Source organism: Pongo abelii, chromosome 19 (assembly GCF_028885655.2).
Source record: "Pongo abelii isolate AG06213 chromosome 19, NHGRI_mPonAbe1-v2.0_pri, whole genome shotgun sequence".
In the NCBI taxonomy this organism is placed as follows: Eukaryota; Metazoa; Chordata; class Mammalia; order Primates; family Hominidae; genus Pongo; species Pongo abelii.
In genome coordinates this window covers 4,429,454-4,568,293 of record NC_072004.2, presented here as the reverse complement: position 1 = coordinate 4,568,293, position 138,840 = coordinate 4,429,454, and the positions used below count along the sequence as shown (strand labels likewise).

At 49.4% G+C, this 138,840-nt stretch overlaps 7 protein-coding genes across 15 annotated transcripts in view; 4 read left to right on the top strand and 3 right to left on the bottom strand.

The window, feature by feature from the left end:
- Positions 1-24,132: 24,132 nt before the first annotated feature.
- Positions 24,133-30,593, bottom strand: ZMYND15 (zinc finger MYND-type containing 15). Its single transcript, XM_002826872.5, has 14 exons — positions 30,376-30,593; positions 29,308-29,908; positions 28,628-28,862; positions 28,379-28,534; positions 27,955-28,115; positions 26,980-27,132; positions 26,589-26,669; positions 26,344-26,460; positions 26,173-26,261; positions 25,984-26,082; positions 25,675-25,828; positions 25,525-25,583; positions 25,078-25,238; positions 24,133-24,427 (listed from the first exon to the last, which is right to left on the bottom strand). The coding sequence occupies exons 2-14, from the start codon at positions 29,876-29,878 to the stop codon at positions 24,256-24,258; spliced, it is 2,208 nt and encodes a 735-aa protein (XP_002826918.1). The 5' UTR covers positions 29,879-29,908; positions 30,376-30,593; the 3' UTR covers positions 24,133-24,255.
- Positions 30,594-30,852: 259 nt separating this feature from the next.
- Positions 30,853-36,872, top strand: CXCL16 (C-X-C motif chemokine ligand 16). Of its 2 annotated transcripts, none has more exons than XM_009251162.4 (5): positions 30,853-31,159; positions 31,501-31,639; positions 31,931-32,013; positions 34,904-35,320; positions 35,932-36,872. In XM_009251162.4, the coding sequence occupies exons 1-5, from the start codon at positions 31,087-31,089 to the stop codon at positions 35,970-35,972; spliced, it is 753 nt and encodes a 250-aa protein (XP_009249437.2). In that variant the 5' UTR covers positions 30,853-31,086; the 3' UTR covers positions 35,973-36,872. The 2 variants fall into 2 exon arrangements, with proteins under 2 accessions (XP_009249437.2, XP_009249436.2); XM_009251161.4 differs by lacking the exon at positions 35,932-36,872 and adding an exon at positions 35,761-35,923.
- MED11 (mediator complex subunit 11) lies at positions 36,804-39,444 on the bottom strand. 3 transcript variants are annotated; one of them, XM_054536005.1, is made up of 4 exons: positions 38,797-38,969; positions 38,465-38,595; positions 37,232-37,346; positions 36,804-37,010 (listed from the first exon to the last, which is right to left on the bottom strand). In XM_054536005.1, exons 1-4 carry the CDS (start codon positions 38,879-38,881, stop codon positions 36,886-36,888), a joined length of 456 nt encoding a protein of 151 aa, XP_054391980.1. In that variant the 5' UTR covers positions 38,882-38,969; the 3' UTR covers positions 36,804-36,885. The 3 variants fall into 3 exon arrangements, with proteins under 3 accessions (XP_054391980.1, XP_024091009.1, XP_024091010.1); XM_024235241.2 differs by having other exon boundaries at positions 36,804-37,346; positions 38,797-39,444; XM_024235242.2 differs by having other exon boundaries at positions 36,804-37,453.
- Positions 39,445-48,883: 9,439 nt separating this feature from the next.
- ARRB2 (arrestin beta 2) lies at positions 48,884-65,752 on the bottom strand. Of its 6 annotated transcripts, none has more exons than XM_024234155.3 (15): positions 65,734-65,752; positions 55,308-55,338; positions 54,370-54,430; positions 54,212-54,256; positions 53,795-53,991; positions 53,120-53,179; positions 52,644-52,711; positions 52,372-52,507; positions 52,050-52,134; positions 51,711-51,783; positions 50,977-51,114; positions 50,082-50,165; positions 49,909-49,988; positions 49,741-49,795; positions 48,884-49,435 (listed from the first exon to the last, which is right to left on the bottom strand). In XM_024234155.3, the coding sequence occupies exons 8-15, from the start codon at positions 52,414-52,416 to the stop codon at positions 49,342-49,344; spliced, it is 654 nt and encodes a 217-aa protein (XP_024089923.1). In that variant the 5' UTR covers positions 52,417-52,507; positions 52,644-52,711; positions 53,120-53,179; positions 53,795-53,991; positions 54,212-54,256; positions 54,370-54,430; positions 55,308-55,338; positions 65,734-65,752; the 3' UTR covers positions 48,884-49,341.
- LOC112129592 (small ribosomal subunit protein eS12-like) lies at positions 64,777-65,266 on the top strand. Its single transcript, XM_054536004.2, has one exon. The coding sequence runs from the start codon at positions 64,853-64,855 to the stop codon at positions 65,249-65,251; it is 399 nt and encodes a 132-aa protein (XP_054391979.1). The 5' UTR covers positions 64,777-64,852; the 3' UTR covers positions 65,252-65,266.
- Positions 65,572-99,104, top strand: PELP1 (proline, glutamate and leucine rich protein 1). The gene is made up of 17 exons (XM_024234620.3): positions 65,572-66,236; positions 78,964-79,028; positions 79,417-79,522; positions 87,559-87,708; positions 87,938-88,009; positions 93,708-93,767; positions 94,012-94,162; positions 94,357-94,483; positions 94,637-94,724; positions 95,156-95,244; positions 95,322-95,438; positions 95,553-95,700; positions 95,840-95,999; positions 96,836-96,891; positions 97,053-97,259; positions 97,361-98,797; positions 98,957-99,104. Exons 1-17 carry the CDS (start codon positions 65,838-65,840, stop codon positions 99,047-99,049), a joined length of 3,525 nt encoding a protein of 1,174 aa, XP_024090388.3. The 5' UTR covers positions 65,572-65,837; the 3' UTR covers positions 99,050-99,104.
- Positions 99,105-128,691: 29,587 nt separating this feature from the next.
- Positions 128,692-138,840, top strand: part of ALOX15 (arachidonate 15-lipoxygenase) — an 11,211-nt gene continuing 1,062 nt past the window's right edge. Inside the window, 14 exon segments of the mRNA NM_001133877.1 lie at positions 128,692-128,853; positions 130,742-130,943; positions 131,241-131,322; positions 131,401-131,523; positions 131,689-131,792; positions 131,993-132,153; positions 133,125-133,268; positions 134,434-134,643; positions 136,962-137,048; positions 137,147-137,316; positions 137,480-137,601; positions 138,179-138,279; positions 138,404-138,571; positions 138,681-138,840. The exon segment at positions 138,681-138,840 is cut by the window's right edge and continues 1,062 nt beyond it. Of these exon segments, the coding sequence (NP_001127349.1) occupies positions 128,719-128,853; positions 130,742-130,943; positions 131,241-131,322; positions 131,401-131,523; positions 131,689-131,792; positions 131,993-132,153; positions 133,125-133,268; positions 134,434-134,643; positions 136,962-137,048; positions 137,147-137,316; positions 137,480-137,601; positions 138,179-138,279; positions 138,404-138,571; positions 138,681-138,840 (1,969 nt within the window). The 5' untranslated portion in view covers positions 128,692-128,718.

Below are 138,840 nucleotides of genomic sequence, written 5' to 3'. Positions count from 1 at the left end.
AAAACTGGATGCACATTTTGGAAAAAAATACTTTTCTTCTCCTTTGAGTCAGAGTCTTGCTCTGTCATGCAGGCTGGAGTGCAGTGGTGTCATCTTGACTCTCCGCAACCTCAGCCTCCTGAGTTCAAGCGATTCTCCTACCTTAGCCTCCTAAGTAGCTGGGATTACAAGCGTGGGCCACCACGCCTGGCTAATTTTTATATTTTTAGTAGAGACTAAGTTTCACCATGTTGGCCAGGGTGGTCTTGAACTCCTGACCTCAAGTGATCCACCTGTCTCGGCCTCCCAAAGTGCTGGGATTACAGGTATGAGCCACCACAACCCGGCCAGAGCCACTGTGCCAGCCTCATTTTTTTTTTAAAGACAGTGTCTCACTCTGTTGTCCAGACTGGTGTGCAGTGGCATAATCTTGGCTCACCGCAACCTCTATCTCCTGAGCTCAAGTGATCATCCTGCCTCAGCCTGCCAAGTAACTGGGACTACAGACGTTCACCACCCACCATGCTTGTCTAATCTTTTTGTGTGTATGTGTGTATATATATATATATATATATATATATATATTTTTTTTTTTTTTTTTTAGACAGAGTTTCGCTCTTGTTGCCCAGGCTGGAGTGCAGTGGCACGATCTCAGCTCACTGCAACTTCCACCTCCCGGGTTCAAGCGATTCTCCTGCCTCAGCCTCCCTAGTAGCTGGGATTACAGGCATGTGCCACCACGCCAGGCTAATTTTGTATTTTTTGTAGAGATGGGGTTTCTCCATGTCGATCAGGCTGGTCTCAAACTCCTGACCTCAGGTGATCCGCCCACCTTGGCCTCCTAAAGTGCTGGGATTACAGGCGTAAGCCACCGAGCCTGGCCATCTTTTTGTATTTTTTGTAGAAACGGGGTTTCATTTTGTTGCCCAAGTGGTCTTGAACTCCTGGGCTCAAGAAATCTGCACACATAGTCTTCCCAAAGTGTTGGGATTACAGGCGTGAGCCACTGCACCCAGTCCCGTAAAAATTTCTTTTAAAGTGGCCGGGTGCGGTGGCTCACGCCTGTAATCCCAGCACTTTGGGAGGCCGAGGTAGGCGGATCACCTGAGGTCGGGAGTTTGAGACCAGCCTGACCCACATGGAGAAACCCCATCTCTACTAAAAATACAAAATTAGCCAGACTTGGTGGCGCATGCCTGTAATCCCAGCTACGTGGGAAGGCTGAGGCAGGAGAATTGCTTGAACCTGGGAGGTGGAGGTTGCGGTGAGCCGAGATCGCGCCATTGCACTCCAGCCTGGGCAAGAGCAAAATTCTGTCTCAAAAAAAAAAAAAAAAATTTCTTTTAAAGGGCAACTGTATAATGTAAATTCTAAAAATGATATTAATACTATTAAATATGTCAGTATTGCTTGCCATACTCCGGGTCCATTGTAAGGAACCATACCAGGTAACAGAAAACCCAACTCTACTGCAACAAAAAGGGAATTTATTGGTTAAAGCAATCAAAACACCCAGTAGGACTGAAGTAGGACTAACTTCAGGTGCAGTTTGGTCCAGAAGTTCAGGATGTCATCAGTGTTCTTGTTTCTCTGCCATTCTCTCTGCTGTTCCTTTTTTTGGCTTTGACTTCCTCCTTAAGTGGGATCCTCCTCCTGACAGTAGTATTAGCTGCAGCAGTTCCAGAGCTTATGTCTTTACACTCTACCACCAGGAGGAAGAGAATCTCCTCCCATAGCTTTCCCTGAGTAGAGAGGAAGTTTCTTTCCCATTTACCCCAGAAAATTTCTCCTTGGTGCAGACTGGGTTCTATGTCTGTCCCTTACACGGATCACTGTGGCCAGAGGGGTAGAACATGCTGTATGAGTCTGTTCTCACTCTGCTAATAAAGACATACCTGACACTGGTACTTTATAAAGGAAAGAGGTTTAATTGACTCACAGTTTAGCAAGGCTGGGGAGGTCTCAGGAAACTTACAAACATGGCAGAAGGGGAAGCAAGCACCTCCTTCTTCACGTGTGGGCATTCCAGCACGGGGGGTGTTGTCAATTCCATTTAAGCCACCAGGCTGGGAAATTAAGGGCAGTATTAGGAAGGAGGAAAGGCAGAATGAATGATGGGGAGGCATCCAACAAATATCCTCTCCAGGGAATCTGTCTAAACTCTGTGGCTCCATACTCACTGCCCACAGCTGAGTAGCACATGCTTGACCTAGTATGTGACAGAGATAGTGAGTTAGTCCTAGTCTTCTGTTTTTATTGTAGTAGTAGACTTTGTAGTCTGCTGCTAAAGGCACATGGCTGCTCAGCTAAAGACTGTATTTTCGGCCAAGCACGGTGGCTCACGCCTGTAATCCCAGCACTTTGGGAGGCTGAGGTGGGTGGATTACCTGAGGTCAGGAGTTTGAGACCAGCCTGGCCAACATGGTGAAACCCCGTCTCTACTGAAAATACAACGATTAGCTGGGCATGGTGGCTTACGTCTGTAATCCCAGCACTTTGGGAGGCTGAGGCGGGTGGATCACCTGAGGTCAGGAGTTTGAAACCAGCCTGGCCAACATGGTGAAACCTCATCTCTACTAAAAATACAAAAATTAGCCAGGTGTGGTGGCTCACGTCTGTAATCCCAGCACTTTGGGAGGCCAAGGCAGATGGATCACCTGAGGTTGGGAGTTTGAGGCCAGCCTGACCAATATGGAGAAACCCCATCTCTATAAAAATACAAAATTAGCCGGGTGTAGTGGCACATGCCTGTAATCCCAGCTACTCCGGAGGCTGAGGCAGGAGAATCGCTTGAACCTGGGAGGCAGAGGTTGCAATCAGCTGAGATCGTGCCACTGCATGCACTCCGGCCTGGGCGACAGAGCGAGACCCCGTGTCAAAACAAAAACAAAAACAAAAAAAATCCCTATTTTTTTCTAACTTCTTTTGTAGCTGTGGCCATGCGTTGTCACATAGTTATGGCTTACGGGAAGGAGTGTAAATGATTTGATCAACTTTGTTTCTTTTTTGTGAGAATGCTGCTAGTTGATCTTACCTTACTGCAATGTTGGTTTTAAGGCATAATGCAGATGTTTTCTGTAAGTTCTATGAGATCCCCACAATAAAGTATTTAATGTAATTCATTTATAATTTCAGCTTTTATTTTAGATTTGGGGTACATGGGCAGGTTTGTCATAAGGGTATATTGTGTGATGTTGAGGTTTAGGAACATGATTAATCCTGTCACCCAGGTACTGAGCATAGAACCCAGTAGTTTTTTTTTGTTTTTTGTTTTTTTGAGACAGCGTCTCACTTTGTCACCCAGGCGGAGTGCAATGGCACGATCTCGGCTCACTGCAACCTTGGCCTCCTGGGTTCAAGCGATTCTCCTGCCTCAGCCTCCCAAGTAGCTGAGATTACAGGTGCATGCCACCACACCTGACTAATTTTGGTATTTTTTAGTAGAGATGGGGTTTCACCATGTTGACTGGGCTGGTCTTGAACTCCTGACCTCAGGTGATCCACCCACCTCAGCCTCCCAAAGTGCTGGGATTACAGGCATGAGCCATTGCACCCGGCCAGAACTCAGTAGTTTTTTCAGCCCTTTCCCCACTCTCTCCGTTCCCCTCTGGAGGCCCCAGTGTCGATTGTTTACATCCTTATGTCCATGTGTGGCCAATGCTTAGCTTCCACTTGTAAGTGAGAACATGCAATATTTGGTTTTCTGTTCCTGTGTTAATTTGCTTAGAATAATGGCCTCCAGCTGTATCCATATTGCTGCAAAGGACATAATTTTGTTCTATTTTTTTTTTTTCTTTTGAGGTGGAGTCTCGCTCTGTCCCCCAAGCTGGAGTGCAATGGCGCAATCTCGGCTCACTGCAAGCTCTGCCTCCCAGGTTCACACCATTCTCCTGCCTCAGCCTCCCGAGCAGCTGGGACTACAGGCACCCGCCGCCACGCCCGGCTTTTTTTTTTTTTTTTTTTGTATTTTTAGTAGAGATGGGGTTACACCGTGTTAGCCAGGATGGTCTCGATCTCCTGACCTCGTGATCCGCCTGGCTCGGCCTCCCAAAGTGCTGGGATTACAGGCGTGAGCCACCGCGCCTGGCAATTTTGTTCTTTTTCAGTGGCTGCAACAATCACCTTTGGTGGTAGACTTTATGGAATGAGCTTCCCTTTCCTCGTTCTGCTGGCTGGAACGTAGGCCAGGAGTTGAGCCTTTTGGACTCTGTGGTGAGGACAACTCTTAGAGATGGTGGAACAACAATATCAGAGGATTCTGGGCTCCTGGACAACCTAGAAGAGCAGGAGTGCTGCTGTGGACCACCTGCCTCCTTACTATTTGTTTATTTATTTATTTATTTTTTGAGACGGAGTCTCACTCTGTTGCCCAGGCTGGAGTGCAGTGGTGCGACCTTGGCTCACTGCAATCTCTGCCTCCCGGGTTGAAGCAATTCTCCTGCCTCAGCCTCCCAACTAGCTGGGATTGCAGGTGGGTACCACCACACCTGGCTACTTTTTGTATTTTTAGTAGAGACGGAGTTTCACCATGTTGGCCAGGCTGGTCTCAAACTCCTGACCTCAAATGATCCACCTGGCTCTGCCTTCCAAAGTGCTGGGATTACAGGCGTGAAGCACCAGGCCTGGCAGCCTGGTTACTATTTTGTGAGCAAGAAATAAACTTCTATTCTATTTGAGACATTGTTAATTTGGGTCTCCGTTTAAAGCAGTAGAAGTTACCAGAAATTTGTAAACTACCACAAGCTGAATGTCCAGGCCAATTAGATTTGCTTCCTCTTAGGATATAAACTGGGAAAAATGGAAAATTTGCCAGTGGTTTCTGGACTTTAAATTGGTTATGAGAATACTGTGAGATTGAGTCAGTGACGTTTATTTCTATTTTTTTTCTTTTCTTTTTTTTTTTGAGACGGGAGTCTCACTCCCAGGCTGAAGTGCAGTGGTGTAATCTGGGCTCACTGCAAGCTCCACCTCCCGAATTCAAGTGATTCTTCTGCCTCAGCCTCCCGAGTAGCTGGGATTACTGGCGCGCATCACCAAGCCCAGCTAATTTTTTGTATTTTTAGTAGAGATGGGGTTTCATCGTGTTGGTCAGGTTGGTTTCGAACTCCTGACCTCAGGTGATCCATCCACCTCGGTCTCCCAAAGTGTTGTGATTACAGGCGTGAGCCACCTGCTTGGCCTATTTCTTAAATATTTAGCATATTTCAAAATTTTTTTTTGATACAGAATCTTACTCTGTCACGCAGGCTATAGTGCAGCAGTGGTGTGATCTTGGCTCACTGAAACCTCAGCCTCCTGAGTAGTTGGGACTACAGCCATGTGTCACCACGCCTGGCTATTTTTTTGTATTTTTAGTAGAGATGGGGTTTCACCATGTTGGCCAGGCTGGTCTCGAACTTCTGGCCTCCAGTGATCTGCCCATCTCAGCCTCCCAAAGTGCTGGGATTACAGTTGTGAGCCACTGCACCTAGCCAATCAATTCTAAGTCACACGTTTTTGCACATTTTATTGTTCCCAAAATTAGGATATATTGTACAATCCATGGTGTCATATAACATGGTAGGTTTTGCCTACATTTGTGAGAACCCAGTCGTAGCTGTTCATATTGTTATCACTTCAGCTGAGTGGTGAACCCTACTGGTACTACACTTCTTGAGTTGAATTACTGTTTATAATGTCTTCAAATAACACACAGTACCATTTACATTAGCACTGTCCCAAATTAAATACTTACATATAAATCTAACAAAATACGTATAAGATCTACATGAAGAAAACTACAAAACTCTGATGAAAGACATCGAAGAAGATATAAATAAATGGAGAGAGTCCATGTTCATATATAGGAACACTCAACATTGTCAAGATGTCGGTTCTTTCCAACTTGATCTATATCTTCAACACAATCCTAATCAAAATGTCAGAAAATCATTTCATGGATATTTACAAACTGATTCTAAAGTTTGTTTGGAGGGGCAAAAGACCCAGAATAGCCAACACAATATTGAAAGAGAGCAAAGTTGGAAGACTGACACGACCCCACATCAAGACTTACTATAAAGCTCCAGTAGGGCTGGGCACGGTGGCTCATGCCTGTAATCCCAGTGATTTGGGAGGGTGAAGCGGGAGGATTGCTTGAGGGCAGGAGTTGAAAGTTACAGTGAGCTGTGATCGTGCCACTGCACTCCAACCTGGGTGACAGAGCAAGACCCTGTCTCTAACAAAAACAAACAAAAGGCCGGGTGTGGTGGCTCACACCTGTAATCCTAGCACTTTGGGAGACTGAGGTGGGTGGATCCCTTGAGCCCAAGAGTTCAAGACTAGCCTGGACAACATGGTGAAACCCCATCTCTATTAAAAAAAAAGTAATAATAATAACAACAAAAACCAAAACCGCCGGGCGTGGTGGCTCACGCCTGTAATCCCAGCACTTTGGGAGGCTGAGGCTGGCGGATCACCTGAGGTCAGGAGTTTGAGACTAGCCTCAACATGGAGAAACACCGTCTCTACTAAAAATACAAAATTAGCCGGGCATGGTGATGCATGCCTGTAATCCCAGCTACTTGAGAGGCTGGGGCAGGAGAATTGCTTGAACCTGGGAGGCGGAGGTTGCGGTGAGCTGAGATCTTGCCATTGCACTCCAGCCTGGGCAACAAGAGTGAAAGAAACTCCGTCTCAAGGGAGAAAAAAAAAAAAAAAAAGTAAAAGGCTACAAGTATATGACTTTCTGGAAAAAAACAGAACTCTGAAGACAGTAAAAAGGTCAGTGGCAGCCAGGGGCTGGCAGGGAGGGGAAGGAGGAATAAACAGAGCACAGAGGATTTTAGGGCAGTGAAACTTCTTTGTATGATACTATAATGGTGCGTCATTATATATTTGTCTAAACCCATGGAACGTGCAACACCAAGAGCGAATCCTAACGTAAACTGTGCTATGGACTTTGGCTGATAATGACACGTCAATGCAGTTCACTGACTGGAACAAATCTATCACTCTGGTGCCGGGTGTTGATAGTGGGGGAGGCTGTGCCTGTGTGGAGGGTAGGAGTATAAGAAAACCCTGTACTTTCGGCCAGGCGGAGTGGCTCATGCCTGGAATCCCAGCACTTTGAGAGGCCCAGGCGGGCGGATCACTTCAGGTCAGGAGTTCAAGGCCAGCCTGGGCAACATGGTGAAACCCCATCTCTACTAAAACTACAAAAAAAAAAAAAAAAAAAAAAAAAAAGAAGAAGAAAAGAAAACCCTGTACTTTCTGCTCAATTTTGCTGTGAACCTAAAACTGCTTTTAAAAAATAAAGGCTATTCAGCCGGGTGTGGTGGCTCATGCCTGTAATCCCAGCACTTTTGGAGGCCGGGGCAGATCACTTGAGGTCAGGAGTTTGAGACCAGCCTCAAACTCCTTTGTACTACTACTTTGTAGTAGAGATGGCAAAACCTCATCTCTACTACAAATACAAAAATTAGCCAGGCATGGTGACGTACACCTGTAATCCCAGCTACTCGGGAGGTTGAGGCAGGAGAATCGCTTGAACCCAGGAGGCGGAGGTTGCAGTGAGTCGAGATCACACCACTGCACTCCAGCCTCAGTGACAGAGCAAGGCTGTCTCTAAATAGATAAATAAATAAATAAATAAATGCTATTAAGAAAAAAAAAATCTTCAAAAAGATAACATGCTTTAAAACAGAAATCAAAAGGAAATGATGTATTAAGCATAGAAACAAAGTAGTGGAGCGAAAATTTGTTAGTGAAGACATCAATTTTGTTGACATTATTTGGTAAAACAAGAATGTGTCACTAGCTTAGAAGAAAATCTCGGAGACAGTAGTGGAGCACTTTTTAAAGAAATTCCGCTTCTCCAATAGGAACACTTTTACACTGTTGGTGGGACTGTAAACTAGTTCAACCCTTGTGGAAGTCAGTGTAGCGATTCCTCAGGGATCTAGAACTAGAAATTCCATTCGACCCAGCCATCCCATTACTGGGTATATACCCAAAGGACTATAAATCATGCTGCTATAAAGACACATGCACACGTATGTTTATTGCGGCATTATTCACAATAGCAAAGACTTGGAACCAACCCAAATGTCCAACAATGATAGACTGGATTAAGAAAATGTGGCACATATACACCATGGAATACTATGCAGCCATAAAAAATGATGAGTTCATGTCCTTTGTAGGGACATGGATGAAATTGGAAATCATCATTCTCAGTAAACTATCACAAGAACAAAAAACCAAACACCGCATATTCTCACTCATAGGTGGGAATTGAACAATGAGAACACATGGACACAGGCAGGGGAACATCACACTTCGGGGACTGTTGCAGGGTGGGGGGAGGGGGGAGGGATAGCATTGGGAGATATACCTAATGCTAGATGACGAGTTAGTGGGTGCAGCGCACCAGCATGGCACATGTATACATATGTAACTTACCTGCACATTGCGCACATGTACCATAAAACCTAAAGTATAATAATAATAATAATAATAATAATAATAATAAAAGAAATTCCGCTTCTCCAATGCCCTCGACAGTACAGGGGACAGTAACATAGACATTGATAGAAAGTGATTCAGAAAAGTCAGACTTTAAAGATGTTTTTGGAGTATTTTAACCATATTATTTTTGTTTTTGTGTATGCACCAGAATTAGATTTTTTAATGGTCTGAAAGAGACTTCAATTAGCATAAAATAAAAATGGAAGTGTTAAGAAAGCATTGTATCATGGTTTGGCTGGGTGCTGTGGCTCACACCTGTAATCCCAGCACTTTGGGAGGCCGAGGCAGATGGATCACTTGAGGTCACGAGTTTGAGACCAGCCTGGCCAACATGGTGAAATGTCATCTCTCCTAAAAATACAAAAATTAGCCAGGTGTGGTGGCACACGCCTATAGTCCCAGCTACTCAGGAGGCTGAGGCAGGAGGAACGCTTGAACCCAGGAGACAGAGGCTGTAGTGAGCCAAGATGATGCCACTGCACTCCAGCCTGGGCGACAGAGCCAGACTCTGTCTCAAAACAAACAAACAAACAAAGCATGATGTATAACACTTGAAGGTATTTAAGTCAGTGAAATGCAGGATCTAGTACCCTCTGTGTAATGTGCCTAGTTGTGGACCCAGTGGATACAGCACTAAACTTGACAGATGAAGTACCTCTTTGTAGTTTATATTATAGTTTGGGGAGACAGGCAGTAAACTAGAAATTAGAGGTTATGCTAAATTATATGAAGGAAATAGGGTGGTGTGGTAGAGAGTGACTGGGAGGCAGCTACTCAAGATTTGCTGGTCAGGGAATCAGAACTACCCTTAGACCTGGGCAGGAGGGGCTCTTACTTGGCTGTCTGCTTAGTTCAGTACTTCTCAAACCGTAACTTCATACAGATTTCCTGAAGATGGTGTTAAAAGCAGATTCTGGGCCGGGCGCGGTGGCTCATGCCTATAATCCCAGCACTTTGGAAGGCCGAGGCGGGCGGATCACCTGAGGTCAGGAGTTTGGGACTAGCCTGGCCAACACGGTGAAACCCCGTCTCTACTAAAAATACAAAAATTAGCCGGGCGTGGTGATGGGCTCCTGTAATCCCAGTTACTTGGGAGGCAGAAGCAGGAGAATCGCTTGAACCCAGGAGGCAGAGGTTGCAGTGAGCCGAGATCGCACCACCACACACTGCAATCCAGCCTGGGCAACAAGAGCAAAAGCTCCATCTCAAAAAAACAAACAAACAAACAAAAAAGCAGATTCTGATATTTAGTAAGTCGTGGGTGGGAAGAGATACTGAGCGTCGCTAACAAGATCCCAGGCAATGCTGCCGCTGCTGTTCCCAGGGCCACACCACGAGTACCAAGATGCAGAGGGCCCTGCGGATCACAAGTACGGCAACATCCCCCGCCATTTTTGGTTTGGAGAAAAGTTTTTGAAAATTCAATAACCGACTGCGCAAATGGGAATTGTGGAAGAGAAATGTGTGAGTTGAAGTGGATGTGAAGCAGAGAGTCTGCAGGTGTGAGGGTGGATGAGTTTTGTCAACCACGCGGAGCCTGGGCGCAGAGCAGCTTCTGCCCTCGCTGCCCCAGCCGCGCTGCGCTAACCCTTAGGCTTGCAGGTAGCGGCCCCGCTCCAGGGAAGGGTTTGGTTGCTTTAACCTCTGGATTGTGACGACGGTCCCAGGGGAGCAGACTAAGGGTGTGAATCGGGGCTGGGGCTTGGGCATGGCTTGTTTTATACATTTAAGTAGTAAGACTTATGACACGTACACCTATATTTGAGCTGTTGTCCTGGGCCCTACAAATATTAGCAAAGGGCCGGCAGAATATGATAATAATAATGGGCCGGGTGCAGTGGCTCACTCCTGTAATCCCAGCACTTTGGGAGGTCGAGGCGGGTGGATCACGAGGTCAGGAGTTCAAGACCAGCATGGCCAATATGGTGAAACCCTATCTCTGCTAAAAATACACAAAAATTAGCCAGGCATGGTGGCACACGCCTGTAGTCCCAACTACTCGGGAGGCTGAGGCAGGAGAATCACTTGAACCCAGGAGGTGGAGGTTGCAGTGAGCCGAGATCACGCCACTGCACTCCAGCCTGAGCGACAGAGTGAGACTCCGTCTCAAAATAAATAGATAAATAAATAAATAAAACGAACAAAATAATGGTTAACCTATATGCCAGACTCTGTGCTAACTCTCATTTTAGATATATATACACATAGGTACACACACACATATATATATAATATATATTTAACTCCCATATATGTATGTGTGTGTGTGTATAATTTTTTCTTGAGACAGGGTCTTGCTTTGTTGCCCAGGCTGGAGTACAGCAGTGCCATTAGAGAGCCATGATGGTGCTCCTACAGCCCCCACCTCCCAGACTCCCGAGTAGCTGGGACCACAGGTCCACACCACCATGCGACACTAAGTTTTTTTCAAATTTTTCGTAGAGACAGAGTCTCCCTATATTTCCCAGGCTGGTCTCAAACTCCTGGGCTCAAGCAATCACCCACCTCGGCCTTCCAAAGTGCTAGAATTACAGGCCTGAGCCACCGTGCCCAGTCAATTTTATTTATTTAAGAAAACACAGGCTGGGCATGGTGGTTTACACCTGTAATCCCAGCACTTTGGGAGGCTGAGGTGGGCAGATCACCTGAGGTCAGGAGTTTGAGACCAGCCTGACCAACATGGAGAAACCCCGTCTCTACTAAAAATACAAAAAATTAGCCAGGTGTGGTGGCGTGCGTCTGTAATCTCAGCTCCTTGGGAGGCTGAGGTAGGAGAATCACTTGAACCTGGGAGGCAGAGGTTGCAGTGAGCCGAGTTCATGCCATTGCCCCCCAGGTTGGGCAACAAGAGCACAACTCCATCTCAAAACAACAACAACAAAACCAACCTAATTTGGTGTTGTCTGGAGAAGGGATTGTAGAGGAGAGCAATGGAGGGAGGGAGACCAGCGGTGAGGAGGCTATCACAGCAGTTCAGGGGAGAAACGATGGGGGTGTGGACCAGCGGATATGACCACTGGGATCGCTGATGGGTTAAATATAGAGATAGTGGAGGGAAAGAAGGAAGTCAAAGATGGTTTCTAAATTGGGGGCTTGAGCAACCAAATAGATAGTGGTTTTGTTTCCTGAAGTGGGGGAGTTAAAACCATGGAAGTGGGCCACGCTTGGTGGCTCACACCTGTAATCCCAGCACTTTGGGAGGCCAAGGCGGGCGGATCACCTGAGATCAGGAGTTCGAGACCAGCCTCACCAACATGGAAAAACCCCATCTCTACGAAAAACAAAATTAGCCGGGCGTGGTAGCTCACGCCTGTAATCCCAGCACTTTGGGAGGCCAAGGCGGGCGGATCACCTGAGATCAGGAGTTCGAGACCAGCCTCACCAACATGGAGAAACCCCATCTCCAAAAAAACAAAAAACAAAATTAGCCGGGCGTGGAGGCGCATGCCTGTAATCTCAGCTACTCCGGAGGCTGAGGCAGGAGAATCGCTTGAACCCAGGAGTGGGAGGTTGCGGTGAGCCGAGATCGTGCCATTGCACTCCAGCCTGGGCAACAAGAGCGAAACTTTGTCTCAAAAACAAACAAACAAAAAAACCCAAAGAACCATGGAAGTGAAGGTTGTGAATGGAGACCCAGGAATGAGAGTGATGCTTTTCTGAGGACCCATGAATTGCCACTGAGGGTGTTTGGCAACATGACCTGGTGAGGAGTGGAGGTTGAATGCTCTCTGAGCAAGGCAAGGCCAGAGTTATCAGCTCCTGAGAACTAAGATCGACGTGAGGACCAGATGGAGTCATTAGAAGGGAAACCATCTCAGATGGTGAAGATTGTTTGAAATCAGATTTTTCCATAGAAACCCTGCAAATATAGCCCTTTGACATTTCTCTCTTCTTCCTTCTCCTAGCTCAGACTCCTGGAGATCAGGAGACCAGAACTTGTTCACCCTCCTCTGTGGTGAGCAGACACTGACATGCCAGAAAAAAAAAAAAAAAAAAAAAAACGTGTTTGGCTGTAATATTTGCAAGACCCAAGAAGGTACTGGGAATAAATTTATTTCCATAGAGGAAGTGGTTGGTGTTTTATGAGAAAGGGGACTCAGTCTCAAAAAAAAAAAAAAAACAAAAAACAACAAAAACCCAAATAGTTAGAAATACCCAGGGAGACTGTCAGAAATATAATAGTAGTGGGAAATTGTAATTTAATTCTCTTTGACAAAGTAAGAAAAATATACAAAGGTATAAAGGAACAGAGAATCTCAGTGATAAAGTTGATTGATTAGTTAGCCTCTCATTCAACAAATATTTACTAAATGATATGTGCCAGGCCCTTTGCTGGATACCAGGAAGGTATCAGCCATAAATACATCATCAGTGAACATCCTGAGCCTCCATCCTCTTGGAGCATGTATTCAGGTGATATTTACTTAACTTTGTATCTCATAAATGGAGAACCTACCTTTTTCAATGCCAATAAAACATTTACAAATCTTGGTCAAATGTTAGGCCGTGAAGGAGATATGGAATTCCTAAACTTGAAATTGTCCTGGACTCATACTCAGACCATAATGCAATAAACCAGAAATTTCTAAATGTTTAAGTAACAGAAACCAACCTCTTAAAAAATCCCAGAAGAGTTCTAATCAGTGAGAAAATTCAAATTGCAAATACAGGTGATTATAAACAGACAATGAGGTGAGGCTTGGTGGCTGATGCCTGTAATCCCAGAATTTTGGGAGGCCAAGGCAGAAGGGTTGCTTGAGGCCAGGAGTTCAAGACCAGCTTGGGCAACATAGTGAGATCCCTGTCTCTCCAAAAAATTTTCATTTAAATTAGCCTGGCATGGTGACACGCACCTGTAGTCCCAGCTACTCGGAAGGCTGAGGCAGGAGTATTGCTTGAGCCTAGGAGGTTGAGGCTGCAGTGAGCCAAGGTCACACTATGGGGCAAAAATCATAATAGATTTTTAAGAGTGTGTTGTTGTTGTTGTTTTTTAAGAGACAGCATCTCACTATGTTGCCCAGGCTGGTCTTGAACTCCTGGCCTCAAGCAATCCTCCTGCCACGGCCTCCCAACATGCTGGGTTTACAGGCATGAGCCACTGTGCCCAGCCATATTATTATTTTATAATGAACTAAGCTTGGTGTTAGGGGCTTCTCATACTTTGTTTTATATAATCCTCACAACTAACCTAGGGTAGCACCCTGCTGCCAGTAGGCACTCAGTAAGTATCTGTTGAATGAGCGGATGTGGCTCCGAGTTAAACTTAGTTGCCTGGCCAGGTGTGGTGGCTCGCACCTGAAATCCCAGCACTTTGGGAGGCACAGATGGGGAGGATCCCTTGAGCTAAGGAGTTCAAGACCAGCCTGGGCAACATAGTGAGACCCCTGTCTGTATTTTTTTTTTTTAAGAGACAAAAAAAGGCCACCACACCCGACCTTTTTTTTTTTTTTTTTTTTTAAATAAAGTGACTTGCCTAAGACTACACAGCAGAAGTTAATCAAGCTGGGGTTTATACTCAGGAGGCCTCTGCTTAGTTCTGTGCTTGTAACTGCCATGCTACTCAATCAACGTGGTTGTTGAAACATGCAGACAGGAAGAGCTAATGATTTAAGATGGCTTTAACCAAAACCTTTTTTTTTTTTTTTGAGACGGAGTTTCTCTCTTGTTGCCCAGGCTAGAGTGCAATGGTGCGAATTCGGTTCACTGCAGCCTCTGCCTCCCGGATTCAAGCGATTCTCCTGCCTCAGTCTCCTGAATAGCTAGGATTATAGGCACCACCATGCCTGGCTAATTTTGTATTTTTAGTGGAGACAGGGTTTCTCCATGTTGGTCAGGCTGGTCTCGAACTCCTGACCTCACGGGATCCTCCCGCCTCGGCCTCCCAAAGTGCTAGGATTACAGGCATGAGCCACCTCATCTAGCCACCAAAACCATTTTTCTAAGGCTTTTTGCTTACTTGCTTGTTACTTCTTTCTCTCTTCCCTCTCTTCTTTCTTTCACACCAGAAAGCTGTATATGGAGTACTCACTTTATACCAGGCATTGTTCCACATGCTGGGGATTCAGGTGGGAGAGGTAGGCAATAAACAAGTAAACCAGCCGGGCATGGTGGCTCACGCCTGGAATCCCAGCACTTTGGGAGGCTGAGGTGGGTGGATCACCTTAGCTCAGGAGTTCAAGACTAGCTTGGACAACATGGTGAAACCTCGTCTCTACTAAAAATACAAAAATTAGCCAGGTGCAGTGGCGTGCGCCTGTAGTCTCAGCTGCTCGACCTTGTCTCAAAGAAACAAAACAAACAAAAAAACTGAGTAAGAGGAGATATGACGACAAGAGGAAGGTGACAGACAGTGGAAATGTGGAATGGTACATGGACTACAGAGCCTGAGGGGTGAAGGATTGTTGGTGTGACGGTACCAGAGAAGGGGATGAAAACGTGGATAGTGGCGGGATGCCTGTCATCAGGAGGTTGAAATGGGGCAGTTACTGATCATCACAGGGTCTAGGGTTTGACTGTGGGAGTGCGTGGCTGAGGTGGGGTGGAGGAAAAAATTGTACCAAAGTGCAGAGGACAAGGAACTGAGGGGGGGTGGCAGTGTTGGTTGGATTGCCTAGGTGGATGTCTGAGTCCACACAAATGGAGACGTGATTAATGGTGGAGACGTAAATTTAAGGCAAATGCTTAAGCCTTTGATGAAGCTGGTGGATGTTGGAAGATGATTGCAACAAGGAGGGGTAATGGATGCTACAGTCTGTTGGCATGTGCTTTAAAGACGCTTTGGCACAGAAAGACAAATATCACACTGGTGTGGTGGCTCACGCCTGTAATCCCAGCACTTTGGCAGGTTGAGGCAGGCGGATCATTTGAGGTCAGGAGTTTGAGACCAGCCTGACCAGCATGGTGAAAGCCCATCTCTACTAAAATACAAAAATTAGCTGGGTGTGGTGGCAGGCACCTGTAATCTCAGCTATTCAAGAGGCTGAGGAAGGAGAATTGCTTGAACCCAGGAGGTGGAGGTTGCAGTGAGCCGAAGTCATGCCACTGCACTCCGGGCTGGGCAACAGAGTGAGACTCCCTCTGAAAAAATTAAATTAACAAAAATAGAAAGACAAGCATCACATGTTCTCACTTATTTGTGGGATCTAAAAATCAAAACAATTGAACCCACGGAGATAGGGAGTAGAAGGGTGGTTACCAGAGGCTGGGAAGGGTAGTGTGTGTGTGGGGTGGGGGCAGGGAGGAGAGGGGAGTTGTGGGGGCGGTAGGGATGGTTAATGGGTACAAAAAACAGTTTGAATAACGTCTAGTATTTGATAGCACAACAGTGACTATAGTCAATAATAATTTAATTGTATATTTAAAAATAACTAAAAGAGTATAATTGGATTGTTTGTAACACAAAGGATAAATGCTTAAGGGGGATAAATGCTTTTATGATGTGATTATTACACATTACATTCTTGTACCAAAACATCTCTTGTACCCCATAAATATATATGCCTACTATGAACCCAGAGAAATTAAAAAATAAAAAAATTTAAAACAACAGATGCCTTTGTTTTGTTTTAGAGAGAGGAGAAATGTTTTGGAAGGGACAGCTGCCTCACTGCAGGTATGTGGAGGGTGGGAGAAAAAGGCAATAGCTGCCTCCTTGGAGCGTTGCAAGGGAACGATGTCTTTGGGGGAAGAGCCAGGTTCCTATGAGAGCAAGAAGGCAAACAAAACTGGGAGAAGAGCTTGATGATTTAGGGATTTTGTTTTGCAAACATACTTTAGGTTTCCAAGGGTGCAATGAAAGGATTTGGGGCAGGGTAGGGAGGAGAAAGGAGAGTGAACCCAAATGGAGGTGAACGGAGTCCTTTGGGGTAAGTCCAGGTGAAGATGCCTGCCCTGGCCGCTGTGGACTTCTGGGGTGCCTGCAACTAACAGGGAGGTAAAGCATGATGTTCTTTTTGCAGAAGGTGGGAAATGGTTGTAGTTGCAGTCCAGGGCTTAGGGTTGACCTCTTATTTTGCAATATAACAACACAACAACTTATACCATTTATTAAATACTTACCATGCTGAGAACTCTTCTAAGAATTTGCATTTATTAATTATTAATTATTTATTTGCATAATTAAAATGCAAATTATTTATCTGCATTTATTAATTTATTAATTGCCTTTGTCCTCACAAGTTCTGTGGAATAAGTACAATTAATACCCCATTTTACAGGTGAGGAGACAGACACGGAGAGGTTGAGTCACTTATCCAGTGTGTGAAGTTAACTTGGGAGCCTTGATTTAAACTCAGGTGATGTGGCCCCCCAAGCCTCAAATTTTATCTTTTTTTTTTTTTTTTGAGACGGAGTCTTACTCTGTCTCCCAGGCTGGAGTGCAGTGGCACGATCTCGGCTCACTGAAACCTCCGCCTCCCAGGTTCAAGTGATTCTCCTGCCTCATCAGCCTCCTGAGTAGCTGGGATTACAGGTATGCACCACCATGTCCAGCTAATTTTTGTATTTTTAGTAGAGAGAGGGTTTCACCATATTGGTCATGGTGGTCTCGAACTCCTGACCTCAGGCGATCCACCCACCTTGGCCTCCCAAAGTGCTGGGATTACAGGAGTAAGCCACCGTGCCCTGCAAACTTTATCATGTTCTATTCCATCTCCCATTATAGTGGTGAAGTGGGCAGTAGTGATCTTACCTGAAGCTCTTGGAGCCCTGTGGGTCTCCCTTAAGTTCCTTCATGTATTTCAAAGAAAGCTTGACAGAGTGTTTCTGATTCTTTGCATGGCCAGTCATCAATGCCTGGTATGAGAGACTGGCTCCAGCTGGGCGAGGCGGGTGGTGCCTATAATCCCGGCACATTGGGAGGCTGAGGCAGGAGGATTGCTTGAGTCCAGGAGTTTGAGACCAGCCTGAGCAACATAGCAAAACCCTGTCTCTACTAAAAATACAAAAAATTAGCTGGGTGTGGTGGTGCGCACCTGTAGTCCCAGCTACTCGAGAGGCTGAGGAGGAGAACTACCTGAGTCCGGGAGGTTGGGGTGGCAGTGAGTCAAGACCGCATCACTGCACTGCAGCCTGGGCAACAGAGTGAGACCCTGTCTCAAAGAGAGAGAGAGAGGCCGGGCGCAGTGGCTCACACCCGTAATCCTTCCACTTTGGGAGGCTGAAGCAGCAGATCACCTGAGGTCAGGAGTTCGAGACCAGCCTGGACAACATGGTGAAACCCCATCTCTACTAAAAATACAAAAATTAGCCTGGTGTGGTGGTGTGTGCCTGTAGTCCCAGTTGCTTGGGAGGCTGAGGCACAAGAATCTCTTGAACCCGGGAGGTGGATGTGGCAATGAGCTGAGATCCCACCACTGCATTCCAGCCTGTGTGACAGAGCAAGAGTATGTCTCAAAAAAGAAAAAAAAAAAAAAAAAAAAAAGAGTGAGACAGAGACAGGCTTCTGGGAAGGAAGGGCTTCCATAGCAAACATTTCTTAACTATCCCAGGAAATTGCCTCATTTTCCCAGAAGCAGTATGGCGAAGGGGTTAAAAGTGCATATTCTGGAAACAGATTGCCTGTGTGTGTTCACAGCCTACTTGGTTACGTTGTCTTCACCTCCCTGTGCCTCAGTTTTCTCATCTGTAAAATGGGGGGTAATATAATAACACCTGACTTAAGTTTGTTGTGTGAGGAATACACTGATAAATGCCAAGTGATTAGAACACAGTCTGGCACAGAGTAAGCGCTATGTGAATGTTTGCTACTTGTAATTTCCATGTCAGACCAGTAAAGTTTGGATCTCAGAAGAGTTTCTCCAGAGTCTAATTCTAAATCTGCTTGTGACCACCCAGCTAGTAACCAGATGAGTCCAGGTTCAAACCAGGTTTGTTTAAATTCATAGTTCATGGTTCACCTGCCAGCAATTGATTGAACAACTAGACAAAAACCAGTAAGGAGACAGAAGAACTCAACAATGTCATAAACAAACAGGATGTAGTAAATACTTATAGATCATTCCACGAAATGACAGGAGAATACCTATTCAAGTACTCACGCAACAGATACCAAGATAGTGCATATATCCCGGGCCATCAAACCAACCCCAACACATTTAAAAAAATTGAAATTGGCCAGGCGCAGTGGCCCGCGCCTGTAATCTCAGCACTTTGGGAGGCCGCGGAGGGTGGATCCCCTGAGGACGGGAGTTCGAGACCAGCCTGGGCAACATGGTGAAACCCTATCTGTACTAAAAATACAAAGTTAGGCCGGGTGTGGTGGCTCAAGCCTGTAATCCCAGCACTTTGGGAGGCCGAGGCGGGCGGATCACGAGGTCAGGAGATCGAGACCATCCTGGCTAACACAGTGAAACCCTGTCTCTACTAAAAGTACAAAAAAAAAAAAATTAGCCAGGTGCGGTGGCGGGCGCTTGTAGTCTCAAAAAAACAAAAACAAAAACAACAAACAAACAAACAAAAAACAAAACAAAACCAAAAAACCCCACAAAAACACAAAATTAGCCAGACGTGGTGATGCATGCCTGTAATCTCAACTACTAGGGAGGCTGAGGCAGAAGAATCGCTTGAACCCAGGAGGCGGAGGTTGCAGTGAGCCGAGATTGCACCATTGCACTCCAGCCTGGGTGACAAGAGCGAAACTCTCAAAAAAATAAAAGAAAAAAGAAAAGAGATTGAAGTCATACAGAGCCACACTTTTGGGTTCCTAGGGATTCCCAATGCCTCTCAAAACCACACTGTGTCCCCTGAGAAATGCAGGGACCCTCGCCCTCCGTGTGACACTGATTCGGGGGATTCAGGTGCTGTGCTGTGGTGTTTGTGCCCTGCTGACCTTCCAGAGGCTCTATACAGTGACTCTTCCTTCAGCCTCTGCCTGTGGTTCCTCTTGAAGGGCTCAGACACAGTCCATGAGGCTGGGTTGAGACTAGCATCCCAAACAGATCCATGCTGCCCTTCCCATTCCACCACACTTCTTTTTTTTTTTTTTTTTTTCTCTTGAGATGGAGTCTTGTTCTATTGCCCAGGCTGGAGTACAGTGGTGCGATCTCGGCTCACTGCAACCTCTGCCTCCCGGGTTCAAGCAATTCTCTGCCTCAGCCTCCCAAGTAGCTGGGATTACAGGCGCCTGTTACCACGCCTGGCTAATTTTTGTATTTTTAGTAGAGACAGGGTTTCACCATCTTGGCCGAGCTGATCTTGAACTCCTGACCTTGAGATCCACCCACCTCAGCCTCCCAAAGTGCTGGGATTACAGGCGTGAGCCACCGCACCCAGCGGCTCTTCTCTTCTTTACCTAACTCTTACGTGTTCTTCAGGTCACTGTTTGGATGTCATTTCCTCCTGGTAGCCTTCACTGACAGCCCTGAGGCTGTCTTAAGTGCCTCTGATATACCCCTAAGGGTCTGTAACTCATCATTGCACCAATTACACTGTACTGTTATTTTCTGGTTACTTCTCTGTTTATTCCAGGATTCCCCCTAAGCCAGACACTTTCAGATTTTTTTTAAAAAAAAGTAGAGATGAAGTCTCAATATGTTGCCCAGGCTGGTCTTGAACTCCTGACCTCAAGTGGTCCTACAACGTCAGCCTCCCAAAGTGCTGGGTTTACAGGCCACTGCACCCAGCCTTTCAGATGTTTTGAACATGGTCCACAGTAAGAAATACATTTTACATCAGGATGCAGCACATACACATATAAGCATATATTGTATGTATAAGTAAAACAAATGTTTCACAAAATAGTTATTAATTGTACATGTGATACATATTTTTATCTATTCTATTTCATTAAAAAAGATGCTGCTTGAGGCTCACTAAATTGACTTCATGATCCACACAAAATTGTATAAACCTGCATTTTGGAAATCTTGTCCTGGATTAGGGGTTGGCAGACTTTCTGCAAAGGGCCTGTTCATAAATATTTCAGACTTTGTAGGTCATACAGTGTTTCTGCTGCAATTGAGGCACTCAAACCCTGCCATTTGCATCCTGAAAGTAACCACGGACAATACATAAAGAAATGGTTGTGGCTCTGCTTCAATATAAATTTATAGACACTGTAATTTGAATTTCGAATAATTTTCTTGTGAAACCTTCTTCTTCTTCTCCTTCTCCTTCTCCTTCTCCTTCTCCTTCTTCCTCTTCCTCTTCTTCTTCTCTTTTTTTTTTTCTTGAGACTGAGTCTGGCTGGAGTCCAGTGGCACAATCTCACTCACCGCAAGTTCTGCCTCCCGGGTTCACACCATTCTCTCGCCTCAGCCTCCCAAGTAGCTGGGACTACAGGCGCCTGCCACCAAGCCTGGCTAATTTTTTGTTTTTGTATCTTTAGTAGAGACGGGGTTTCACCATGTTAGCCAGGATGGTCTCGATCTCCTGACCTCGTGATCCGCCTGCCTTGGCCACCCAAAGTGCTGGGATTACAGGCGTGATGGGATTACAGGCGTGAACCCGGCCATGAAATCTTCTTATTAGCTTACGAGCCATGCAAAAACAAAAAGTGGGCTACATTTGGCTGGAAGCCGTAGTTTACTGATCCCTGCCCTAAACTGTAAGCTTTATGGAGGCAGGGACCATTATGTGTCTTTTTCCCCCGTTGCATCGCTAAGGTTCGGCACAAAGCCTTGTGTATTCAATCAATAGTTGGTAAGTGAATTATTAAAGAGCAATTTGTATATTAAGCATTTTTACTACAAAAGTACTTGTGTTCATGGAAGAAAAATGAGCAGTTCAGCTAAACAAAATGAATAAACAAATCTTTAGTAACCCCACCACTGGGAGATAACCACATCCTTTCCTATTGTTATGTAATAGATGTCAGGAGTTAGGAAAAGCTTATTTTTTGGCCAAAGGAGTGGTGAAAAGTTCTATTTCTCCTCAGTCCACGAGAGACCCAGGTTTCCCCTTTCTGGCTACAGGAGGTGAAGCTGAGAGGAAAGATGAGGAGGGAGGGTTGAAAGCATCGGGGGAAAGCAATCTGATAAGCAGTTAACGAGCTCCTACTGTATGCTGCCATATGCCCGGCCAGGCTAGACCCTGGGGGATAGAGGTAGCACCCATCCCTTCTGGGTTGACCGTTGAAAGGGTGGACAAGAAATTGTGTGATAAAGGTCACCAAAGGGCATACGCAAGGTGCTATGAGGGCTTAATAGGGAGAGGGGTGTCTAACCTCATCTGGGGGTCAGGAAATGCTTTCTTTCCTAAGGAAGTGACATTTAGGCTGCCACCTAGGCTACGAATTAGTTGAGAAAGAACATGGGAAGTTCTGGCCAGGCGCCAGTGGCTCACGCCTGTAATCCCAGCACTTTGGGAGGCTGAGGCGGGTGGATCACCTGAGGTCAACAGTTCAAGACCAGCCCGGCCAACATGGTGAAACCCCATCTCTACTAAAAATACAAAAATCAGCTGGGCATGGTGGCAGGCGCCTGTAGTCCTAGCTACTTGGGAGGCTGAGGCAGGAGAACCACTTGAACCCGGGAGGCGGAGGTTGCAGTGAGCCAAGATTGTACCACTGCACTCCACCCTGGGCAATAAGAGTGAAACTCCATCTCAAAAACAAAACAAAACAAAAAACACATGGGAAGTTCCACAGTGAGAGAGTGTGTCTTTATTTAGAAGCATCTGGCAGCAGAGTTGACAGGGGAAGGAAATGGCATGAGATCAGCCTGCAGAGGTTGGCAGGGACCACATCAGCAGAACCTTGTCATCTCGATCTAACTACTGGTTGACAGAAACTGAAGAAGATAAATGAACACATTAAAAACACCCTGAGGAAGTAATCAGCCAGCTCCTGAGTGAGGAACATTCTACGGGACAAATGATTCTCTGTCTTGTCAAATCAGTGTCATGAAATAAAAAATAAAAGCCAAGGAGGTACGTTACAAAATGAAAGAGACTTAAGAGTAACATCAACAGGGCCAGGCGCGGTGGCTCACGCCTATAATCCCAGCACTTTGGGATGCCGAGGCAGGCGGGTCACGAGGTCAAGAGATCGAGACCATCCTGGCCGACATGGTGAAACCCTGTCTCTACTAAAAACACAAAAATTAGCTGGGCGTGGTGGCGTGCGCCTGTAGTCTCAGCTACTTGGGAGGCTGAGGCAAGAGAATTGCGTGAACCCGGGAGGCGGAGGTTGCAGTGAGCTGTGATCGCACCACTGCACTCCAGCCTGGGCGACTGAGCAAGACTCCTTCTCAAAAAAAAGAAAAAGAGTAACATCAACAGGACTTAATTGTTCACCTTAATCCCTTGGTTAAGGTGGTATCTGCCAGGTTTCTCCTCTGTCTTTCCCTTTCTATACTCAGTGACTGAAGTCGTTAAGGGCAGCCCACACTGTTGAGAGCTAAGGGAAGTCACTGAAGGGACTGAAGCAAGGGAGAAATGAGGTCAGATGTCTTTTTTCTTTTGAGACAGAGTCTTACTCTGTCGCCCAGGCTGGAGTGCAGTGGCGCGATCTTGGCTGCCACCTCTGCCTCTCAGGTTCAAATGATTCTCCTGCCTCAACCACCTGAGTAGCTGGGATTACAGGCACATGCCACCACACCCAGTTAAGTTCTTTTCTTTTCTTTTTTTTTTGAGACGGAGTTTCACTCTTGTTGCCCAGGCTGGAATGCAATGGCGCAATCTCGGCTCACTGCAACCTCCGCCTCCTAGGTTCAAACGATTCTCCTGCCTCAGCCTCCCAAGTAGCTGGGATTACAGGCATGTGCCACCCTGCCCGGCTAATTTTGTATTTTTAGTAGAGACAGTGTTTTCTCCATGTTGGCCAGGCTGGTCTCGAACTCCTGACTTCAGGTGATTCACTTGCCTCGGCCTCCCAAAGTGCTGGGATTCTAGGCGTGAGCCACCGTGCCCGGCCCTCAGATGTCTTTTTTTGAGGAGGAATACTCTGGGCTGCAATGTGGTGATGATAGATACGGTGGAGTTTGCAGCGGGAATGGACATACCTTGAGGGACTTGAGTGATTTCAGGAGAAGAGCTCAGCAGGAGTTGATTATTGGATATGAGGTGGTGAGAAAAGGTGGAGTTGGGTGGTTGGGGCCTTTCACTGAATCCAAACCAAGGGTCTATGTGATCCCCGGAGGTTGTTGATTGCTTCTCCTGCCCCCAGGAAGAAGCCACTTTCTGCTGCTCGGTCTTTCCTTGCCTGGGGGCCGGTCACTGAGGGTTACCGGGGCTGGAAAGCGACTGGCCAACACATAATTAGGAGAACCATGGGATAACCAAGGAGGGTCACAATCCCTGACTCTGAGTTAAAGAAATGACAGCTGTCGAGGGGACTAAAAGGGGCTGGGGGAAAGTAAGTCATCCCTAACTCCTTTTCCGATGCGGGAGGATCACCTGAGGTCAGGAGTTCGAGACCAGCCTGGCCAATATGGCGAAACCCTGTCTCTACTAAAAATACTAAAATAAGCCGGGTGTGGTTGTGCATGCCTGTCATCCCAGTTCCCGAGGCTGAGGCAGGAGAATCGCTTTAACCGGGGAGGCAGAGGTTGCAGTGAGCCGAGATCTTGTCCCCTGTACTCCAGCCTCGGTGACAAGAGGGAAACTCCGTCTCAAAAAACAAACAAACAAACAAAAAAATCTTTCTCTTCCTTCCCAGTTTAATGGCCCAATTATGAGCGTGTAATCAAAAGGTCAATGACTCGGTGGTTTCAAACAAGTAATTTTATTTACCTTTTCGTGTTTTACCAACCTGACCTCCCCCTAGGCCTTGAGTGTTTTCACGTTTTCCTTTCAGTGTTTGGGAGGGGGGGACTACTACGGTATCAGCATTCATTTCCGCCGGCGGGCCCCCCGCCCAGGTTTCTTTTCTCCTCGGCGCCTTCGGGTGAGGGCAGGAGGAGCAGAGGGAGTTGGGGACGGGGGTGGAGGGGCGGGCGCCGGGCGGGCCCCGCTCCCTTGCGCAGGCTTGTAAACCAGGTGGAAGATGAAGGCATTGCAGTACCTGCGGGGGCGAGGGTCGCAGTCAGGGACCAGGGGGCGGGACTCCCAGGGGGCGGGACTCCCAGGGGACGGGACTCCCAGGGGCGCGGTCAGGGACCAGGGGGCAGGACACCCAGGGGGCGGGGCTCCAGGGGGCGCGGTCAGGGACCAGGGGGCGGGACTCCCAGGGGGCGGGACTCCCAGGGGCGCGGTCAGGGACCAGGGGGCAGGACACCCAGGGGGCGGGGCTCCAGGGGGCAAGGTCAGGGACCAGGGGGCGGGACTCCCAGGGGGCGTGACTACCAGGGGGCGGGACTCCCAGGGGCGCGGTCAGGGACCAGGGGGCGGGACTCCAAGGGACCGGGGCTCCAGGGGGCGCGGTCAGGGACCAGGGGGCGGGGCTTGCCCCTCTGAGTTCCAGGGCGTGGGGTTAGACTCAGGGTTGGGTCTGTTGGAGGGTCGCGGGGTCTTTTGTGGGTTGGGGAGATTCCGTGAGCTAGATCTAAAGAGAGGTGTGCCAGGGGATGTCGAGACCTCCCATAGGGGCGACGAGTAGTGGGGGCAGAGAAGGCAGGTTGCTGGGCTGGGGGCAGGAGGGCCCCAGGACAGCAGGGACTAGGATAGAGGTGGGTCTTTGAGGATGTGGAGCCAGAGAGTAAGAGAAGTTATTACCAGGGCATGCAGTTGTCGGCCGCTCTGAGGCGAAAGGGGGAGCGGAAGGGGTTGGGCTGGGGAGGGCTGGTGCCCCCTCCAGTGGCCACCGCCATGGTCTGGTCGTCCATCACACAGCCGTACTCGCTGCTCTCGGTGAAGAAGGCTGGCACTCGGAGGGACTGGGGTGGAGTGAGAGTCGCTCTGAGAGGCCCTTCCCCAGGTCCATCCCAGCAGCCAGAATGACAGACAGGGCTGAAAGCCGAGGTCCCCGGACAGACCGGACGGAGGGGAGCAGGGGGAGGACGCAGACAGACACAGAGAGAGGCAGGGGGACCCGTGGGCACTCCCCAGGTTTGTGGAGCAGGTGATGGTGAAGAGGAGGAGAGCCCAGAGACTTTCAGAAAAGGAGATGGCAAGGGGCCAGGCAGGAGGGGAGAGAAGTTCCCTTTTGCTCCCATTGCCCACCTGTAACCGGGGCAGAGACCTCAGCCAGGTATCCTTGAGACCAAACCCGGAGTTAAATCCTGCAGACAGAGAGGAGGGAGAAGCTGGATCCCACGGTGGGCTTCTCTCCCACCTTCCCCACATGCCTAACCCTGAGACCCAGGCTTTTACCAATAACCAGGTCAGGCTTGGGCCCCTGGAGCAGGTGGTAGGGCTTTGCTGACACCTTGATCTGCAGGTCCCTGCGGCCCCCTTTCTCCTTAGTGCCAGAGCTGGGCCGTGCTGATATGCCGGAACCAGGCCGGACAGGCACCTCCAGGCTGTCCTGAGGGGCCAGGAGTGGGGTGGAAAAGCCACTGGAAGTCAGGGAACTGGAGGATGCACCAGGCAAGATGGGGAGTGGGGGGCAGAAGGGCAGGACCCAACCAGAAGGTCACTGGAGGGGTCAGAGCTGAAAAGCAGGGCCCCCTCAGCCCTCACCCTCTGTAGGGTAAAATGCTGCTGGTCGCTTTCGGGGGGCAGGCCATCACCTACAAACTGCAGCTCCAGGGCCACATGGGGGAGCAGGACCAAAAGCTCCTGAAGGACAGAAAGAAAGATAGATCTGGGTTCTACCCTGTGCCTACCCCCATACCAAAATGCCCAACCTTCAGGCCTGGGGTGACTTACCCAAAACACCATGACGAGCTCAAACTCCTTCTCGGCCTCCACCACGTGGATCTTCAGTGATCGTTTGTTTTGGATGTTGAGCTCAGGGACTGGGTGAAAAACCAGCGCTTTAAGTATGTGGTCTGCTGTCATTCCCCCATCCTGCTCCACCCCCCACTCCACTCTCCTTACAGGACTGGGGCACCAGGTGGGTGATGACGTAGTACACGGTCAGCGGGTAGGTGAGAAGCACCGCTGTGGGGGAGTCCAAGCTGAGGCCCCGCCATGTGTAGTAATCCTGCCATGAGCCTGGGAGGAGAGGGTTTCTAGAGGACCTGGCCCTGGACCCCCACCCCCTCTAGTCTAACAACCACCCAGGCTCTGGTTCTCCAGTCCCTGGCCCTACCCCTAGCTCCCACAGGGCCCCTCCAGCTCACCAAAAACACCCCGGGGTCGATCTGGGGGCACAGAAGGCATCAGGGCAGGCCCGTCCCCCTGGAGAAGCTGGTAGGGGTCTCCTGAGAGGATGAAAGAAAGAGGGGCCTGGGGTCAGGGAGACCCCACCTGACCCATCTCCTTCTTCCTTCCAAAGGGACTGTATTCCTTGAGAGAGCTGCAGTAAGAGGAATGGGGGTTTGCATAGGGATGGGGTTTCTGGGTGGAGTTGGTAGCGGTGATTCCACTGAGGGCTGGGAAAGGCCGGAAATGGCCCTGGTGCTGTTGGTAAGGGTAAGTGTGTACATGGAGGGATTATCTGGGACTCAGACAACTTCTTCCCAGTCCTTCCCTCTAGGCCAAGGGGCCCATGCCTGGAGAGACCCCACGCACCACCGCGAAGAAGGCTGAGGGATGGCGTGTTGCCTCGGGGGTGTCTGGAAGAGCCCGGGCCTGGAATCAGCATGCTGAGCTGGGTCCAGTAGCCACGAGTGAGGCCCCGAGAGGCCAGGAAGGCCTCTTTGTTGAAGGTTTCACTGGTCACCTCTGGAGAAGGAGAAGGGGAGGAGTTGAGGTGCTGGGCTAGAACACCAGACATTTTTTTTTTTTTTTTTTTTTTTTTGAGACAGAGTCTTGCTCTATTACCCAAGCTAGAGTGCAGTGGCATGATCACGGAACACTACAGCCTCGACCTCTTGGGCTCAAACGATTCTCCCACCTCAGTCTCCCGAGAACTGCGACCACAGCGAGTGCACCATGCCTGGCTAATTTTTTCTATTTTTTGTAGAGACAGAGTCTATGTTGCCCAGCCTGATCTCAAACTCCTGGGCTCAAGTTGGCCTCCCAAAGTGCTGGGATTACAGCTGTGAACCATTGCCCGGCCTAGAACCCCAGACTTGAACTCTCCCTAGCCTCCCGCGAGGACCCTAGTTCTAAGTCTGGTTCCAGTGAGGCTGGGAACCACCATTTCTGAGTGCCTCCAGTGTACCAGGCACCAAGCCAAGATAATCCTTGTAACAATTCCATGGGCCTTCTTCGTATCCCTCATGAGGACACGGAAGCTTCAAGAAGTAAAGTGGTTTGTTTAAGGTCACACTGCAGTTAGTGGTGGAGCTGGGAAGCAAGTAGGTGTTTGAATCCCTGTCCCCCAATCCCTGCACTCGCTCAGGGACCCAGACACTCAGGCCTCGGCTTCAGAGACCCTGTCTCCAGCCCCAAACACCCAGCCCCTGCCCTTGTTCCAGGGATCTAGGCTCTAGCCCCAGACACTTAGCCTTCAACTCCAGGACCCTGTTCCCAGACATCTAATTCCCAGTCTCAAAGACCTGGTCCCAGTTTCCCCCAACCATTTTGACCTCCTTATGGTACCTGCGGTGTAGGTAAAAGGCAGGGTTGCCAGTTCTCCTGCCCGCTCCATGAAGGCTGCAAGCCTTGGGCACCAAAATCGGTGGCTCACATCATCTGGGCACCGCCGCCAGTCAGCCCGGAGACAAGCCTCTCCACAGTACAAGACAGCACTACACTGGGGGCTGGGGACACAGAGGGTGGTGGGCACCTAGTGTTAACCTCTGTAGGTCCTGTCTGCTGTTCATCTGCCCAGCAGCTGCCCATATGTCACTCGGTCTGTTTGTCTTACACCCTCTAACTGCCTGTAACAGTCTGTATTGTTTCCTCTGCATCTTCTCATGTCCCTGCCTCTCCTTCTGTCTGCTAGGCCCCCCCACCACCCTGCTTTCTTTCTATTTGCCTGACTATTGGGGTCTTCCTCTCCCCCAGCTTTGGGGCTGCTCACCAAGGTGTCAGCTTCACTTCAAAGCTGTGCCTGTGACAAACATGGCAGGTTCGAGCACGAAGGGAAGCAAAGGTGAAGCCTGGCCGGGGACCCCATGTCCGCATTGGGGTCTTGGCTAACTTCACACCTAGCCTTGGGACCAAGCTCTCCAGCTCTCTAAATAGGGGGGGAGATGGCATCAGGCTGGAGGAGGTGCTTGGGAATCCAGGGCCCCAGCCCTCCCCAGCCTCAGATACCAGATTTCTATACCGATGCAGCCGGGCATCTCCCACAGTAAGCTGTTGTGGCTTTCGGGGATCCCCAGAGCCCATGGGACAGGCCATGCTGTGACAGAGGAGCGCATAGGCCCGAGCAGCCAGGTTCTCAGTCCCTGAGCCCCAGCTTGCGGTTCCCTGGGCTCCATCCACTAGCAGATCAATGCCCAAGATGGTGCCATGCTCATCCGTCACAAGTAAGAGACAGGAAAGGTGCAGGGGGGCAGCCTCTGGGGAAAGAGGGAAAAGTTGAGGTGGTAGGGGGCAGCGAGAGACAAATGTGGTCAGGGTCAGGAGTACCAAACTCAAATACCCACAGGGGCTAGGCAAGTAACCTCACTGAGTAAAGGGCTCTGGGTAGAGAGGGCAAGCTCCTTCTAAAGGGGACAGCTGCTACAGAGGACCAGGATGCGCTGCCATGCAGAAATGTAGGCCCACTGTCAGAGCTTGAGATTTTTCTTGGGAATGTGTAAATCCAGACTTCTGGATACTTTTTTTCTTGCAATGTTTAAACATTAAATTAAAAAAAAAAAAAAACCCACTGTGGGTCAATAAAAACACCTTTTCGGGCCAGACTGGCCTGAAGGCCAGCACTCAGAACTAGTGGCAGGGGAGGGCTTCCGAAGGGAGGATGGCTGGGCAAGGGGTAGGGCAGGGCCAGCCCTGGGTTCTTACCACTCCTCTGTCCCTTCCTCTTCTGGGGTCTTGTTTCCTTCTCCACCCTGTCCTCTCGGCAGCCATCCTTGCCACCTCCTGCCTCCCGGGCAGCCTCCTCTGACTTTCCTGGAGGGTTTGTTTCCTGGGGGGACTCCCTGCTGGTAGGGGCTAGCTCCCGGTCCTCCTCTGGTTCCACCTTCTCTGTGCTGCCTGCACCCCCGTCCTTTCTCTTCTCTTCTTCTTCATCTTCCTCCTCTTCCTCCTCCCCTTCCTCCCCATCCTCTAGACTGACAAAGCTGACGTAGGGGCTCAGGTCTCGCAGGTGGAGTGGAGGGTCATCTCCCAGGAGCCGGGCAGTCCCCAGGCCTGGTCCAGGACCTGGCTCTGCCCCTTGCCCCAGGCTGATGCCCACACTACGGTTGGGCAGGACATGGAGCACCCAAAGGGCAGGGTCCTGGGGCAGGCTTCTGATCTGGCCCTCAAGGCTAGTCCCTACAGCTCCACGCTCTGCCACAAACTTTCGGAACCAGCTGAAGAGAAGGGCAGCGAAATCAAGGAACTCATCCCGGTATCCAGACACAAACTCCATGTCTTCAGGGGCACAGGGCCCCGGCCCAGACTGAGCAAAAGAAGGGACATATGGTGAGGGACAGGAGAGCAATGATGGAGTTTGGGGCTGGGTCACAAATTGAGGGGGAGGGTAGGTTTGAGGGTCACTTAGGATTGGATCCGCGGATATGCTAGGAGCCGAGAGGAGGATTTTCAGGGCTGAGGATGGGAGTTTAGGGAGGAAAATGGGGGCTGGACTTGAAAGTGGTTGACCAGGGTTGGAGGAGACTACTCAGGGATGAGATGGTATTTGGGGCTTAAAATTGGGGAGTTCAGACCCTCAAAAGCAGAGTTTAAATTAAGGCTAGAGAGGAGAGAGGGCTAATCCTATCGGGAACGGTCTGGTGGGGAGGGAAGCATTTTGGATGCGTCTGTGGGGTATGGGAGTGGGAGCGAGGGTGTTCCCTGGGCTCGGATCTGCGTGGCGGGCAGCCCCGGTAGACCTAGCCCCTCCCGGCCGCCCCACTCCTCCGGTACCTGCAGCCGCCACCACTTTTCGAAGGTAAATACCTCGGGGTGGAGGGTGCGCGGGTGCGGTCGTGACGTCAGGGCTGCCCGAGCCCTCGCCGGCTCAGCGGCGGCCACGCCCCCCGGGCTCGGTGCGTCCGCAGGTGGCTGCCCCGCAGGTGCGCGCGGCCGGGGCTGGCGGCGACTCCCTCCACCGGGCCGCCCGGGAGGCTCATGCAGCGCGGCTGGGTCCCGCGGCGCCCGGATCGGGGAAGTGAAAGTGCCTTGGAGGAGGAGGGCCGGTCCGGCAGTGCGGCCGCCTCACAGGTCCGCGGACAGGCCAGGCGGGCGGCCTCCTGAACCCAACCGAATCGGCTCCTCGGGCCGCCGTCCTCCCGCCCCTCCTCGCCCGCCGCCGGAGTTTTCTTTCGGTTTCTTCCAAGATTCCTGGCCTTCCCTCGACGGAGCTCGGGCCCAGTGCGGGGGCTCAGGGCGCGGGAGCTCCACCTCCTTGGCTTTCCCTGCGCGCAGAGGCTGGCACGGCGCGGGCCGAGTGCTGAGCGCACGGTCGGGGCACAGCAGGGCCAGGGGGTGCAGCCGGCTCGCGCCTCCTCTCCGGCCGCCGTCTCCTCCGGTCCCTGGCGAAAGCCATTGAGAAACCAGCTGGACGTCACGCGCCGGAGCCTGTCTGGGAGTCAGAGCGAGGTGGCTCCATCCCCGTAGAGTCCGCGGAGCCCCGAGATGGGACGGGACTTGCGGCTCGGGTCCCGCGTGCTCGTGTTCCTGCTCCTGCTGGTGTACCTGACTCAGCCAGGTTAGCCGGGGGCGGGGCAGGGGACCCAGATTCCCCAGTCATGGGAAGGGGGTGAGTTGGGGAGGGGACACGAGGCCCCACGGAGTTGAGTTGATGAAGGCAGCGGGGACAAAAGGAAAGCCAGCCAGCCGCCTGGGGTTGGGGACAGAGGCCCGGGGACGCCTGGCTCCGGGCGGGATTATGGATGTTGTGGGGGGCGTGATGATGTGTGGGTTGAGCCTGGCGCTCTGACCCTGGGTCCACGGAGAGGCTGTCATGGGGCTGTGGATTGGAGGCCAGGGAACAGCGGAGTGGGGACCCCGGGCCTGGGAATGGGTGCTGACCACCTCCGTCCCGCTCAGGCAATGGCAACGAGGGCAGCGTCACTGGAAGTTGTTATTGTGGTAAAAGAATTTCTTCTGACTCCCCGCCATCGGTTCAGTTCATGAATCGTCTCCGGAAACACCTGAGAGCTTACCATCGCTGTCTATACTACACCAGGTAATTTCACCTGTCCCTGCGAGGGCAGCGCCTGCGCGGCCCCTCCTTGCAGGTGCCTCCAGGACCCTCTCTGGTCAAACCTGAACTCCTTCCCGGCGCACCTAGCCCCATCTCCGGGTTCTGTTTGCTCTCATTCCCCGAAACTTCATGACTCCGTCTCACCCACCGGGGAATTTCCCAGTCCCAGGAGAAAGGGCTCTTTCTTGGTGGCAACTTCACGCCTCTGGAATGAGGAAGGAGCCGGGGAAGGAAAGAAGGAGCCGCAGCTGAGCCCAGGTCTCTCCTCCGCAGGTTCCAGTTCCTTTCCTGGAGCGTGTGTGGGGGCAACAAGGACCCATGGGTTCAGGAACTGATGAGCTGTCTTGATCTCAAAGGTGAGACTTTCCCACTGCTCTTCAGGCTCTGCCTCCAGGGCTTAGCGGCTTCCACCTGACAGTTTTCTTTACCTGAGCCTTTTCCCCTGGGGCCGCACATTCCTAGCACCTTCTTCTGATCCTGTCCAAAGTACTTAGACTGTTTGCCAAACGGGGTGATCATTCACCATCACCTTCATGATTTTTGCCAATTCATTCTACCACGTGTGCTATTGTCTACTTATTAATATTTTTCTTGAAATCAAAGTACTATTTTATTTTATTTTTTTGAGATGGAGTCTCGCTCTGTCACCCAGGCTGGAGTGCAGTGGCACGATCTTGGCTCACTGCAACCTCTGCCTCCTGGGTTCAGGAGATTCTCCCGCCTCAGCCTCCTGAGTAGCTGGGATTACAGGTGCCCACCACCAAGCCTGGCTAATTATTGTATTTTTAGTAGAGACGGGGTTTCACCATGTTGGCCAGGCTGGTCTCGAACTCCTGGCCTTGTGATCCGCCTGCCTCGGCCTCCAAAAGTGCTAGGATTACAGGCGTGAGCCACCACACCTGGCCTATTTTTCTTTTCCAATATTTTATTGTGAAAATTTACACATATACAAAAGTTGAAAGAATGGCACACTGAATATCCAATGCCTCCACCTAGATTCTACAATTTTATTTATATATGTATATTTTACATATTTACATAAACATATTTTACACTATCAATTTTACAGCAATTACATGATATTTGCTTTAAGTATCCATCTATTCATCCTTCTATCCATCATCCATCACCTTATTTCTTGATGCATTTCCTTTTTTTTTTTTTTTTTATGGAGTCTTGTTCTGTCGCCCAGGCTGGAGTGCAATGGTGCGCTCAGCTCACTGCAGCCTCTGCCTTCCAGGTTCAAGCCATTCTCCTGCCTCAGCGTCCCAAGTAGCTGGGATTACAGGTGCCTGCCACCACGCCCAACTAATTTTTGTATTTTTTTAGTAGAGATGGGGTTTCACCGTGTTGGTCAGGCTGGTCTCAAACTCCTGACCTCAGGTGATCCACCCGCCTCAGCCTCCCAAAGTGCTGGGATTACAGGCGTGAGCTGCCGCTCCCGGCCTCCTGATGCATTTCAAGGCAGGTTGCAGACATCATTGCACTTCATCCCAAGACATTTCAGCATGTATATTAAGTAGAGTTCAATATTTTAATGCTTTTTTTTCTTTTGAGTTCAAATTTACATACAATGAAATGAATTACTTTTAAGTGTGCACAAACTAGTTTTGAAAACTTAAATAGAGGCCAGGCACGGTGGCTCACCCCTGTAATCCCAGCACTTTGGGAAGTTGAGGCGGGTGGATCACTGGAGGTCAGGAGTTTGAGACCAGCCTGACCAACATGGTAAAACCCCATCTCTACTAAAAATACAAAATTAGCCAGGCATGGTGGCATGTGCCTGTAATTCCAGCTACTCAGGAGATTGAGGCAGGAGAATGGCTTGAACCTGGAGGCGGCGGTTGCAGTGAGCTGAGATCAGGCCATTGCACCCCAGCCTGGGCAACAAAAAGAAAGAAAGAAAACTTAAATAGTAAATTATCCTAAGCAATAATATCTGTGAAGTCACAAGTTTGATGCACTGGTTGTATTTTTCTCTTAAAATAAATATACAACCATTAAAATACAAAAGGTTCTTCCATGTCCTAGCTAAAGTTCTGTAGGATCTGTGTCATGCATACTGCCTTTAAGTCTGCCTAGACCTCTATGATTTCCTTTCATCCTCCCAGCTACCCTGGCCCTTGGTACTACAATTATCCTCATTCTACAGCTGGAAGATATCACTTCCGGAGAGGTTAGGGACAAGGGGCAAGGTTACACAGCTACTTTACAGCAGAGCTTGGATTCCAACCCTGCTCTTCTGATTTCCCAGTTCATGACACCCACTTGTCTCGTGGTTCGCTCACTTCCTTGTCCCCTACCTTTTCCGTCTGTCACTGCCTTCCTCTTCTGGCCTTCAGCGTGATATGCTCCCTGACTCACTCTTCCCTCTGTTGGAGCTCAGAACACGACACTCCAAAACATGGCACCTTGGTAATTAAGAAAACAGCAGAAGTAAGTAGCTCACTCTGCTCTTTCTGTTTTTCTGTGAGAGCTGGCCATAAAGGAATTCTCTAACTTCATGTGGAAGTAGGTCATAGGCCCTCATTTCAGAGGGGTCCTGCCCTATACTTGGAGGCCAAGAAGAATCTGAACAGGCCTTGCTGGTCCCCCACCCCCCATTTATTACCATTAGATCATACCCTTTTTGTCCAATCATACTTCTTTTTTTTTTTTTTTTTTTTTTTTTTTTTGAGATGGAGTTTCGCTCTTGTTGCCCAGGCTGGAGTGCAATTGTGCAATCTCCGCTCACTGCAACCTCCACCTCCTGGGTTCAAGCGATTCTGCTTCAGCCTCCCATGTAGCTGGGATTACAGGTGCATGCCACCATGCCTGGCTAATTTTGTATTTTTGGTAGAGACTGGGTTTCTCCATGTTGGTCAGGCTGGTCTCGAACTCCCGACCTCAGGTGATCCACCCACCTTGCCCTCCCAAAGTGCTGGGATTACAGGCATGAACCACCGCGCCCGGCCAATCCAATCATACTTCTATACAACTGTCCATTCTTCACAGCAAGCCTAAGCATAAAAATGTACTTTTCCTTGGGTCTTTGGGTCTTTGTTTCTGAAGGTTCCTATGTCATGTAAAACTGTGATTAAATAAATGTTAGGCTTTTCTCTTGTTAATGTTTTTTATTTATAGGGGTATCAGCCTTGACCCTTGCTATGGGTGAGGAAAAGATATTACTTTTTCTCCCCTACACCTCTATCTACTTTTTCACCTTGTCTCCTGATAGTCCTGATTCCTCATTTCTTTCCTTTCCAGAATGTGGACATGCTTACTCGGGGATTGTGGCCCACCAGAAGCATTTACTTCCTACCAGCCCCCCAATTTCTCAGGCCTCACAGGGGGCATCTTCAGGCATCCACACCCCTGCCCAGATGCTCCTGTCCACCTTGCAGTCCACCCAGCGCCCCACCCTCCCAGTAGGATCACTGTCCTTGGACAAAGAGTTCACTCGTCCCAATGAAACCACCATTCACACTGCGGGCCACAGTCTGGCAGTTGGGCCTGAGGCTGGGGAGAACCAGAAGCAGTCGGAAAAAAATGCTGGTCCCACAGCCAGGACATCAGCCACAGTGCCGGTCCTGTGCCTCCTGGCCATCGTCTTCATCCTCACTGCAGCCCTTTCCTATGTGCTGTGCAAGAGGAGGAGGGGGCAGTCACCGCAGTCCTCTCCAGGTAAACTGGACCTTTGAACCCTTTCCCCAGGGACCCAGAGCCTTCCTGACAGGCATCCTGACCCAGTGGCTCTCAGGTGGATGGAAACCTGGCCTTGGCACACAAGCATCAAGGTTGTCTGCACAGGGTTGACTTTGGGCCCTCTGAGGACAGTCAGCCGGGGACTGTAGAGAGGTGGAGAGGGAAGGAAGCCACCATGGGTACAAGGACTAGTGCTTGGAGCAACATCATGGAGAAGATGGCTAGAGCAAGCTAGTGGGGGATGAAGCTGTGGAGGGAGGTGAGGGCCAGTCATTCAATTCACAAATTTTCACTGAGCACCTACTATGGGCCAGGTCATAGTGTTGATGTCTTGATGTGATTCCCTAGTTCAAGCTATCATCCCCCCATCACTCTCCTTGATCTCAGAGCTCATCTCTCAATTTCTTTATCCTTTCCAGATTTGCAGGTTCATTATATACCTGTGGCACCTGACTCTAATACCTGAGCCAAGAATGGAAGCTTGTGAGGATAAACTGTGGTTTATTCTTACAAAAAGTGTAATAAAAGAGACTGACCCTGACATGGTAGGCACTGTATATATACTTGTTTTTTTTTTGTTTGTTTTTTAGAGACGGACTCTATGTTGCCCAGGCTGTTATGGAACTCCTGAGTCAAGTGATGCTCCCACCTTGGCCTCTGAAGGTGTGAGGATTATAGGCGTGACCCACCACATCCAGCCTACACGTATCTGTTAATATCTAACATAGGACTAACCAGCCACTGCCCTCTCTTAGGCCCCTCATTTAAAAATGGTTATATTTTAAAATCTGCTTTTCACACTGGGTGATAATAACTTGGACAAATTCTATGTGTATTTTGTTTTGTTTTGCTTTGCTTTGTTTTGAGACGGAGTCTCGCTCTGTCATCCAGGCTGGAGTGCAGTGGCATGATCTCGGCTCACTGCAACCCCCACCTCCCAGGTTCAAGCAATTCTCCTGCCTCCTCCTGAGTAGCTGGGATTACAGGTGCTCACCACCACACCCAGCTATTTTTTTGTATTTTTAGTAGAGACGGGGTTTCGCCATGTTGGCCAGGCTGGTCTCGAACCCCTGCCCTGGTGATCTCCCCACCTAGGCCTCCCAAAGTGCTCGGATTAAATGTGTGAGCCACCATGCCTGGCCCTATGTGTGTTTTTTAACTACTAAAAATTATTTTTGTAATGATTGAGTCTTTTTTATGGAAACAACTGGCCTCAGCCCTTGCGCCCTTACCATGATTCCTGGCTTCAGCTTTTTTTGCTGATGGTTCCCCCTCGTCCCAAATCTCTCTCCCAGTACACCAGTTGTTCCTCCCCCACCTCAGCCCTCTCCTGCATCCTCCTGTCCCTGCAACGAAGGCCTGGGCTTTCCCACCCTCCCTCCTTAGCAGGCGCTGTGCTGGGACACCATATGGGCTGGTTTCACTTCCTCAGTCCCTTGCCTACCCCAGTGAGAGTCTGATCTTGTTTTTATTGTTATTGCTTTTATTATAATTAAAACTCTATTCTTGTTTTGTCTCTCTGAATGAAGAAGTATGTATCTTCGTTAGGCCGTCTGCGGGAAGCCTGGGGCAGCAGCATGAAGTGTTTGAGGAAGTGGGTTGGGTATGTCAGTTTCCATCTCCTCTCTGAGCCTGTCAGGGTGTTTCTGGAGTGCAGAGCAGGAGCACCCTGCAGGAGAGGCCAGGGCATAGCTGTGGGCAGGCTCGGGCTTCAGTTTTTCCATGCCCACCATTTGCCCATTTGTCCTAGGGTACTTTGACCAGCAGGGTATGTTGGTGCTCATACTCCCCACCCTACATGTTCCCAGGTTCTGTCCCATGGCACAGGCGATGGTCTCCCTCTGAGCTCTGGGTCCATCTCCCTGGCCTAGTTCTCCAGCATCTGCTCACAGGTTCGAGCCACATCACTGAGCTTGAGGCGGGCATAGTCCACTCGCTTCAGAGCCATCTGACAGTCCTTCCTCGAAGAGTAGCTGGAGCCCTCATGGGGCTGCCCTGTGGCCACCTACAAGACAATCAATGGAGCACCATCTCCTTTACCCTTACTCCAACCAGGCATCAGGTCTCGTCTCATTTCTTCCCTGAGTTTGAATTTGTTAGGCCACCTGGTAGCTGGATAAATAAATCATTTAACTTATGTTAATCTTGTCTGTAAAATGGGGGTGACAATAACTACTTCCTAGAGTTGTTGAGGATTAAATAAAGTAATGCAGAGTATCTGGCACACCGTAAAAATTAGTAATGGTAGTGGTCCCTGCGATGATTTCAGAACCTTCTCAATCCTGTCCCTCTTCTCAGGATATAAGGATCTGGGACCTCGTGGCCTTGAGGTCAGGCCAAGTTTCCAGTGACAAAGTTCTGTAGTTCTAGCATTATTTACACATCTTCTGCCAGACACATGTGATGTTACCCAGTGAAGTATGAAGGGCCACCTTTAATTCCTTCATTTTATTATTTATTATTTTTTGAGACAGAGTTTTTGCCTGTTACCCAGGCTGGAGTGCAATGGCATGATCTCGGCTAAGTACAACGTCCGCCGCCTCAGCCTTCCAAGTAGCTGGGATTACCGGTACTCACCACCAAGCCCGGCTTTTTTTTTTTTTTTTTGAGACAGAGTCTTGCTTTGTCACCCAGGCTGGAGTACAGTGCTGCAATCTTGGCTCACTGCAACCTCCACCTCCTGGGTTCAAGTGATTCTCCTGCCTCACCCTTCCAAGTAGCTGGGATTACAGGTGCCCGCTACCAGCCCAGCTAATTTTTGTATTTTTAGTAGAGATGGAGTTTCACCATGTTGGCCAGGCTGGTCTCGAACTCCTGACCTCAGATGATCTACCCGCCTCAGCCTCCCAAAGTGCTGGGATTACAGGAGTGAGCCACCGCGCCTGGCCTAATTTTTATATTTTTAGTGGGGACGAGGTTTCACCGTGTTGGCCAGGCTGGTCTCCAACTCTGTGAGGCCACTGCGCCCGGCCCATTCTTTCCTTTTAGAGGAAGAAACCCGCTCTGGATAGCCGGCTGGGGAGGTCTGGTCCTGCCCAGTTAATGCTCCACCCGGGATCACCCAAGCCTGAGGCTTTGACCCAGAGCTGGGGTTCACTCGCAGAACCCCCCAGACACACCGACCTGGGTGAGGTAGCGGATCTGAGCTGACAGCTCCGCCTCCACGTGTTGCACTGAAGCGGTGAAGGCCGCCGCCTGCCGGTCTAGGAGCCGCTCGTTAGTTTTTTCCTTGGACAATTCTAGGATCACAGTACCTGCCAGGGCGGAGAGAGGGCGGGGACACACGGAGACTGCCAGTGTAGCCTCGCCCTAGGCCAGCCCCTCTCACTCCCGCCCTTTCGCTGCGCACGCACATAGGATTCCCTCCCCAACCCTGCTCCAAGTCCCAGGTCAGCCTGTCGGTGCAGCCCAGCCACGCTTTCGCTCCCCGCCGTCGGGGTTGTCGCATCCCGAACCTGCATTCTGAAGGATGGCACCGATTTCCCGTTCAATGTCTTCCAGAGCGCGTAGTCTCTCGTTCGCCAGGCTGTAGGTAGCCATTATCACTCTGGGAATTCTCACCAGGAGTTTCTCCTGAGAAACGCGACGCTTGTTCCGGAAGTGGCTCTCGATATGCGCCTGCGCAGAGGGCACCGTGTAGCGAGCACTACAATTCCCAGGATGCTCAGCGCAGTCTCGCCTCCTCGGTCCGCTTGATGAACTACAACTCCCAGGGCCCGCTGCGCCTCAGTCACAGGACCACCCGTAGTCAGAGACGACAGTGGAATATCCCCTCGCCCGAGGCCATTCAGACCTGTCCGTCTTCTTGACACTGTCTGTGGCCTCTAGTTTATTCTACACAAGTTTATTTATTTATGAGACAGTCTTACTCTGTCGCCCAGGTTGGAGTGCAGTCTCAAGATCTCCCTCCCTGCAACCTCCACCTCCCAGGTTCAAGCGATTCTCCTGCTTCAGCTTTCCGAGTGCCTGGGATTATAGGCGCCCGCCACCACGCCCGGCTAATTTTTGTATTTTTAGTAGAGACGGGGTTTCACCATGTTGGCCAGGCTGGTCTCGAACTCCTGACCTCAAGCGATCCACCCGCTTCGGCCTCCCAGAGTGCTGGGATTACAGGCGGGAGCTGAGTCTTAAAGGTGAACTACGTGGATGAGAGCTTGTAGTGGAAAAGGGAGACGGCATAGGCAAGAGCATGGTGCTGTGCCGGGCCCAGTGCATGTGGAGTCCAGCAACGGATTCTGTGTGCCTGGAGTGAACGGAGGGTGGTGGGGGTTAGGTATGCCAATGGTGAGGCCGGAGAGAGGAGCGGAATCAGGAAAAGGCTTGCAAGCTAAGTACTTTGGACTTGAGTCTGAAGACATTTGAGCCTTTAAAGGGTTTTTAAGAAGTGTGTTATGACCAGAATTACCTTTTTTGGAAAGATCGCTTGTAACAGTTTATAGTAGATTATCAAGAATGAAACTAGTTTGCCCAAGGTTAGCAAATGAAGGTTAGACTCAGTTAAACTGAATGGTCTAGCCTGGGGAACATAGTGAGATACTGTCTTTATAAAAAAATTTGGGGGCTGGGCATGGTGGCTCACTCCTGTAATTTCAGCTCTTTGGGAGGCTGAGGTGGGAGGGTCAGTTGAAGTAAGGACTTTGAGACCAGCCTGAGCAATATAGTGAGACCCCGTCTACTATATTTAAAAAATAAAGGCTGGGTGTGGTGGCTCACACCTGTAATCCCAGCACTTTGGGAGACTGAGGCGGGTGGATCACCTGAGGTCAGGGGTTCGAGACCAGCCTGACCAACATGGAGAAACCCCGTCTCTACTAAAAATACAGAATTAGCTGGGCATGGTGGCGCATACCTGTAATCCCAGCTACCCAGGAGACTAACGCCGGAGAATCACTTGAACCTGGGAGGCGGAGGTTGCAGTGAGCTGAGATTGCGCCATTGCACTCCATCCTGGGCTACAAGAGTGAAACTCCGTCTCAAATAAATAAATAAATACAAATAATAAAAAAGTATAAAGATATTTAAAAATTAAAAAAAAATAGCCAGTCTTGGTGGCTGATGCCTGTATTCCCAGCTTCTTGGGAGGCTGAGATAGGAGGATTTCTTGAGCCTGAGAGGTCGAGCCTGCAGTGAGCCACGGATTGTGCCACTGCACTCCAGCCTGGGTGACAGAACGAGACCCTGTCTCAAAAAACAAAAAACTTGATGGGTCTGGCATTTGACTTAATCCTTCCCTAAATGCTAATAAAATAACAGTAAAGTTGCTTTTTAAAAAAATTTTTATTTTTTGAGACAAGGTCTCACTCTGCTGCCCAGGCTGGAATGCAGTGGCTCAATCGTGGCTCGCTGCAGCCTTAAACTCCCATGCTCAAGTGATCCTCTCACTTCAGCCTTCTGAAGAGTTAGGACCATAGATGTGTGCTACCACATCTGGCTAATTTTTAATTTATTTTGTAGAGACAGGGTCTCATTGTGTTGCCTATGCTGGTCTTGAACTGGACTCAAAGGATTCTCCTGCCTTGGCCTCCCAAAGTGTCAGGATTTCAGGTGTGAGCGTACTGTGCCTGGCCTAAAGTTGTTTTAAAAAGGAGTCAAAGGGAGAGGAGTTAATAGCAAAACTTTAGACAGATGCTGGAAAACAGACTCATTTTGCAGTGAGGTGGTAACTAAGCCAGCAGCAAAGAAAGCTTACAAGCAACCTGATTTACCACGAAATTAGTAGCTTCGTTTACAGCTGGGGTGAAAGTGGTACTAAAATTAGGAGGATTATTTGAAGTTAGACCTCCAGATCTCTTTATTGACTCTATGTATCTTGGCAACTGATCTCCCCCAACCCATCAGAATACTGGAGGTTTCTTTGTTGGAAATAGAAAACAGATTTTTAGCTTAGAGAGCACCTGAGTACAGTTGAGGGCAAGGGCACTGCATTGAAAACAGAGATTAAGCCGGGCGCGGTGGCTCACGCTTTTAAATCCCAGCACTTTGGGAGGCCGAGGAGGGTGGATCACCTGAGGTCAGAAGTTTGAGACCAGCCTGGGCAACATGGTGAAACCCCGTCTCTACTGAAAATACAAAAAATGAGCCAGGCGTGGTAGTGGGTGCCTGTAATCCCAGCTACTTGGGAGGCTGAGGAGGTTGCAGTGAGCCGAGGTTGTGCCACTGTACTCCAGCCTGGGCGACAGAGCGAGACTCAGTCTCCAAAAAAGAAAAACAGAGATTAAGTGAAAGTTTAGGGCCAGGTGAGTTGGCTCACGCCTGTAATTCTAGCACTTTTGGAGGCCAAGGCAAGAGGATCACTTGAGCCCATGAGTTTGAGACCAGCCTGGGCAACATAGTGGGACCCTAACTCCACAAAAAATATAAAAATAGTCCCAGCTACTTGGAGGGGTCCGAGGTGGGAGGATTGCTTGAGCCTGGGAGTTCAGACTGCAGGGAGTCCTGATCGTGCCACTGCTCTCCAGCCTGGGTGACAGAGTGAGACCCTGTATCAAAAAACGAAAAACAAAAAACAAAAAAAAAAACAAGTTTATTAGTCAGTGGTACTTTCCAGAACTCCAGCAACAAGGCTTATACTTTCCAGGTAAGAGACTGGAAGACTTTTCTCTGGGGAATTTGGTAAGTGAGAAAAGACCTCAGGATATGAACGTCAGGGGTTCTCCAGCCAGTCAGTTGGCCAGATCATCTCATAGTGAAACTCACAGTTGGCAAGTCCCAACTGTGTACATGGAAATTCTAGTCAACTTCTTAGCACCTCACTCTTTTTTTTTTTTTTTTTTTTTTAATTTCTTGAGATAGGGCCTCTCTGTGTCACCCAGGCTAGAGTGCAGTGGCGCAATCATAGTTCATTGTAGTCCTGAACTCCTGGGCTCAAGTGATCTTCCTGTCTCAGCCTCCTGAGTAGCTGGGACTACCGATGTGAACCACCGTGTCACGCTAAGCACCTGCTCTTAAATGTGAGCAGAAAGCAAAAATTTCTAGGTATGTAAAGAAACTTTCTAACATGAAAGACAGAAACCAAATAAAAAGGGGGAGATGGGGACAACTGTTGAAGCTCTTAGGTAAGAGATAGTATAAAACATGATTGAATCTGAAAAAGCATCCTTGGCTGGGCGTGGTGGCTTATGCCTGTAATCCCAGCACTTTTGGAGGCTGAGGCGGGAGGATCACTTGAGGTCAGGAGTTCGAGACCGGGGTTGGTATAGAGCTTTTCATTCCTGAGTCAGGCTCTCAAGGTAATTGGCAGAGAGCAATACCAACATTTTATTGAAAGTAGATGTTGTTGCTATTGTTTATGTGTCCAGTAGAGTTGGTCCTGAGGGAATTTAAATGATGGTGCTACATTTCTTGATCCCTTCCTCCACAAACATTATTTTCAGAAGAGTAGAAGGTATCAGTAACACTGCAATTTGGAGCAAGACTCCTTCTCGAAAACAAAACAAACAAACAAACAAACAAAACACCCTTGAAAAATCAAACCTTGAGGGAAGTAATGAAAAAAATCTATCACATGAGCCAGGTGTGGTGGCTCATGCCTGTAATCCCAGCACTTTGGGAGGCCGGGGCTGGCGGATCACCTGAGGTTGGGAATTGGAAAACATCCTGGCCAACATGATGAAACCCCATCTCTACTAAAAATACAAAAATTAGCTGGGCATGGTGGCACGCGTCTGTAGTCCCAGCTACTCAGGAGGCTGAGACAGGAGAATCGCTTGAACCTGGGAGGCGGAGGTTGCAGTGAGCCGAGATTGCGCCATTGCACTCCAGCCTGGGCGACAGAGCGTGACCCTCTCTCAAAACAAACAACAAACAAAAACAAAAATCATGAAGTTGCCAAATAAGCATGTTTAGAGATAGGGAGGTAAATGCCAAAATAAACATCTAAAGGTGGTGAAAGTAGGCCGGGCGTAGCCTGAGCAACATGAGGAGACCCCATCTCTACAAAAAATAAAAAAACTGTCTGGGTGCGGTGACTCACGCCTATAATCCCAGCACTTTGGGAGGCCAAGGTGGGCGGATCACCTGAGGTCAGGAGTTCAAGACCAACCTGGCCAACATGGTGAAACCCCGTCTCTACTAAAAATATAAAAACTAGCTGAGCGTGGTAGTGGACACCTGTAATCCCAGCTACTTGGGAGGCTGAGGCAGGAGAATTGCTTGAACCTAGGAGATGGAGGTTGCAGTGAGCCGACACAGTGCCACTGCCCTCCAGCCTTGGTGATAGAGTGAGACTCTGTCTCAAATAAATAAATAAATAAATAAAATTAAAATAATAAAAAAATTAAAAAAACTAGCTGGGCATGGTGGCTTGCACCTGTAGTCCCAGTTACTTGGGAGGCTGAGGTGGGAGGATCTCTTCAGCCTGGGGCATTGAGGAGGCTGCAGTAAGCCGTGATCATGCCAAGGGTAACAGAGCAAGACCCTGTCTCAAAAAAAAGGTGGTGAAAGTAGTTGCCTCTGAGGAGGAGGAAATTAGAGTGGGAAGGGTCTGCTTTTTATTGTAATAGGTCTTGTAGTACTCTCTGATTCTTTATGTGTATATATAACTTTGAAAACAAAAAGTAAAGAAAGAATGAAGAGTAAGAGAGGGCTGGGTGTGGTAGCTCATGCCTGTAATCCCAGCACTTTGGGAGGCCAAGGCGGGCAGATCATGAGGTCAGGAGTTCGAGACCAGCCTGGCCAACATGGTGAAACCCCATCTCTACTAAAAATACAAAAATTAGCTGGGTATGGTGGTGGGTGCCTGTAATCCAAGCTACTCAGGAGGCTGAAGCTGGAGAATCACTTGAACCCGGGAGGCGGAGGTTATAGTGAGCCAAGGTCTCACCATTGCACTCCAGCCTGGGTGACAAGAGCGAAACTCTGTCTCAAAAAACAAAACAAAACCAAAGAAGAGAGGAAATAAATAAGAGACACAAGTGTAGAGGAGAGTGTTTTGTTTGGTTTCTCCTTTCCTTCTTCCTCTTTTTTTCTTCCTCCCTCCTCGTTCCTTAAATGGAATAGACTTATGTGGGCTTATTTATCACGGAGGAAGAACCACAGACACAGGTAGGAGAGGGGTGTGGTTTGGTGAATCAAGGTCTCAGTGGAAGTGGGAGGACAGCGATCTGAGCACAGGTGGAGGGATTAGCTTTGAACTGGAGAAGGCATCTTAACCTTGGTTGTGTAGGAGAATTGGTGTAGATGTCACTGTTTGTCAGTAGGAGGTGGGAAATTGAAATTATTCATCCTTCATTGCCTAATCTCTGTGAAAAACAGAAGTCACTTTGAGCATGAGGAAGGTAGAAAATTAGTGCGTAGGTAGCCGGGCGCGGTGGCTCACGCCTGTAATCCTACCACTTTGGGAGGCTGAGGCGGGCAGATCACCCGAGGTCAGGAGTTCGAGACCAGCCTGGCCAACATGGTGAAACCTCGTCTCTACTAAAAATACAAAAATTAGCCAGGCATGGTGGCGGGCGCCTGTAATCCCAGCTACTTGGGAGGCCGAGGAGGGAGAATCTCTTGAACCGGGGAGGCAGAGATTGCAGTGAGCCGAGATCATGCCATTGCACTCCAGCCTGGACAACAAAAGTGAAACTCCACCTTAAAAAAAAAAAAAAAAGAATTAGTGCATAGGATGGGAGCAGGAGAGGGAGGTAACCAGGGACATGGAGAGAGACAAAAGCTTATTGGGTGTTGGGGGCCCACCTTGGGTTAGAGACCATATATTTTTAGCAGCCCCAGATTCATACCTAGTGTCCGGTACCTAGAATGTGTTCAAAAAAGTTTGTTGGCCAGGCGCAGTGGCTGACGCCTGTAATCCCAGCACTTTGGGAGGCTGAAGCAGGTGGATCACATGAGGCCAGGAGTTCGAGACCAGCCTGGCAAACGTGGTGAAACCCCATCTCTACTAAAAAATACAAAAACTAGCCAGGCAGGGTGGCGGGTGCCTGTAATCCCAGCTACTCGGGAGGCTGAGGCAGGAGAATCGCTTGAACCCGGGAGGCGGGGGTTGTGGTGAGTCGAGATTGGGCCACTGCATTCTAGTGTGGGTGACACAGCGAGAACTCTGTCTCAAAAAAAAAAAAATTGTTGAATGAACAAGCAAGTGGTTGTATGAGCACCAACCCCTGTGCTCAGAGCAGAGAAGGGAGATAGCTGGATGGATCCAGGCTGTGGATTGAGAACACGATTGTGAATGGAGGGTGGAGTGTGCTGATGAGATAGGGGTTGATATGACGACCTTGAAGTATAGGCTGGAAAGAAAAGGAAGTGTCAAGTAGTGAGAAACAGAAGGGCCAAAAGCTTTGTGACAAAAAACCCAATAAGCTGTTTTGTTTTTTTTGAGACGGAGTCTGGCTCTGTCGCCCAGGCTGGAGTGCAGTGGCACGATCTTGGCTCACTGCAAGCTCCGCCTCCCAGGTTCATGCCATTCTCCTGCCTCAGCCTCCTGAGTAGCTGGGACTACAGGCACCCACCACCACACCCGGCTAATTTTTTTTTTGTATTTTTAGTAGATACGGGGTTTCACCGTGTTAGCAGGATGGCCTCGATCTCCTGACCTCCTGATCCGCCCGCTTCGGCCTCCCAAAGTGCTGAGATTACAGGCGTGAGGCACCGCGCCTGGCCATAAGCTGTCTTTTTTTTGTGGCTATTATAACTGACTACATGAAAATAAATAAAAAATTTTCCTAGTGTATGAACCTAAAAAGCAAAAAGAATTTTTTTTTTTTTTCAGATGGAGTTTTGTTCTTGTTGTCCAGGCTGGAGTGCAGTGGCACAATCTCAGCTCGCTGCAACCTCCACCTCCAGGGTTCAAGTGATTCTCCTGCCTCAGCCTCCTGAGTAGCTGGGATTACTGGCGCCCGCCACCATGCTCAGCTAATTTTTTGTATTTTTAGTAGAGACGGGGTTTCACTGTGTTGGCCAGGCTGTTCTCGAACTCCTGACCTCAGGCGATCTACCCGCCTCGGCCTCCCAAAGTGCTGGGATTACAAATTACATGTGCGAGCCACTGCACCCGGCCTTAAGAAACACAATTTTAAAAAATTTATGTGTTATTAAAAATACAGGAGGCCAAATGTTTGGAAGTAGACAGAGGTGATTGTTGTACAACATTGTGAATATACTAAATGCCATTGAATTAGGCTATTTATTTATTTATTGAGACAGAATTTTGCTCTTGTCGCCCAGGCTGGAGTGCAATGGCAAGATCTTGGCTCTATAAAAATACAAAAATTAGCTGGGCATGGTGGCACGCGCCTGTAATCCCAGCTACTCGGGAGGCTGAGGCAGGAGAATGGCTTGAACCCGGGAGGCGGAGGTTGCAGTGAGCTGAGATTGAGCCATTGCACTCCAGCCTGGGTGACAAAATGAGACTCCATCTCAAAAAAAGATAATAATAAATAAATTAATTAAATAAATAAAAAGGGCAGTTACTCAAAGTGTGTACTAATTAAAAATCCGGATTTTTGGATACTTCTTGGGACCTTGTGACTCAGAATCTGGAAAGGTGGAGCCCGACTCTGGATTTTTACCATGGCACCCGGAGGGTTCTGATTCTCCTGAAAAAAATTTGAGATCGGCCAGGCACGGTGGCTCACGTCTGTAATCCCAGCACTTTAGGGGGCCAAGGTGGGCGGATCAGGAGGTCAGGAGTTCGAGACCAGCCTGGCCAATATGGTGAAACCTTGTCTTTACTAAAAATACAAAAATTAGCCAGGCGTGGTGGTGTGTGCCTGTAGTCCCAGTTACTCAGGAAGCTGAGGCAGAATTGCTTGAACCTGGGAGGCAGAGGTTGCAGGGAGCCAAGATAGCACCATTGCATTCCAGCCTAGGTGAGAAAGCAAGACTCCATCTCAAAAAAAAAAAAAAAAAAAAAAAAAAAAATCGAGATCCCTGGGCTTAGAGGTCAAGGAGCAGGTGCACGGGAGTCAGAGGGATGCTGGAGATGGTATTAGGGGGGATGGTTCTTCCACATGAGAAAGTCCAGGGTCTGCAGGGGAGGCTGCCGCCATGGCGGGGTAAGCAAGGTCACGGGCCTTTTGGCAGCACTTAAAGCTTGTGGGTAAATGGCGATTTAACTAGAAGTCACGAGTCATAACATAGACTAAAGGCCTGTGCGAGCCGTCCCCATCTGGCTCAGCAGCCAGAAGGAACTACTTTGCCTCTGGCTGTCTCTGTCCCAGTCTCTCTGGCCTCTTTAGGTCCCAGATGTGCTGTTTCCTCTTGCCTTCACACGACAGTGCCATTGCCCAGAATGCTCATCCCTGCATGGTCCCCGAACTCCCCTCATCTTTCACTTCTCTGCTTAAAGGTCACTGTCTCAGGGAAATCTTCCCCAAACCCAACCTAGCTCAGAACTCCCTGTCACGCATTCTCCTAGCTCCAGTACTTCTCCTCTGAAGCATAGATATTGTAGTTAAGTAACCAGGGAGGCCTGGCGCGGTGTCTCACACCTGTAATCCCAGCACTTCGGGAGGCCAAGGTGGGTGGACCACTTGAGGTGAGGAGTTTGAGAACAGCCTGACCAACATGGAGAAACCCTGTCTCCACTAAAAATACAAAAATTAGCCGGGAGTTGTGGCAGGCGCCTGTAATCCCAGCTACTCGGAAGGCTGAGGCAGGAGAATCACTTGTACCTGGGAGGTGGAGGTTACAGTGAGCCGAGATGGCGCCATTGCACTCCAGCCTGGACGACGGAGCGAGACTCTGTCTCAAAAAAAAAAAAAAGAAAAAAAAGGGAATGAATTAATGTTTTTTTTTTTTTTTGTTGTTGTTGTTGTTGTTGTTGTTCTACTGCTATACTATGCCTGGTACCTTGCAGGGACTCAAATCCAGATTGTGGAATGAATGAAGGAGCTTTAGAAGAAAGGTTGGGCTTCAGGAGTGGAAGCAGATGATGGAGGTGAGAAATGTTCGTGGAGTGATGCTAACTCCCTCCAGCCCAGCCTGGGGCTTTGGTCAAGCCTCAGGGAGTCCCTGATGAACATCCCATAAGCAGCACTAGGATGTGGTTCCTAGGACAGGGGCCCATGGCAGCATGACGTTCTTGCTGCCCAAGCCTCAGCTTCTGTGTTAAGAGTGTAGGTACCAGGCTCCAGAGACGTCATGTGGCTTGTCTGGTGAGGCCTGCGGTCGTGGCCCCACCGAGCCACAGGGGCAGATTGCTTGAGCAACCTTAAGGAGCAGTGGAAATGAACACGACTCGGTCACAACAGGTCACAGGTGGTCATGTGCGTCAGCCGCAACAGGGAAGAGCCTGTCCTGGCTAGCTCCTGTGAGCGTCTGTCTGCAGGCAGTTAGTTTAGTTATTATGACCTCCATAAATGACTAAGTTTACTTTGTGGCCTTATCAAGCCTCACCCTTGAGTTTGGACTAAGTCAAGTTTTGATGTTTACCTTGGAACACAGCCACAGCACAGTCATCCAATAAACATTTACTGATAGCCTTCGTGTCAGGTGCCTTTTGGGTGCAGAAGAGAGACTGGGTCCTCCCCCACAAGCTAACAGAATCATGGATAAGCACACTATACACTCTCTAAACACTACAGAGAAAACACACACTCATGCTTAGTAAAAGATTTATTTTCTTCTTTATGCTCAGAAACAAAGAAATGGCCTTGTCCCCAAAGGGTCTCCTCTTGAAGGAACGGGGGCAGAGACAGTGATAATGGGAGGTGTTGGTGTGAGGTTGAGAGTGGGAGTTTTGTCTCCCCCTTTCCCTCCTGTCACTCCTCTTTTCACTGTCCCCTTCCAGAAAATTTAGGTATGAACACAGCTTGCCACCCACTGCGGGGTTGGAGAAGCAGAGCTGCAATCAAAAAATTAATGCCCACATTCAGCAAGAGAGGGTCCAGTGCGTATCTTGGGGGGACGGGGGAGAGAGTGTGAAGGGATTGGTTGAAGAAGCTTCCAGGTGAGGGGAAGGGAAGAGGGGCTGGGACAATCCCCCACTGACAGTGGGGATCTTGATCCTGCCCTCACCTCTCCCAACCCCATCCCCTCCCTTCTTCCCGCCCCGCTTCCTAGCAGAGTTGATCATCATAGTCGTCATCCTTCATCCCCTTCAGCCGAAGCCGGGCAAAGTCCTCAAACACAATGTCATCATCTGTGGCATAGCTTGGTGGTGGGAAAGAGGGTTGTGAGGTGAGGGCTTCTGACTCTTGTCCCAGCCTCACACTCCCTGCCCTCCCGAAAGCTAGGCCTCTGGGACAGAGGCGTTCGAACAGCAGTGGGACCAGAGGTATTTACAGGAAGGGACAAAGAAAAGGCAGCAAGAGGCAGCCTCACAAGGCTAAGGCATCTTGATTTGATGCTACAATCCCCTTCTCCCCCCAGAAAGCAAGGAAGAGGTATGAGGGCAGATTTGAATGTTACAGGAATCTTTGTCCCGAGAGGGTCAAGTAGGGGAATGAGTTTCTTACTTGGTATCAAATTCAATGAGGTTGGTGTCTACAGGGACGTCTGTCTCCGGAGCGGCTGGGGGGACGGGAAGAGGGGGTGTGGGGGTGAGTGCTGGAAGGGCCGGTTTTCCTCCACTGGCCCTGCTTCAGGCCCTCCCTCTGAGGGCTTGGGGTGGGTAGTGTGCTCACCTGACTGGGGTCTGGGGAGGGGGATGTGGTCGTGGGGCTTGGGGTGCATAAGAACAAAAGGCAGCTCCACAGAGACATCCCTGGGGAAGGGGAGAGGCATCGTGAAGAGGACGATGACACGGGACTAGGGAGAGCCAGTGTGACCCCCACCCAGGCTCCCCCGTGACACTCACCCGCCTCGAGACACCACCAGCTTCACCTTGACCCTGTAGGACACCAGGATTCCCAGCACCTCCTTGTTGGCGCCCTCCTTCACACTGCAATTGAGGGTGGTGGAGTCAGACCAGGGCCTATCACCCTGTCACCTGGCCCACCGTGGGGTTCCCATGGGGACTCTGGGAAGGACCACAAACTCGCACAGGCCCCCAGGGCCCCAGCAGCCCAGGCCGTGCGGTTATGGTACAGTGCGCACTGCACTCCCTGCTCAGGGCCTCCTGTAGCTCCTCTCCAGTAAAAGCTGACGGTCCTTCTCCGCTAACAGCCCTGCACCGTCTGGCTCTCCATTAGCCCGTGACCTCACCTCCTCCTCCTCTCCTGATACTTAGTTCTTCTCGCTAAGTTGCCCTCTGGGCCTGCTGTGTGCGCTGTGCAGTGAGAACCCCGAACAAAGGCACCGGGAGAGGTGAAATCCAGCCCTTTGTGAAGCTGGGGACCTCCAGGGCTGCTCCTGCCTGAGGGCACGATGGCACCTCCCCATTCCTCCAACACCCCAGGTTGCCCCACCTCTGAGTCTTTGTTTTCTCTCTGCCCAGAACCCTCCTTTCCTGCTCACCCACCTTGCTTACTTCCGCTGGGTCCTTACTCCGAATTCACCTTCGCACCTCACTGCCCCCCATCCCTCCCTTCTCTGCCTGGCTTTTTCTCCTTCATACTTGTCACTAAACCTGCCGTACAGTGACCACTGATCGGATTTGTCTATCCTCCCTCCCCTAGGATGTAAGAGTTCTTTTTGTCTCTTCTGTTCACTGATACATCCCTGGCACCTAGGATAGAGCCTGGCACACAGTTAGCACTGAACCGACGTCTGGCCCCTGGCCTGCAGGGGACCCACCCCAGCCCCACCCTCACATGGTGCTGGAAGCCAGGTTGGTGTCCTCGTGCTTGAGTTTCCCATCCAGGGCGAGACCCCGCTTCTCCCGGTTGTCGCTGAGCAGCGGGGTTATGGTGTACACCTTACAGAACGTGGAGCTGGGAGATACCTGGTCACTGGGGGTGGGGACAAGAGAATAAGACGCTTAGGGGCGCTGGGCTGGGCAAGGGGCGGCCTATCACCTCCAAGCAGCATCTCCCCCTCACTAGTCCCTTGTTTCTTTGGGCACAGGTCACAAGGGAGTAGGTTTTGGCTCAACGTGCTCAAGAAAATTAACAGCCCGGAGCCTGGCTGTGGAGGGAATACCCTTTTAAGTGAAGATGGTGGCCGGTCGCGGTGGCTCACGCCTGTAATCCCAGCACTTTGAGAGGCTGCGATGGGTGGGTCACTTGAGGTCAGGGGTTCGCGACTAGCCTGGCCAACATGGTGAAACCTCGTCTCTATTAAAAATAAGCCAGGTATGGTGGCGCATGCCTGTAGTCCCAGCTACTTGGGAGGCTGAGGCAGGAGAATCGCTTGAACCCGGGAGGTGGAGGTTGCAGTGAGCAGAGGTTGCCCCATTGCACTCCAGGCTGAGCAACAAGAGCAAAACTCCATCTCAAAAAAAAAAAAAAAGGTGGAGATGGCTCAGGAAGAATTCTTTCTCCACCTCACATTCTCCTGATCCTGCTCTTCTCCCTAGATTGGAACATGGGTCTCTCCCGATACTCACTCTTGTTCGAGTTGAGCCACAGGACACTTGTACTGGGCGGTGCTGAAGAGGCAGATGTCGGCGTACTGTCTCACTGTGGGGTGGGATGGGGTCAGGCAGCTCTGGATGGAGCACAAGCCGCCACCACACCACAACTCCAGACCCCGTGGCGCGGCCCCCCCACGCTCCCCACTGAAGCGGTAAACACCGAGGCTCCCCGTATCATTCTGGAACAACCTAAATTCTTTGAGCCCTGGTGGGTCTCCCGCACTGGGAAGTGGCCTGGGCTGAGATCACACCAGGAGCCACCTGTGCAGTAACGCCCTCCCCGAAGACCCCCTTCCAAACCCCACCTCCTACCAGAGACTTTGATCTTCTTGACGGTCTTGGTGGAGTTGTTGGTGACGTGGACATTTACATTGAGGGGCTCCCCATGGTAGTACAGCTTTTGGGGGGAGGGGGTCATATGAATTGGATCTGGTTTTCACTGTTCCCATCATCAGTGTGTCCCCAAACACAGACACATTGTTCTGGCCCCCTCCCCTCAAACCCAAGCCCAGGGCAACTCTCCACACCCAGCCAAGGCAACCTCCTTTACAAATGTCATCTTGACGTGTGGCTTCGCCCCTCCCCCAGGGTCTAAACTGCACCGTGGCATCCGTGTCACCCTCTCACACCCCACCTCCTTGTCCAGGGAAGCCTCGAGGTGCAGGGACCGGTCAGACATGAGGAAGTGGCGTGTGGTTTCGGCTGAAGGCTGGGGGCCGGGTTTCTCTGGGGCAAACTGTACCTTTCGGATCACCAGCCGCACAGAGTTCCTGGGATGGGGGTATGGGCAGGAGGGGTCATTCCTCAGACACCCCAACCCCTACTCCTCCCCCGCATGGGGCCTGGGCTCCTGGAAGCGGGGAGGAAAGCCTCCTCTTACACCACAGAGGAGGTCGCTTCCCTTACCTTTTGTGGCTTTTCTCTTCTAGGGATTTAGCACAGAAGGCTCGAATCTCAAAGTCTACGCCGCAGGCCTCGGGAAGGGGAGAAAAGGCGACATCTTACCGGAGGCTCCCGCCACCATCACTCCCCTTTCTTCCTCCCCCTTCCCTCCTCTCGGGCAGGGACTCTTGCCTCATTGTGGTCTCACAACCCTGGGGACTAAGTCTTCTTCCTCTCCAAAGCCCAGAACCTGGCAGAGGCTTGGTCATGGTAGTGCAAGGGGAGCCCCCATCCCCAGATCCATGCGGGTCCAGAGAGCAGGAGGCAGTGTCACGTGTGCACAATGACCACCATATACACCCCACTTCCACGAGGGACACTGGCCTACCCTCGGCCCCACCCTGGCATCTTGACAGTTCACCCTCTGGCTCAGCTGTGCCTCCAGGCTCCTGCTGGTCCCTGTCCTGCCCTAGGAGCCCTCAGAGCTGTTCCTCCCATACCTTCCCTGTGTCCTCTGGGCCTGGCTGCAGTGTGACGGAGCATGGAAGATTCTGGGGTATCTGTGGCGGAGGAAAGAGAAGACTTCAGTTCTTCCAGAAAGCCCCCAGATCTTCCTCCAAATCTCAACCTAAGAGGCTGGAGAGGCTGGGTGTGGTGGCTCACGCCTGTAATCCCAACACTCTGGAAGGCCGAGGTGAGCGGATCACCTGAGGTCAGGGGTTCCAGACCAGCCTGACCAATGTGGCAAAACCCCATCACTACTAAAAATACAAAATTAGTTGTGTGTGGTGGTGCATGCTTGTAATCCTAGCTACTCAGGAGGCTGAGGCATGAGAATCACTTGAACCTGGGAGGCGGAGGTTGCAGTGAACCAAGATTGTGCCACTGCACTCCAGCCTGGGTGACAGAGCGAGACTTTGTCTCAACAACAACAACAACAAAAAAGAGGCTGGAGAAAGGACTCCTGGGGATGAGAAAGGAAGAAGGAAGGGGCCCCAGAGAGGAGGCAGATAATCAAGGGCTTCCTGAATGCGCTGGGACCCTGAAGGGAAGTGGATCTAGGGTCCCCGCGTCACTGTTTCTTCCAGATCTGCCCATAGCAGGTGCCTTACCCCCACCCCAGACGCAGTCCCAGCCCCAGCCCCCTGGCCCTCAGAGGGCAGGGGCATCCTCACTGTGAAGAAGAAGGGGTGGGCATGCTGGCCCAGCTTCCTCAGCAGCCGGTCCTGCAGGCGGGTGGGGGGCCGGGGCGGGTTGGGCACTGGGGGGAAGGCCTGGTAGGTGGCGATGAACAGGTCTTTACGGAAGGACAAGCCCAGCACATCCAGGTCTTCACGGCCATAGCGGAAGGCGCAGGTGAGGGTCACAAACACTGGCAAGGGAGGGTAAGATGAGTGGTCAGGCGCCCCACTTCCCCAGTCCCCCAGCACCTAGCAGCCGCTGCTCCTCCCTCAGCAGCATAAGACTTGCCTGAACCCTACTCCTGGCTTCCACCTCCAGCCTCCATCTCTCTGGGGCGCCCTTCCAAGGCCAGCCCATTTCACTTCCCTAGCCCCCACTTTCCCTGGGCCCCCTGGACTTGGGGCCAGTACCTTTGCGATCCTTCAGGTAGTCAGGGTCCACAAGCACCACGCCATCTAGGAGGGGGACACACCAGCTCACTTCCTGCAAGGGCCGCTCCCCCCTTTCCTGGGCCCGGGAACTTCTTCCCCTCTTGGGGAACGAGCTGTCCCTTTCTGGGAAAACTTACCTACAGGGTCCACTTTGTCCAGGTGATCTACGAAGTCCCTTTTGCCCAAGTACACGGTGAGCTGAGGATGTCAAGGGGTCATAGGGGAGATTGGGGAGGATGGTGACAGGGCATTGGAGCCCTCAAAACTGGCTGCCCTGCCCAGGGATCTCCAGGCTGGGCTATCAGGAAGGAGTTTTTCCAGGCTTCCTCCCAATAGTGTTGGAAAGTGAGGGTGGTGGCGTTTCTCAGACTAGTGGACCTTTAGGCTTTTGAACTGCTCCCTTATCTCTGCACACCTCTGCCCACCAGCCTGGTGTGTGTGTGTGTGTGTGTCCTCAGCCAACCAGTCAGGTGTGTGTGTGAACATGTATGTGCATGTGTGTCCGTGTGTGTGTGTCCTCGGGGAGGACTCAGCCCAACCAGCGAGGTGTGTTTGTGTGTGTCCGTGTGTGTGTTTGCATCCTCAGGGAGGACTCAGCCCAACCAGCCAGGTGTGTGTGTGTGTGTGTGTGTGTGTGTGTGTGTGTGTGTGTATCCTCGGGGAGAACTCAGCCCAACCAGCCAGCTAGAGAGCAGCTGCCACCCTCACTAGGTCCCCTCAAGGGGCTCTAGGATAAATAGGCCATAGCCCGGGGGCTGTTAACCTTTCCCAGCCCCACGCACCTTGGGTTGGCTCCTAGGAGGGCTACAGGCACATGGCTTGCTTTTGGCCTCCTCCTCTGTGGTCTTGCTTGGGGACCCAAGCCTGCCCCACCCAGCCCTGTGGCTGGCTCAGGCTGAGCAGCCTCTGCGGCAAGGGGCTTCAGGAGGGAAGGAAGTCGGCGCTTAGCTGTCACAGGAAGTGGGGAGCTAGGGGTTGGGGATCATCTTTGGGTAGGTTGGGGATCGTCTAGGGGAAGGCTGGGCTTTGTTGGGGCCCAGGGAGGGTCAAAAGGGTAAGTGCTGTGGAGACTCACCTTGCAGTTAGGGCTCGACTTCTTGAAGACCCTAACAAAACAGAAAGGGAAACCCCACTGCCTCCCTCAGACTCAGCAGGGACCCCACACCAGGACCCTCTCCCTCCCAGGCCTGAGAAGCAGTGCTCACCCAGGCCTCCTGCCTGAGGCTTCGGGGCTTTGCCCAGCTCTGCCCCTTTCCCCTTCTTCCTGGAAGGTCCTTCCTATTTCTAATGTGGTAGCAAGGGGAAATGCCCCTCATCTTGTCCACCGTCCTTCGTCCCCTTCCGTCCCTAGTAATGGCCACTGGTTGGCCTAGGAACCACCCAGGCTCTTCCCAGAGGACCCGAATGGGCAGGTAGCCGCAGTGTCTGGATAAGACCTAACCATCTTTCCATCTGGTCTCCAGCTCTGACAGCTGGAGCATATAGGAGAGCAATGACCCCGGCCTTTGGCCCTCAGATAGTTTCTACCACAGGCCCTACTCAAGTTCGACTCTACTCACCTCCAACCGTCCCCAACTCCGACCTCAACAGCTTAAAAGCCTATTGGTTTTTAAGGCCCAGCCTTTAGGAAGCTGACCCAGCCCAGACCCTGGTCACTCCTTGTTTTGGGTTCCTGTCACACCTTGTTTATGTTTTACTTGTGGTGTGGTAGCACACAAGGACAGTTAGCTCCCTCCCTCCTCAGACTGTGAGCCTCAGAGGCCTTATTAATTCAGGCATCTCCAGCACGATGCCAGCCATGTCGTGAAGATGATAATGCTGCTAACATTTCAGAGTGACTCCTCCATGCCCAGCACTGCTCCAAGTGTTTCAAATGTGTCATCTCTTGTAATACTCTGTTTTTTGAGATGGAGTCTCACTCTGTTGCCCAGGCTGGAATGCAGTGGTGCAATCTCAGCTCACTGCAACCTCCGCCTCCCGGGTTTAAGTGATTCTCCTGCTTCAGCCTCCCGAGTAGCTGGGGAATTACAGGCGTGAGCCACCACGCCCGGCTATGTTTTGTATTTTTTTTTTTTTGGAGATGGAGTCTCACTCTATCACCAAGGCTGGAGTAGAGTGGCACGCTGTCAGCTCACTGCAACCTCCACCTCCTGGGTTCAAGCGATTCTCATGCCTCAGCCTCCTGAGTAGCTGGGATTAGAGGTGCCCGCCATCATGCCTGGCTAATTTTTTTTTTTTGAGACGGAGTCTCACTCTGTCGCCCAGGCTAGAGTGCAGTGGTACGATCTCGGCTCACTGCGAACTCTGCCTGCCGGGTTCACGCCATTCTCCTGCCTCAGCCTCCCGAGTAGCTGGGACTACAGGCATCTGCCACCATGCCTGGCTAATTTTTTGTATTTTTAGTAGAGACGGGGTTTCACCGTGTTAGTCAGGATGGTCTCAATCTCCTGACCTTGTGATCCACCTGTCTCAGCCTCCCAAAGTGCTGGGATTACAGGCGTGAGCCACTGCGCCCGGCTGCTAATTTTTATATTTTTTAGTACAGATGGGGTTTCCCCATATTGGCCAAGCTGATCTCAAACTCCTGACCTCAAGTGATCTGCCCGCCTCAGCCTCCCAAAGGGCTGGGATTACAGGCTTGAGCCACTGTGTCTGGCCTGTATTTTGTATTTTTTTAGTAGAGACAAGGTTTCCCCATGTTAGCCAGGCTGATCTCCAACTCCTGACCTCAGGTGATCCACCCGCCTCAGCCTCCCAAAGTGCTGGGATTACAGGCGTGAGCCACCGTGCCCGGCCTTAGGTTGCAGTGAGCTGAGATTGAGCCACTGCACTCCAGCCTGGGTGACAGAGCAAGACTCTGTCTCAAAAAAAAAAAAAAATAAATAAATAAATAAAATAAAAAAATAAAATAAAACCACCCAGTGCTGGAGGTCCTAATATCTCTATTTTACAGGTGAGGAAACTGAGGCAGAGAGAGGTCAAGTGTTTTAAGGTCACAGAGAGAGTAAATGGTGGGAATTAATAGAAACCAAGGCAGTCTGGCTCTGAGTCCATCCTCTCAATCAATATTACATTATCGGTCTCTGCAGTCGGCATAAATAGTTTGTTGAATTGAAGGTTATTTGCTTTCCAGTTGCTGAAACAATTTAAGCCTGGACTCCACCCATTGCTAGGAGGGTAAGGAAGTGTTTGGCAACCCCAGTGATCTGGCCAATTGTGGGCCTGTTCTTTGAAGCACCACCTTACTCCTTCCAATCCACTCTGCCTCAGCAGTGATCCCTGGAAAGGATCCTCAGATAGATAGCAGAATGTGAAATCCTGCCAACTAGCCCATCCCTCCTCCAACTCCACCACCCCATTCCCAGAGGACCCCAATGGGCAGGTTACCACAGTGTCTGGGTAAGACCTAACCATCTTTCCATCTGGTCTCCAGCTCTGACAGCTGGAGCACACAGGAGAGCAATGACCCTGGCCTTTGGCCCTACGTGGTTTCTACCACAGGCCCAGTTTCCGCTACAACTTCACTTGCTCCTTCTTCCCAGAAAGCCAAGCTGTCCAAAGGTTGTAAGGCAAAGGGTATGGAGGCCCCCAGGTATTCCTAACCAATAAGAGCATACGCATCAATATGGTGCCGCTAGAATAAACACCCTATCTTTCATCCCAACTTGGGGGCTGAGTGCCGTGGCATCATCCAGGCTCTCCCTCCCCTTTGCTTCTGGTTTTCCTCTTTGTCCCAGGGTGTCCTCCCATTAGGAGCCCTGGCACAGGGCTGTGACAGCCACAATCAGTGGGCCAACTGGAGTGTGGTTCTGGGGCAATTGCCCTGGAGCAGCTGCAAGGCACCTGCCCTTTGGATCCTAACCCAGCCACCTCCTGCCAGGCTGGGGAGGAGCAGCGTGCATATACTAGGCTGGCCAAGGAGGCAGAGTGTGGGGATGACCAGGGAGGTGCCCAGTGTGAGCAGGGGTAGCTGAAGCAGATGTCCTTTCATACTTCCTGCTATTCGCTCCATTTCCTGTGGCCCAGAATTTGATGGGGGTGAGGGAAATTGTGCCAAGTTAGCAGTCCCCTTTGGTCCATCTGTCCCACTCCCTGAACCACATGACGGAAATCAGGGGCCTCCCACAAGTCAGCAACTTCCCCTTTCTCTGGGATGTTTAAACCCTGATCCAGGACACCGATCATCTCTCTGATGATCTCTTTCTGATGCTCATCTACTTGATGCTCAGAAACCCGGGTTCTCATACTCTATAGGTTGGAAGTGGGGTTGATATGATGTTTTGCAGAGCAAGCCAGAGCTCAGGACCAATTCCCTATTCCTGATACCCTCTGGGTTGAGGCCTACAGCCCCAACCTTTTCGTCTTTTGCTCCTGCTCCCCTGGGACTCAGGCATTCACCCCTTGCCCCTTGGGGGTGTTGAGTCACAACAGGAAGTGGATTTTGCTAGAGACCAAAAAAGAGAACTCGGGGTATCAGTGGAAGGAAAGAGCCTCGATTGCACAGAAAACATCCGGGGAGTGGACGCGCGCCCAGGGTGAATACTGCCTCCCCCACTCCCAGGGAGAGGGATACGATCTAGTTTCAGGGAGGGTCGCCACACACTCGGCTCCCCCAAGATGAAGCTGTTGCTCCTGGCAACCCAAAGGAAGGTAGAAGTTTGGGTGAGGAACCACCCGGCCCTCGGGACAGGTGTGGGCAGCGCGACTACCTGGGGGATATTGGACAGGAGGCTTTCCATTGGCTTGGCGCGAGTCTGGAGTGGATCCCCCCCTCCCTCCATCCAGCCTCCCCGTATACGACCCCTCGGGGCCAGCCACCTGCTCCTCCTTCCTCCGTCCCCGCATCGCAGGCTGCACGGGAGAGCCCAGTAGTCTGGCCCCACATCCCTGCGAGAACCCCGACACTGGTTTTTCTGATCCCCCTCAGGCCTCGCTTTCTGCAGGGGCCCGGGCATTCCCCCCCACCCTCATTATCCTCGAGGACCTGCGCGTGCGGCCCCGGATGGCTGTCCCTAGGGACCCAGGCGTCCGGCCCCCAGATTCTCTCCGCTGCGCCCTCGTCTGGGACCGTCCCAGCCCCCGCCCCGAGCCGCCGCCCATGCCCCGCCGCGTGGCCCCACCTCCCTTACCTGGTCCCGGGTTTCTCCCCCATGGTGCGCGCGCCCGCCGCCCGCTCGGTTCGCGGCTCGCTCGCAGCCTCCTCGCCCGCTGCCAAGATCCCTGCTCCTCCCCGCGCCAATGCGCACGCGCGCCCTCCGCGCTCTCGCCTCTTCCCCCTCCCTCCCGGCCCCGCTCTGGTCTGGGGGAACCGGGGCCCGATGCGTCAGCCAGATCGCGCGCGCCGCGGCGCTGCCCGCCCTCTCCTAGCAGACACGCGGGGCCATTGGCTCCGCCCCCATCCCTTCGCGCTCCGTCCCAGCCTGGTAGCCCTCCCCCGCGCGCGGGACCCGCTCCCGCTCCTCCCGCCCGTCTCCCCGCCCCGCCGCAACCCCTTGAAACCGATTGGACCCCCCTAAAGCAAGGCGCCCGCCTTCCAGGGGATCTAAGTCTTTCGATTGGCCCTCGGCATCCAGAACCTGCAGAGGTCTCCTCCCTTTTGTTTGCTTTCTCAGTGGCGGTGGGGGCGACCGGGCTGTTGGGGGCGGTGGAATGAGCTGAAGCGCCGTCTGGGAAGGAGGATGGTGGGGGAGAACACGTGGGTGAGCGGTTCAATTGCGTGATGCTTGCTTCAGTGCGCGCCGCTCACCTGCTCCACTCGGAGCGTGCCGCCTTCTGTGGCCAGCCCTCCCGCTTCTTCACTGCAGCGTGTCAGCTCCTCCTGGTGTCTGCATTTGATCTTCGCAGGGTTCCCTTTTCCAATGTCTCTGACTATCCATCTCCTTCACCCACCCATCCCAGCTAATATCCACTCACTCACCCGCTCCCATCCATCGGTCCATCTGTCGACCCATCCATCCGTGCCTATGTTATGCTATTCACTATGCCAATCGATGGGGACACATATGAATTACCATGGCCCCTGCCTTCCCAGAATAGTTGAGGAGACACATACACAGGTATTACCCAGGAATGCTATTACAGAGGTCTGAGTCAGAAGACACAGCCGCTAACAGCGCTTGGCCCGGGCGGGGGTGGAGGGAGTGCAGGCCGTCCAGAGTGGGGAACAGATGAGGACAGTCTTTCTGAAGGATGTGCAGAAGTTTTTTTTCTTTTCTTGTTTTTTTTTTTTTTTTGAGACAGAGTCTCACTCTGTCGCCGAGGCTGGAGTGCAGTGGTGAGAGGTGACAGTGTGCTGGCAGCCCTCACAGCCCTCGCTCGTTCTGGCGCCTCCTCGGCCTTGGCTCCCACTCTGGCCGCGTTTGAGGAGCCCTTCAGCCCACCGCTGCACTGTGGGAGCTCCTTTCTGGGCTGGCCAAGGCCTGAGCCAGTTCCCTCAGCTTGCAGGGAGGTGTGGAGGGAGAGGCACAGGTGGGAACCGGAGCTGCGCGCGGTGCTTGCGGGCCAGCGCGAGTTCCGGGTGGGCGTGGGCTCGGCGGGCCCCGCCTACCCCGGGCAGTGAGGGGCTTAGCACCCGGGCCAGCAGCTGCTGTGTTCAATTTCTCGCCGGGCCTTAGCTGCCTTCCTGCCGGGCAGGGCTCGAGACCTGCAGCCCACCATGCCTGAGCCTCCTCCGCTCTCCGTGGGCTCCTGTGTGGCCCAAGCCTCCTCGAGGAGCGCTGCCCCCTGCTCCACCGCACCCAGTCCCATCGACCACCCAAGGGCTGAGGAGTGCGGGTGCACAGAGCAGGACTGGCAGGCAGCTCCACCTGCGGCCCCTGTGCGGGATCCACTGGGTGAAGCCAGATGGCCTCCTGAGTCTGGTGGGTACTTGGAGAACCTTTCTGTCTAGCTAAGGGATTGTAAAAACACCAATCGGCCGTCTGTATCTAGGTCAAGGTTTGTAAACACACCAATCAGCACCCTGTGTCTAGCTCAGGGTTTGTGAATGCACCCATTGACACTCTGTATCTAGCTACTCTGGTGGGGACTCCGAGAACCTTTGTGTCTATACTCTTGTATCTAGCTAATCTAGTGGGGACTGGAGAACTTTTGTGTCTAGCTCAGGGATTGTAAATGCACCAATCAGCACCCTGCCAAAATAGACCAATCAGCAGGACGTGGGTGTGGCCAGATAAGCAAATAAAAGCAGGCTGCCTGAACCAACAGCGGCAACCTGCTCATATCCCCTTCCACAATGTGGAAACTTTGTACTTTTGCTTTTTGCAATAAATCTTGCTGCTGCTCACTCTTTGGGTCCACACTGCCTTTATGAGCTGTAACACTCACTGTGAAGGTCTGTAGGTTCACTCCTGAAGCCAGCGAGACCACAAACCCACCAGGAGGAACAAACAACTCCAGACCCGAGGCCTTAAGAGCTATAACACTGTGAAGGTCTGCAGCTTCACTCCTGAACCAGCGAGACCACGAACCCACCAGAAGGAAGAAACTCCGAACACATCTGAACATCAGAAGGAAAAAACTCCGGACACGCCGCTTTTAAGAGCTGTAACACTCGCTGCAAGGGTCCACGGCTTCAGTCTTAAAGTCAGTGAGACCAAAAACCCCACCAATTCCAGACACAGTGGTGCTGTGTCAGCTCACTGCAACTTCCATCTCCTGGGTTCAAGCAGTTCTCCTGCCTCAGCCTCCTGGGTAGCTGGGACTAACAGGCGTCCACTACCATGCCTGGCTAGTTTATATATATATATTTTTAGTAGAGATGGGGTTTCACTCTGTTGGCCATGCTGGTCTTGAACTCCTGACCTCAGATGATCTGCCTGCTTGGGCCTCCCAAAGTGCTGGGATTACAGGCGTGAGCCACTGCGCCCGGCCTCTTTTTTTTTCTTTTTTTTGAGATGGAGTCTCACTCTGTCACCTTGGCTGGAGTGCAGTGGCGTGATCTCGGCTCACTGCAACCTCCGCCTCCTGGGTTCAAGCAATTCTCTGCCTCAGCCTCGCGAGTAGCTGGGATTACAGGAGCCTGCAATGCCTGGCTACTTTTTGTATTTTTAATAGAGACCGGGTTTCACCATGTTGGCCAAGCTGGTCTCGAACGCCTGACCTTGTGTTCCACCTGCCTCAGCCTCCCAAAGTGCTGGGATTACAGGCGTGAGCCACTGCGCCCAGCCGGGCAGAAGTTGAGAAAGGGCATTTCAAAGAGAAAGACAAGGCACACCCTGTTGCGTAGTGTTGGTGGGGAAGCCTGGAACAGGCTGTGGAGGATCTTGTATAGCAGATGGAGTGAGATTGAGGGCCCCACAGAAGGACATGTGGAACCAGTAGTGGTTTTTAAAGCAGAGGGGGTTGGGTGCGGTGGCTCACGCCTGTAATCCCAGTACTTTGGGAGGCCGAGGTGGGGGCAGATCACCTGAGGTCAGGAGTTCGAGACCAGTCTGGCCGACATGGTGAAATTTAGCCTATAATCCCAGCTACTCGTGAGGTTGAGGCAGGAGAATCGCTTGAACCTGGGAGACGGAGGTTGCAGTGAGCTGAGATCGCACCGTTACACTCCAGCCTGAGTGACAATAGTGAAACTTCGTCTCAAAAACAAACGGGCCAGGCGTGGTGGCTCATGCCTGTAATCTCAGCACTTTGGGAGGCTGAGGCGGGCAGATCATGAGGTCAGGAGATCGAGACCATCCTGGCTAACATGATGAAACCCTGTCTCTACTAAAAAAATACTAAATTAGCCGGGCATGGTGGCAGGCGCCTGTAGTCCCAGCTACTTGGGAGGCTGAGGCAGGAGAATGGCCTGAACCCAGGAGGCAGAGCTTGCAGTGAGCCAAGATCGTGCCACTGCACTCCAGCCTGGGTGACAGTGCGAAACTCCGTCTTGAGGGGGAAAAAAAAGAAAAAAACAAAAAACCTCCAAAAAACCAAAAATGAGCCAAGTATAGTGGCTAGTGCCTAGAGTCCCACATGCTAGGGAGGCTGAGGTGGGAGGATCGCTTGAACTGGGAGGTCAAGGCTGCAGTGAGCTGTGATCATGCCACTGCACTCCAGCCTGGGGAAATATTTTTTCAGCACCTTTTATGTGCCAGGCACCATTCTAGGTGATGAGAATAGCATAGTGTAGGAGACAAGAGCCCTTTCATGGAGTTTGTATTTTAGACAAGAGATAGTTAATAAATAAGAAAGCAAATAAATTCCTGGTAATGACATGAATTATAAGCAGGCAAATGTGATGGAGGCTGATGGGGGTTGGAATGGGAGCTACCAAAAAAGAAGTCCTCTCAGGATGGCAAGATGTGTCAGTTACACAGAATCAAATGACAGTTTCTCCAGCAGAATCAGCAACATGCGCAAAGGTTCGGATGTGAGAATGGGCTTTGCTGGAGAATAGAAAGAAGGCTAGTGTGGCTCAAGAATAGGAAGAGAGAAGGAAAGTGGTACTTGTGGTATGTGTTGAGGTCAGGGAGGTGGGTATGAGTCAGATTGGGTGGATTCTTGTAGGCCTCTGAATGGGATTTCATTCTCATCACATTTGGAAGCCACAGAGGGGTTGAAGCTAGGAGTGACAAGAACTAGTTTACATTTGAAAAGACCACTTTGGTTGCTGCGTGAAGGGACTACAGGGTGCCAAGACGGAAGCAGAGAGCAATGAAGGCTTTGTAAGAGACTAGGTGAGAGCGAATGGTAATTTGGACCGGAGCGGCAGTGGAGATGGAGAAAAATTAACGCTATTGGGTTAATGTATTTTGGAGGCAGAATGCCAGGACTTGAAGGATGGGATAGGAGGCAATAAGAGGAAAAATGGGCCAGGCAGGGTGGCTCACACCTGTAATCCCAGGACTTTGGGAGGCTGAGGCCGGCAGATCACTTGAGGTCAGGAGTTTGAGACCAGCCTGGCCAACATGGTGAAGCCCCGTCTCTACTAAAAATACAAAAATTAGCTGGGCATGGTGGCAGGTGCCTGTACTTCCAGCTACCTGGGAGGCTGAGGCAGGAGAATCACTTGAACTTGGGAGGCGGAGGTTGCTGTGAGCCGAGATCGTGCCATTGCACTCTAGCCTGGGAGACAGAGAGAGACTCCTCAAAAAAAAAAAAAGGAAAAATGATGACTCTTGGATTTGAAGCTAACAATCACAAAAGTACACAAACGTAGAGGTATTAGCGTGTTCACTACAGTGTATGCATTAGCAAAAAGCTGGAGCAGCCTTTAGGTATTAATTCAGCAATAGAATTATTAACTCATGGTGCACCCATTTCATTCATACCACAGTTTAAAAAACAGCATAAAGAAGGCCATGAGTGAAGAAAGCCCCACGCAGACCCCAATCTTGTAAAATATTCATTTATGTGCTTGTGCATAGACTAATATTAGGAAAGTATACCCGTTACTGGGGCAGGGCTTTGCGGGGAGGGGCAGTTTTTACTTTATGCCCTTCTATACTGTTTGAATTGGCTTTTGCAAGGCGCACATCTTGTATCATTTCTGAAGTTGCAAACGTAGTTAAAAATGTCTGTGATTTCAAGTTACCTAGAGTTCTTGATTCCTTCTCTTTCCCTGCCGCCGCCGAGTTGCGCAGAGGCGGAGACTTGGGTACGTTCAAGATTCAGCTTCACCCGTAACCCACCGCCATGGCCGAGGAAGGCATTGCTGCTGGAGGTGTAATGGACGTTAATACTGCTTTACAAGAGGTGCTGAAGACCGCCATCATCCACCATGACCTAGCACGTGGAATTCACGAAGCTGCCAAAGCCTTAGACAAACGCCAAGCCCATCTTTGTGTGCTTGCATCCAACTGTGATGAGCCTACTATGTATGTCAAGTTGGTGGAGGCCCTTTGTGCTGAACACCAAATCAACCCAATTAAGGTTGATGACGAGAAACTAGGAGAATGGGTAGGGCTCTGTAAAATTGACAGAGAGGGGAAACCCCGTAAAGTGGTTGGTTGCAGTTGTGTAGTAGTTAAGGACTATGGCAAGGAGTCTCAGGCCAAGGATGTCTTCGAAGAGTACTTCAAATGCAAGAAATGAAGAAATAAATCTTTGGCGCGCGCGCGCGCACACACACACACACACACACACACACACACACACACACAAGTTATTGATTCCTGGGCCGGGCGCGGTGGCTCATGCCTGTAATCCCAGCACTTTGGGAGGCCGAGGCAGGCGGATCACCTGAGGTCAGGAGTTCAAGACCAGCCTGGCCAACATGGTGAAACCCCATCTCTACAAAAATACAAAAAAATTAGCCGGGCGTGGTGGCGCGCGACAGTAATCTCAGCTACTCGGGAGGCTGAGGCAGGGAAATCGCTTGAACCCGGGAGGTGGAGGTTGCGGTGAGCCGAGATCGCGCCACTGCACTCCAGCCTGGGCCACAGAGCGAGACTCCGTCTCAAAAAAAAAAAAAAAATAAAAAAGATACTGATTCCTACAGCGAAGATGTACCGAGACTCCGTCCGCTAAATGGAAATCGTTCCGACTTTGGCGCCTTTTGTCCGGACCACGTGTACCTTAAACATCACAGGACCGCCTCGGACACGCTCACAGGAAGCCTCATCCGCCATCACTCCGGGAACCGAGCACTGCCTCGGCGCCCAGGCTGCTCTCCCCGCGCATGCTCCTTCCCAGCCTGAGCCCGCGAGTCCAGCCTGCCTTCATCCAGTGCGCAGGACCGCAGCCCCCTCCCCACGCCCCCTCCCCAGTAGGCGGCCGTCGCGGTGTGTTTGCGTCATCGCGCCACGCCACCACTGAAGCCCAGGGGAAGATGGCGGCAGCCGTTCTGAGTGGGCCCTCTGCGGGCTCCGCGGCTGGGGTTCCTGGCGGGACCGGGGGTCTCTCGGCAGTGAGCTCGGGCCCGCGGCTCCGCCTGCTGCTGCTGGAGAGTGTTTCTGGTTTGCTGCAACCTCGAACGGGGTCTGCCGTTGCTCCGGTGCATCCCCCAAACCGCTCGGCCCCACATTTGCCCGGGCTCATGTGCCTATTGCGGCTGCATGGGTCGGTGGGCGGGGCCCAGGTGAGTCCGTGGCCCGCGTGCCCGCGGCCCTGTGGGAGGTTGGCGCGGCACCTGTGCGCCGGGATTACGGTGCAGTGCAAGTGCGATAGGGAGGTTGAGGGAAGGAGAGCTGCGGGCAGAAAGGGGATCCAAGTATCAGTCCGGACGGGATGCACGTATTTCTCCTTTATCGGCCATGGGAGTTTCTCCAGGGGAAAAATGGGCCTTATTTTTCTGTTGTTAGGCTATTGGTCGGCACACAGGAATCGATTAGGTTCCAGGCCCGGTCACTCACTCGTTGTATAATCTAAAAGCCTCTTTTTCCTCTGGCAGTATCTGTTTCGAGGATTGTTTCGACTGACTTAATGACGCATTCAACAATAAACATTTACTGAGCTCTTATTGAGGGTCAGCTACTGTACTAGGCGCTCCGGTTACAGACGTGGTGGCGGTACACAAAATGCTGCAAAACAAGATGAGAATTGAATATCAGGGGTCTCTAACCTTATCTGAAGACTGGCAGAGATTTTCCAAAGAAACTGGCGTTTAAGCTGAGACCCTAAAGATGAATAGGGGTTAGGTAGGGAAAAAATATGGGAGGGGCTGTTCAGTCAGAGGAGAGCTCATGTGGGAAGGCCCTGTGGTAGGAAGGAACTGGAAAGAAGGGCATCGTTCCTGGGGCTCAGATGTGGAGGGGAAGAGAGTGGGTACAGATGAGACTGGTGAGATGGGTAGGCAGTGGTGGGGTCATGCAGAGCGTTTTAGGCCGGGTTAGGAGCCTTTGGACTTCTATGAGAATGGAATCTAATAACCATTCAGTTCTGCAAGCTAGACACTCAAGTAATTCTAAACTCTTTTTCATACACCTCCATAAGCAATCTATCAAGTCCTGTTGATTTTATCCTTTGAGTAGTTTTCAGATCTGTCCACTCTTTTCCATCTTTCTCATTGCCCCCATTCTAGCTTGAACCCCCACCATCTTGTCCAGGTGAAGGCACTGATTCTAAGAAGGCGTATTTCTAGCCCGTAATAGCTGCTCCTTTAACAATCTCCTATCCTCCCTCCTCTCCCACTAAACCTCCCCCAAATTCTACCCATCCTTTAAGACCCATGTACACGAGATCTTCTGTGTCCACCCTTCATTCCCGGGACCTTCCCAGCTCTATGCTACCTTCCAGGAAGATGGTTGTCACAATCTGCTGGGTGGTTCAATAACCTTAGCCCCAGATTTATCGCAGATAACCCTATCTGTTTGTCTTTAACATTACTCTGCATAATTGAGGGTGACAAAACTATATCTGCTATCTTAGCCCAGTATCAGAGGCTGGAGCTGATTATGTATTTTCTCTTCTCTCTAAATTCCCCTCTTCTAATTTATGTGGTTTTCATCAGTCAGTTATATTACAGTGGGGTTTTTTTCTGTTTTCTTTATCTCACAATAGTCCGAGAATTATTATTATTATTATTTTTGAGACAAGGTCTTACTCTGGAGTGCAGTGGCGTGATCTTGGCTCAGTGCAACCTCCATTTCCCAGCCTCAAGGGATCCTCCCTCCTCAGCCTCCAGAGTAGCTGGGACCACAGGCACGCACCACCATGCCCGGCTAATTTTTGTATTTTTGGTAGAGACGGGGTTTTGCCATGTTGCCCAGGCTGGTCTCAAACTCCTGAGCTCAGGCGATTCACTTGCCTTGGCTTCCCAAAGTGCTGGGATTACAGGCACGCGCCACGGTGCCTAGCCCACCAGAAATTTTTTTTTATAAGTATTTGTGAAATGTTCCCTATCCTGCCTATAAATGTGTGATTTATTTCATCATCTCTTTCAGGACTTCCTCTCCTCCCTCAAAGTCAACTACATGAACTTAACGTCCTGCTTATTTTTCTTAAGTGTCTGAAGTCTAGTAGAATTTTGAGTAAAGAAGCTAAAAGCGATGTGGGAAACTAGGGCCGCCCTTTAATATTTCCTGTGCTACATTTTTAGATACATCCTACCTTGAATTTTTTTTCTACTTGTGTCCTTTGAATTGGATCCTCAATACATGGGATTATGTGGAGGGTTTCCTTTCCTTCCCCCAAAGGTTTCATTCAACAAACATTTATTGAGTATCTGTTATGTTTTAGGTACTGTCCCTCGTCTCTAGGTAGATAAATAAGACATGGTCCTTTCCCTCAGAGAATTTCTAGTCTAGTTAAGATGAGAAATGAAAGTCAGCGATAGACCTGGAGCTTGCAAGCAAGGGGGATCCACTGTTTGATCACCTACCTACCAACATGGCCTTTCTGCAGGTACTGCAAGCTCAGTAGTTCCAAAATGGAACGATCCTACCATAGTGCTCCATATCTAGCTTGGAGTATATTATAGCAACAATCTTCTAACGGGTCTCCTTGCCTTCAGTCTTGCCCTCTTTAATCCGTTCCCCACACAGTAGCTGGAGTGAGCTTTCTAAGGTAAAATTCTGATCCTGTTTGCAGCTTTTAAAAATCCTTCAGCCTCTGGGTGTTCTTTCCTCAGAGCCTTTGTACTTACTGTTCTCTTGGAATCCCTCCCTGTGCAGCGCCCCCACCCCGCCCCCAACTCTCATCCTCCTTCCCAGTCTTCTCAATTCTTTGCTTATTTGTCACTGCCTTTGGGATATATTTCTTGGCCACTTATGATTGACTGCTCTTTATCCTACTGTCTGTTTATTTATTTCACATATACTTACAACCTCTCTCCCCTACGCCCAACAAGTCTTTGATTTGTTCTTGTATGTAATTAATAAAACTTATGTAAAATTTCAGACATAAATAATATTTTCACCACCCCACCCTATGCTGCCCCCGTCACTCAAATTTAACAGTGAACGTTTGCCAATGTTATTTCATTCCTCCCATAGCTTGGCTTTTTTTTTTTTTTTAAGTGGAACTTTGCTTTTTCTTTCTTTCTTTTTCTTTTTCTTTTTTTTTTTTTTGAGATAGGGTCTTACTCTAACTCAGGCTGGAGTGCAGTGGCCAGATTATGGCTCACTGCAGCCTTGGCCTCAACCTCCCAGGTTCAAGTAATCCTCCCACCTCAGCCTCCCGGGTAGCTGGGACTACAGGTGTGCCACCACCCCTGGCTAATTTAAAAAATTTTTTTGTAGACATGAGGGCTCTATATGTTGTCCAGGCTGGTCTTGAACTCCTGAACTCAAGTGATCCTCCCGCCTTGGCCCCCCAAAATCCTGGGATTACAGAGGTGAACCACCGTGCTCAGCTTGATGGACCATTTTAAAGCAAATCCCAAATGTCATTTATCCTGTATATTCTTTTGAAGGACGGAGACAGCATCTTGTTCTGTTTTCTACGTACGCCTCAGCCTCCTGAGTAACTGGGATTACAGGCGCCTGCCACCATACCCCGCTAATTTTGTATTTTTAGTAGAGACGGAGTTTCACCATATTGGTCAGGCTGGTCTCGAACTTCCGACCTCAAGTGATCCTCCCCCCTCGACCTCCCAAAGTGCTGAGAATATAGGCGTGAGCCACCACACCCGGCCACTTTTTGTCATATTTTAGAGTGTACTCCTACTTAAATAAAAAAATCTTCTTGCCTCAGCCTCCCAAAATGTTGGGATTACAAGGATGAGCCACTGCACCTGGCCTCTCTTTTTGTTGGATCATTTTCATCAGCATACAGCTCAAAACTTCACCCTCGGCCAGGTGTGGTGGCTCACGCCTGTAATCCCAGCACTTTGGGAGGCCAAGGCGGGTGGATCACAAGGTCAGGAGTTCAAGACCAGCCTGGCCAAGATGGTGAAACCCCGTCTCTATTAAAAAATACAAAAATTAGCCGGGCGCAGTGGCAGGCATCTGTAATCCTGTAATCCCAGCTATTCAGGAGGCTGAGGCAGGAGAATCGCTTGAACTCAGGGGGCAGAGGTTGCAGTGAGCCGAGATTGCGCCTCTGCACTCTAGCCTGGGCGACAGAGTGAAACTCCTTCTCAAAAAAAAAAAAAAAAAAAAAAAAAAAAATCACCCTCTGAGGGCTGGGTGCAGTGACTCACATCTGTAATCCCAGCACTTTGGGAGGCTGAGATGGGTAGATCATTTGAGGCCAGGAGTTCGAGGCCAGCCTGACCAACATGGCAAAACTTCATCTTTACTAAAAATGCAAAAATTAGCTGGGCGTGGTGGTGCATGCCTGTAATCCCAGCTAATCAGGAGGCTGAGGCAGGAGAATTGCTTGAGCCTGGGAGGCAGACATTGCAGTGAGCCGAGATTGCGCCTGTGAACTCTGGCCTGGGCAACAGAGGGAGACTTTGTCTCAAAAAACAAACAAATCACCCTCTAGCTACTGCCTCATTTGCCATTTGTGTACTTCCTTTTATGGCAAAAACTCCTTAAAAGTGTTATCTGTACTTTTTGTCTCTCAATCTTCTTCTTTTAGCATTACTTTGAAATAACTGAAAATTTACAGAAAAGTTGGGACAATATTTGAAAGAATTTCAATATATACCCTTCTCCTAGATTCTCCATTTTTTTTTTTTTTTCTTTTTGAGACGGAGTCTCGCTTTGTCACCCAGGCTGGAGTGCAGTGGTGTGATTTTGGCTTACTGCAAGCTCTGCCTCCCGGGTTCACGTCATTCTCCTGCCTCAGCCTCCCAAAGTAGCTGGGACTACAGGTGCCCACCACCATGCCCGGCTATTTTTTTTGTATTTTTGGTGGAGATGGGGTTTCACCGTGTTAGCCAGGACGGTCTCGATCTCCTGACCTCGTGATCTGCCCGCCTCGGCCTCCCAAAGTGCTGGGATTACAGGCGTGAGCCACCGCGCCCAGCCTTTTTTTTTTTTTTTTTTTTTTTTTTTGAGAAGGAGTCTCAGCTCACTGCAACTTCTGCCTCCCGGATTCAAACGATTCTCCTGCCTCAGCCTCCCAAGTAGCTGGGATTACAGGCCTGCACCACACACCCGGCTAATTTTTATATTTTTAGTAGAGGCGGGATTATGCCATGTTGGCCAGGCTGGTCTTGAACTCTTGACCTCAAGTGATCCACCTGCCTTGGCCTCTCAAAGTGCTGGGATTACAGGCCTGAGCCACCGCACCTGGCTGGATTCTTCAGTTTTTAAATGCATATTTACGTTATTCTGATAATGACAGATCTCCTAAACGATCATTCTGAGAATAACATAAATGCACATTGAAAATTGGAGAATTCTGGGTGAAGAGGATACAGGAATTCTTTCAGATATTTTTTCTGGGTCCATTTAGGAGTAAGTTGCAGATATGATGTCCTTTTACTTTGACATATTTTAGTGTGTATTTTCTTAAAAACAAGGACATTCTCTTACATAACCATACTCTATCATCATGATCAGAGAATTAATATTGGTACAATAAATTATTTAACCTACAGATCTTTTTTAAGTTTTGCCATCAGTTCACCTAAAGGCATCCGTTATAACAACAACAACAACAACAAAATTTCTAGTCCGGGATTTAATGCAGGATCACACGTTGTATTTAGTTGTTTTTGTTGTTTGTTTTGCCTTTTTTTTTTTTTTTTTTTTTGAGAAAGAATCTCACTCTGTCGCCTAGGCTGGAGTGCAGTGGCCTCATCTTGGCTCACTGGAACCTCCGCCCCCTGGGTTTAAGTGATTCTCCTGCCTCAGCCTCCCAAGTTGCTGGGATTACAAGCGCCTGCTACCACGCCTGGCTAATTTTTTTTTTTTTTTTTTAGTAGCGATGGGGTTTCGCCATGTTGGCCAGGCTGGTCTCGAACTCCTGACCTCAGATGATCCACCCGCATTGTCCTCCCGAAGTGCTGGCGTGAGCCACCGCGCCCAGCTTGCTTTTAGTTATAATGTCTCTTTAGTCTTCTTTAATCTGAAATAGTTCTTCAGCCTTTGTCTTATGATCTTGATATTTTTAAAGAGTACAGGATAGTTATTTTGTAGGATGCCCCTCAGATTAGAATCTAATCGTGAGGAAACAGCAGACAAATTAAACTGGAGATTTGTGCGTTTTCAGCAAGAATACTGCAGAAGTCGTCCAGGTGCAGTGGCTCATGCCTGTTATCCCAGCATGAGATTCACAGGCTTAGTGGGAGGCCGAAGTGGGAGGATCACTGAGCGCAGGAGTTCAAGACTAGCTTGGGCAACATGGCAAGACCCCATCTCTACAAAAAAAAAAAAAAATCCCTGCAGAAATGATGTGTCATTCTTGGTGCATCATATCAGGAGCAAGTATTCTAGGTTAAGCAGGTCTCTGCCAGGTTTCTTCACTGTTATAAAGGTATGATTTTTTTTTTCATTTGTAATTAAATGTCTTGGGGGGAGATAATGTGAATGTCTTAGGTCTTGTCAACCTTTCACCCACTCATTTTAACATCTATGAAAGGTTCTTCCCTGAATGAATTATTACTATGATGTGTGTTCCATTGAACTCATTACATTCAGGCTTTTAGCCTAAATGCTGCCGAAACAACCCTTTGCTGGGTGAAATGGTAACTCTTGAAGATCACTGGTGTCCATCAAGACATTAAGTTCAAAGGTCAATTTGGGTCATCATATTTGACTTATCGGTACCATTTGATACAGTTAATTATACCTTCCTTTTAAAAAACTGTCTTCACTTGACTTCTGGGATATCTCTCCCCTGTCTTTTTGTTTTTGTTTGTTTATTTCACTGAGACAGGGTCTCGCTGTGTTGCCCAGGCTGGAGTGCAGTGGCGCGATCATAGCTCACTGCAGCCTTGATCTTCCAGGCTGAGGCAGTCCTCCCTCCTCAGCCTTCTGGGTAGCTGGGACCACAGGTGTGTGCCCCCACACCCAGCTAATTTGTTTGATTTTTAGTAGAAACAAGGTCTTGCTATATTGCTCAGGCTGGTCTTGAACTCTTGAGCTCAAGCAGTCTTCCCACTTTAGCCTCCTAAAGTACTGGGATTATAGGCGTGAGTCACCCTCCCAGCCCCTCTCCTCTCCTCTCCTCTCGATTCTCCTGTTACCACACTGGTTACTCCTTTCCAGTAAAGACTGATCCCTCCTCACCTCTGTGACCTCTGAAGGTTTGAGTGCCTACAACCCAGGCCTTGCACTGTTTCTCTTCTCTCTTTACTCTTATTCCCTTGGTGAACTGATCCAGTCTCAAGGCCAACAACTCCTGAGTTTACATCTCCAGCCAGAAGTTCTCATCACACTTGTCTATCCAGTGCCTATTTGGCATCTCCATTTTCATGTTAAATACACATCACAGATTGAACAGATCTGAAACTGAACTCCCGATTGTCACCCCAAAACCTGCTCCTCCTGCATTAGTTCCCTTCTCGGTGAGTGGCAGCTTCATCTTTCCAGTTGTTCAGCAAAAAACCTTGGCGTTATCTTGGACCCTTCTTTTTATTTTCCACCCATATCCAATTTGATGACACATCCCGTTGGCTCTACCTTCACAATACTTCCTGATTTTGACTGGTTTGTATCTCCACAGTTACCACATTCTTCAAGCTGCATCATCATTTGTCTGGAATGTTACAGTAACCTTCTACCTCATCTGCTTGCTTCTGCCTTCTCAACAAGACAACACAAATGCTGTTGATTAAAAAAAAACAAAAAACAAAAAGCAAACCAGAAGTCAGATATTGTCACTCCTCTATGCAATTTCTCTCTCCCCCTAGTGGCTTTTATCTTATTCGGGGTGAAAGTCGGTAATCACCTATATGGCTCTGCACAGTCTGGCCCCACTCCCTTAACCTTCATCATTGATTACTCCTCTCCACCTTGCTCACTTTTCTCCATCAACAGTTGTCTCCTTGTTGTTCTTTGGAAATACGAAGTATTCTCTCATCTCACAGTCTTCGCTCTTTTTATTTTTCTTTTTTGGGACAGGATCTTGCTTTGCCGTTCAGGCTGGAGTGTAGTGGTGGCGATCGTGGCTCACTGCAGTCTTGACTTCCCAGGGTCAAGCAGCCCTCCCACCTTAGCCTCCCAAGTAGCTGTGACCACAGGTGCCCTCCACCATGTTCAGCTAATTTTTAAAAATTCTTTGTGGAGATGGGGGTCTCCCTCGGTTGCACAGGCTGATCTTGACCTCCTGGGCTCAAGCAATCCTCCTGCCTCAGCCTCCCAGTGTTAGGATTACAGTCATGAGCCCCTTGCCCAGCCTCTTTTTTTTTCTTTTCCTGGAACACTCTTTTTTTATGGTTATCAGTATGCCTTTTTATAAAAACAGCTTCATGGGGGGCGGTCACGGTGGTTCACTCCTGTAATCCCAGCACTTTCGGAGGCCAAGGCAGGCAGATCACCTGAGGTCAGGAGTTGGAGACCAGCCTGACCAATATGGCGAAACCACACCACCACGTCTGGCTAATTTTTGTATTTTTAGTAGATTTTTAGATTTTTAGTTTCACCGCATTGGCCAGGCTGTTCTCAAACTCCTAACCTCAAGTGATCCGCCCACCTTGGCCTCCCCAAGTGCTGGGATTACAGGTGTGAATCACTGCCCCCAGCCAGATTTTTTTTTTTTTTTTTTTTTTAAGAGAGAGAGTCTCACTCTTTTGCCCAGGCTGGAGTATAGTAGTGTGTTCATAGCTCACTGCAGCCTTGAACGCCTGGATTCAAGCGATCCTTCTGCCTCAGCCTCCCAAGTAGCTGGGACTGCAGGTGCATGCCATTGCACCTGCCTAATTTTTAAAAAATTTTTGTAGAGGTGGGGTCTCTCTGTTGCCCAGGCTGGTCTGGAACTCCTGGCCTCAAGTGATTTGCCTGCCTTGGTTTCCCAGAATTTTGGGGTTACAGGCCACCATGCCTGGCCAAAACAGCTTTATTGAGATATAATTCACAACCCATACAATTTAGCCATTTTATTTATTTATTTATTTATTTTTTCCAGACAGAGTCTCACTCTGTTGCCCAGGCTGGAGTGCAGTAGTGTGATCTTGGCTCACCGCAACCTCTGCCTCCCGGGTTCAAGCGATACTCCTGCCTCAGCCTCCCTAGTAGTTGGGATTATGGGCGCCCGCCACCATGTCCGGCTAATTTTTGTATTTTTTAGTAGAGACGGGTTTTCATCATGTTGGCCAGGCTGGTCTCAAACTCCTGACCTCGTGATCCACCTGCCTCGGCTCCCCAAAGTGCTGGGATTACAAGCGTGAGCCACGGTGCCTGGCCTTTTATTTTTTTCGAAATGGAGTCTCGCATTATCGCCCAGGCTGGAGTACAGTGGCGCAATCTTGGCAAACTGCAATTTCTGCATCCTGGGTTCAAGCGATTCTCCCGGGTTCAAGTGATTCTCCTGGGTTCAAGCGATTCTCCCGAGTTCAAGCGATTCTCCTGCCTTAGCCTTCTGAGTAGCTGGGATTACAGGCACCCACCACCAAACAAAATTAGGCCTGGCTAATTTTGTATTTTTAGTAGAGCCGGGGTTTCACCATGTTGGCCAGGCTGGTCTTGAACTCCTGACCTCATGAGTCATGAGTCATGTAATGCCCGCAAAGTGCTGGCATTACAGGCGTAAGCCACCGTGCCCGGCCCATTTTATTTTTATTTTATTTTATTTTATTTTTTTGAGGTGGAGTCTCATTCTGTCACCCAGGCTGGAGTGCAGTGGCACGATCTTGGCTCACTGCGACCTCTGCCTCCCGTTCTCAAGTGGTTCTCCTGCCTCAACCTTTGGAGTAGCTGGGATTACAGGCACCTGCCACCACGCCTGGCTGATTTTTTTTTTTTTTTTTTGTATTTTTGATAGAGATGGCATTTCACCATGTTGGCCAGGCTGGTCTCAAACCCCTGACCTCAGGTGGTCTGCCCACCTTGGCCTCCCAAAGTACTGGGATTATAGATATGAGCCACTGTTCCTGGCCACAGTTCACTCACTTAGAGTATGCAATTCCGTGGATTTAGTATATTTGCAGAGTTGTGCAGTCATTGCTGTGCTCAGTTTTGGAACATTTTCATCACTCCATAAAGGAATTCTGTACCCACTTACAGTCATTCCCATTGCCCACCAAGCCCTCCCTGGCTGCCTCCAGCTTTAGGCAAACACTAATCTACTTTTTTTCTTTAGAGATTTCCCTATTCTGGCCATTTGATAGAAATGAATTGTATAATATGTAGCATTTGGGTTTGGCTTCTTTCACTTAGCAGTCAGTTTTCAAGGTTCATCCACGTATCAAGACTTTATTACTCTTTTCTGTTTTGCTATGTTGGGTCTGGCTGTGTTGCCTAGGCTGGATTCAAACTCTTAGGATTAGTCAAGTGATTCTTATGCCTCAGCCTCCCAAGTAGCTGGGACTACAGGCGGGTGCCATTGTGCCCGGCTAAAACTTCATTCCTATTTATGGCCTTTTATCCAATAGTCCCCTCTTATCTGTGCTTTCCCTTTCCATGGTTTTACTTACCTGTGGTCAACCATGGTCTGAAAGTATTAGGTGGAAAATTCCAGAAATAAGTAATTCGTAAGTTTTAAATTACCTGCCATTCTGAGCAGCGTGATGGACTCTCGAGCAGTTCTGCTTCATCTTACCTGGGATGTGAATCGGACATGAATCATCCTTTTGTCCAGTGTATCCATGTTGCACACGCTCCCTGCCTGAGGGTCACTTCGTAACCATCTCGGTGATCAGATCCACTGTGGCGGTATTTGCAGTGCTCGTGTTCAAGTCACCTTTATTTTACTTCATAGTGGCCCAAAGCATAAGAGTAGAGATGCTGGTATGTTGTTACAGTTGCTGTACTTTATTATTAGTGGTGGTTAATCTCTTACTGTGCCTAACTGATGAAATCTTTCATAGGCTCGTATGTATAGGAAAAAAAATAGTTTATGTAGGGTTTGGTAGTATCCGAAGTTTCTGAGGTTTCAGGCACCTGCCTGGGGTTTTGGAAGCACCCCCTGCAGATAAGGGGGAGCTGCTGCACTACATTTGATCTGTTCACCAATGGGTGGACGTTTGGGTTGTTTTCCCTTTTTGGTTATTATGAATGATGCTGCTGTGAATGTCCATGTACAAGTTATTGTGAGGATGTAGGTTTTCATTTCTCTTGGGTATATACGTTAGGGTGGAAGGGCTGGGTCATGTGTTCACTCTATGTATAACTTTTTGAGGAACTGCCAGATTGCTTTCCAAAGTGGCTGCACCATTTTATATTTGTGGTAAATGTATGAGAGTGTCAATACATCTTATTCTCACTTTCCTTTAGGTCTCTGCTAAATGGCTTTTTTTTTTTTTTTGAGGTGGAGTTTTGCTCTTGTTGCCCAGGCTGGAGTGCAATGGTGTGATCTCAGCTCACTGCAACCTCTGCCTCCCGGGTTCAAGCGAGTCTCCTGCTTCAGCCTCCCGAGTAGCTGGGATGACAGGCGCGTGTCACCATAACTAGCTAATTTTTGTATTTTTAGTAGAGACGGGGTTTCACCATGTTGGCCAGGCTGGTCTCGAACTCCTGACCTCAGGTGACCCACCTGCCTTGGCATCCCAAAGTGCTGGGATTACAGGCGTGAGCTACCACGCCTGGTCTAAATGGCTTTTTGGAGATGCTTTTTGTACCTACTCTCCTACATAAAATCCTGTCTCCTTTGCCTACTCTGGGCACTTCTTTGCTTCCTTACTCTGCTTTATTTTTCCTTGGAGTTCTTAGCACCCTCTGATATACTATGTATTTACTTTGTCAGTTGTTTATTTTCTGTCTTCTCTAACTAGAAAATAAGCACCTGGCACCTAAAACAAGGTCTCACATGAAGTATACATCAAGTAAATATTTTCTTTTTTTTTTTTTTGAGACAGAGTCTCTCTGTTGCCCAGGCTGGAGTGCAGTGGTGCGATCTCGGCTCACTGCAAACTCCGTCTCCTGGGTTCACGTCATTCTCCTGCCTCAGCCTCCCAAGTAGCTGGGACTACAGGCGCCCGTCACCACGCCCAGCTAATTTTTTGTATTTTAGTAGAGAAGAGGTTTCACTATGTTAGCCAGGATGGTCTCGATCTCCTGACCTCGTGATCCGCCCGCCTTGGCCTCCCAAAGTGCTGGGATTCCAGGCGTGAGCCACCACGCCCGGCCATGTCAAGTAAATATTTATTGAACAAATGAATAAACATTTCCCTCCACAAAAGGGAGAGACCTTATTAATTTTATTCAGCTCTGTATTCCTTCATCTAACCTCATGCATAGTGTGTGTGTTGGAAGAAGGAGTGATGCACGCCGTTAGGGAGACGCGGGTGCTGTGAGAGGAGGCTGGCCATTTGGGGCATGGAGAGGTTACCTGGGGGGCTGATGAGGAAACATCTTTCGTGGGCTTCCAGAATGTGAGAGAAGGGGAGAACTGGAAGGAGGATTCTGGTTGACTCGGTCTATGTTGGCGTTTTTACAGCTGTAAGGAAGCCAGGAATAGGAGAAGGAGGATTTGTTTGAGGGTGAAGGAAGGATAATGGATGAGTTCAGTGTCCATTCAGCAAGCATTTATGGATGTCTCCTATTAGGTGCTGTCTAGACATATAGAGGTGAAGCAGACCCATCTTTGAAGTCTGGTAGTGGGATTGGTTGGGCTGTCCTCTGTTTGGCACTACTTGGGTGGGGCATGGGGGGAAGGATCAGGCAAAATATAATTCGAGGAAAGGCCGAGAAACAGCCTTTCCCACTGGAAAAAAGGGGAAAAGCTCAAGGCTTCTAGTGGGATGGCCTTTTGTCCTCAGAGGAGGTGCGACTTCAGAAAGGCTTCATAGGTGCTGGGACAGAGAAGGGCTTGAAGAATCTTCTGCATTTTTAACATCCCGTTTGTGACTCGTTTCCCTGTTTTCTTTCTTCTAGAACCTTTCAGCTCTTGGGGCATTGGTGAGTCTCAGTAATGCACGTCTCAGTTCCATCAAAACTCGGTAAGTCTTTGGCCCTTTTTTTTCTCCAGGGGCGTGTTCCCTTAGGAAGTGGGCATATGTACATCTTGCCTTTCATTGTTACCATCCCCAGGATTCAAGACCTCTCTCTATTCCCAAGAGTGTGGAGAGTTACATTCCTTTTGTGAGCTCACTTGATTTGAACCCTACCTTTTCCAGCTCCCAGTTGTCCTATTCCCCCCTGGGATTACCTCTGCTCCCTTCTTTCTTTGCTTCTTCCACCTTATTCCAAGTATTTCAGGAGCTGGAAACCACAGGGGATCTGGGGGTGAAGTCTTGCTATAGTCTAGTGAGAATAAAAGAGCAGTCAGTCACTTTCTCTGAAGTCTAGCCTCCGCCCACTTATCATGACTCTCTTCTTTCTTTGAAGGTTCGAGGGCCTGTGTCTGCTGTCCCTGCTGGTAGGGGAGAGCCCCACAGAGCTATTCCAGCAGCACTGTGTGTCTTGGCTTCGGAGCATTCAGCAGGTGTTACAGGTGAGGATTCAGCTGCTGCCCTACTTCCTCCTCCTCCCCCACCTTATTCCCCATCTTGGATGTGGCATGTTCTTTTCAACTTGGACATGTAGTTCTGAGGACAGAATAATTGGAAACAATTCCCTGATAGTGGGAGGATAAGCTTCAAATAGAAACTTTTTTTTTTTGAGATGGAGTCTCGCTTTGTCACCCAGGCTGGAGGGCAGTGGCATGATCTTGGCTCACTGCAACCTCTGCCTCCTGGGTTCAAATGATTCTCCTGCCTCAACCTCCTGAGTAGCTGGGATTACAGGCCTCTGCCACCACGCCTGGCTAATTTTTGTATTTTTAGTAGAGACGAGGTTTTAACATGTTGGCCAGGCTGGTCTCAAATGCCTGACTTCAAGTGATCCGCCTGCCTCAGCCTCCCAAAGTGCTGGGATTACAGGTGTGAGCCACTGCGCCCAGCCTATATATATATTTTTATTTTAGTAGTTTTGGGGAACAGGTGGTGTTTGGTTACATGGATAATTTCTTTAGTGGTGATTTCTGAGATTTTGGTGCACCCATCAACCGAGCAGTGTACATTGTACTCAATATGTAGTTTTTTATCCCTCACCCATCTCTCACCCTTCCGCCCAAGTCCTCAGAGTTCATTATATCATTTTTATGCCTTTGCGTCCTCATAGCTTAACTCCCAGTTGTAAGTGAGAACATACGATGTTTGGTTTTTCATTCTCGAGTTACTTCACTTAGATTAATGGTCACCAACGCCATCCAGGTTGCTGCGAATGCCATTATTTTGTTCCTTTTTATGGCTGAGTAGTATTCTATGGTATATATACACCACATTTTCTGTCTATCTATTTATCTATCTATCTATCTACCCACCTACCTACCTACCTACCTACCTACCTACCTACCTACCTACCTCTGAGACCGAGTTTTGCTCTGTTGCCCAGGCTAGAGTGCAGTGGCACGATCTCAGCTCACTGCAACCTCTGCCTCCCGGGTTCAAACAATTCTCTTGCCTCAGCCTCCTGAGTAGCTAGGATTACAAGCGTGCGCCACCACGCCTGGCTAATTTTTTAAATTTTAGTAGAGACGGGGTTTCACCATGTTGGCTAGGCTGGTCTCGAACTCCTGACCTCGTGATCTGCCTGCCTTGGCCTCCCAAAGTGCTGGGATTACAGGCATGAGCTGCCACTCCTGGCTTACACCACATTTTCTTTATCCACTTGTTGGTTGATAGGTGTTTAGGCTGGTTCCCTATTTTTGCAGTTGTGAATTGTGCTGCTATAAAATATTGTGCGCAAGGGTCTTTTTCATATAATGGCATCTTTTCCTCTGTGTAGATGTCCAGTAGTGGGATTGCTGGATCAAATGGTAGTGATGTTTCATGTTTGCTGGCCATTTGTGTATCTTCTTTTGAGAATTGACTATTCATGTCCTTAGCTCACTTTTTGATGTGATTATTTGTTTTTTTCTGGCTGATTTGTTTGAATTCTTTGTAAATTCTGGATGTTAGTTCTTTGTCAGATGCGTAGTTTGTGAAGATTTTCTCCCGCTTTGTGGGTTGTTTACTGATTATTTGTTTTGCTGTGCAGAGGCTTTTTAGTTAAGTCCCATCTATTTATCTTTGTTTTTGTTGCTTTTGGGTTCTTGGTCATGAACTCTTTGCCTGAGCCAGTGTCTAGAAGGATTTTTCTGATATTATCTTCTAGAATTGTTATGGTTTCAGTCTTAGATTTAAATCCTTGATCCATCTTGAGCTGATTTTTGTGTAAGGTGAGAGAGGAGGATCCAGTTTCATTCTTCTACATGTGGCTTGCCAGTTATCCCAGAACCATTTGTTGAAAAGGGTGTCCTTTCCCCACTTGTTTTTGTTTGCTTTGTTGAAGATCAGTTGGGTGTAAGTATTTGGCTTTATATCTGGGTTCTCGCTTCTGTTCCATTGGTCTATGTGCCTATTTTTATATCAGTATCATGCTGTTTTGGTAACTGTAGCCTTGTAGTATATTTTGAAGTCAGGTAATGTGATGCGTCCAGATTTGTTCTTTTTGCTTAGCCTTGCTTTGGCTTTGTGGGATCTTTTTTGGTTCCATATGAATTTTTGCATTGTTTTTTCTAGTTCTATGAAGAATGATGGTGGTATTTTGGTGGGAATTGCATTGAATTTGTAGATTGCTTTTGGCAGTATGGCCATTTTCACAATATTGATTCTACCTATCCATGAGCATGGATGTGTTTCCATTTGTTTGTGTCGTCTGTGATTTCTTTCAGCAGTGTTTTGTAGTTTTTCCTTATAGAGGTCTTTCATCTCCTTGGTTAGGTGTATTCCTAAGTATTTTATTTTATTTTTTGCTACTGTTGTAAAAGTGGCTGAGTTCTTGATTTTATTCTCAGCTTGGTTGCTGATGGTGTATAGCAGTGCTGCTGATGTGTATACATTGATTTTGTATCCTGCAACTTTACTGGCTTCATTTATTAGATCTAGGAGCTTTCTGGATGAGTCTTTAGGGTTTTCTAGGTATATGATCATATCACTGGTGAATAGCGACAGTTTGACTTCCCCTTACCGATTTAGATGTCCTTTATTTCTTCCTTTCTTCCTTTTTTTTTTTTTTCTTTTAGATGGAGCCTCTCATTCTGTTGCCCAGGCTGTAGTGCAGTGGTGCAGTCTTGGCTCACTGCAACCTCCGCCTCCTGGGTTCAAGCAATTCTTCTGCCTCAGCCTCCCAGGTAGCCGGGATTACAGGTGCCTGCCACCCCGCCTGGCTAATTTTTGTATTTTTAGTAAAGATAGGGTTTCGCCATGTTGGCCAGGCTGGTCTCGAACTCCTGACCTCAAGTGATCTGACTGCCTCGGCCTCCCTGAGTGCTAGGGTTACAGGTGTGAGCCACTGCGCCTGGCCTAGATGCCCTTTATTTCTTTCTCTTGTCTGATTGCTCTGGCTAGGACTTCCAGTGCTATGTTGAATAGAAGTGGTGAAAGTGGGCATCCTTGTCTTGTTCCAGTTCTCAAGGGGAATGCTTTCAACTTTTTCCTGTTCAGTATAAGGTTGGTTGTGCGTTTGTCATACTTTGTTGCTCTTTTAACGTTTTAATTTTTTCCCCTACTTTTACATCCTTTGATAACATCTCCACTTAGTTATTTAACAAGCATTTTCTGAGCACATATAGCGGGCAGTGTACCAAGCTCTTGGGAGACAGTGAGATGTACATGGGCCCTGCTTTCATGGTGCTCAGAGTCTAGCACTTTTTCTATGAAGTAAATGTTTACAAATAGGAAATGTTTATGCTTTGTGAAGCACATATAGTTTCTATTGTATATTGTTTATTTTCCAATCCTTTAAAATGTAAAAGCCATTCTTAGTTTGTGGGCCATGCAAAACAGGCACCCATAGACCATCATTTACTGATTCCTGTTCTAGTTGAAGATACTTTTTTTTTTGAGATGGAGTCTTGTGTCGCCTAGGCTGGAGTGCAGTGGCATGATCTTGGCTCACTGCAACCTCCGCCTCCCAGGTTCAAGTGATTCTCCTGCCTCAGCCTCCCAAGTAGCTAGGACTACAGGCTCCCACCACCACACTTGGCTAATTTTTTGTAGTTTTAGTAGAGATGGGGTTTCACTGTGTTAGTCAGGATGATCTCGATCTCCTGACCTCGTGATCCGCCCGCCTCGGCCTCCCAAAGTGCTTGGATTACAGGCATGAGCCACCACGCCCAGCGAAGATACTTCAATTGAATAATTATATAAATGAATGTGAAGTGATAAACCGAGGTAGGTGCTGTGGAGGTAAAGACTATAGTTCTCAGAAAACATGTAACAGGAGAATCTGACTTCAGCTGGGGTAGTGTGGGTAGTTGTGATCAGGGCCAGCAGTCCAGGGAGAGCTTTTCTGAACTGATCAATAGGAGTTAATTGGGTTAAGAGAGTGTTCTAATGTGCCAAAGCTGTGAGAGAAGAGGAGCGTGGCCTGCTTGAAGAATTCCAGCATGTGGCTAGAATTGATGAGATATGGCTGGGGAGATAGGGAGACTGGGGACCAAGTTGTGTATGGCCTTATAGACCATGCTAAGGATTTTGGCTTTTATTCTTGGAGTAGTGGCAACTCATGGAAGGTTTTAAGCAGCGATGAGGAGGTGGTGGTGGTGATTGAAAGTATCTCTCTGAGGCCAGGCGTGGTGGCTCACGCTTGTAATCCCAGCACTTTGGGAGGCTGAGGTGGGCGGATCACCTGAGGTCAGGAGTTCGAGACCAGCCTGGGCAACATGGTGAAACCCTGTTTCTACTAAAAATACAAAAATTAGCCAGGCATGGTGGCGGGCGCCTGTAATCCCTGCTACTTGCGAGGCCGAGGAGGGAGAATTGCTTTAACCCGGGAGGTGGAGGTTGCAGTGAGCCGAGATCGCGCCACTGCACTCCAGCCTGGGTGACAGAGCAAGACTCCATCTCAAAAAAGAAAGAAAAAGAAAGAAAATATATCTCTGGCTGCCTGTGGAAAATGGATTAGAAAGGAACAGATTGGAAGCAGAAAGACTAGGTAGATGGCTGCTAAAGTAATCTAGGAGAACATTCATAGTAGCTTGGACTAGGGTTGTGGCAGTAGAACTGATGAGAACGATATAGGTTTGAGAGAGATTTAGTGTCAGAGTGGCAGATGCTGAGGATAGATTAGCATCGAGTAGAACACATGTCCAGGGTGACTTCTGGATTCCTGAACATTGGAAGACACGTTTGGACGTGTGGGAAGAAAATACCATGACTGCGGCCTTGAGCATTCAGTAGAAGCACCATTAGTAACTATCCCCCTGATCTGGCATCAGTGGAAGTGGCCAGGCATCTCAGTGTAGCTCTGATGGTTCAGTGGGTGGAGGCTTTAGCTGGCTTTTTTTTTTTTTTTTTTTTTTTTTTGAGGTGGAGTCTTGCTCTGTGGCCCAGGCTGGAGTGCAGTGGCGCGGTCTCGGCTCACTGCAACCTCCGCCTCCCGGGTTCAAACGATTTTTCTGCCTCAGCCTCCTGAGTAGCTGGGATTACAGGTGCCCATCACCACACCTGGCTAATTTTTGTATTTTTAGTAGAAACAGGGTTTCACCATGTTGGCCAGCAGGCTGGTCTTGAACTCCTGACCTCAAGTGATCCACCCACCTCAGCCTTCCAAAGTGCTGGGATTACAGGTGTGAGCCACCAAGCCCAGCCCTTTTTATGTTCTTTTTTTTTTAAAGACATGGTTTCATTTTGTCACCTGGGCTAGAATATAGTGGTGTGATCATGGCTCACTGCAGCCTTGACCTCTGGTGCTCACATCAGTACCCCCCACCGCCCCCAGCAATAGCTGGGACTACAGGCGTGTACCACCACCCCCCGCTAATTAAAAAAAATTTTTTGTACAGATGGGTTCTTGCTATATTGTCCAGGCTGGTCTCGAACTTCTGGGCTCAAGCAGTCCTCCCACCTTGGCCTCCCAAAGTGTTGGGATTACAGGCATGTGCTACCGTGCCCGGCCTGGCATCTTACTAGGGGGAAGAGTCTTCAGTGTTTAGATGGCAGTTGAAGCTGAGGATGAGATTATCAAAATGAGCCCTTTTATAGACTGGATTTTAAAGCACACCACACTTAATGGTCAGGCAGAGGAAGACGAACTGACCAAGGAGACTGAGACAGGCCAACAGAAAGAAGAAGATAACCAGGATTGCGGGCTGGAGGGGGCCAAGCGAAGACTACTTGAAGGATGAGGGAGGAGTTATTTCTGTGTGTGCCTCCTGAGGTGGGACAGACGCAGACTGAGAATTGTTGATCAGATTAGCAGCATGGGTGGTAAGACCATAGTGAGAGTGGTTTTGCTGGAGCAGTGGACGCTGAAGCCAGACTGGCATGGAATAAGAAGCAAATGGGAGAAGGGAAATGGAAGGAGGGAAGATGGGAAATCTTTTGGAGATGCTGGGCTCTAACAATGATGGAGAGAAATTGGGTGATTACTGGGATTTGGCAAGTGAAGTATGGGCTAAAGAAAAGACTTTTTCGGTGGCTCACACCTGTAATCCCAGCACTTTGGGAGGCTGAGGCAGGCAGATAATGAGGTCAGGAGTTCAAGACCAGTCTGGCCAACATGGTGAAACCCCGTCTCTACTAAAAATACAAAAATTAACTGGGCATGGTGGCATGTGCCTGTAATCCCAGCTACGAGGGAGGCTGAGGCAGGAGAATCAATTGAACCAGGACCCAGGAGGCGGAGGTTGCAGTGAGCCAAGATCACACCACTGCACTCCAGCCTGGGCTACAGAAGGAAACTCCGTCTCAAAATAAATAAGTAAAATAAAAAAGACAAGATTTTTTTAAGATGGGAGAGACTTGAGCTGTATAAATGTCAGTGGGAAGAGTCCATGTGATGGGGACTGGTTAGAAATTCAAGGGAGATAAAGCGAGTGACAGTGTAAGGTTCTGAGAGGAAGGGAGGGGATAGTATTAAGAGGAAGATGGTATTGAAAGCACAGCGGAGGCACTGTCTTTGGGTAGGAAGAGGGCAGGAGAGGGTGGGTAGGATGAAGATGAAATTTCGAGGTTTGGGAGTGGGAAGCGAAGGCTGTTTTATTAGGTTGGTGCAAAACTAATTGCTGTTTTTATAGTTACTTGTAATTATCTCTGGGCTTCAGTTTTTTCTGTGAAGTTATGGGCAAGGTCAAACAGAGGTGCCAGTGGTGGGAGAAGCAGCGATTTGGAAGTTGGAGGAGGAAACTTAATTAGGAGAGTTAACCAGAGAGATGTGGTAGGGTGACTGGACAGTGATGAGGGCCTGTGTGTCGTTGGTAGGCCTGCCTGTTTTTGCTTCATAACTATTCTCTTTTTTTGACGCATGGCCTCCTCTCTTCTAGCAGGAGATATATGCTGGATGTTTTTTCCTTAGATACATATTAATTTTCTAAGGAAGTCCTTTTAAATTCAAATTGTTTTTTCTCCATGGGTTCCAGGGTGGGTTTGAGCCAGCTAGCAGCAACCTCGAAGAGATGGCGCAGTTTTGTTATGGCTGAGGCTTATTTTTCAGTCTGAAAAGTGCTCTTCTCCCTTTCTAGCAGGGAACATTAGTATGAGATCATCGGAAAATCTTTCCAGGGCTGCGGTGAGCCGAGATTGCTGCACCAGTGCACTCCAGCCTGGATGACAGAGTGAGACCCTGTCTCAAAAAAAAGAAAGGCTGGGCACCGTGGCTCACGCCTGTAATCCTAGCACTTTGGGAGTCTGAGGTGGGTGGATCACTTGACTCCCAGGGTTCAAGACCAGCCTGGCCAATGTGGCAAAACCCCATCTCTACTAAAAATACAAAAATTAGCCAGGCGTGATGGTCCATGCCTATAATCCCAGCTACTCAGGAGGCTAAGGTATGAGAATCGCTTGAACCCAGGAGTCAGAGGTTGCAGTGAGCTGAGATTGCCCCAGTGCATTCCACCCTGGGGGACAGAGCAAGACTCTGTCTCAAAAAAAAAAAAGAAAACTCGGCCGGGCACAGTGGCTCACACCTGTAATCCCAGCACTTTGGGAGGCCAAGGCGGGCAAATCACGAGGTCAGGAGATCGAGACCATCCTGGCTAACATGGTGAAACCCCGTCTCTACTAAAAATACAAAAAATTAGCCGGGCGTGGTGGCAGGCACTTGTAGTCTTAGCTACTCGGGAGGCTGAAGCAGGAGAATGGCGTGAACCTGGGAGGCGGAGCTTGGAGTGAGCCGAGATCGCGCCACTGCACTCCAGCCTGGGCGACAGAGCAAGACTCCGTCTCAAAAAAAAAAAAAAAGAAAACTCTTCAGTTAATCAGGTCTTTAAGGTATAGCTTTGTTACTCTTTTTTTCACCCACACAAATTCCTAGGACCCCAGATACCCTTAATAGTAAAATGTAAACACAGTATCCATGTCTCCATACCCTCTTTTCTGCCAGGTAGTGGCTTGGATGGTCATACTGACATTAACCGTGGCATTTCTCAGAATGCTTGTATTTTCTCCTGCTGCTCTTTGGTGATTAAGGTGAGGCTGGAAGCATGAGAGATTATTTTTTCTTTAGACCCAGGACCCGCCTGCCACAATGGAGCTGGCCGTGGCTGTCCTGAGGGACCTCCTCCGATATGCAGCCCAACTGCCTGCACTGTTCCGGGACATCTCCATGAACCACCTCCCTGGCCTTCTCACCTCCCTGCTGGGCCTCAGGCCAGAGGTGAGATGTCTCCCTGGGCCCTTCCCCATGGCACCTCGCAGTCCTCACCTTCACACACTGTTTAATTGTTTGATGGAAGTGACTGGGGAATAGGATTGAAGAAGCGAGAAGAGGGAGGGGCCAAGAAAAAGTGATTTCTGGAGAAGGGCCCTTGTGGGGTGCTGGGGGAGATGGAATATGGTGACATGGTGCTCTCAGCCTCTCGTTTCTCCCTTTGTTTTTCCTACAGTGTGAGCAGTCAGCATTGGAAGGAATGAAGGCTTGTATGACCTATTTCCCTCGGGCTTGTGGTTCTCTCAAAGTAAGTATTTATGCACTCTTCTCCCCACCAGTGTAAGCCTTGAGAGCTCTTACCTCAGATTCCTGTCCTGAGATTCCTAAGCACCTATCTTCTGATTATCCTTTAAAGTTACCTATCTCCACAAGTACACTTCTACCACTTTGTAGCACTTACCTCATTTAATCCTCGTTTTTCCAAAGAAATTGGAATCGAGAACTTGCTAAGATCAGCAGGCACTGGAACCTGTATCTGTTTGAAGCCTAAGCCAGACTCTGAACCATGGGCTCCTTCCTTTTTCTGCCTTGCCTTTTCTGTATCTCTTAAAATGCCCTGCCCACTTTTCTACCACTTTGTCTTTTTTTTGAGACAGGGTCTTACTCTGTTGTCCAGGCTGGGGTGCAGTGGCACACACTTGGCTCACTGTAGCCTTGACCTCCTGGGCTCAAGCAATTCTCCCACCTCAGCCTCCCAAGTAGCTGGGACTAAGGCATGTACCACCACGCCCAGCTGATTATTAAATTTTTTGTAGGGGGTCTTGCCATGTTACCCAGGCTGGTCTTGAACTCCTGACCTCAAGTGATCCTCCTGCCTCAGCTTCTCAAAGTGCTGGGATTACAGGTGTGAGCCACTGTGCCTGGCCCCCTTTCTATCTTACTTTATTCTTTTATTTTTTTTAATTTTTAATGTTCAACCAATTCACATCATATCTTATTTTATTAATTTTTTTTGAGATGGAGTCTCACTCTGTTGCCAGGCTGGAGTGCAGTGGCGTGATCTTGGCTCATTGCAACCTCCGCCTCCTGGGTTCAAGCAATTGTCCTGCCTCAGCCGCCTGAGTAGCTGGGACTGCGGGTGCATACTACCACGCCCAGCTAATTTTTGTATTTTTAGTAGAGATGGGGTTTCACCATGTTGGCCAGGATGGTCTCGATCTCTTGACCTCGTGATCGCCCGCCTTGACCTCCCAAAGTTCTGGGATTACAGGCATTAGCTACTGCGCTTGGCCATTTTATTTTTTTTGAGAGAGTCTCTGTCGCCCAGACTGGAGTGCAGTGGCGTGATATCGGCTCACTGCAAGCTCCACCTCCCAGGTTCCAAGTGATTCTCAAGCCTTAGCCTCCGAGTAGCTGAGATTACCGACATATGCCACCACGCCCAGCTAACTTTTATATTTTTAGTAGAGACAAGGTATCACCATGTTGGCCAGGCTGGTCTTGAACTCCTGGCCCCATGTGATCCTCCCGTCTCAGCCTCCCAAAGTGTTGGGATTACAGGCATGAGCCACCTGCGCACCCAGCCCTTACTTTATTCTTGAAGGTCTTGTAATTTTCTCTGGGAATGCTTCCTGACACATCACTTCCCTAGGACAATTGCCCCAACACTTCTTTCTGCGTATATTCCTGTTTAAACTCCCTCTGTCGCTTCCTGACCCCTTCCTCCCAGTTGTCATGGCACATACAAGGTGACTACAAAAGAGCTTTAGTAGGTCAGACAGGCGGGTCAGGGTGTGTGTGGGTCAGATGATGGAGGAGGTCAGGAGAAGAATTACAGTTTTGTTTTTAAGGAGATACAATAGCAAACATGAATGGTTTACAAATTCTACCTAAGCAGTCACAGTTAAAGGGCCATTTGTAATTGGCACATTTGTTGTTTGCAGTTTAATTGGATGCCAACTATATCTAAGAACAAGTAGGTGTTCCCCTGTAGATTAAATGTTCTCTTATTTTGTTATATTCACCATTGGTTTGACAAACGATTGGACACCTGCTTACTCAGATGGAAACACAAATCTCTAGAGAGCTGGAATTTGTGGCAAATTAGTAATTTTTTTTGTTTAACTGGTGGAGTTAACTGTATTTGCCATTAGTATTGTTAGTCAGGGGGGAGTTTGCTATTCAGGTTGTCTTGAAAGTGAGATTATGAGGCCAGGCGTGGTGGCTCATGCCTGTAATCCCAGCACTTTGGGAGGCCAAGGTGGGCGGATTGCATTAGCTGAGGAGTTTGAGACCAGCCTGGGTAACACAGTGAAAGCTCGCCTCTACTAAAATACAAAAGATTAGCCGGGCGTGGCGGTGTGTGCCTGTAGTCCCAGCTACTTGGGAGGCTGAGGCAGGAGAATTGCTTGGACCCAGGAGGTGGAGGTTGCGGTGAGCCAAGATCGCGCCACTGTACTCCAGCCTGGGTGACAGAGTGAGACTCCGTCTCCAAAAAAAAAAAAAGAGAAAGTGAGATTAATGTGGTTCTGTGACCAAAGCAAGAAAGTAAAACCTCTTGGGGGGAAAGGGAACTGGTCTTTAGTGGGTGCCCACTGTGCCATTCACTCTCCTGAGTGTCTAAGATGTGTTGTCTCATTTTATCATTGTAATTATTCTGTGGAATTTGTATCATTGCATTTTACAGAGGAGAAAACCAGCTGAGAGGGACTTAAGTGACGTAACCACAGGTTATATTATCTGGTAATTGTAAAACCAGGGCAGATAGCAGCTCTAGTCAATTGTTAGTGGCTGTGTAGCTCACTGGCCTGGGAAGGACTGTGAGTCAGAGTTCCATCGGCCTGAGCGCAGTGATCAGGGAGTGGTGCCTGCAGTGATCGGGGAGTGGTGCCTGCAGTCATCGGGGAGTGGTGCCTGCAGTGTCGTTAGTAACTGGTTACTCGCAGTATCTGAAAAATGCCTGAGCAGATGCTCGTTCTGAGTGAGCGTGGGGTTGTGTCCTTGCTGGTTCCTTCTTTTCATGCGAATGCCTCTAATCACAGCTAATAGAATCTTTGGGTAGGCAGGGCAGGACTTTTTGTCAAGAAGGTATTTGGAGTGATTCATCGATTTTATTAAAGATTAGCAGAGGTTATTTACTGAGGTTTTACTAAGTTTAGTAAAAACTGGTTATCTTGTCAAATGTTCTGTAAGTTAACTTCTCAAATGACACAGGCCAGCAGTTTGTCCCCGAGCAAAGGTTTGGTTTTACTGCAAAAGTGTATTTTGATTCAGCTCTGTTAGGTATTTTTATCTACCTGCATCCCCCATGAAAGTGGAGGGGAAATTGAGTGTTAATTAACAGGGTAGAAGTGTGAATAGTAAGAGTTAAGGAGACTAGAATGCTAAGCGTTCTTCTGCTGTTGCTTTTTTATTTTCAGTGTGAGTAGTCAGGAGAATTTATCTATAATTCACAACCTTTTGTCAGACAGTTGAACTTAAGCCCTGCATTTCGAGTACCCTTTCCAAACTAACAAATGTTCCTGTGTCCTTCCAGGGAGTGTCTTACCTTTATTTCCCTAAGAATCAAGTGTCATCTGCCAGGAGTTTGAGATCAGCCTGGCCAACATGGTGAAACCCTACCTCTACCAAAAATACAAAAAAATTAGCTGGGTGTGGTGGTGTGTGCCTGTGGTTCCAGCTGCTTGGAACATTGAGGCAGGAGATCCCCTGAAGCTGTGAGGCAGAGGTTGCAGTGAGCTGAGATCGTGTCACTGCACTCTAGCCTGGGTAACAGAGTGAGACCCTGTCTCAAAAAAAAAAAAAAAGGTCGTCTGGAGAACTTCCCTCTGTTGAGAGTATTGAGGGTTTTGGCTTTGTCGGCTGCCAGCACTTCAGATAAGAATCTGTTATGCAGAGGCTCCAGGGGCAATTTGCACTTGGAAAGTCTCGCAGACTAGTACTTAGGAAAACTGGTAACTGCCGCTTTGAAGTGTCTGTGTTTTCTGTTACATTCCCCGGATACTCTCAGGGTAATTGTAGACTCCAAGCTCAGTATCACTGCTCCCAAGTGACGTGAATCAAGCATTCTGAGTCCATGGGGTCAATTCCTGCAGAGACTTGAACTCACTTCCTCTTTGCCACATTGATGAGCAGTTCCTCGGAATGGGTGGGAAGACTGACGCACTCTTGAAAGAGCCCCAGGACATGCTGTATGTGTGCGCGTTTTGAGTGAACTGTTCCAAGGGATTCATTGCTTTGGTTTGCTTTATGGGTCAGCCAGGGTAACCTGTGGTTAGAGCCGTGTCGCTTCAACATACACTGCTTTATTGCAGTCACATAAGCAGGCTTCTGTTGGCCTCAGTCCAGCTTTTTGAGCCGTTTTTGGAGATAGGGTCTCGCCTAGTGACCCAGGAGTGCAGTGTTAAGATTGTAGTTCACTGTAATCTTGAACTCCTGGGCTCGAGTGATCCTCCCACATCAGTCTCCCAAGTAGCTAGGACTACAGGTGTGCACCACTAGGATGTCTCAGGGAAGACATGAGCCTGCTCTTTCCCCTTCTCTGTATGTTGCCAGTGTTGGCTCCAGATTATTGTTTTTCCATATGCTTGTCTTGTTGTCCTTACTAATTCTTTTTTTTTTCTGAGACGGAGTCTTGCTCTGTCACCCAGGCTAGAGTGCAGTGGCATGATCTCGGCTCACTGCAACCTCCGCCTCCTGGGTTCAAGCAATTCTCCTGCCTCAGCCTCCCAAGTAGCTGGGATTACAGGTGCCCACCACTGTGCCCAGCTAATTTTTGTATTTTTAGTAGAGACGAGGTTTCACCATGTTGGCCAGGCTGGTCTTGAACTTCTGACCTCGTGATCTGCTCACCTCAGCCTCCCAAAGTGCTGGGATTACAGGTATGAGCCACCGTGCCTGGCCTTTTTTTTTTTCTTTTTGAGACAGGGTCTCACTCTCGTCACCCAAGCTGGAGTACACTGACTGGCGTGATCTCGGTTCTGGGCTCGGGTGGTCCTCCCACCTCAGCCTCCCAAGTAGCTGGGACTACAGGCATGTGCCGCCACACCCGGCTAAGTTTTTGTATTTTTAGTAGAGATAGGGTTTCTCCATGTTGCCCAGACTGGTCTCAAACTCCTTGGCTCAAGTGATCCGCCTGGCTTGACCTCCCAAAGTGCCCGGATTACAGGCGTGAGCTACTGCACCCAGCTTGTGCTTTTTTATTGACATGTTAAGTAATAAGATCTAGAAGCAGGTCTTACAACGACTATGATTGCAAATTAGTGATGCATGTGAATGGTATTTCAGGATGTGTTACAGTTATAATGTGACATGAAAATGATTCTATTAGTGACAGTCACAGGTACTGCTGATACTACTGTGGCTATTTGTCTGCATTTATAAGTGAAGGAAACACTACATTTTACAAATAGGCTAGTGGGAGTAATTTTTTCTCCCATCCATGTTCACAGGCCCCCTATGATTATATATCCAACTAAATTGTGGTTCTCAGGTTAAACACTCCTGCCCTAGCACCTTCACACAGCAGGCAGAGAAAGTGCTGAATGACAGATTGCTACTCCGAGACTTGCTGCCTTACTTCTGCTCTAGCAGCCTTCTTTTTTGACCTTGTCCTGCCCTCATACCTCTGGTTAGTGTCTTAACTTCCAGCTTGGACCCTCGTTTTTGTGTGTGAGCTGGTAGAAAGTTGGAGTGTGGAGATTGTTTTTTAGTACTATGTCCTTTTGGCTTGAGGGAAAAATTTTGCAAAAACTGTCAAGGAGGAAGCCCAGCTTTCTGTGGGACAGGGCCAGGCCCTTTTTGCCCCCAAGCAGGAAGCCGAGGACCAGAGCTGGTGTTGAGGAGTCTTTTACCATGAAAGCGTGCCCCTTAGAGGACTTTGCTTCTTGTGTCTACAGGAAAAAAAAGACCTGGGCTTAGAGTTTGCTGCTGGGAATGGATGGGGTGTACATCTCTGGCTCTCAGAGCTGGCTCACCAGCCTCTTCCTTTTTTCCTCCACATCCAGGGCAAGCTGGCCTCATTTTTTCTGTCTAGGGTGGATGCCTTGAGCCCTCAGCTCCAACAGGTAAAGGGCAGGGAGGGAGAGGGAGAGCCTGGGGATCTGAGCCTGGAGTGTCTCTTGCTGCTCCTCCTCAGCTTTTCTGTCCTGCCTTCATATGCCCATCTGGGTCCTTCGGCCTCATTGTCCCATCTCAGGTTTCCCTCAGAGCTCTCTCTGATCTCCATCTCTTTTGGGCGTTAGTGGGGCTGGGGGTTCTGTGGCTGGGCTGGATTCCCATCTGACCAGGTTTCTGTCCTTTCTCCTGCAGTTGGCCTGTGAGTGTTATTCCCGGCTGCCCTCTTTAGGGGCTGGCTTTTCCCAAGGCCTGAAGCACACCGAGAGCTGGGAGCAGGAGCTACACAGTCTGCTGGCCTCACTGCACACCCTGCTGGGGGCCCTGTACGAGGGAGCAGAGACCGGTAGGGACCAGGGCTGCTAGTTAGTGGAACAATGGTGAGGAAGCGTGGCAGAAAGGAACAGGAGGGGAGCCCAGAGACATGGGGCAGTTGGTTTTTGGGGAAAATGGGTTAGAATACAGGCAGGTCGTCCACCAGAAATGACAGAGGAGGGGATGGAAGAAAGACAGTGTACAGGGTAGTTGTGCTTCTGCTAGCTCCTGTGCAGAATGAAGGCCCTGGGGTGGAGATGCTGCTGTCCTCAGAAGATGGTGATGCCCATGTCCTTCTCCAGCTTCGGCAGAGGTTTTCGGGACTGGCCCGCTGCCTAGGGCTCATGCTCAGGTGTGTGTGTGGGTATTGGAGGGAGCGGAGGCGTGGAGCAGGAGGGATTGATGAGGGAGTGTCGCCTTCATCAGGAGAAAGGAGATGAAGGTGGGTGTGGGAGTTACGCCAGGGAGCCTGCTCTGAGGGTCTCCCTGCTCTGATTCTCTTTAGCTCTGAGTTTGGAGCTCCCGTGTCCGTCCCTGTGCAGGAAATCCTGGATTTCATCTGCCGGACCCTCAGCGTCAGTAGCAAGAATATTGTAAGTGGGATTTGTCATCTCTTCATAGCCCTTGCTCAGGATACCAGGCAACCAGGAAAGTACTGGGGACCTGAGTCTCCCCAAACAGTGTCATCCTGGAGTCGTCCCAGACAGCTTCCTACTTTTGTCCAAATACCATTACTTTCTGTGTGTCCCGACATAGGAGCACACTGTCAGAGTGTAGCAAGTGCTTCCTTGGGGGAGGGTGAATTTGGGGATCAGCTGAGTCATTGCTGAGAGGCCCAGCCATCCTTCTTACCTTCCATCCAGGGTCTATTTTAGAGGATAGGGATTTGATTTTGTTGGGAGAGCTGAGATCAGGGGTTGGGTTTCTTACCTATGTGTACATATGTAAATAGTCTGTCCCTGTCTCTGTCTCTCTGACTCTCACTCTCTTCCCCCACTCTTTATCTCTGCCACTTTTTTTCCAGAGCTTGCATGGAGATGGTCCCCTGCGGCTGCTGCTGCTGCCCTCTATCCACCTTGAGGCCTTGGACCTGCTGTCTGCACTCATCCTTGCGTGAGTGGGATTGGGCTGGCTCTGGTGAAGGGATAGGGCGTGCCAGAAACGAGGGTCACATTCCTTCTCTGCCCCAGGTGTGGAAGCCGGCTCTTGCGCTTTGGGATCCTGATCAGCCGCCTGCTTCCCCAGGTCCTCAATTCCTGGAGCATCGGTAGAGATTCCCTCTCTCCAGGCCAGGAGAGGCCTTACAGGTGACCATCCAGGAAGGGAATAAAGAGGAGAGGGGGGTGAGGGGGTGCAGGTGGGCTGGGGCTTCTGGCATGTTGACCCCCCATTCATAACTGCCATCTTTGCTCATGACACAGCACGGTTCGGACCAAGGTGTATGCGATATTAGAGCTGTGGGTGCAGGTTTGTGGGGCCTCGGCGGGAATGCTTCAGGGAGGAGCCTCTGGAGAGGCCCTGCTCACCCACCTGCTCAGTGACATCTCCCCGCCAGCTGATGCCCTTAAGGTGAGGAAGCCTCGGCTCCATCTTAGGACTCATCCTGTGCCCTTTGACCAAGTGTGCCTGCTCAGGAAACACTGTCTGCTGTGGCTGTCCTGCCTTCTTGTTTGCCTGTGGATGTGATTTATGTTTCCTCTGCCACCAGCTGCGTAGCCCACGGGGGAGCCCTGATGGGAGTTTGCAAACTGGGAAGCCCAGCGCCCCCAAGAAGCTAAAGCTGGATGTGGGGGAAGCTATGGCCCCGCCAAGCCACCGGAAAGGAGATAGCAATGCCAACAGCGACGTGTGTGCGGCTGCACTCAGAGGTGGGTGAGGCCTGTGCCCTGGACCACTGGAGCTCAAATGGGACCCCATTCTTTCCCCTAGTGGGACTCCCCTACCTACTGTACCCTTAGATGAAACTTTTGTGGGGAGAGTGCCCAGACCAGCCTTTGTCCACTGTGATAAGTGGTCCCCCAAACAGCGGGTGAAGGGGAAGGTGCCTGTGAAATGCAGAGCCAGGCGGAAGCCCGCAGAGAGGCCAGGAGGAGGCGCCCAAGCAGCCGCCCTGTTGCCAGGGCTGCAGGCGGCCTCGGGTCCTGTGGTTAGACCGGGAACTCTGGTAGCTGACACTGCCCCTCCAAGGCCTCCGCTTCCTCCTGCATTCAGCACATCCTTGGCATATCTGCTTTCTATCAGGCAGAGTTCTAGCACGCGGGGAAGGCTTCTCCCTGTAAAGTTGACATTCTCCCCAGGGCAGGCTGCCTGGGGGAGCTCCCTGCTCTCATCATAACCACTGACGTGTCCACAGGTTGCTAGTGGGATGCTGTGCAGTTAATGGATGCCTTTCCTCTGGGTCCCATATATTTCACTGTCTGCCACCCCATCCCATGGGAAGGGGAGAGCCGATTGTCCCCAAATATATAAATGCAAAATTATAAAATTTATAATTTTTTACTTACATTGTCTCAATTAAATACTGTCGGTGGCCCCATACAGTAGAGGTACTTTTATGATCCCCATTTTCTAGTTGAGAAGTTAAATGACTTGGCCAAGATAGGCAGTGGCAGAGTTGATGCCCGTTTTGGGCTGTGTGCTTCAGAAGCCCTTGCTGTCAGTCCTGTTGGGAGCCTACCCTTTACACACCATTCTTCTTCCCCAGGCCTCAGCCGGACCATCCTCATGTGTGGGCCTCTCATCAAGGAGGAGACTCACAGGGTTAGTGGAGCCTCGTCTCCGTGGAGATAGGGGAAGAGGCCCCTGCTCTGTACACATTGGGGGGTGTGGTCCAGAGGTGGGTCCATTCAGACCTGGGAGTAGGCTCTGGAGAAGGGTTGGGTGGTCTTGGGATGTTTCCAGGTGTGCTCTATCCTTTTCAGAGACTGCATGACCTGGTCCTCCCCCTGGTCATGGGTGTACAGCAGGGTGAGGTCCTAGGCAGCTCCCCGTACACGAGCTCCCGCTGCCGCCGTGAACTCTACTGCCTGCTGCTGGCACTGCTGCTGGCCCCTTCTCCTCGCTGCCCCCCTCCTCTTGCCTGTGCCCTGCAAGCCTTCTCCCTCGGCCAGCGAGAAGATAGCCTTGAGGTAACTGTGACGGGTCAAGCCCCTCTTTGGTTCCTGGAGTCTCTTGTTTCCAAGACCTAGTATTTCTGGTGCTCACACTTGCCGTTTCTTCTTTCCCTCAGGTCTCCTCTTTCTGCTCAGAAGCACTGGTGACCTGTGCTGCTCTGACCCACCCCCGGGTTCCTCCCCTGCAGCCCATGGGCCCCACCGGCCCCACACCTGCCCCAGCTCCCCCTCCTGAGGCCCCATCGCCCTTCAGGGCCCCACCCTTCCATCCTCCGGGCCCCATGCCCTCAGCAGGCCCCATGCCCTCAGCAGGCCCCATGCCCTCAGCAGGCCCTGTGCCCTCGGCACGCCCTGGACCTCCCACCACAGCCAACCACCTAGGCCTTTCTGTCCCAGGCCTAGTGTCTGTCCCTCCCCGGCTTCTTCCTGGCCCTGAGAACCACCGGGCAGGCTCAAATGAGGACCCCATCCTTGCACCTAGTGGGACTCCCCCACCTACTATACCCCCAGATGAAACTTTTGGGGGGAGAGTGCCCAGACCAGCCTTTGTCCACTATGACAAGGAGGAGGCATCTGATGTGGAGATCTCCTTGGAAAGTGACTCTGATGACAGCGTGGTGATCGTGCCCGAGGGGCTTCCCCCCCTGCCACCCCCACCACCCTCAGGTGCCACACCACCCCCTATAGCCCCCACTGGGCCACCGACAGCCTCCCCTCCTGTGCCAGCCAAGGAGGAGCCTGAAGAACTTCCTGCAGCCCCAGGGCCTCTCCCGCCACCCCCACCTCCGCCCCCGCCTGTTCCTGGTCCTGTGACGCTCCCTCCACCCCAGTTGGTCCCTGAAGGGACTCCTGGTGGGGGAGGACCCCCAGCCCTGGAAGAGGATTTGACAGTTATTAATATCAACAGCAGTGATGAAGAGGAGGAGGAAGAGGAAGAAGAAGAAGAAGAAGAAGAGGAAGAAGAGGAAGAGGAAGAAGACTTTGAGGAAGAGGAAGAGGATGAAGAGGAGTATTTTGAAGAGGAAGAAGAGGAGGAAGAAGAGTTTGAGGAAGAATTTGAGGAAGAAGAAGGTGAGTTAGAGGAAGAAGAAGAAGAGGAGGATGAGGAGGAGGAAGAAGAATTGGAAGAGGTGGAAGACCTGGAGTTTGGCACAGCAGGAGGGGAGGTAGAAGAAGGTGGACCTCCACCCCCAACCCTGCCTCCAACTCTGCCTCCCCCTGAGTCTCCCCCAAAGGTGCAGTCTGAGCCAGAACCAGAACCCGGGCTGCTTTTGGAAGTGGAGGAGCCAGGGACAGAGGAGGAGCATGGGGCTGACACAGCTCCCACCCTGGCCCCTGAAGTGCTCCCCTCCCAGGGAGAGGTGGAGAGGGAAGGGGAAAGCCCTGCGGCAGGGCCCCCTCCCCAGGAGCTTGTTGAAGAAGAGCCCTCTGCTCCCCCAACCCTGTTGGAAGAGGAGACTGAGGATGGGAGTGACAAGGTACAGCCCCCACCAGAGACACCTGCAGAAGAAGAGATGGAGACAGAGACAGAGGCCGAAGCTCACCAGGAAAAGGTGAGAGGGCCAGGCAGGGAAGGCTCCTTGGGTGAGAAAGTGGGGCTGGCGGGAGAAGGGGTGGCAGCTGCTTATCTTAGGAGAGGTTTGCCCAGTCTGAACCATTCTTCTGTGTATGTGTGTGTGACTATTCTGAATCTTGTATCTTTGTGCCAAAAGGAGCAGGATGACACAGCTGCCATGCTGGCCGACTTCATCGATTGTCCCCCTGATGATGAGAAGCCACTGCCTCCCACAGAGCCTGACTCCTAGCCATCTTCTGCACCCCACTCTTTGTTTCCAATAAAGTTATGTCCTTAGATAGCGACTGCTGCTTCTGCCTTTTGCCACACCTGGGTCCCCAGCCAGAAGCTCAAGTGTCTGCTGGGCTTTTCAGGGTGTCCATAGTATTCCCCAGATGTCTCCATAGCTGTCCTCTTGTTGACGATCCAGAGAGGAACCATTGACCTACGGGGGTAATGGACTGTCCCATCACTCAGCACGATGGTGTCAGAATTGTAGGATTCTGGCTGGATGCTAAACGTGAAGAATTGTGTGTAGGGTTAAGAACGAGGAGTTACAGAGACACAGCCCTGCTTTCATGTTTGTATTCGGGGTGGGAAATGTGTGGAGAATGTATCCTAGTGAGTGGACCTGTGTCAACATGCACATGCCCACACGCATGCGTGCTCAAACATACGCCCCCTTGGTCTGAAAGGGCAGGCTGAGTGATTGCTCAGTCTATGGAAGTTTAGAAAATTAGGAAAAGGTGTGGAGCAGTTTAGTCATTGAATTCTGGGAAATTTGAACCTTACCCCAAGATAAAAGGGCATCCGTAGTGGGTACGTTGGGAATGAGCTCTGTTTTGGGGCTGGTCCTCCTAATGAGGGTTCCCCTCACAGCTCCCTGGCAGGAGTTTAATAAGCTCACCTCAGGCCTTCCTGCTCACTCTTGAGGTGTGGACATTTCCCACCCAGTGTGTTTTCTTTTCTTTTTTTTTTTTTTGAGATAGACTCCTGCTCTGTCGCCCAGGCTGGAGTGCAGTGGCACGGTCTCGGCTCAGTGCAACCTCTGCCTCCCGGGTTCAAGCAATTCTCTGCCTCAGCCTCCTGAGTAGCTGGGATTACAGGCGTCCGCCACTGCCTGGCTAATTTTTGTATTTTTAGTAGAGATGGGGTTTCACCATGTTGGCCAGGCTGGTCTTGAACTCCTGAGCTCATGATCCACCTGCCTCGGACTCCCAAAGTGCTGGGATTACAGGCGTGAGCCACTGCACCTGGCCGTCCCAGTGTCTGTTTTCTTTAAGTACTAATCCTATTCTAGGCCTTGCTGGGAGGGACGTGTGAGGATGAACCGAGAGATGTGTCTGTGAGAGGGTACCAAGATTTGTGGGCTTGAACTCGGGGCCCCATGGTTTTTTTTGCTCAGTCAATTGAATCATGAACCTAAGTAAAGTGCCTTCGCAATGCAGAAGAGGGAGTCATTTCTCCCAATATGTATCCTGAAGAGCCCTTTGAGGAGGTGGCATTTGAGCTAATTTTTGGAAACTTCAGTAGGATTTTAAAAAGTTACCCCTCAACTTGTTTTCGAAATAAACAGAAAAGTGAGAACAGTACAATAGATAACCTTTGCCTAGATTTGCCAATTAACATTTAGTCATGTTAACTCTTATCCCTATAAACTGCATATCTACATGTAGACATGTATCTATATTACACCCATATATCTGTCTAATCTATACATCTGTATTTATACACATTTCTTTTTTCATGGGACCATGTGAATGTAAGTTGTAGACATCGTGGCCCTTCCCATCCCAGATTCTTTAACATCAATTACCTTCTAAGATTAAGAATGTTTTTCTGCACAATCATGATACCATTATCAAACCTAAGAAAAATAACAGTAATCCAGTGATAATTGTGATATTAAAATTTTCCTATTCTTAAAATGTCTTAATAGCTTTTTTTTTTTTTTGCTCCTCTGAGTTCAAGAGGAATTTCTTCTAGGTGGAGAAGGCCCTGGAAGGTTTAAGGATCACTGCAAGGACAAGGGTGTAGAGTGTGAAAAGTGCAATAGTGGTTTTTCAGAAAGGGAAAGAACCTGATTTCTGGAAACTGGAGAGAGGCGAAGTTGACATTGATTCTGGGGAAGAGGCTAGAACAGAATTTTTTCCAATTTGAATTGTATTCTGGATAGGTAAAACATCCACATGGTTCAAAATTCAAGAGGTACAAAAGATCTGTTGAAAAGTCCTCTTTAGCCATGAGATTTTCTGCCAGAGCAGCCAGTATGATCAGTTTTTACATGTTCATCCGGAGATATTATATGCACGTACAAATATATATATAATTTTTAAATGCAAATGGTAGTATATTGTCACGTAATATAAATCAGAGGCTGTCTCTACTAAAAAATACAAAAAATTAGCTGGGCGTGGTGGCAGGCACCTGTAGTCCCAGCTGCTCAGGAGGCTGAGGCGAGAGAATGGCATGAACCTGGGAGGCGGAACTTGCAGTGAGCCATCGCGCCACTGCACTCCAGCCTGGGCGACAGAGTGAGACTCCATCTCAAAAAAACAAAAAACAAAAATTAGCTGGATGTGGTGGAGTGCACCTGTAATCTCAGCTGCTCGGGAGGCTGAGAGGAGAATCGCTTGAACCCAGGAGGTGGAAATTGCAGTGAGCCGAGATTGTGCTGCTGCACTCCAGCCTGGGCAACAGAGTGAGATTTCATCTCAAAAAAAAAGAAAAATACACACACGTATATATATATATATATATATATATATATATATATATACATACACACACACACACATATACGTATATATTTATATATACGTATATATATAAGTATACGTATATATACTATATACTATATATACATATATAGTATATATATATGTGTATATATATATAATGTATGTAACTATAGGTCCACAGGAGGTTGCAGAGATGCTACTGAGAGGGTAGGGATGACAAGCTGTCTTTCAGCCAGTTTCCTCCAGTGGTTGTATCTTACATTATTACAGTAAAACCAGAAATTTGATGTTGGTAGTGATTGATAGGCACATTTTTACAAAGCTGGAGATACAGCAGTGAACAAAATGCAGAAATCTCTGCCCTGCCCTTGTGGGATCTATATTCTAGATATTTTGGGGGTGGGGGGTAGACAAATAAGTAAGATGTATATTTGATGGTGAGCACAGTGGGAAAATAAAGCAACGAAAGGGATAGGTTCGTGTGGGTGTATTGTTTTCAGTATTTTGAATTTTTAAATTTTAATTTATTTATTTTTCAAGATGGAGTCTTGCCCCAGGCTGGAGTGCAGTGGCATGATCTCGGCTCACTGCACCTCTGCCTCCCGGGTTCAAGCACTTCTCCTGCCTCAGCCTCCTGAGTAGCTGAGTAGCCGGGCGTGCACCACCATGCCCTGCTAATGTTTGTATTTTTAGTAGAAATGAGGTTTCATCATGTTGGCCAGGCTGGTCTTGAACTCCTGACCTTGTGATCCGCCCACCTCAGCCTCCCAAAGTGCTGGGATTATAGGCATGAGCCACCGCGCCCAGCCTGTTTTCAATATTTTATAATGAAAAATTTTGAACATTCAGAGAAGTTGAAAGGATTACACCTAGAACACCCATGTCCACCATGTTACTACATTTATGTGTGTGTGTGTTTGTGCAATTTTAATTACAATGGTCAAGGAAGCTCTTGCTGAGAAGGTGATGTTGAATAAAGAAAGACTCTAAAGACCCTAAAGAGTTGAGAGAGAGCTATGTGGAGTTCTGGGGCCCAGGCACAGCAAGTACAAAGATCCTGAAGCAGGAGCATTCTTGGTGTGTTCAAGGAAAGCAAGGAGGCCAGTGAGGTTGGAAAAGGGAATGAGGTCAGAGTAATAATAGGGTGAAAGAGGATGGCTGGGGGATGGGGGGGCAGTGAGGTAGGGCCTATGGTTTCTACTCGGTGAGGTGGGAAGCCACTGGAGGGGTTTAAGCTGATAATTGATGTCACATAATTTATGTTTTAATAGTACCCATGTGACTGCTCCTGGGGAATAGACAAAAGAAAGGGTAGTAGAGGCACCAGCTAGGAAGCAGATTCAGCTAGAAGAGATGATAGCTTCCACTAAGGTGTTGGAGAAGTGGTTGGATTCTAGATAATTTCTGAAGGTGGAGTTGGCAGAATTTGAAGATCATTCCATATCTGTTCATACAGAGCTTCCTCATTCTCTTTTGACAGCTGCCTAGAATCTCATTATATCATAATGTTTTAAACTAGTCCCTGATGATGAATATTTAGGTTGATGCTCTATCTCTTGCTGCCACGAAACAGACATATATTTGTATCACATGCCACGTGGACATGTCATTCTTCACATAAGTGAGTATTTGTAGAATAAATTCCAAGAAACAGAAATGCTGAGTTCTTTTGTGGATGTTGTATCAATTTTTGCTCCCACCAAGAGTACGGGTGTTTCCCTGAACCTTTGCCAAAGTGTGTTCACAGTTAACTTTGTGATCTTTGCCAATATGTTGAATGGAAATTGGCACATCAATGTGTTTTAATTTACATTTTTCTCGTGAGAGAGTTTGAGCCTCTTTTTATATGTTTAAGATCTCTTTGCCAGCCTGGCCAACATGGTGAAACCTTGTCTCTACAAAAATTAGCCAGGCATGATGGTGGGTGCCTGTAATCCTAGCTACTGGGGAGGCTGAGGCAGGAGAATTGCTTGAACCCGGGAGGCAGATGTTGCAGTGAGCTGAGATCGCGCCACTGCACTCCAGCCTGGGTGACAGAGCAAGACTCTGTAAAAAACAAAAAAACAAAAAACAACTCTTTGAATTTCCTTTTTTTGTGAAATGTTCATATCCTTTGCCTATTAAGTTGATTTTGTTTTCTCAGTTCATAGCTCTGTATATTAGGAACATTAGCCCTTTGTAATAAGAGTTGCATTTTTAAGGAGTTTGTTTTTCTCTCTTGACTTTTAGTGGGTTTGTTTTTTTGCCATGCTGAAAATTTAATTTTCATTAGTTGAATTTATTCTGTAAAAGCTCCTGGATTTTGGACAATATTTTTTTAAAGGGCTTTGAAGATTATTGGAATATTCTCACATTTTTTCCTGACGTCTTATTGATGCTAATAAGCATTTACAATGCATGAATGCTTTCACAATCCTAATACTTTTATGGTTTTAGTATTCCCATGCAAAGCTTTCATCCATTTGGGATTTGTTTATCTTAGCGTAAGGCATGAGGTACAAATCTAACTTTACAGTTTTGTGCTAATGTCATTTAGTAAACAAAACACCCTTTCATGATTTGAAACACCTCTCATTATATTCTAAATTCCTATGTGTATTTGGATTTATTTTCGGCCTTGTGTTTTATTCCATCGATCTGCCTGTGCGCACATATTTATTGTGGTTTCATGATATGTTCCAATATCTGGGAGGAAGAGCAGGTTATTAAGATGTGTTTTGGCTTGATCTAGGGAAGAAAACAATTGGTAGGGGCCAGAATGGGTCTGCAGTTCCAAACAGGGGCTGTCAGACTAGTCCTGGGTTTTGGAATTGCTAGTTGGGGAAATATGGGCAGGATATTGACTTCCACAGGCTCTTCAAGAGTCTATCACAAGCACAGCCCTGTGCTTGAGGACAGGGCTGGCTGAATGTTAGGACAGTTAACTAAATTCTTCAAACAGTTAATAATCACACTCAAAGGATAATAGATCAGGGTTATCCTGGAGAAGGTTTCTTGGGTGCAGCGGTGCACGCCTGAAGTCCCAGATCCTTGGAAGGCTGAGCCAAGAGGATCGCTTGAGCCCAGGAATTTGAGACCAACATGGGCAACACCGGGAGACCCATTCTCAAAACCAAAAACCACTGCAACCACTGTAAGTAGCTTGGGTGTAGATCTGTTTATTAAATTTGCATGGGTGCATGGGACACAATTGGATGGCTAGCGTCTATTTGGAATTGTCTGACAAGGATTTTCAAAAAGTTGCATGGTGAAATTTCACAGGGTTTAGACTATGGCTCTGTCTTTGAGCCCCTCAGTTGTGTAAGTGCAGGAGAAAGATAATGGCTTAGCAGAAATAGGGAGGTTCAGACATGGGCGGAGACCTTCAGGGCACCGTGCTGCTTTAGTTCGCTGGAGCAGGTGATGAAGGAAAGGAGGCATGAGGATGTGGCTGGACAGGTTTATGGGGGTCAGGTGGTGAGGGCCTCGAAAGCTGTGCTCAGGAACTTGGGCTGTGTTCTAAGTAGCAGGCATTCCCTTACAGTTCATCCTTGAGGGAAGTGACTCCTATTTTTGACCAGCTTTGGCAGGCTGTGGAGGAGAGTTGGACCTGGGAGAGCAGAGAGGTGTACACGGGTCCACGTGGAGGCTGGTGAAGTCTGGCTTTGGTTAGGACCCAGGGGCAGGGATGGGGAAGTGGCGCTGCCCTGTCAGAGCGCCCTTTGGCCTGTCATCCTGGGCTTGGCTGCCACATAGGAGTGCTTCGGTTTCTGGTACTCTTGCCAAAGGCTGGCAGGACTGAACAGTCTCTCAGTCTTCATGCTTTTCCCCTGAAAGAACCGGCTGCCTAGCCCCAGCCTTTAGCCTTCTCTCGTCACACTCAGTATCCTTGTTGCTTCTGCTTCCCTAGAGACGGGGCTTTGGGAGAGTAGGTAGCTGGAAACTAAAGATCATCCCCCAAATGAAGGGCCTGTAGCCAAGATAGTAGTTTGGGGTTGGGAAAGGGAAAGGAAGAAAGATTTAAACAAGCATTTATTGAATACATATGGTGCACAAGCCAGGGCACCAGGCATTGGGGAAATGTATATTATCCAAGATGCCGCTCCAAAGGAATTCACAGTCTGACCATAATGTAGAACATTTGAATGAGCAGTACCTCTGGGGTAAGAAGCAGCTGGATATGTGAGGTGTGTAGTTGAGGAGAGGGTTCAGGGCTGGAGAAGATTTGGGAGGGGGCAGGTCACCCAGGGAGGATGATTGGAGTGGAAACAGACTTGGGCTTAAGTGGAACCACATCACACCACATTTTAGGGGCAAGAGGAGCCCCTTTAAGGAGCGTGAAGAGGAGTTGGAGAGGGCCATGTCCCAGAAAAGAACTTCAAACAGGAGGCAGAAAACATAGAAAACATCGTGCTGTTGAGAAATGTCCACTGGATCTGGGGAAGAGTAAGACCGCGTGAAGGAAGGAGAGAAGATGGTGCGGTGAGGTGCTGGCCCTGCTCCGCTGCCACTCGCACCTCAGCACAGGGACTGTGGCGACCCAGGTGCCTGCCCTACTTGGTTCCTGAATGGTATATTCTTTGAATGGTTTCTGTCTGCCAGGGAGCAGCCGCTCCTCAGCCTCTCTATGGTTTCTTCTCAGTCTGCAGGGACAGAGAGGCAGAGCTCCAAGATCTCAGGCTTCTGGGTCCTGGCCACCCCAACAGAGGCAGAGGTTTGATGCTTTCTCTTCAGAAGCCTTAACTGGCCATCCTGTCTAAAACACCCCTCTTGCCTCCATCTCCCCTCATTAGCTCCTGCTTCCCCCACCTCCCACCTGATATATATGATATATATTTTTGAATATTTAGTTTGTCTCCTCACAATAGAATGTAAGCGCCATTAGAGCAGAGACATTCTTGGTTTGTCTGTTGCTGCATCCCCAGTTCCAAATTCCTGTTATGTAGTAGGGGCTCAGTAACTAATGAATGAATGAACCAATGAACAAACGAATGTCTAATTGTGGTTCCTCCTCAGTTCCTTGAGCTGAACGTGGGAGATAAGCAAACCATCACCTGCAGTAGGATAAGCTCTGCAAGAACCCTGGGAGGCTCCCTCTCCAGCGGGGTGGATGTGCATTGCTGGAGCAGATTGAGAAACTGAGTTCTGATGGGAGCTTAGCTGCTAAGGTTCCTCTCACACAGTCTGTTGCAGCCTGCTCCCTCTTGACTGAATGCAATGACACAAAAGAATGGGCTGGGGTGGTAGGGCACCCCTAGCATGGCACACCCTCCCCCCACCTCACCCCTTGCAAGCCAAGGAGACTTTGAGGGGCAGCTGTCAGGGCACAGATCCTAGGGAGCCCACAGGGTGCCATTCTTAGGCCTTTGTCGCTGTGGGGTCTCATGGATCCGCAGTCCCGGGGCCTGGGTCACTTCTACTTCTAGTCTTGACCTGTCTGGATCCAGTGCAAATCTGTTTTCAAATACTGGATGAGTGACCTCCCTACAAACTGCCCCGTGGATTTCCCTAAATAGCAACTCATGTGTAGACCCTCTGGACAAGGGTTGTGTGTTAGGCCTTCTTTTCTCCATGTGGTTCCTGGAAAAAGACTTGGCATAAAGAGATATTTGTGCACATGAAGTCAGTGAAATGTTCCCGCATGAGATCCAGAGCTCAAGAGGTTTCTTCTCGTTTTCAGTCCTTTGCAAAGACGCTTCGTCTGCCTTATCTCATGCTGTTCTAATGTTTCCCAACACTTGAACTCAGTGTTGCCCCAGATTTCTTCACCTTTCAGACCCCTAACTCCCTGAAGTCTCCCATGTCTTCTGTTTCTCAGCCTCTCCTGTGAAATATGGTGCTGAAGGCACACTTTTGGGTCTCAAACACTAAGAACCTGCACTCATTTACACTCTGACCAGTTCAGTTCTTGCCAACAAGCCCTGCTTTCATTTGTTTGTTTGTTTGTTTGTTTGTTTGTTTAGACAGAGTTTCGCTCTTGTTGCCCAGGGTAGAGTACAGTGGTGCGATCTCAGCTCACCGCAACCTCCGCCTCCCGGGTTCAAACGATTCTCCTGCCTCAGCCTCCCGAGTAGCTGGAATAACAGGCGTGAGCCACCATGCCCAGCTAATTTTGTATTTTTAGTAGAGATGGGGTTTCTTCATGTTGGTCAGGCTGGTCTCAAACTCTTGACCTCAGTTGATCCACCCTCTTTGGCCTCCCAAAGTGTGGGGATTACAGACGTGAGCCACCGCACCCGGCCTCATTTGTCATACTGCAACTACACTCTCTGCTTTTCCACCCAGCAAGCCTTTCATTCACTTGTTCCTTCCGCAACATGCATATAATACTTCCTGTAGGCCACATGTTGTGCTAGATGTTGGAGATAAAAATGAAAACTACACAGTCACTGTCTCCAGGGGTCTCTCAGTCTCCCGAGAAAGAGAAAGGTAAATGGATAAATACAATGAAGGGAAATTGTTAGGTAATAGAGTACTAATGGGAGCCCCAGGAGAGAGCTGCCAGGTCCATAAAGGGGTTGAGGGTGATGGGAAGATATAAAGATATCAGAAGGGCTTTGGAGAGTAGTGCCTGTGTTTTGGACAGTCTGAGGGGCAGGTATTCTGGCTAGAAGAAGGTTGGGGAGCTCTACCAATCCTACGTGGCTGGAGCCAAAAAGCAGGACATTTTGAACTTTATGCTATAGCAAACTGATATTTCAGCTGACAAACACCTAGAACTTCATTTATTCCCCATTTTCAGATCTGTAGAAAAGATAACAATAGCAGTTCAACAGCTACCCTGAACTTAGACTTAACCAAATATTAAAGTTTGCCACATTCACTTTCTTGATATCTGAGTTTTCTTTTTCTTTTTTTTTTTTTTTGAGACGGAGTCTCGCTCTGTCACCCAGGCTGGAGTGCAGTGGCGCGATCTCGGCTCACTGCAAGCTCTGCCTCCCAGGTTCACACCATTCTCCTGCCTCAGCCTCCTGAGCAGCTGGGACCACAGGCGCCCGCCACCACTCCCGGCTAATTTTTTTTTTTGTATTTCTAGTAGAGACGGGGTTTCACTGTGTTAGCCAGGATGGTCTCAATCTCCTGACCTTGTGATCCACCCGCCTCGGCCTCCCAAAGTGCTGGGATTACAGGCGTGAGCCACCGCGCCTGGCCTTGCATCTTATTATAATTTATATTTAGTCAAACTAAGATTCATTCGTTCATTCGGTCATTTATTCTTGGAGATATACTTCCTGCTGCACTCTGGACTGACTGTTCCTGCTGTTTTATTCTGAACTTCTCTTCCTCATCTTTTGGGAATTCTCTTTTGCCTTTTTCTGTTTCCTGGATCCCATACCTTCCGCTTTCTTGGCTTATTTCTTTATTTCAGTGGACCACATCCTCCAACAGCTTCTTAAGAACGGGTGTGTAGGAGGTAAAATGGTTTACTTCTTGCATTTCTGAAAATAACTTTATCATCACGTTTATTTGACAATTTGGCCAGGTACAGGGATCAGAAATTCTTTTCCCTCAAAATCCTGTAGACATTTTGTCATTTCTTCTGTTTTCCAATGTTGCCATTAAGAAGTTTGATGGGCCCGGTGGCTCACACCTATAATCCCAGCGCCTTGGGAGGCAGAGGCCTGAGGATTGCCTGAGCACAGGAGTTCAAGACCAGTCTGGGCAACATGGCAAGATTCTATCTCTACAAAAATTAAAAAAATTATCTGACCATGGTGGGGCACGTCTGTGGTCCCAGTTACTCGGGAGGCTGAGGCAGGAGGATTGCTTGAGCCCAGGAGGTTGAGGTTGCAGTGAGCCGTGTGTGTGCCACTGCACTGAAGCCTGGGTGACAGAGTGAGACTTTCTCTCTCTCTCAAAAAAAAAAAAAAAAAAAAAAGTTTGATGTCGTTTTGGCTTGTTTTGTCATTTTGTTTGTAAGCTATGCTTTTTTTTGTTTTTTGTTTTCCCTCTCTGGGAGCTTTTAGGATTTTGCTCTTTGTCCCCAGCTTTCTGAAACTGCGCAGTGCTATGCCTGGGTCTAGGTCTGTTTATGTTCATTTTGTTGGCACTTGGTGGGTTGTATCAACCTGGAACTAATAATACGTCCTCAGGTCTAGAAAATTTTCTTGTTTATGTTAAATGTTTTCCTCACATTTTTTTCTTATTCAGGAAATTCTATTGTTTGGATGTTGAATTTTGGACTTACTTCCTAATTTTACTTACTTTTTCTTTCTTGATTTCTATGTCTTTGTCTTTTTTTCTGGGATGTTTCATTAACTTTTCCTCTAATCCTTCTTTTGAAATTTTAATTTCTGCTATCAAGTTTTGATTTCCAAGTGTTTAGTATTTAGATTCCTTATAATCTGAATGTTCTTTTTGTTGCTGTAGTAAATAGGTTCCTGTTCTTGCTTCATGGTTGCAATATCTTCTCTTATCTCTCTTTGTATGTTACGATAATATTTTAAAAAAGGTTTCCTCTGCACGCTCTTATCTGTCTTTTCTCCAAGTTATCTTTCTGTTTGGTCTCTTTATTTCACAGTGGGAGCTTTCTTTAAATATCTGGTGGTGCTTGGCTGTCATAGTTAAAGTAAGGCCCTGTGAGCTCACTGGAAACTGTGTGCATTAGTGGAACTTTTCAACTAGAGGACTTTGCTGGGGGTGATGGCGATGCCATGCCAGCATCTCTAGGCCATGTCTCTTGGTTATGCTCAGTCTCCCCAGATCTCTTATCTCTGACTTATAGGGTGTAAGCCAGGCTGCTGGTGTCCAGGAAGCTTGGGTGTGTTGGGGCGGGGAATCCCCCTGTCCAGTATGTTGTTTTCAGCATAGAACTGCAACCTGACACTCAGCTGTGCCTGGTTTCCCCAGAAAATAATCTTTATTTCATTTTATTTTTTTTGAGACGGAGTCTGGCTCTGTCGCCCAGGCTGGAGTGCAGTGGCGCGATCTTGGCTCACTGCAACCTCTGCCTCCCAGGTTCAAGTGATTCTCCTGCCTCAGCCTCCCGAGTTGCTGGGACTATAGGCGCCTGCCACCACGCCTGGCTAATTTTTGTATTTTTAGTAGAGACAGGGTTTCACCATATTGGCCAGGCTGGTCTTGAACTCCTGACCTTGTGATCAGCCCACCTGTGCCTCCCAAAGTGCTGGGATTACAGGTGTGAGCCACCGTGCCCAGCCAAAAATAATCTTATATTTCCCCCAGGATTAGGCAGAGGTAATTTCCTGGCTGTGCAGATTGGGGAAAGAGATCTGGGGGTCTAACTGCTGCCTTTAGCTATTTTCAGCTGATTTTCTGTGTCCAATCTTACTCTATGTCTGTGCCTTCAGAGGTAATTGGTGCCTTCAATTTTTGAGCTTTTTCAGGACTCTGTTGAAACTATGCCCCAAAGAGAAAGAAACCAATGACTAACAGAAATTCTTAAGTTTGCAAGATGGCAGATAAGAAACCTCTTGCTGAAATGCTGAAACTTCCTCTGCTTATGAGATTAAAAAAACTGGCTGAAATCAGTTGGAATCCATATGGCCAGCTGGAATCTATGCAGAATGAGCCCGCTGACCTCACAGCCTTTCCACTGCACCTTTCACACTAGCGCCCCCCAAATTTGCACCTATGACCCATGAGGAGGCATGAAGATACCACTGTGGAGGCCCGAGGAGTTTCCAGACCTTTCCTTCCCTTCCACCAATCACCTACTCATCTCAGAATCCACCCGCTAAACATTTTCTTTTTTTTTTTTTTTTGAGACGGAGTCTTGCTCTGTCGCCCAGGCTGGAGTGCAGTGGTGCGATCTCGGTTCACTGCAAGCTCCGCCTCCCGGGTTCACGCCATTCTCCTGCGTCACCCTCCCGAGTAGCTGGGAATACAGGCGCCTGCCGCCACTAATTTTTTTTGTATTTTTTAGTAGAGATGGGGTTTCACCGTGTTAGGCAGGATGGTCTCGATCTCCTGACCTCGTGATCCGCCCGCCTTGGCGTCCCAAATTGCTGGGATTACAGGCGTGAGCCACCGCGCCCGGCCTAAACATTTTCTAATGAAGACACTGCCTTAAAGCTGGCACAGAAAGATTTGAGCTGGACTTCTGTCTCCTTGTTGGTCGACCTGTGATAAAAAGCTTTCGTTTTCTCAAAAACCTGGTGCCATAGTATCGGCTTCTAGTGCATGGGGCAGCGAGCCCTTTCACTCGGTAACACTGTGTCAGGAACTGGCATGCACTTTGGTGGTCTCACAACCCCAGCTCTGCCCCCCAACACATCTCGTTGAGAGGTGACAGCGTGCTGGCAGCTCTCGGCGCCTCCTCGGCCTTGGCGCCCACTCTGGCAGCGCTTGAGGAGCCCTTCCGCCCGCCGCTGCACTGCGGGAGCTCCTTTCTGGGCTGGCCAAGGCCGGAGCCGGCTCCCTCAGCTTGCGGGGAGGTGTGGAGGGAGAGGCGCGAGCGGGAACCGGGGCTGCGCGCGGTGTTTGCCGGCCAGCGCGAGTTCCGGGTGGGCGTGGGCTCGGCGGGCCCCGCACTCGGAGCGGCTGGCCGGCCGGGCCCCGCCCCGGCCCGGGCAGTGAGGGGCTTAGCACCTGGGCCAGCAGCTGCTGTGCTCAATTTCTCGCCAGGCCTCAGCTGCCTTCCCGTGGGGCAGGGCTTGGGACCTGCAGCCCGCCGTGCCTGAGCCTCCCCACCCCCGCTCTGTGGGCCCCTGTGCGGCCCGAGCCTCCCCGACGAGCGCGGCTCCCTGCTCCACGGCGCCCACTCCTGTCGACCACCCAAGGGCTGAGGAGTGTGGGCGCATGGCGCGGGACTGGCAGGCAGCTCCACCTGCGGCCCGGTGCGGGATCCACCTACCGGGTGGGTGAAGCCAGCTAGGTTCCTGAGTCTGGTGGGGACTTGGAGAAACTTTATGTCTAGCTAAGGGATTGTAAATACACCAATCGGCACTCTGTATCTAGCTCAAGGGTTGTAAACACACCAATCAGCACCCTGTGTCTAGCTCAGGGTTTGTGAATGCACCAATCGACACTGTATCTAGCTACTCTGGTGGGGACGTGGAGAATCTTTGTGTCTATACTCTGTATCTAGCTAATCTAGTGGGGACGTGGAGAACTTGTGTGTCTAGCTCAGGGATTGTAAATGCACCAATCAGCACCCTGTGAAAACGGACCAATTAGCTCTCTGTAAGATGGACCAATCAGCAGGATGTGGGTGGGGCCAGATAAGAGAATAAAAGCAGGCTGCCGCGGTCGCAGACGCAGCCTGCTGGAATCCTGATTTATACCGTGTTTGGTTGCTGTTTGTAATAAGTCTGTTCACTGTTTGAGTCCACATTGCCATCATGAGCTGTAACACTCACTGCGAAGGTCTGCGGGTTCACTCCTGAAGCCAGCGAAACCAGGAACCCACCAGGAGGAACAAACAACTCCAGACACGCCGCCTTGAAAGCTGTAACACCCACCGCGAAGGTCTGCAGCTTCACTCCTGAGCCAGCCAGACCATGAACCTACCAGAAGGAAAAAACTCTGAACACATCCAAACATTAGTAAGGCACGAACTCCGGACACGCCGCCTTTAATTGCTACACTCACCGTGAGGGCCCGCGGCTTCGTGCTTGAAGTCAGTGAGCCCAAGAACCCACCAATTCCGGACACAATGTTTTCATCATTTTCTAATTTGTTAAGTCAGTTATCACCTGGCTGCTTCCAGGTGACAAAATCTGTTAAATCTCTCACCTGCAGTTGTAATCTCTCCTGCTGTCTTTTTTCTTATGAGTTTATATATTTAAAACAATCTTTTTTTTTTGAGGTGAAGTTATTCTGTTGCCCAGGCTGGAGTGCAGTGGCGCAATCTCGGCTCACTGCAACCTCCACCTCCCAGGTTCAAGCAATTCTCCTGCCTCAGCCTTTCCAGTAGCTGGGATTACAGGTGCGTGGCAGTACGCCCAGCCAATTTTTGTATTTTTAGTAGAGACGGGGTTTCACCACGTTGAGCAGGCTGGTCTGGAACTTCTGACCTCGGGTGATCCGCCCGCCTTGGCCTCCTAAAGTGCTGGGGTTACAGGCATAAGCTACCGCGTCTGGCTTTTTTTTTTTTTTTTTTTTTGGAGACGGAGTTTTGCTCTTGTTGCCTAGGCTGGAGTGCAATGTTGTGATCTCGGCTCACCACAACCTCCGCCTCCCAGCTTCAAGCGATTCTCCTGCCTCAGCCTCCTGAGTAGCTGGGATTACAGGCATGCACCACCATGCCCAGCTAATTTTGTACTTTTAGTAGATATGGGGTTTCTCCATGTTGGTGAGGCTGGTCTCGAACCCTCGACTTCAGGTGATCCTCTTGCCTCGGCCTCCCAGGGTGCTGAGATTACAGGTGTGAGCCACTGTGCCCCCTCCCCTCCCCCCCTTTTTTTTTTTAAATCAGGACCATCTGCAGTATCTCTTTGGACTGAGAGGTAGTGTTTTCACCCTGGTTACTGAGGCCAGCTTTCTCAGGCATAGTGTGGAATGGATGGATGTATCACCTTGGGAATAAAAAATGGCAGATGCCAATCTTCCGTGTGTTTATTTTATGTACTGTGCGTTCTGTGCTTGAGGCAGCCTGTAGGGACTTCCACACAACCCTATTCCTTGACTCATCTTTGAGCCACAGCCTACCGTTTGCCACGAGGAGAGAGTTGCAAAGGCTCTTTCCCATCTCTCTCCTCACAGGCATTTCAGGTAGCGACATTTGTCAGATATCCTGGTGACTGTTTGACCTGGCACACTCTTGCTCTTTAGCCTCCTCTTTATGTTAACATACTCTGTCTTCAGTTCAACATTTCAGTCAGAACATTTACAAGTATTTTGCTTTTCTTAATCTTACTTTGGTATCTATGGCCCAGTTTACCTTATATTGAATCTGAGGTGTTTCCAAAATTGCACATACATGCACAAGTCATGGGTGGGTTTGGGTGGTCAAAGCTTCTTACTACATCCTTTTTTTTTTTTTTTTTTTTTTTTGAGACAGTCTCCTTCCGTAGTCCAGGCTGGAGTGCAATGGCACGATCTCGGCTCATGCAACCTCCGTCGCCCAGGTTCAAGCAATTCTCTCACCTCTGTCTCCTGAGTAGCTGTGACTACAGGTATGTGCCACCACGTCCAGTTAATTTTCGTATTTTTAGTAGAGACGGGGGTTTCACCATGCTGGCCAGGCTGGTCTCGAACTCCTGACCTCAGGTGAGCTACCTGCTTCAGCCTTCCAAAGTGCTGGGATTACAGGCGTGAGCCACCACGCCTGGCCTATCTTTCATTTTTAAGTTCAAAGTGAACCAACTGAACTGAAAACAACTAATTCCATGTAAATTGTTTGCAGGATTAAGTATCATTTTCAAATGACACCATATCACTTGGAATTTCACTAGAAAATCTTCCAGTTGCCAACTCTTTTCTCAGGTTCTGAAGTTTCCAAAAAACCTTATTTCTTTCCAAGTCTCTCAGCAATGCTTTTAATACATTATAGCCAAGTATTACCTTATTACTTCCAAATGACCAAAATCCTAATAACTTCATTTTGAAAACAGGCACAGTTTGAGCCAATATTGTAAATATTTGTTTTTAATAGCTAGAGTTATGTCCTGAATAGAACTGAAAACACACACACACATTATACACACATTACACATACATACATAACACACATGGGTTTTATTCTTTAGATAGAGTCAGACAGAAAAGAAATCTAATTCATTGAATTTTCCATGTTTAATAACTTATTTCAAGACAAAGGAAGATAAAATTTGTCCTACTTGCTGCATTCTTTGTCTTTGTGGTATTTCATATTTTAGTCAATCTTTATTTCTGTAAACATAAAGGTACTCATACCTGTTGATTTACCTAGTTCAACCACTGTTCCTCTTAATTTAAAATTATTCAGAAGTTTTCTGCAAGGCATTGTTCTTTCATAACCATTTCCTAGACTTTATTTCCACATCAGAGACTTGGGATTTAATAAGAATTCTGGAGTTCTTGAATTCACGTCGTCTTCCTCAGCTTCACCCAGATGATGGATAGTGTATTTAGACCAAGGCTGGAGTTATCGTCATCTTACAGCCAATGATTAAGCCCAGTACTCCTCTCATTTCCTCCAAAAGGGTTGGTTGGACAGGATCCTTCCCTAAGGCCCTTTTTTGGGGGATTATTTCCTGGTTCCTTCTGGTTGTTTAGCAACTGGATAAATTTTCTCACTCTTTTCTCTGTGATGTCTCTTGTGCTCAACCTACATGACATCCATCAGTACATATGGCTAATTGATGTTGAGTGGGGCTGGAAAATAATCAGTTGAAGGATGACCTGGAGAGCTATTGGTATATTCTGCCTGTTTTTTGTTTGTTTGTTTTTTCACACTAGATTCAGCTAGTGGGCTCCACACATCTCCTTTTTTTTTTCCCTGCAATCTCAGGTCACTGCAAGCTCTGCCTCCTGGGTTCACGCCATTGTCCTGCCTCAGCCTCTGGAGTAGCTGGGACTGCAGGTGCCTGCCACCCCGCCTGGCTAATTTTTTTGTAATTTTAGTAGAGACGGTGTTTCACCGTGTTAACCAGGATGGTCTTGATCTCCTGACCTCGTGATCCACCCGCCTTGGCCTCCTAAGTGTTGGGATTACAGGCTTGAGCCACTATGCCCAGCCACCACACATCTCTTGACACCCACAAAGTGGAGTGCCACTGGGTGGATGTCTGCCCTGTTTGCAGCTGGTATGCCTTATCCCCTAGGCTTCTGTCTCCTGTAAGGCAAGGGGGCCTGTGGTTTCCGCCAACACTTTGTTTTGTTTTGTTTTGTTTTTTCAGATGGAGTCTCGCTCTTTCGCCCAGGCTGGAGCGCAGTGGTGTGATCTGGGCTCACTGCAACCTCCACCTCCTGGGTTCAAGCAATTCTCCTGTCTCAGCCTCCCCAGTAGGTGGGACTACAGGTGTGCACCACCACTCCCAGCTAATTTTTGTATTTTTAGTTTTTTCATAGAGACAGGGTTTCACCATGTTGTCCAGGCTGGTCTCAAACTCCTGACCTCAGGTGATCTGCCCGCCTCAGCTTCCCAAACTGCTGGGATTATAGACATGAGCCACTGCGCCTGGCCAACACTTCTTGAGACAAGGAATGACTTAGTTCCTCTCTCCAGGCCTTCTTCTACTTTCTGTCTTTGGCTTCTGCATGTCTGTTCTGGTTATTGTATAATGAATCACTCCAAAATGATGACTGAAGACATTAATCATCATTTGACTATTAACATTTAGAGTTTTGACAGTTGACAAGGGCTCAGCTAAATTATTCTTACTTGGAGACTTTCATGTGGTCGTAGTTAGGCAGTGGCTGAGGCTGGAGTCATCTGGAAGACTTCCTAAGTCATACTGGTGGTCAGTACTGGCTTTTTACCCGGATCTTGAGTTAGGGCCATCAGCTGGGACATCCACACAGGGTCTCTCCATGCCACCTGGGTTTCCTCACAGCACGGTGACCGTTCCAAGGGTGAGCAAAGGCTCACTCACAGAGTTAGCAAGAGTGATCCCAAGGCAGCAAAGTGAAAGGAATTGCATGGCATTTGACCTAGTCTCAGAAGTCATGGCCGGGCACAGTGGCTCACACCTGTAATCCCAGCACTTTGGGAGGCCGAGGTGGGCGGATTACTTGAGGTCAAGAGTTCAAGACCATCCTGGCCAACATGGTGAAACCCTGTCTCTACTAAAAATACAAAAATCAGCCAGGCATGGTGGTGCATGCCTGTAATCCCAGCTACTTGGGAGGCTGAGGCAGGAGAATCACTTGAACTTGGGAGATGGAGGTTGCAGTGAGCCAAGATTGCGCCACTGCACTCCAGCCTGGGCAACGAGCGAAACTCTGTCTCCAAAAAAATATATATATATATTCAATGCAATCCCAATTAAAAAAAAAAGTAGGATTTTAATTAATTTATTTTGAGACAGGGTCTCACTCTGTTGCCCAGGCTGGAGTACAATGGCATGATCTTGGCTCACTGCAACCTCTGCCTTCTGGGTTCAAGCAATCCTCCTGCTTTAGCTCCCGAGTAGCTCGGATTACAGGTGCCTGCCACCACGCCTGGCTAATTTTTATATTTTTAGTAGAGACGGAGTCTCACCATGTTGGCCAGGCTGGTCTCGAACTCCTGGGCTTAAGTCACCTTCCTGCCTCAGCCTCCCAAAGTACTGGGATTACAGGCGTGAGCCACTGCACCCGGCCAAAAATACAGTAGGAATTTTTGCTAATAATTTTTATCAATATCAATAAGCTGATTGCAAAATTTATAGCAAAAGGCTAAGGTAATGGAATATCTAAAATAGTTTTGGAAATGAAGAACGATGTTTCAAGACTAGTACTACCTGATTTCGATACTTCTAAAGCTATAGTAATCAAGTCAGTGTAGTATTGGTGGAATGATAAGCACATAGATCATGGAGAAAAATAGCCCAAACATAGGCATAGATATGGTGAAGTGATTTCTGGCAAGATGCAAAGGCAATTCAATGGAGGAATCAAGAAATGGTGCTGGAACAATATTTGCATATGAATACTCATATGCAAAAAATGAACTTGACCCATTCTTCACACCTCATACAAAATTTAACTCAGATCACAGACTTAAATACAAAGTATGAAATCATAAACCTAGAGAAAACAGGAGAGAATCTTTATGGTCTTTTGTTAGGCACAGACAAGACACAATCCTTAACGGAAAAAAATTGATGAATTGTACTTCATCATAATTCAAAACTTCTCCTCTGCTAAAGACACTGCTAAGAGATAAAAAGGCATCTTCACTCTGAGATGCTGCTTGTGGGGAGAAAATGCTTGTAAATCACATATCTCAAAGCACATAATATCTGGCGGGACGCAGTGGCTCACATCTGTAATCCCAGCACTTTGGGAGGCCGAGGAGGGCGCATCACCTGAGGTCAAAGAGTTCAAGACCACCAGCCTGGCTAACATGGCAAAACCCTGCCTGTACTAAAAATGCAAAAATTAGCCGGGGCATGGTGGCGCATGCCTGTAATTCCAGCTACTTGGGAGGCTAAGGCAAGAGAATCGCTTGAACCCGGCAGGTGGAGGTTGCGGTGAGCCGAGATTGTGTCACTGCACTCCAGCCTGGGTGAAAGAGTGAGACTCTGTCTCAAAAAAAAAAAAAAAAGAAAAAGAAAAAAAATAGGCCGGGTGCGGTGGCTCACACCTGTAATCCCAGCACTTTGGGAGGCCGATGTGGGCGGATCACGAGGTCAGGAGATCGAGACCATCCTGGCTAGCACAGTGAAACCCCGTCTCTACTAAAAATACAAAAAATTAGCCGGGTGTAGTGGCGGGCGCCTGTAGTCCCAGCTACTCGGGAGGCTGAGGCAGGAGAATGGCATGAACCCGGGAGATGGAGCTTGCAGTGAGCTGAGATCGTGCCACTGCACTCCAGCCTGGGTGACAGAGCGAGACTCCGTCTCAAAAAAAAAAAAAATAAACTAAATAATAAATAAGGACTTAATATCTAAAATATTGCTCCACGCTGGGCAGACTTATGCAAACCTATCTGCAAAAGTCTGAGGAAGCTGAGAGGCTGAAGAAAGAGGCTGACATATCTAGTTTCTCAGAAAGAAACATTTAATAGAAACTTAGGAACAGAAGCCACATCTGTGTCTCAGGTGGTGGTGAGACAAGATTGTGGATCCCCTCTCTGCTACTCCCTAGACCCAGGCCTTATATATCATAGGGAAAAGGTGCATGCTTCAGAAGGGATGTATAGGACAATTGCTGAAGGGCAGGCTTTATGGTAAGTACATATGCTTGCACAAGGAACAGTAGATAAAATGGAAATCTTACAGGCTCCTTGAACTGTGGTTAATCAGAAGTCTACATGAGGCCGGGTGCGGTAGCTCACGCCTGGAATCCTAGCACTTTGGGAGGCCAAGGCGGGTGGATCACTTGACGTCAGGAGTTCTAGACCAGTCTGGCCAACATAGTGAAACCGTGTCTCTACTAAAAATACAAAAATTAGCCGGGCGTGATGGTGCATCCCTGTAATCCCAGCTACTTGGGAGGCTGAGGCAGGAGAATCGCTTGAACCCAGGAGGCAGAGGTTGTGGTGAGCTGAGATCGCACCACTGCACTCCAGCCTGGGTGACAAAATGAGACTGTGTCTCAAAAAAAAAAAAAAAAAAAGTCAACATGGCTTCTTAACATCCAAGCTGGAGTTGCTCCACAAACAAAGAACTCTCAAAACTCAACAACGAGAAAAAAAAAGAATCCACGGAAGTTCGAATAGATACTTCACCAAAGTAGATATACAAATGTCAAACACTTGAAAAGATGCTCAGTATAGTTAGTCATTAGAAAAATGTAAATTAAAACCATAATGGCATACCACTCTATACCTATTAGAATGGCTAATCACTCCCCACTCCCCCACAAACCATCCCTTGCTTCCATAAACAAACAGTACCAAGTACTGGTGAGAATACAGAGCAGCTGGAACTGTCATACATCGCTAGTGAGAGACTGATTATACAAAAGGACAATGGACAGAATCAAATATAAAAACAGACCTTTGTCCCATAACCTCTGTAGCAACCAGCCCCGGAAGGAAGCCAGACAACATCCTCTACAGCAATTGGCCTCAAACAGTCAGGACTTGGTCAATAACTGCCAGACTTCTTCATTTCTGTCTCCACCTCCACTTAGGACCAACTGAGAAAGGCAAATATGCACCCCTAATCAATCATATAGCCTGCTCTGCTTCTAGTTCTGATTATAATTTTTCCGTGCCAACAGCCTCCAATCAGCTTGTTCTTAGGAAATCAAAAGTGGGAGGACCACTGAACCCCACCCCCTGACATCTTGATTGTTGAGAATTTGCCCTTAGAGGCTGAGCCAGATTCACATCAATTTCTGCTCCAAAATCTAAGGTGGTTCCTCCAGGACCAACTCTGTTGTTTTATTTTATTTTCTAAGGTAGAAGATACCCTCTCCCTCTCTCGTGTGAATTCAGGAAGATCTTCAGGTTATTTTGAAGTCTGAATTTTCCCAATGAAGCTCCTCTATAAATTACCATCTTCCTCTAACCGATCCTTGTTTTCCAGACTGCATTTCATATAATTTGGTGCTTTTGTTCATCTAAGGCTCCTCTAGCCTTAACCTACACAGGCAGAGTGGTTTTTCCTCCTGCTTGTGGGAGTATGTTTATCTGAAGTCTGATGTCCAAACCCTGTATCTTTTTGAGAATTGTTGGGCAATGGTAGAGTTGAAGGCATTGACAGCTTGGAGGTCAATTTTAATTTTTAACACTGGGCAGAAAAAAATTCCACTGATCGTTTGCTTCTTTCCCTCAGCCCTACACTTCAGTGACATGTTCTTTTTCTTTGTTTGTTTTGAGACAGAGTTTCGCTCTGTCGCCCAGGCTGGAGTGCAATGGCGCAATCTCGGCTCACTGCAGGCTCCACCTCCCAGGTTCAAGCCATTCTCCTGCCTCAGCCTCCCAAGTAGCTGGGATCACAGGCACGCACCATCATGACTGGCTAATTTTTGTATTTTTAGTAGAGACGGGGTTTCACCATATTGGCCAGGCTGGTCTCAAACTCCTGACCTCAGGTGATCCACCTGCCTTGGCCTCCCAAAGTGTTGGGATTACAGGCGTGAGCCACCACGTCCAGCCTTCAGTGACATGTTCTGACCACAATTCCAAATCCTTTTGTTCAGTCCCAGTCCTGTACCCCCTAAGAATGTCAATATCTCTAGTTTCTGGTAGCAGGTGATCTTAACCAAAGGTTTCAGAGCGCGCCTTTGTGCACATAAATCGGCCTTCGGGGAATCTTATCTCAGCCGAAGGAATGGAGTGGAGGCTGGTTAATTTCAAGCACATCACAAGCACTTCCTGAGATTCTAAAAGTCTTATGAAATGGGATGTTTATAGACCCTGGTAAGCACCAGATATTGAGGTCTTCTGCCACCAGTGATTTCACCAGGGAACAGCTCAGGCTCAGTGGCCCTGTGACGTTCATGGAATGATGTGTGCGTGGCTTGCTTATTGCTTATTGAATGTCTAAACACCCAATTTGAGATTGTGCACCCATTCATTCCTTGAAGGCTGGAAGGCTGATTTCAGTGTAGTTATGCAACTTCCCTTTGTCTTTGAAGTGGATTTCCTAGGACCATAGAGCCATGTGTGGAATTCATATTAATATCCTTGCAACAATTATCCAAAGTTTGGCAGTAGTGGGAGTACACTTCTGGCTCAGGACCAACACATAGCTGGCTACACCACCTTATCTCAAACTACCCTGGATGGGACCTAAAAATAGCATAATGGTCAATTAGGGACATCCCTGTGCCTTGCATTCTAGGAGAAATTTCCTTATCCACCCCTCACATTTTAATGGCCTGGAGAAATCTAAAGGGTTCCCCCAAATTTCTGTGGAAGCATTCAGACTTAGGGCCTTAGTTTGTCTTTTGCTTCTAATCCCAGACCCCAATATGATGTCTCTGGACGGCTCTTGTGGACATTTAGATACAAAATTCAGTTACTTCATTCCAAATCACTTCACATTACATCAAGCATTTTACAAATTGTATGGAAGTTCCCGAAATTTATTGGAGGAACCACATCATGCAACATAGAGTATTCCACAATGTCTTTTCCCTCCCATATCCTGCTACCTTTCTTCTAGGACTGTGAGAAGCAATACTTTTTTTTTTTTTTTTTTTTTGAGATGGATCTTGCTCTTATTGCCCAGGCTGGAGTGCAACGGCGTGATCTCAGCTCACTGCAACCTCCGCCTCCAAGGTTTAAGTGATTCTCCTGCCTCAGCCTCCCGAGTAGCTGGGACTACAGACGCCCACCACCATATCTGGCTAATTTTTTGTATTTTTAGTAGAGACGGGGTTTCACCATGTTGGCCAGGCTGGTCTCGAACTCCTGACCTGATCAGGTGATCTACACGCCTCAGCCTCCCAAAGCGTTGGGATTCCAGGCGTGAACCACCGCGGCCAGCTGAGAAGCAATATTTGACATTCTCGACACCACTTTGACAAAATAATACTTGTAAAGTACAATATTAACATTTTTTTTTGATTTTGTTTTTTTAGAGACAGGGTCTCACTCTGTTGTCCAGGCTGAAGTGCACAGGCACAATCATACCTCACTGCAGCCTTGAACTCCTGGGCTGAAGTGATCCTTGCATCTCAGCCTCCCACACAGCTGGGATTACAGGCAAACACCATCATGCCCAGCTAATATTTTTTATTTTTGTTTTTATTTTTTGAGATGGAGTCTCGCTCTGTCACCTAGGCTGGAGTGCAGTGGCCACGATCTCGGATCATTGCGAGCTCTGCCTCCTGGGTTCAAGCGATTCTCATGCCTCAGCCTCCTGAGTAGCTAGGACTATAGTTGCCCACCACCACGCTTGGCTAATTTTTGTATTTTTAGTAGAGACGGGGGTTTCATTATGTTGGCCAGGCTGGTCTCGAACTCCCAACCTCAGGTGATCCACCCACCTTGGCCTCCCAAAGTGCTGGGATTACAGGCATGAGCCACCGCACCCAGCCTATTTTTATTTTTGTAGAGACAGAATCTCACGATGTTGCCCAGGCTGGTCTCCTGAGCTCAAGTGATCCTCTCGCCTGAGACTCCCAAAGTGCTGGGATTCCAGGTATGAGCCACTGCACCCAGCGGACGCATGTATTTTTATGATCCTGGTACTTTCATAATCTCAGATGGGGCTTACCGCACTTGAGCTCAGTTTTGGATTTTTGAGTTTCAAAAACCCAGGCATTAGGAGGCCCAGGGAGAAGCAAAGTCCACATCCAGGGTCTTCTGTGCACTTATCTTGGAAATATCATCTGATGTCAGTGTCCTGGAGCCACATGGGGACAGAGAGGGTACACATAAGTGACCAGTGGACATCACCTGCATAGAAAAGCTTTGCTTGTTGTCCAAGCCTGTCCCTTTGACTGCAGCCAATGTGTCACCTATTGACTGTCCCTCTCCTGAAGCCCTGCTCAGCTCATCTGAACCACTTCAGGTGGATGCCTCTTCTTTCAACAGCAACATTATTTGTCAGTTGCTTTGCTGACTGATCGGTTTTCTAACAGTACTTCTATGGACTTTACAAAGTCTTCTAATGTTTCAAGACTTGAAATTTCACTCTGTAGCCAGTCAGATGGACAAAGGTTGTAGCTGGCATCAATAAAGGAGGAAGAGCCGGGTGCAGTGGCTCACGCCTGTAATCCCAGCACTTTGGGAGGCCGAGGCAGGCCGATCGCCTGAGCTCAGGAGTTTGACATCAGCCTGGGCAACATGGTGAAACTCCATCTCTACTAAAAATACGAAAAATCAGCCAGGCGTAGCTGCAAGTGCCTGTTGTCCCAGCTACTTGGGAGACCGAGGCTTGAACCTGGGAGGCAGAGGTTGCAGTGAGCCGAAATCGCGCCACTGCACTCCAGCCTGGGTGACAGAGCAAGACTCCAGGTCAAAAACAAACAAACAAACACAAAAAAACAAACACACAAAAAAATAAAGGAGGAAGAGGTGGTGAGTGAACTAATTTTGAAAGTGGTCAGTTCATTGAATGTTTTTTGGCTTTACATAAGCTTGGGAGTTTGAGGATTCAGAAAATAAGCATGCAGACCATGTTAGTTATCTATTTCTGCTTTACAACGACCTCAAAACTCAGTGGTGTGATGGCACGTGTCTGTGGTCCCAGCTACTTGGGAGGCTGAGGTGGGAAGATCACTTGAGCCTGGGAGGTGGAGGCTACAGTCAGCTGTGACCATGCCACTGCACTCCAGCCTGAGTGACAGAGCAAGACCCTGTCTCAAAACAAAACAAAACAAAAACACTCATTACCTTACACAGTTTTGGGAGGCAGTTGGTTCTAGTTCAAGAGTCTTATGAGGTTTCAGTCAAGAGGTTGGCTGTAGTCATCTGAAGTCTTAACTGGGGCAGGAGGATCTGTTTCCAAGATGGCTGTCCCACATGGCTGTTAGTTGGAGGGTTCAGTTCCTCGCTGGCTCGTAGCAGAAGGGCTCAGTTCCTTGCCATGTGGACCTCTCCATAGAGTTTCTTGAGTGACCTCATGACATAGTAGTTCATTTCTCTCAGAGAAAGCAGAACGAGATAGAGGGAGAGTGGGGAAGGAGGAGAAGGAAAACCCCAATGTCTTTTAGGACCTAGCTTTGGAAGTCACACATCATTTCATACTGCATTGGCTTTGCAGACCAACCCAGATACAATGAAGGAGACTATGCAAAGGCATATCAGGAGGTCACAATCACTGGGGGACGTTTTAAAAAATGGCCGCCACCAGCGTGCCCTCTGACCTCCGCTGATTTACATTCCTTCCACATGCAAAATACACTCGCCCCCTCAAGCTACCCCAAAGTCGAATCCCATTATAGCATCAGCTCAAAGTCTAGAATTTCATCATCTAAATCAGGTCCATGTATAGATGAGATTTCTCAACTGTATTACCTTAAGTATACTTCCAGAGTACAATTCCTTTTCTTTTTTTTTCTTTTTTAAAGAAGTTTCACTCTGTTGCCCAGGCTGGAGTACAGTGGCATGATCTCGGGTCACTGCAACCTCTGCCTCTGGGGTTCGAGCGATTCTCCTGCCTCAGCCTCCTGAGTAGCTGGGATTATAGGTGTCCATCACCATGCCTGGCTACTTTTTGTATTTTTAGTGGAGATGAGGTTTCACCATGTTGGTCAGGCTGGTCTTGAACTCCTGAACTCAGCTGATTCTCCCACTTTGACCTCCCAAAGTGCTGGGATTACAGGCCTGAGCCACCATGCCTAGTCTCTTCTTCTTCTGAAGACCTGTAAACTAAAGAGAAAGTCATCTGACCCCACCCCCAACATACAATGCTGGAACAGGCATAGGCTAACCACCATAGATATCCCTATTCAAGATAGGAAGAAATGGCCTGGGTCTTTCCTCTCCCATCACAAATGCATCATAATCTAACCTCACTCAGTCTACCCACAAGTTACAGTGAATTACTTTTGGAGGGCTTCCCAACTCTTCAATCACACTTTTAATTTGCAAGAAAATTACTGGGTTTGTGCCATTTCTATGGAAGATGAATTTTACCCACGACATTTTGATTTTTCTGAATTTCATTTATAAAAAAAACCTTTTGGTCGGGCACGGTGGCTCACGCCTGTAATCCCAGCACTTTGGGAGGCTGAGGCCGGCTGATCAAATGAGGCCAGGAGTTCGAGACTAGCCTAGCCAACATGGCGAAAACCCATCTCTACTAAAAATACGAAAATTAGCCGGGCATGGTGGCAGGCACCTGTAATACCAGCTACTCGAGAGACTGAGGCAGGAGAATTGCTTGAACCTGGGAGGCGGAGGTTTCAGTGAGCCGAGATCGTGCCACTGCACTCCAGCCTGGGCGACAAGAGCGAAACTCCTTCTTAAAGAAAAAAGAAAAGCTCAACTTTACTCATAATAAGGGAAATGCAAATTAAAATTAAAACTAGGGTACCATTTTTCACCTATCTGATTGGCTAAGGTAAGGTTATGAACACACCGTTGACAAGAGTGAGGAAGAATGGGCATTCTCATACATAGTCCACCGGTGGGAGTGTAAATCAGTACAACTTTCTACGGAGGGCAACTGAGCAGTTTCTGCCTAAATTCGATATGCTTTTGGTCCAGAAATTCTATCTCCAGGGTTTTGTTCTATAGATATACTTTCATACGAGAAATGCTGTCTATGCAAGGTTTATTTTTTTCAGCACTTTTTCATAGTTACAAAAGATTACTAACAACCCGTGTCCACCACAAGAGACTAGTAGAATTTATGACGTTACAGCAAATGGCAGCCTTAGCAAAGAACAAGGAAGCTCTTTATGCACGGATATGGAATGACCTCCTGTTGCACTGTGGAAAAACAAGACACAGAATAAGGCGTGCTACGATGTGCAGGAAAAAGACAAAAAGGATAGGTGTGTATTTGCTCAGTAATATTAGTGCACAGAAAAGACTGGTAACAGTGATTGCTGGGAGTGGAGCAACTGGGTGGCTTGGGGCCAAGAGGAGGGAGAAACTAGTGAATATCACTTTGTACCTTTTGAATTTTAAATCACATGAACGTACTTCCCACTAAACAATTAAGCAGGGCCGGACATGGTGGCTCACAGCTGTAATCCCAGCACTTTGGGAGGCCGAGGCAGGTGGATCACTTGAGTTCAGGAGTTCAAGACCAGCCTGGCCAACATGGCGAAACCCTGTCTCGACTGAAAATACAAAAAGTAGCCGGGCATGGTGTTAGGCGCCTGTAATCCCAGCTACTCAGGAGGCTGAGGCAGGAGAATCGCTTGAACCCGGGAGGCGGAGGTTGCATTGAGCCAAGATCACACCACTGTACTCTAGCCTGGGCGACAGAGCAAGACTCCATCTCATTAAAAAAACAAACACAAAAAAAACCAAAAACAAAAAACAAGCAAACCAGAAAATATGCGTCACAGACATATTTTCCTGGACTTCATTTGTGTTACCAGGCTGATTGTAATCCATGCCATGGAGTTTATGTTACTATTTCCCTTTTGTTTACATTGCCTGATAGTTATTTCCCTTTGTCTCCCCCAAGGGAAGGATTCATTTATAATGAATTTTTCAGCTCAGTGTGTTTCAGCAAACACTTATTGACACCCACAAGCCCTGACACTGTGCTGTCTCCAGGGGAAACAAAAGTGAGAGTCCTGCTGGGTGTGTAGTCCCTGCCTGGGACGGGCTCACATTAGTGGGGGATACACACATACAAACAAATGCTCACACTGCAGTATTAACTGTGCAACAATAGAAGTGTGCACAAGGAGAAAAGTGTTAGAAAGGAAAGCTGGGCCGGGCACGGTGGCTCACGCCTGTAATTCCAGCACTTTGGGAGACTGAGGCAGGTGGATCACGAGGTCAGGAGTTCAGGACCAGCCTGGCCAACATGGAGAAACCCCGTCTCTACTAAAAATACAAAAATTATCCAGGCGTGGTGGCGGGCGCCTGTAATCCCAGCTTCTCGGAAGGCTGAGGCAGAGTTTTGCTTGAACCCGGGAGGCGGAGGTTGCAGTGAGCCGAGATCGTGCCATTGCACTCCACCCTGCATTCCAGGGTGACAGAGTGAGGCTCTATCTCAAAAAAAAAAAAAAAAAGAAAAAAAGGAAAGCTAATTCGCTCTGGTGGGGTGGTGGGGGGTGAAAGTACCGGGTAAGACTTTCCTGAGAAACTGGAGATGAACTAGGGTTTAGAAGCATGAATAGATGAATAGACTAATCCAGGAGCAAGTTCTTTGAGAGAACAGCAGGTGGGGTTCTGGGGAACACATGGCTCCAGCCCAAAAAGAAACTGGAGACGAATTAGGGTTTAGAAGCATGAACAGACTAGTCAACCCAGAAGTGAGTTCTTTGAGAGAACAGCAGGGGCGGGGGGAGGGGGTTCCGGGGAACACATGGCTCCAGCACAGGAGATGCCAGGGTGCAGTGGGATGAGAGGTGAGGAGGGCAGGCCAGGTTAGCAAGGGCATTGAATGCCAGAAACATTTGGACTTTTATTCTGCAGGCAACAGGGAGGCAGAGGCTTTTATGCTCAAAAGGAATGAGTCCCAGTGGCTGGCACAGAGAAGGCAAGTGTGCAAAGCTGGTCGAATGAATTCCGTGGCCTGAATGTACCTTCCTCAAATGCCACTGCAAACTGGGTCTCCTCGCCCACTTTACCCTCCCCTGCAATCCAACTTGTGAGGCGAGTGTGTGTGTGCGTGTGTGTGTGTGTGTGCATATGTGTGTCTGTGCGTGTGTGTGCGTGTGCACGCGTGCGTTTAGATGGAGGTTGGCTTCCCAGCCACCCAGGCTTGGCCCAAAGTCCGTGGTAGACACGTGCATAACTCCTACCCCCACCTCGCCTGCCTGCTGTACCAGGCGCTGATTCCCTCTTCCTGCGTGTTTTCGGTCCAAATCCTTTTCTTCTTCTCCCTCCCGTCGAGATAGTGGTTTCCACTCCCTGCTCTCGCCAGGACACCGCCTTTTGGACTGGGGCTGAATTCTGCCCCTTGAAGCTCTGCTCCATGGAGCTCGGGGCCCCAGCGGTAGGTGGAGTTGATTGGAGACCTGCCACCCACATTCCGACCCCAAGCGACCTCGGAGAGGGCGGGGTCTCAGGTTGGGTTATTTAGTTCGTCCACCCTTCCTCCCCACCAGAAGGAGCGAAACGTCTTTGAGCAAGATGGGTCTCTACCGCATCCGCGTGTCCACTGGGGCCTCGCTCTATGCCGGTTCCAACAACCAGGTGCAGCTGTGGCTGGTCGGCCAGCACGGGGAGGCGGCGCTTGGGACGCGACTGTGGCCCGCACGGGGCAAGGTGAGCTCCCCAGAGGCGGGCGGGGTGGGCTGCGTCCCTGGCTCCGAGTCAGTCAAATACCGGGGAGGACATGCGCCCCCGTCGGCCTCTGGCCGATTCTTTTTGCCAAGGGCCCGCGCATTGGGCTCAAAGCGCACGGAGGCCACGGGGGTGGGGGCTTTCGGGCAGTTGGTGGTACACAGTAAGCGCTCAATAAATGTTGCCGCTACCCGATCTCCTTGGAATTGAGGGCATGCTCCTGTGCGCCCCTCCTTGCACAGAGCTCCCTTGTCTGGAAACTCAGCAGTCACCGGAGCCGCCGTCGGTCCTCTCGCTTCCTCTGTTTTAAGAAACCGTTTGAACCGCTAGCGCTGTTGGATCTCTGACCTTTCAGGCTTTATCACCTGGGGTGGGGTGGGTGGTGAGAGGGAAGGGATGGGGAGTCAAGACAGGAGAACGCTCTCGATTTCCCGACCCGCCTCCCGTCATATCTCATGTCATATCTACCTGGTGTTCTACCCGGTCCTGTTACTTTTTTTCTTCCGCGAAAGCCCAAATTCCCATCACTGCTCTAGCTCTCTCCCAGATCCCCAAATCCGGATGTCTGTCTCAGGGAACGTCAAAGGAACATGCCCGGATGAGGTCCTCCCCTCTCCCCACCTCCCAGCCCTCTCCTCCTGCCTCCCCAGGTGTCACCCGCGCCTCCTCCCTCGCTTCACCTCCCTCTAAACAAGAATCCGGCGCAGTCAGTTCTAGACCCTGAGCATCTCCTGCGTCCCTGCCCAATATCCGTCCCGCCCCCGACCGCCCGCGTCCCCTTGAACCTGCGGAGCCCTGCTCCCCGCACCCCCAAGCCCCTGCTCCGAGCTTCCGAGAAAGCGGGGCGAAGGGAGCCAGAAAGAGAGAAAATGCGCACGGAGCAGGGGGCCCCGCGACTCCATGGTGAGGGGACGGAGCACGGAAGGTGGAAAGGCGCTCCCTCCTCCCTTTTTTCCTCCCTATGGTGGGCAGCTGGTGACACACAGTAAACGCTCAATAAATGTTCCCGCTACTCGATCTGCTTGGAATTAAGGGGATGCTCCTGAGCGCCCCTCACTCCCCACAGCTCTGGTGTCTGAAAACTGCGGTCGCAGGAGCTGTCGTCGATCCTCCCGCTTTCTCTATTTTAAAAGCCATTTCAAACCTCCCGCGGCCTCCCCACCTCTGCTGCAGACCTTCTAAGCCCTTCTGAAACCGGAATGATTTCCCCCTAATTCACTCCCCCTGCTTAACACATTCGAATGGCTCCCGCTTGTTCTCGGGACCAAATCCAAAGCCCTTGGCGCCACCTTCGAGAACCTCCGGACCTACTGACCCCCCACACCTGGGCTCTGAGCTCCAGCTCCAAGATGCTGCTCGCCCTCCCTTCCCCGCTGCTCTCTCTGCCCGGCGCGCCTTTCCCCTGCCTTCCCTTTCTGTCCCTCTCCCTGGCTGAGCCCTCTCCGTCTCCAGGTCTCTGGGAAGGTTGTCCCCAGGCCTGTGGGGCCCCTGCAGGTCCTCGGCCTCGGGCGGGGTGGGGTTGGGGGGTCGCACAGCGGGAATTGCCACCAGTGCGTCCCGGCTCCACAGCGCGCTTGTCCAGGGCGCGGCAGCGGCCAGCCCAGCGCTTAGCACAGTCAATGACCACAGGGAGGAGAAAGTGAAGGCAGGAGCGCACCTTCCCACCTGCCGTCCCAGTCCCCTCAGAACCGAGTCCTGGGGCCACCCGCTCGGCGCGGTCTCTCTCTCTCTGGCTTAGCCCCCCTACCCCGATACGTCTCCTCCTCTCAGAGGCTCCGAGGAAGGGCGTGGGCGCTGGAGGGAGCAGAGCTCAGCCGGGTGCGCCTCCCGCCAGGCCCCACCGGGGCTGAGCGTCTTCTGTCGCCCGCAGGAGACAGAACTCAAGGTGGAAGTACCGGAGTACCTGGGGCCGCTGCTGTTTGTGAAACTGCGCAAACGGCATCTCCTTACGGACGACGCCTGGTTCTGCAACTGGATCTCCGTGCAGGGCCCCGGAGCCGGGGACGAGGTCAGGTTCCCTTGTTACCGCTGGGTGGAGGGCAACGGCGTCCTGAGCCTGCCCGAAGGCACCGGTGAGCGCGGAGCTGGGGGTGTCAGGAGGCCACTGGGGTGCGAGAGAAGCTGGGGGGATGCGCGTGTGGAGAAGAGGGAGCAGGATGGGGGTGCTGGAACCTGGAGCGCAGGGGTCTTTGGGGGTGTCGAAGGGGCGGTGGCTGCAGCTGGCACAGAGTGGCTGGAGCCTGGGGGAGGGGTGTGATGCTGAAGGGGCAGAGGCCACACAGAAGGATGGGGTGCTGAGGCTCTCCTGGCAGAGACGAGAAGAGGCGCTCACCAAAAGTCACTGGCCAAGCCCTCCTCTGTCCTTCTAGGCCGTACTGTGGGCGACGACCCTCAGGGCCTGTTCCAGAAACACCGGGAAGAGGAGCTGGAAGAGAGAAGGAAGTTGTACCGGTGAGCCCTCCTCCCCTGACCCCACGTGAGCTGCTGATGCTTCCAGCACCCACGCCTGATTTCCTTCCTGCCCCACAGGTGGGGAAACTGGAAGGATGGGTTAATTCTGAATGTGGCTGGGGCCAAACTATGTGACCTCCCTGTGGATGAGCGATTTCTGGAAGACAAGAGAGTTGACTTTGAGGTTTCGCTGGCCAAGGGGTGAGAGCAAGGGGAGGCTGGGTGAGAGGGAGGTGTCCTCGTGTAGTGGAAGCCAAGGGGCTTATGGGCTGCACTGCACTGGACCAGCCCAAGGTCGGTGCCTGTGGTCCTCATGTTGGAGTCTCAGAATGATGCTCGAACCCTTTGCCCCATCCTGCCCTGAAGGCTGGCCGACCTCGCTATCAAAGACTCTTTAAATGTTCTGACTTGCTGGAAGGATCTAGATGACTTCAACCGGATTTTCTGGTGTGGCCAGAGCAAGCTGGCTGGTCAGTCCCCCCACCCTAATATGTCTCCCAGGACGCTTACCCCCAGATCCTACCCAACCCAGGGGAATTGAAAGAAGCAGGGTGGGGAGACCAGAGACTTGGGTCCCTCTGGTGGGCTGGAGTCAAGGGGGCATGGTTGGTGGGGTTGGAAGGATCAAGAGCTCAGATCCCACAACTTGCTTAACAACTGCCTTCCCCAGAGCGTGTGCGGGACTCCTGGAAGGAAGATGCCTTATTTGGGTACCAGTTTCTTAATGGTGCCAACCCCGTGGTGCTGAGGCGCTCTGTTCACCTTCCTGCTCGCCTAGTGTTCCCTCCAGGCATGGAGGAACTGCAGGCTCAGCTGGAGAAGGAGCTGGAGGTATGGACATCAGAGCCCTGAGGAAAGCTCAGCAGTGAAGTGGGGTGGGCTAGTGCCAATGATGCTGCTGCGGGACCCACTGTGGGCCTGGCTTGCTGCCAGCCAGCAGGGAGGGATTCTGCAGGAGAGGTCCTGAGGGACCCTGGAGAAGCTCAGCTGCTCGGCCTCCTTCCCACACGAGAGTAGCTGCGGAGGGAGGGTGTGCAAGATGGAGTGGTTGGTAGAAACAGGGTCAAATGAAGAAATGTGACTGGCCCATGGTGCTAGGGATTCAGGGAGTGTGCAGAGTAAGAGAGTCAGGATCAGAGTGCTATGGCTGTTCATCAGGAGGTGACATGGAACAACAGAGAGGAAATTCATGGGATTAAGGGCAGATAGGCTTGGATGTGAATCCTGGTTCTGCTATTTGTAAGCTGTGTGACCTCAGGCAAAATACCCAACCTCTCTGATTGTCTGTTTCCTCTTCTGTGCAATTGAGGCTCATTCAACTATGTATAAAAATTATAAGGCTGAGCACAGTGGCTCACACCTGTAATCCCAGCACTTTGGGAGGTTGAGGCAGGAGGATCACCTGAGCCCAGGAGTTGGAAACCAGCCTAGGCAACGTGGAGAAACCCTGTCTCTACAAAAATACAAAAATTAGCACCTGTAATTTTTGGTGTAGTGGCATGCACCTGTAGTCCCAGCTACTTGGGAGGCTGAGGTGGGAGGATCACCTGGGCCCAAGGAAGTCAAGGCTGCAGTGAGCCATGGTGGTCCCGCCACTGCACTCCAGCCTGGGCAGCAGAGTAAGACCCTGATTAAAAAAAAATGATATGAGGCAGTAAGCACATGATCCATTACCTGGTATAAAGTAGATGACGGAGACAAGTTAGCTCCTCTCTCTCGCTCTCTCTTCCGCCTTGGAGGAATCAGAGTAGGAAGAAGATGCTTTATGCTGACAGCAGCCCTTGACCTCTTCCCCCACACAGGGAGGCACATTGTTTGAAGCTGACTTCTCCCTGCTGGATGGGATCAAGGCCAACGTCATTCTCTGTAGCCAGCAGCACCTGGCTGCCCCTCTAGTCATGCTGAAATTGCAGCCTGATGGGAAACTCTTGCCCATGGTCATCCAGGTGAGAGGACTCAGGATTTCTGCTCCCAGTCTCCAGCCTTCTCAGCTCAGCCCCTTATCGAAATGCACTAAGCACCATCTTCAAAGGCGCCGGGCTAAAGCACTGGGGAGACACGAAAGGAGGAAATGCACCAAGTCTCTGATTCGAAGGCCTTGTAACGTAGCTGGAGAGACACACGGGGCCAGTCTGCAGAAGCTCCACGACTGAGGAAGTCCCTGAGGACAGAGACAGCCCAGGAGGGACTGGGGAGGTGGGGTGTCACAAGCCTTGGAGGAGGGCCAGGTCTCAGACAAGCAGGAGGGAGAAGAAGGACCGGTCCTCAGGGGCAAGACAGACTGGGCAGAGGCTGAGGTAGAGGAGTCAGGAGATTCCTAGGGGACAGTTGGACCAGGGCCAGACTAAGCCAGGCTACGGAGCCTGTGGTGGGAAGCTGGAGAAGGCTGTGATGAAACGTGCTGTGGGCACGCGGTGTGGGCAGTGGTGTTTAGGGTGGGTTGGAGAGGGGAGATGCTAGAAACAGGGAGTGGGGCACCATGCCCCAGCACTGACCCCAGGAGGAGGGGAGCTCGGATGTGGGTAGTGACCGTCGGGATGGAGAGGACAGGTGCATGCGAGTGCAGACGGATATCAAGGAGAGGGGAAAGGGGAGCCAGGCCAGGTGCCTGCACAAATAGCACCGATAAAGAGAACAGGGTGCCCAGGTAGGCTTTTGTCTGGCCAATGTTGAGGTAACAGGAAGACATTTAAATTGTCCAGCAGGCAGCTGAGAACGAGATTTAGTCATTTGTGTAGAAGTGGGGCCAAAAGATGAGATTTCGAAAAAACAGTGCGGAATGAAGGAAGCAGGCAGTTTGAATCTTGTCCACACTGTGGGGACTGAAAGGGGAAGTGGAGACTGGAGGAGGCACCAGAAGAGCAGTTTCTGCAGAATGCTGGAGGCAAAGACTGCAGAATGCTGGAGGCAAAGCAGCTTGCAGGGTGCTAATGCACCAAGCGTGTAGGAAGGGGAGGGGAGGAAATGGGAGCTGTAGGGAGCAGCAGGAGTGGGATGGGGAAAGCGGAACAGGTTTGGAGGACGAAGGGCGAGGTTAACATGCAAAGGGGGTGGGAATCGCTGAGCGCCCAGCACTCATGCCTTCTCTCCCCACACTTGTCCCGGCTCCAGCTCCAACTGCCTAGCACAGGATCCCCGCCACCTCCACTTTTCTTGCCCACGGATCCTCCAATGGCCTGGCTTCTGGCCAAATGCTGGGTGCGCAGCTCTGACTTCCAGCTCCATGAGCTGCAGTCTCATCTTCTGAGGGGACACTTGATGGCTGAGGTCATTGTTGTGGCCACCATGAGGTGCCTGCCGTCCATACATCCTATCTTCAAGGTAACACCTTATCCCCTTCTCTCTTGCCTGCCACTATCTCTGCCCCAGGGCACGTTCCCACCTCTGGAGGCTCCCTCTCTGTGGGGTCTCGGGGTATGGAGAGAAACCATGAATGGACAATGTGAGAGCAACAGAGAACAAGCAGGGCTGGCCATGCATTTTCAAAGGGGATAGCACCTCCCACCTGGGAAAGTGGCGAAAATAATCTTACTCTTTTTATATGTAAAGCACAGTACATGCAAATGATCAAGGATTCCATCCAACAAGAAGAATCCGTGAAATAACGTTAAAAAGATCTTTTCTAGCCAGTCATTGATTTTTTTTTTTTTTTTGAGATGGAGTCTCCCTTTGTTGCCCAGGCTGGAGTGCAGTGGTGCGATCTCGGCTCATTGCAACCTCTGCCTCCTGGGTTTAAGCAATTCTTGCACTTCAGCCTCCCCAGTAGCTGGGATTACAGTCACGCACCATCATGCCTGGCTAATTTTTTTTTGTATTTTTGATAGAGACAGGATTTCACCATGTTGGCCAGGCTGGTCTCGAATGCCTGACCTCAGATGATCCGCTTGTCTCGGCCTCCCAAAGTGTTGGGATTACAGGCGTGAGTCACTGCACCTGGTCCAAGCTTGTCTTCTTTAAAGAACTGAAAGAAGGTGAGCGTAACGTATGAAGGGGAGAGGGAGGAGACCAGGCTCTGGAGGGAGGCAGTGGTTAGACCATCCATTCTCAGTGGGGGCACAATGTCCCTCAAGGGATGAAGATGGTTGGAAAATGTGTGTGAAAAATATTATTATTATTATTATTATTATTGCTGCCCAGGCTGGAGTGCAGTGTCACGATCTTGGCTCACTGCAACCTCTGCCTCCTGGGTTCAAGCAATTCTCCTGCTTCAGCCTCCCGAGTAGCTGGGATTACAGGCGCCTGCCACCACGCCTGGCTAATTTTTGTATTTTTTTAATAGAGATGAGGTTTTGCCATGTTGGTCAGGCTGGTCTCAAACTCCTGACCTCAGGTGATCCGCCCACCTCGGCCTCCCAAAGTGTTGGGATTACAGGCGTGAGCCACCGTGGCCAGCCAAATCTTATTATTTTATATAGCACAGATATAATGTGATATATATCTATATAAAGCAGAGATATAATGCAATACGTAGATATACAGTAAATACATAGATATACAGTAAATACATAGATATACAGTAAATACATAGATATACAGTAAATATGTAGCATTAATATTTAATGAGGTAGAGTGAGATTAGGAAAAAATATCTCAAAAGGGTACTTAGTGGGTGATTAAAAAAAAAAGTTGAGAAATCTTGGTCTAGACCTTTGAAAAAATATGAAAAGAAAAGGAGGCCAGGCACGGTGGTTCACGCCAGCTACTTGGGAGGCTGAGGCAGGAGAATCGTGTGAACCCGGAAGGCGGAGGTTGCAGTGAGCTGAGATCACACCCCTGTACTTCAGCCTGGGAAACAGAGCAAGACTCCATCTCAAAACAAAATAACCACAACAACAACAAAGAATGATTTCTTTCAATTATCATAAAGCACTAAGTCTGGTTTGTGGAATGCAAATAGTTGATGCAAATCAACTGAAAACTCAGCAGTTTATTTTTATGTATTTATTTTTAACTTTAATTTTAGGTTCAAGGATACATGGGCAGGTTTGTTCTGTAAGTAAATTGTGTGTCGCGGGGGCCTGGTGTACAGATTATTTTGTCACCAGGTAATAAGCATGGTACCCGATAGGGAGTTTTTGGATCCCCTCACTCCTTCCACCCTCCGTCTACAAGTAGATGCTGGTGTCTGTTGTTCCCTTATTTGTGTCCATGTATACTCAATGTTTAGCTCTCACTTATAAGTGAGAACATACCACATTTGGCTTTCTGTTCCTGTGTTAGTCCACTTAGGATTATGGCCTCCAGCTCCATCCATGTTGCTGCAGAGAACATGATCTTGTTCTTTTTCATGGCTGCATAGTATTCCACAGCATATATCTACCACATTTTCTTTACCTGGTCTATTGTTGATGGGCATTTAGGTTGATTCCATATCTTTGCTATTGTGAGTAGTGCTTTGATGAACATATGTGAGCATGTGTCTTTATAGTAGGGTGATTTATATTTTGGGAGATATATATCCAGTAATGGGATTGCTGGGTTGAATGGTACTTCTGAAAACTCACTGTTGAGAGGCCACTGAACTTTACGTCTGCGCTTTTTCTGAAGACCTGGTGCTTTTCCTGCTGTCAGCCCCTGTTTCCTGCAGGGATCTTGCAGCTCTCCTCTGACTCTGCCCTTCCCTGTGTTTCTCCCTGTAGCTTATAATTCCCCACCTGCGATACACCCTGGAAATTAACGTCCGGGCCAGGACTGGGCTGGTCTCTGACATGGGAATTTTCGACCAGGTATGGGGAGAGAAAGGGAGATTCTGGGTCTCTCTTTTTTCCAGCTCTGGATTCAGGGCAGGTCGATTTGCCTGACCCTGCTCACCCTCACTTCTCAGATAATGAGCACTGGTGGGGGAGGTCATGTGCAGCTGCTCAAGCAAGCTGGAGCCTTCCTAACCTACAGCTCCTTCTGTCCCCCTGATGACTTGGCTGACCGGGGGCTCCTGGGAGTGAAGTCTTCCTTCTATGCCCAAGATGCACTGCGGCTCTGGGAAATCATCTATCGGTGAGGCAAGCGGGAAGGCCAGTGGGGGTGCAAGTGGGGGTGGAGAAGACATGTAGCAGAGCAGGAGGTCTGCGTCTGGTTGGGGGCCTGGGGCCCTGACCTGGCCGTGTGAGCAGGGGCAGAGCTGGCTTCAGCTCCCTGGCCCTGCTCCGTTGGTTGGTAGGTATGTGGAAGGAATCGTGAGTCTCCACTATAAGACAGACGTGGCTGTGAAAGATGACCCAGAGCTGCAGACCTGGTGTCGAGAGATCACGGAAATCGGGCTGCAAGGGGCCCAGGACAGAGGTAAGAGGAGCCCCTGCCCTGAGATCTCAGACACAAAACCCAAGAGACCTTCCCAGAATCCCCCGTGCTTCTGTGAAATCTCCCAGAAGCATTTTCGACACCTATGAGAACTGCAAAGGCCTTCTCAGATTCCACTCCCTCTCACCTAGAGACAGGTCCCCATCCTACACACTGAGAACCCCTAGGTGCCAGATGCAGCGGGACCAGTGGCTGCCCATAAATGTTTAACAACTGACTCTCGGGAAGGACCGTCCTGATTTGTAGCTTTTGCACATTTCCATGGTATAAATATTTTTACTGTGACTACCGAGGTGATGCTGACCAGCTTCCTGAACACCTAACGTCATGGACTGACTCTTGTGAGTCAGCAGCAAGCAGCACCCCGCTGAGTGGGACCCTCCCAGCAGAGCTCCCCACTCCCCCACCCCAACCTGCTGTCATAGTAATTCCCTTAAGAGTTACTGAGCGTTCCTGCTGCTCTTTCTCGCCCCTCTTGTTCTCTTCTCTCTCGGCCTCATCCTCTGAGCGTTGCCCTACTCCTGGCTTCCCAGCTTCTAACTCTCCTCACCCCTTGTAGGGTTTCCTGTCTCTTTACAGTCTCGGGACCAGGTTTGCCACTTTGTCACCATGTGTATCTTCACCTGCACCGGCCAACACGCCTCTGTGCACCTGGGCCAGGTACTTACCAGAGATGGGCAGCTGGGAATTTGGGGCCTGGAGTGAGGGAGGGGTCTGTGTGCAGGTAGGCCACAGGGCTTTCATGCCTGGCAGGCACTGACTCTGGATCCCCGCCCTTCCTTAGCTGGACTGGTACTCTTGGGTCCCTAATGCACCCTGCACCATGAGGCTGCCCCCGCCAACCACCAAGGATGCAACGCTGGAGACAGTGATGGCGACACTGCCCAACTTCCATCAGGCTTCTCTCCAGATGTCCATCACTTGGCAGCTGGGCAGACGCCAGCCCGTTATGGTGAGAGCCGAGTGCCCAGGGCCCTAAGGAAGGAGGCAGCTGTGGGGACGTATGGCATCCCAGACTGGGGGTCATAAGGCTCTCAGCCACCTTTTCCTCTCCCTCCCAGGTGGCTGTGGGCCAGCATGAGGAGGAGTATTTTTCAGGCCCCGAGCCTAAGGCTGTGCTGAAGAAGTTCAGGGAGGAGCTGGCTGCCCTGGATAAGGAAATCGAGATCCGGAATGCAAAGCTGGACATGCCCTACGAGTACCTGCGGCCCAGCATAGTGG

Coding starts and splice junctions, on each gene's coding strand:
- ZMYND15 (XM_002826872.5), bottom strand. CDS start 29,878: ATGGAGTTTGTGTCTGGATACCGGGATGAGTTCCTTGATTTCGCTGCC. Junction 25,584..25,674: donor CAAGCCTGACCTGGTTATTG/GTAAAAGCCTGG, acceptor CTCTGTCTGCAG/GATTTAACTCCGGGTTTGGT. Junction 24,428..25,077: donor GCCGACAACTGCATGCCCTG/GTAATAACTTCT, acceptor TCGCCCCCGCAG/GTACTGCAATGCCTTCATCT.
- LOC112129592 (XM_054536004.2), top strand. CDS start 64,853: ATGGCCGAGGAAGGCATTGCTGCTGGAGGTGTAATGGACGTTAATACT.
- MED11 (XM_054536005.1), bottom strand. CDS start 38,881: ATGGCTACCTACAGCCTGGCGAACGAGAGACTACGCGCTCTGGAAGAC. Junction 37,347..38,464: donor AGATCCGCTACCTCACCCAG/GTCGGTGTGTCT, acceptor ATTGTCTTGTAG/GTGGCCACAGGGCAGCCCCA. Junction 37,011..37,231: donor CAGTGATGTGGCTCGAACCT/GTGAGCAGATGC, acceptor CCTCTCCTGCAG/GGTGCTCCTGCTCTGCACTC.
- ARRB2 (XM_054535123.2), bottom strand. CDS start 59,384: ATGGGGGAGAAACCCGGGACCAG. Junction 53,180..53,731: donor GGACTGCGTCTGGGGTGGGG/GTAAGGCACCTG, acceptor CCTCCGCCACAG/ATACCCCAGAATCTTCCATG. Junction 51,784..52,049: donor CAAGAAGATCAAAGTCTCTG/GTAGGAGGTGGG, acceptor CCCACCCCACAG/TGAGACAGTACGCCGACATC.
- PELP1 (XM_024234620.3), top strand. CDS start 65,838: ATGCTCCTTCCCAGCCTGAGCCCGCGAGTCCAGCCTGCCTTCATCCAG. Junction 94,163..94,356: donor GTACGAGGGAGCAGAGACCG/GTAGGGACCAGG, acceptor TGCTTCTGCTAG/CTCCTGTGCAGAATGAAGGC. Junction 95,439..95,552: donor GGCCAGGAGAGGCCTTACAG/GTGACCATCCAG, acceptor CTCATGACACAG/CACGGTTCGGACCAAGGTGT.
- CXCL16 (XM_009251161.4), top strand. CDS start 31,087: ATGGGACGGGACTTGCGGCTCGGGTCCCGCGTGCTCGTGTTCCTGCTC. Junction 31,640..31,930: donor CGCTGTCTATACTACACCAG/GTAATTTCACCT, acceptor TCTCCTCCGCAG/GTTCCAGTTCCTTTCCTGGA. Junction 32,014..34,903: donor GAGCTGTCTTGATCTCAAAG/GTGAGACTTTCC, acceptor TTTCCTTTCCAG/AATGTGGACATGCTTACTCG.